General features: G+C 32.2%; 5 protein-coding genes across 13 annotated transcripts; 4 read left to right on the forward strand and 1 right to left on the reverse strand.

The window, feature by feature from the left end:
- The first annotated feature begins 2,832 nt into the window (after window positions 1–2,832).
- On the forward strand, window positions 2,833–10,921 carry LOC129953367 (hexokinase-1-like). The gene is made up of 6 exons (XM_056066499.1): window positions 2,833–3,529; window positions 6,693–6,846; window positions 6,903–7,554; window positions 7,623–7,778; window positions 7,842–8,127; window positions 10,605–10,921. The coding sequence occupies exons 1-6, from the start codon at window positions 3,479–3,481 to the stop codon at window positions 10,713–10,715; spliced, it is 1,410 nt and encodes a 469-aa protein (XP_055922474.1). The 5' UTR covers window positions 2,833–3,478; the 3' UTR covers window positions 10,716–10,921.
- A 3,968-nt stretch (window positions 10,922–14,889) lies between these two features.
- Window positions 14,890–22,201, forward strand: LOC129953382 (uncharacterized). Of its 2 annotated transcripts, none has more exons than XM_056066536.1 (5): window positions 14,890–15,165; window positions 18,181–20,137; window positions 21,196–21,630; window positions 21,683–21,804; window positions 21,867–22,201. In XM_056066536.1, exons 2-5 carry the CDS (start codon window positions 18,200–18,202, stop codon window positions 22,045–22,047), a joined length of 2,676 nt encoding a protein of 891 aa, XP_055922511.1. In that variant the 5' UTR covers window positions 14,890–15,165; window positions 18,181–18,199; the 3' UTR covers window positions 22,048–22,201. The 2 variants fall into 2 exon arrangements, with proteins under 2 accessions (XP_055922511.1, XP_055922510.1); XM_056066535.1 differs by having other exon boundaries at window positions 14,891–15,547.
- A 4,885-nt stretch (window positions 22,202–27,086) lies between these two features.
- On the forward strand, window positions 27,087–32,042 carry LOC129953311 (uncharacterized). The gene is made up of 4 exons (XM_056066390.1): window positions 27,087–27,523; window positions 29,746–29,809; window positions 29,893–30,030; window positions 31,537–32,042. The coding sequence occupies exons 1-4, from the start codon at window positions 27,421–27,423 to the stop codon at window positions 31,697–31,699; spliced, it is 468 nt and encodes a 155-aa protein (XP_055922365.1). The 5' UTR covers window positions 27,087–27,420; the 3' UTR covers window positions 31,700–32,042.
- Window positions 32,043–47,010: 14,968 nt separating this feature from the next.
- Window positions 47,011–60,841, forward strand: LOC129953248 (mucin-2-like). Its single transcript, XM_056066217.1, has 4 exons — window positions 47,011–47,134; window positions 52,953–53,050; window positions 53,118–53,341; window positions 53,399–60,841. The coding sequence occupies exons 2-4, from the start codon at window positions 53,000–53,002 to the stop codon at window positions 60,360–60,362; spliced, it is 7,239 nt and encodes a 2,412-aa protein (XP_055922192.1). The 5' UTR covers window positions 47,011–47,134; window positions 52,953–52,999; the 3' UTR covers window positions 60,363–60,841.
- A 3,732-nt stretch (window positions 60,842–64,573) lies between these two features.
- Window positions 64,574–120,894, reverse strand: LOC129953299 (plexin-A4). Of its 8 annotated transcripts, XR_008782480.1 has the most exons (16): window positions 120,139–120,894; window positions 100,831–101,158; window positions 92,630–92,713; window positions 86,234–87,510; window positions 85,629–86,171; window positions 85,391–85,553; window positions 85,106–85,314; window positions 84,691–85,021; window positions 84,336–84,617; window positions 81,296–83,338; window positions 81,043–81,238; window positions 80,602–80,988; window positions 80,390–80,520; window positions 80,049–80,194; window positions 79,486–79,967; window positions 64,574–74,412 (listed from the first exon to the last, which is right to left on the reverse strand). XR_008782480.1 is itself a non-coding variant. In XM_056066355.1 (15 exons), exons 4-15 carry the CDS (start codon window positions 87,491–87,493, stop codon window positions 79,779–79,781), a joined length of 5,880 nt encoding a protein of 1,959 aa, XP_055922330.1. In that variant the 5' UTR covers window positions 87,494–87,510; window positions 92,630–92,713; window positions 100,831–101,158; window positions 120,489–120,894; the 3' UTR covers window positions 64,574–79,778. The 8 variants fall into 8 exon arrangements, 7 of the variants coding, with proteins under 7 accessions (XP_055922330.1, XP_055922335.1, XP_055922328.1 ...); XM_056066355.1 differs by having other exon boundaries at window positions 64,574–79,967; window positions 120,489–120,894; XM_056066360.1 differs by having other exon boundaries at window positions 64,574–79,946.
- Window positions 120,895–144,179: the final 23,285 nt, after the last annotated feature.

Here is a 144,179-nt window from a genome sequence, read left to right on the forward strand (position 1 = left end):
CTGATTGCAGTTGGCGCATATAATGTTTTTAGAATTGCATTTACCTGTTTTATGCGATTCTGAGCAAATCTTGCAGTGAGTTACAATATAGTGTTAACGTTTTTGTTTTACGCCTACCCAATCCCATTTAATTTGTTTTGAAGATGAATTACATGTTTGTTTTTAAGTCATTTAGTTTCACAGAACCACTCCCAAGAAATACAATGTAAAAGATTTCAATGATCAAATTGTTTTTTAATAAGTTTTATGTTTTGACATTTCAAACCGAGAGAAAGTAATTCGATTTTAAATTTCTCTATTGGAAATTCATCGAAACCAAAGAGCATTACTTTGAACGATCTGACAGATGGGCAAGGACGCATGGTACTGCTTAGACCATCCGCTACTGATCATCATTAAACACTAATTAAACTTTAAACTTATAATGTTAGCCTCAGATATAATATTTAAAAAATATATACTTTAAAACTTAACTAAATACCTAAGCAGAGCCCCATCTGTGCTCGCAAATTCTTATCAATGTCATAGCTCGTTCCTTCAAATTGTAAAAAATAAACATTATTATCTTTGAGCTTATAATAAATACCACTAGATGTGACAGATGGGAGGTCGTGGCTAAAGGAAGCACGTTTTCTGCTTTAATGTAGAGCAAACTTTTGTGTGGTCACTGTTCACACTATTTATTTTAATGCCAATGGACATTTTTTTAATATTATAGTCATGTCATTAATTTTTTCTTAGAAAAGAATGCAATTCCACACAAGTTTTTTGGAGAACACCAACAGATGAGATTTTAGATTTTTTAGGTATTTGTTGAATTGTCACATCTTCACTTTCTATGTGATTGTCTGTATTATTCAAACATTACAAAGAAGTGAAATATCCGAATTTTTTTGAATTCTTGTCTGAAGAATCCAATTTTCGACTTTTCGTGTTGAAAAACTTTGTTTCTTCCACACTAGAAGGGGATCTATTTCTTTTTTGAATCTTTACTTTTTCTAATGTACCGCACAGATGAAAACGTCTTCTAATTAAATTATAATTGTAAGCATTGTAAACCTACCAAAATGAATTACAATACAGCACAAAATACAAAAATAAACAGATCAGATGACCGATGAGTACTGAAATTCTTTTCTATTTCTCCAAAATCTTAATTTTTCAGGATTTTTTTTACAAAAATCGCGCTTAAAAACGCCTAACGCGAATCTGCTTAAAACCTTGATTTATAAGTTTGAACTCAATTGACTCCGTGGTTCGGAGTGTAGGGGCGGGGATAGTAGACAGACAAACTGGAATCGCGGGAACCATATTTTTCGAATACTCTACCATCGTAATGTTTGATTAAAATCTCAAACAATTAATTTAATTAATGAAATATTTAACGTATTTTTTATTTCTGACATTAACTTTCGCATTAGATATAGTACCAATTTCGCTTAAATATAAAAACTACAAAATCCGTTCTATGATTCATTAATTAGTTTTTACTGTTTGCTGATAAAAATATAGGTTAAGGAAAGTATGGATTAACGATTTTTCTAATCGAACAGTTAATTTGTAGAATCGACTAACATAGTAGTGCCCAGAGGCTACAATGAAATGCTTGATAATAAAAAAAAAACTTAACTATTTCTGAAATGAATGAAATAAAGCGAACTATTTCTATAGACCTAGAAGAAAGGTAGCGTCAGCGTTACCTCTAAAAATAAAAACAGCTTATCAATAAAAGAAAAAAACTGTTGAACCCCCTGCACTATCCAATTAGTCATCATCACATCGTTGTGACCCTCCTCTTCCGAATAATAATTTAAGTAGTTTAATGGTACAGTTGAACATATTTCAATGGAAATCGAAAAGAAACCAAAGACCAAATAAAAGATTGAATTTAAAGTTTTGATAGGTCGTACGTGGGGTCAAGTTAAAAAATGATCTCCCGAAACAAAATATTTATTGACTTTAACAAATCTTTAGTAGATGAGTATATGATTCTATTTTTGAAGAAATTTAAGTGTTAGTTTGGAAGAGCCTTAAATTTTTTGTGTGTTGTTAAGTTGGTCAAAAAAGAACGAGTCGCTTTTGACCAATTTAGAACTCTAGAAAATTGTTCCTCACATTGAAGTTACAACAAAATTGTTAGTTGTAAGATAAATAAACAATTGTATACGCCGGTGTAATAATCATTAACTACCTACAATATAAAATAATTACGATAGAGTAATTTGTAAGTTGTATTCCATGACATAATTCACGTGCCTTTCACTCACAACAATCGCCAAACAGATATTGGTGTTCGAGTGTTAGATTTTAATTTTTGTACGGTCCTAGAAATATATTTACCGCTGTTGCTGTTATTTCATACATAATTTTTTTTTCTACTGGAAGACTACTGGTTAAACAGAGGACACTTTAGGTCAATCTTGTCTAATGTGACCAAGTTTATATTTTATTATTTTACTACTGAATTTTATCCACTCGTTTTTGCTTGGATATTTGAATGAAGAATATACTTTACAGATATGTACTTTTAACTTTTAGTCCTTGTAAAATATATTAAGCTTACAAATAAAATCGGACACTATTCAGATGAAAAGTCAATTTTTCTCTCTGTCAAATTAAATTCAATTGTGGGTATGTAAAACAAATTAGCCTGGGCTGAAATTTAACTGAGGCTGTACTCGACATCGCATTTATTGAAGATGGGGAAAGCTATTCACCAAATAAAAATGTCGGACATCTGGTCACTATTATTATTAACTTGTCTGAATTTTCATCGCGACCATCTAGAATTATAGTTAGGTATATTTCAATACAAGTTCATCTTAGTTAAGAAGATACGGCCGGTAGCGGGTGTAATCATATAGCACATTCTTAAATCGAGCCCCTGATATGGTTATCGAAATTAGCACTGTAAAGTACTTCACTTGTTCTACCGCACAGCTTTCGTCGTCTCCCAAAACAAAACACATAAGTTGAGTTCCCTGGACATAAAATACTCAAACCGTGAATGTAAGGTGTAAAATTACGTTGATTCCTCCTCTTAACTTAATTTTTTTATCAAAGCAAAACGAAAAAGAAAAAATATTTTCATTCGACAACTTGTGGCTACCTGTGTCTACGCTTGCTTAACTAAGCTATAGAGCTATCCTATTGTTTATTACTGTTATATTATTAAACAGAAAAGCTACTCCGTGCTTGAATGAAAATATTAGTCGAAAAATATAATAATTGATAAACAAAAATCAAGTATCAAGTGCCGGCTTGTGTTGGTTCGAACAACACGTCGCGTTGTTGTCGTCCGTCGTCCACCGCGTCGTCATCGTATTAGACAGTCATTTATAAACTCTATAAACAGACCTATCAGCCCCTGAAGTTAAGAATAAAATATTGAAACGGATGAATAAAGATATCAAGATTAGTTGTGGTCACATTAAGATTGTTTGTGCGATTTAGAAACATCATCGAGAAGTAATTCAACATGTATGAGGTTATGGATTTGGTCTTGAGCAATAAGGAAAAGTGCAAGAATGTAAGTTTCTATATTCTAATAAAAATTTCAAACATGAAAACACGGTTAAATATACATTTTGAAAATACTTCTAAATTCCTTTGCACAAGCAATGTGAATACATTGCTATAATATACTTAGTATTATCATTGTTAAACTTATTGGTAAACTTATCTGAACAATGTCAATCAAGATATAGTGCAAAACATTTTGGCAACATCGCCACCGTGCGTCTCGTCGATCGGTGGCATCGTGTCGCGTGAAATTATTTTAAATGATAGAACGCAATTACGTTTTCTTAAATGCTTCTTATCTCGCATTCCATATAGGTACCGGAGTTAGATATTTTGGGTTTTTATTCAATAGTTTTTAATTTTGTATGTATTTTCCAACAATTTCAATTCCGTAGTATATGAATATTTAACGAGAGGCTAGATTTGGTAATAATCTTTTGCGATCAGTACTTTTCTGAAAGTTTTTAGTTACACAACGCTTTGAGCATGAACAGGTTACTCTTATTTGTAAATGGTTGATGTCCATCTAAGAAAGTTAGGAATTGAAAAGAATTTTGAGAATATCATGTACATGCCTCAAAAAGGATAAACATCTAAAGGTTTCACAATTGTATTTTAGAATCTTTGTTTGATTGATGTAACAGGAAATACTATTATATTTAAATGTAACTGCACACCAACAAAGAACAACTTTTTATTTGAATAGATGTTTGGGAAAAAAGTTTTAATTTTGACATTGTTTTCAAGGTCAACTATAAGTATAACAAACAAATTAAGGGATGATAACTTCTAAACAAGTATAATTATATGTTAAGAAGTGTATTTTGGGAACTAAAATTATAGGCTTAAATTCAAGATAGTTTCAAAGATGAATGGAAACAATTTCTTTGATCCTTCATAAATTGATACGTTGTATTTAAATTAAAAAATGTCGGTATACTTTTCGGTTATTCATTCATAAACTTGAATACTTGGATTCGAAATTGGCATTTTTGTCTTTTAATATGGACACAATGATACGGTTATTATTACCCAGAACATGATTAATTTTAAACACAATGCGAGCTTAGGAAAATAGGAACCAATTTAAGACGAGACACCGCTGCACATTTGTCTTTGAATTTTTAATGTAAAAATGAGAGGGACAATCAAAATTATTTATCCATATTTTGATGTGTAGTAAAAATGAATCTTTATACTATTGAGCTCAAATATGAAGTATGAGTATTACGGCCGAACTGTTACAGAGGGAACATTGTTTGAAAAAAATATCGATAAAACAACGAATAGAGAAGAAATGTTGCTGCTGATTTCAACTCACGAGGGAAGTTTTTATTTGGACCTTTTTTGTTGGACATTCAATCTTGTTGATAATTTTTTAACCATTTTGGTTCTGATTTTACAATTTGCCGATAATTGTTGGTGAATAAGTTTGTAACAACGGGCTTAGATGAATTTCAATAGTTGTACACTTTGACTCATATTTATTTTGCACTGCCGATTTTACGTAAACATGGAGTTATTTGTAACTAAAAAATATGTATCAAGGTGTTCTTAAATTTTTAAAATAATCGTTAATTAAACACCTATCGGTTCTAAGTTCTATTAATTTCAAATTCTGTTCTTAATGTCCATAACTTCTTTGCAATAGCTTCACATCTTTTTGTAATTTTATCTACCCTAAAACACTATATTTACTTTGTTTGATTAAATCGTTAAGTTTGCCTTTAAAATGAAATGAAATGAATAACATACATGAATTTTTGCCTAATTGTAAGATGTTTTCATACCAGGCATTATTGTACCAAAATAAATACAAACTTAAGTGAGTGTAGCATATAAACTTGTGACTAAAATAACAACAATATAACTTTAGCAATCATCAGACTTAATTCTTCGGCCGACAGCAATTTTCTAATAAAAGATGAGGAACAAACGTGTGTCTTTTATAAACAAGCAATTGGGCACACGAATTTATTTAAACATGAAATCTAAAGTTACTCGCATATAAAAAAAGTATAGTCCGTAACCTCTTCTCTTGATTCAATAATATTATTTTAGGAAAAACATAGAACGAATTAAAACTCGTTTTCCGAAAGTTTCATGGGCAAAGTAGATATTAATTGAGTCTTATGGTAGGTCTAGAGTTTCATGTATTATCATTTTTAACAAAAGCTTTGGTAATTTCTCATAATCATAAAAATTAAACTATCTAGCTTTCAGTTATCGATGATAACAACAATAATTAAAACTAATCAATTATTAAGTAATTATAATTTCGAATAAGAACATGAGGTCAGATAACTAAGATAACTATGATCTACCTAAGACACGGATTTCTTGCCTAACTTGACCAAGATTTGTGTGTCAATTCAAAACGGCCATTGATGTATGAGTATGACTAATCAAGATTTGGAAAACAAGGATAAGCAAATGTACACGTATATACAATTTGAACACAATTTAATACGATATTATTTAAAAACAAGCCAAATAAATTTGACTGCACTTGTATTATATTGTTAATTAAATCCTATAATTCATAGTTAGTCTAAACGATTGGAAATTTTTCAATATTGACACACTTTTCGCAAATCATTTAAACCAATTTTTTAACACCCATTTTTATCTTTCAAAAGTGACAGTTTGTGAGCAGGAAACAATAACAAAAGTTACAGGTGTTTGAAAGAATTTGAAAAGTATAAAAACCAAAAGAAGACGTCACTGTTCGGCAAAATATACAAAACCAATGGTTGAAAAGGATGGAACGCATACAAAAATGTACAAGATAATCCTTTTTACATGGTTCATTATTGTTTTATTTTTTGTATATATTATATTTTTTAAATGTTTTTATTCCTAAAATAAATATTCATATTCTCTGTGATCTGTCGATAAACTGTCTACCTTTTTTTTTTTTTTTTGTTTCCTAACACTTCCAACGGTCTGAACACAAAATTAGTAATTGAAAGATTACAAATTGTCGGCAATTTTCAGCCGATTTTCTACCAAAAAGGTGTCTAATATTTGGATAAAATCAACCAGCCGAATAAACGGACAATTTAAACTTGATAGAAAATTGGCAATTGTCACCTTCTTGGATGTAATTGGAAGACTTTTGGGAGTTCTCCCAATATTAAAAATAAATGTTTGTTTGTATTTCTCTACAGGTCGTAGATTTACTACAGGGTCTTGTTTTAACTGATGAAACCATAAAACAAATCCAAAATGTCTTTATTAGTGAAATGAATTTGGCACTTAATGACCAACCATCATCACTTCAAATGGAAAACACATACATTCCTGAATTACCAGACGGAAAAGGTAGGTAAAGTTATTGTTGATTTTCGCCTTCGTTCATTTATTTTTCATTATATCAGAACAAGGTGTGTTCCTAGCCTTAGACTTGGGTGGTACTAATTTTCGAGTAATTCTAATGGTTCTCCAAATGGGACACATTATTGAAGAAACCGTTCAACACTATCACATAACGGATGAATCAAGAACGGGCTGTGGCGATGCCCTTTTTGACTACCTCGCGCAATGTGTCGATGACTTCGCCAAACAGAATGGACTCTCTGATGATCGCACCTACTGCATGGGCTTTACATTTTCCTTTCCAATGCACCAGCATAGTCTGAACTCAGGCAGCTTAGTGACCTGGACGAAATCCTTCAACTGCACGTCAGTAGTCGGGATGGATGTCGTTGAGAAACTTCGAAAATCCCTTATTAAATGTAATCGACACAACATCGAAATCCTGGCAATTTTAAACGACACAACTGGAACTTTAGTGCAGGGTGCTCGTATTGATACAAAAACTCGAATTGGTATAGTTCTGGGCACCGGTTCGAATGCCTGCTATATGGAGCTAGCCAAAAACGTCAAACATTGGGAAACTCGATGCCATGGTGACCATGTGATTATCGATGTGGAATGGGGAGCTTTTGGTGATAATGGAGTTCTGGATTTTATTAAAACTGATTTCGACCGAGCCGTTGACGAGGGTTCGCTGCTCAGAAATTCATTCACGTATAGTATTGAAATCTTTTTAATATTTCAATCTTTTATTTATCTTGTTCGATTTTTGTATTCTGTAGATTTGAAAAGTACATTAGCGGAAAGTACCTGGGCGAATTATGTCGAGTAATACTCGAAGTACTACACAAGCAGAAGCTATTCTTCCCAGCTGTTCCAAAAGAAAAATTCCCAAAACCTTGGACTTTTGGATCAGTAAATGTTTCTAAAATTGAACAGTAAGAATAACTTTTTCCAAGTAAAAGAAAAATTGAACAACTATTTTCCTTAAAACAATTTAGGGACACATTGAACTTCAAAAATGACAATCTACTAGAAATATTCTCGAAATTGAATTTGAAATTCCATACAGATTATAATGACGATGACATTCAAATAATTCGATATGTTTGTGGTTTGATTTCAAAGAGAGCAGCTCAACTTTTAGCCATAAACACGTCGATTTTACTTAATCGTATGGAAGAAAAGGAAATCACTGTAGCCATAGATGGATCAGTTTATAAGCACCATCCTCGCTTGAGGCACTGGATCTCTGAATACACGAAGCAAATGGCTCCCACCAAAACGGTAATATACAATTTTGATTCAAAGTATCTTCGAAAGTAAAAATGGTCATCAAATTTAAAGCAAGTTAATTGAAAAATTATTGCTCAACAATAAGGCACACAAGGGTCTTTACAAATGTGCAAATTTTATTTATTTTACCTCAATAATTTGGTGGAGCAAAATATTGATAACATACAACAGATTGACAACACAGTGAATGTAAAAAGCCCTCAATATAATTACTTTTCAATATTAAAAAAGGTATTGAAGATTTTTCAACAATATACAGTTCATGATAGACTAAAAATAATTTAAGAACAGTGAATAGAAACACAGTCAGAAATGTTCGTTTATTATAGCAGTTCTAAGTTTTGCAAAATTCGTAAAGTTTGACAATATTCGTTTCATTCAATAAATTTATCACTTGATATTCCGAAAAAAAAAGTCTCTTCTGAATACATTCCTTCTGATTTCTGAGAATGGGGCATTTTCCCAAGAAGTGGACAGTATCCTCTCTTTCTGATAGGTTGCACATTTTACACTATAGGGGTAAGTCAGCTCTGTGTGGAATTCACTACGTAGTCTGACCATCATAGAAATCACACGGACATTATTGGAATCCTTAAAATAGTTGTTCTCGCTTAAGCTAATTTCTCCTTCAAGTGTTTTTCTATATTTATTTTTTTGTAACAATAATGCCAAGGTATATGTAGTCTCGTACAATTTCGATATTTTCGCGATTAAAGCTCCATCCTTCATTTGATGCATTACGTTCTCCAGCACTTTTTATAATCATAACCTTTGATTTATCTATATTTACTATTAAATTCCATAGCTGATAACACTTACACTTGTTATCCCTATTAATCATGAGCTGCAGAGCTTCCGGAGAAAGTGCAAACATGACTATATCGTCTTCACACTACCCGGCAGGTAGTCTAAAAGGTTGTCTATGAAAAGTGCAAACAAAGTTCGGCCTAAGGTTTCAAACTAGTCTTTGAGTTCTTCTCCTGTCCATACAGCCGCCCTTGTTCCTCTATATAGGTGCTACTCATTAACGCGACCAAACTTCAATGATATCCCAAGACTTATAGAATAGTGCAACTCGATCGATTGTATCATAAGTATCATAAGCTACTTTAAAATCGATACAAAATACATACACCTTTTTCCTTTGTTTCAAGAAATTATCTGCCAAGCTCGTGAATATAAAAATGTTATCTATTGCTAAATATCCTGGTCTAAATTGAGCCTGGAACTCCCTCAGCAAGTTTGCGGTCTCAATCCAACTAACAAGACGCTTAAGCATCATTGTTGTAAATATCTTGATATATGCATTTAAAAAAGAAATCCCTCTGTAGCTAGCTGCATCAAATAAAGATCCTTTCTTGTGGATTGGAAATATAAAAGCATATCAAAGTTCATCTGGAGACAGTTCTCCCTGAAAAATTGTATTAAAAAGATTTAAAAAGTGCTCTTTGAACATGACAGTCTCATAACTTAAAATTTCTACTGAAATACCATTCGAACCGGCTGCTTTTCCATCTTTAAGCATCACCAGCGTTTCTTCCAACTCGCTAAATGTAAATGCACAGTCCAGAGAGTCGACTACGAATCCAGATGCTGCAAATTGCCACTTTGTCGGCGTTATTTTAGGATTCAAAATGTCCTTGTGTGGATAGTAAGACGTTTTCCATTCCGCTCCCTAGCCAGTTTCTAAAAATAGAGGAGTAAAAACTCCGCTTATTTTTCGGATTGCTTGCTTTTAAGAGTATAAACTTCTTATTTGCCTCTATATAAAAACCCTTAAATAATCCTTGGGTGGAGTTACGAAAAATTCTCAACCACGCAAATGATGTTTTAAGAGCTTTTAGATATTCTTCGTCAAAACAGGGTTCTTTTGTTGTATTTCCTATCTTTTCACTTAGTTCTTCTTGTGGGTTTGAGGCTTTCACAGGCCGTACTAAGTGGAAAAATTAATCGATTTAAAGTAATAGGAGTGGCAAGTCTAGACTTCGTCGATGCTCCTAAGCCTTAGCTTCTTTCAATTTGATTTGATTAGTTTTTTCTTAAGTCCTAGGAAACATTGCTGTTCCCCGTATTTCCAAATTGAAACGATTTGTGTTCCAATTTCACACAATTTCCATAACAGATTTCTAGCAGTACAATTCTTTCAGTGAATTTCAACCAGGGAATTTTGTTCAATGACAGAAATTTACAATGATCGCTATAAACGACCTGTCAAAAAAATTCCAATGATTGGTTTCAATGATGAAAATCAATGATAAGCTATAATTGGTCCCTAAAACCTGTCAGTTAAAATCATGAATGTTTGAAGACAAAACGTTCGCAATTTATTCGTTTAATCCAACAATGCAAACCTGCAGGTAATTATTACGAAACATTCTAAGACCGTGTACGCTTACTTCTTTTACATTTATAAATATTTATTATACACACATTTCATTTTACACTTTTATTTCATTTACTTTTTTTAGAGCAAATTTATGCTAGCTGAAGATGGCAGTGGTAAAGGTGCTGCCTTGGTTGCTGCTATTGCTATGAAAATTTCAATTCGGGAGCATGGTCAAAAACAAATAATCAAATAAAGTCTTAAGATGAAAAATTAAGTATGCAATTTTAATTGTTTTGTTTACATTCCTACACTTTATGTACAAAATAAATACATTTTTGTTTAAAAAATTGATTTACTAAACAAAATATACCTACAATCGCTTTTATTATGAGTTTCAAAGATTTTATAAACATCATTGTATATAAATAGATAATAAACTGATTAAAATACTTGATTAGATTCTAGCCATTTTTATGTAAAGGTTGTCACGTACTCACTATCCAAACAAGCTGGTTTACTCTTATCTGTTGAGTGATTGAACATGATGATAGTTCAAAGCATTGTCTCCCAGGGGTTTATTGACCCCCTTACTTGAGATACATATACCTCAGCGAGCTTTACAAATAGTAAAAACTTCGAACTCGAGATTTTAATCAAACATGACATTACGATGGTATTGTAGTCGAAATTTGGGGGTCCCGCGATTCCGTCCGTCTGTCTGGATTCGCCTCTACAGCCTTAGCCATGCGGTTGATGGAGTTAAATCTTGTAATTTAAAGTTAAGGAAATGGCGTTAGAAGTTTTTTTAATTTTTTTTTAAAGATTTGTTTTTGATTAAAGATTCAAAAACCGAATTTACTTAATAACAAAACAACAGTTTTTTATGAGTTGTTTACTAAATATTTTTCTTAACTTTTCTTCTTTCAATAAAAAAAATATATTTTTGTACTGCTCCAACAAGGGTATAACTGTTATTTTGTTGTTACATTTTTTCGGGAACCCATGAAAAATAGATTTTATTCTGCACAAGCAAAATAAAATCTAATAATAAAAGCAAATAATATTTGATGATAAAAAACGTCAAACGATTATTATTTTAAAATCGATATTCCGAAACAGGGTCAACGAAACCAAAATACTAATTGTATATTTTCTAAATAACTGCATACAAAAATACGAATATAAAATGATTTTATCACTAAAACAATTTTGTGCAAAGTAAAATAACATTAATAACATCTGGTAAAATTTTGAGTAAAATCGAATTGACAGCTTTTTTATAAAAAATAAAAACCTACAAAAAATATTACTCAAAGATGGTAAAAATTTAATTTCGATTCAAATATCTTTTCAAAACTTTGAGATTATGGCCTTAAAAGAAATATTGTTATCAACATTTGGTAAAGTTTTAAGTAAAAAATAAAATTTTTACAAAAAATAAAAACCTAAAAAATTTAAGAAAAGTAAATAAAAATTGATATCGACTCAAATAACTTTTCAAAGCTTTAAGACATTGGCTTGAAACTAATTTATCTTTTAAAAATATTGTTGTCAACACTCAGTTAAATTTTGAGGAAACTCGAATTGAAAGTTTTTCTAACAAAAAAATAAAAACCTAACAAAAAGAGAATACTAAAACTTGGTAAAAATTTACTTACGACTTAAAAAGCTTTTAAGAAATTAAAAATATTATCTTCGATATTAAGTAGTTTTTTTATAAAAATTCAACAGTCCGTTTTTTTCATAAAAAATAAAATCTACAAAAAATACAACGCAAATTTGGTAAAAATTGATGTTCGGTTCTTGATATCCCTCAAATTTATTTCTTCATCCATTTTATAAAAATTTAAGAAATGCTACTAAAATTGGTTAACATTAACATAACGAAAACCTACAAACTTTTAAGGAAGACAGACAGACGGGATTTGAAGTTATCAATGTGGGTAGCATCCCAGCCTTTTTTTATGAAATTGAAACTTAAACGTATATTAATAAGCTCTTATTAATTGCATACTTGAAGTATTTTTAAATTAACACTGAAAAATTAATTTAAAAAAAAACGCCAATACATATTTTTTTTTGAGAAATCAAATGGAATTCGATTTTTTTGAACACAAACTTATTTTGCAGGTACATTTTTAAATTTCAAAATACAATAACAAATTTTAAACAGACCGTTTGGATACATGAGCAAGCTTGCATTTCTTTAAGTCAACCAAATTATATTGCGCACTTTCTTTCAACAGCTCTATAATAGTAATTTCTGTTTGATGTTATTATCTGCCAAGCAATATTAATTTAAAGTCAGTTCTTAGATTATCGTCAAAGGGTAGTTAAACGTACGTACGCACAAATATCGCTTTTAAAACCACGGTATCAGAACTTAGATCTTGAAGCGTCGATATATGTCAAAACTGACAGTTTTTAAAAAGTAACCCGTTTACAATAACTACGAGCAGTAAGAAGTTAATAATGTCATGTGTTAATTCACAGTAAAAACGTACAAGTAAACTAGTAACAGAGTTGTTAAAAATTGATTTCTTTCCATTATGCAAATGTACTTCAAATGAAGTGCACGACTCTATCATACGAACTTGCTCCTGCACCCAAAGATTCTGTTTACAGCTAGAACTTATATTTAAAAAATGTCAAAAGCCTACCTATAAAAAAAGTTTGTCTTAAGAATTTTTATTTAATCAAAAAAGTAAACCATTTTTAATTAAAATCTCGAATTCGAAATTTTATACGAATGCAAAGAAAAGGAAAGAACTGTTTGATTCCATTGAAAATTGATTCCAAGTTTTAATACATTATATGTTTTTGTTTTTAACAAAAAATAATTGAACCATAATTGTATGTTATTCTTACTTATAAAATGAAATTAGTAAACTATTAGCAAAACATATTTATTATTTTAAAGACATACATATATAAAGTTGAAACAACAATTGATAAGACTTATGGTTTATTCAAAGCTTAGAACTTAAGGTCTTAATATAGCGTAGAATTTGACCGACAAAAATTATATTTAATTAAATTTGTTTCGTGGTCCTGATGATATATAACATATTTTAAATTGTTATTGACAAGGGGATGTTTTTTTTAGTTTGAGTAACCCGAATCAACTCAAACATTTGTTCTATGTTGCTTCAATCTAGCTAATAAGATGCTTTTTAAGATATCTTATGGATATCGTAGATCCTTAAAAATTACATTAAAAAATGTTATTTTGAGTTAATAGAAAAATGACTACTGTTTTGTAAAGTAAACATGTGATAAGTAGTTGGAATTCTTCAATTATATTTTAAAGTAGTTAGTAAAGTATGTGGATATTTCAGTTACAAATGCATAATTGTAGTTGAATTTGTTTGTAATTATTTTTTCTAACACTGATTACATACAATCTGTCTGACTTAATATATATGTACAATTTAAAGAATATTTAAAAAACTATAAAAGTTCAAAGAAATGTATTTAAAATTTAGCAGGGCGAACAATACCTTTCATTTTCTCTTATGTCAAATATAACTTAATGACTAAAATTAAAATTAAAACTTAATTACAACTAAAGGTTAATACTCTACAGGAGTTTATGTTAGCAATATTATCCTCTGTAATTAAAAGGGAAAACTCTTTCATAATACGGAATTTTAAAGTCTGCATCTGGTTTTAATTGGGCAAATGACCCGACATTAAAAATATTAATTGGTAATTTTTAATATTTATCAACTTAATTTTCATTGGCATTTACGTCCATTAAGGTTCTTGCTAGTGGATTTGCATGAAGACTTATTCGTTCCATTTCTTAGAAAGAAGATTTATTTTATACTTCATAAATGGTGTTACCTGAGTTGCTTTGTATATTGTTTTGTTTAAAAATTACTTCTAATCCGGCTTTCTAAATATTTCACAGCAAAATCTCAATACTTTTCGTTTAAAAATGTCCAATTATTTTGCTACACTAGGTGAAATTGTAAACCAGGTACAAAAATTGTATGTTATGATCGGTCTAATATTTTAACAAACCTAAATTAAGGGCCAGATTCGAGCTCAAGACATCTTAATCGATTAAGAAAATAAGTGGTATTGTCGACAAGTGTTATAAAAAAGGTAAGCTGATTAAATAGAAAGATTAAATCGTTTAGCTTAATCTTAATTCAAAAGTGCATCTTCCGATTTTAACCATTTTTATAACCCCTCAAGATCGTTCCATCATACTCACTACATACACTCACTGACTTCCAACAACTCCAACTTAACATCAGCAAATAAATAATTCACCAGCACCACAGCCAAGCCATATGTACATATATATGGCTATATCTTTCTAAGAGTAAGCCGAAGCCCTCATGAATTTGAAAAGAGAGGGAGAACGACTAGAATTTCAAACCTAAAACTTGACTTTCAGTGAAAGAAACATTTTTTCTCCAGACAGATCGCAGCAGAGCTTAATGTCTTTCGGTTTCTTTTTTATATTTTTAATCAAAATATTACTTTATAAAACTAGAAAAATTAACTCTATTTAAGTCATTTGTTTTGTTTTTGATATTTATTTGTTTTTTTGGTTTAATTAAATAAAATATTTTCGCAATAGTTGATCAGTATTATTGGTGTTTTTGTTTGTAAAAGAAAAAGAAAAAAATATATTAATCAATTCCATCTGCAATGTAGTTTAACCTTCTCCGCCAAAGCAGCATATTTGTGTTAGTTTGTTTTCTTTTTGTTTAATTGAACTTTTCTTGATGCCTGAGAGATTGGTTTATGTTCAGCTTTCGTACTTTCGTACTGTTTTCATTTTATAAGAAATTGTGTTTGTTTATATTTATTTATCATAAATAATTATTATTAATAAAATTCATTTTGATGTTAAAAAGTGGTAAGTAATCTACATTTAAGATTTTATGTCAGTAAACATTATGCAGCATGTGAAGCAATATCGATGGTTCGTCATTACAAGAGGTACCCCTTCCTTTGCAATTATTTACTATTGATGGAGAAAGCTGAGTGTTTTGGAATGGTTAAATGCATGGAATTAGCAGTCTTAACATATGTATATTAAGCATTCAAAAAATCAAATTGAAATAGGTATGTGAATATATTTGTGTGTAAACTTTCAAACTCAGCACAACAACATTCACCCATCGAAAAGTTAGCAGTTGACTAGTTTTCCGTTAATTAGTCTTTAGTCAATTGTGACAATTTTAATATTGTAGTTCTATGTTTTTTCATTTTGATGATTTGTCGGCAATGCACCCCCTCAAAAATTAATTCAGCGGTCTTGTCCGGCGTAAAGTTTGTAGTTAATGTTTTCTATTTTTTTTTCTAATTTGATGGGCACCTAAGATAAGTTTGGCTTCAAAAATGTGTACTTGTTTTTGTAGAGGTTTTGATAAGCACTTCGAAAGGGCGGTAGATCGCTCGGAAAATGATTTTTAATATATATTTAAAAAACAACGGCAGCACTAATAATAATAATAAGAAAAAAAAGAAGTAAAATCAGACTTAAGACCATTAGTTTGTTGTTTGTTCGATTCAGAACACTTAATTTCAGAATTGAAAAAGAAAATATTAAAATTGTTTTCTTTTTTCCTGTAAAAATGTTGTGTTTAAATGTAATTATTCAAAAACTATTAAAGTTAAAAGAACAATATTTATATGTGTGTATTGTATAATATAAATATATATATGTTCATATATTTTCAGTTAATAAATTTTTTCTAAACATTTCGTTACCTAATAAAGGGGTCAAGAAAGACACCTTATCAAAAGAGCGTTTTTAATTTTTGGTGTCATGGTTATTGAACTTTCCCCATTGCTGTCAACTTAGCAAAGCATGGTTTATTAATTTGTCATTAATAAACCTATAATAAGTTGTGACAAATCAATCTTAATAACGGCAAGTTACTTAATCTTTTCGATTGGTGAATGCTGTTTAACTAGGCTGATCTTAGTCATTTTTTTTGTATATTATGAATATACTAAATTTTTAAAACTGAAACTAATAATAGAAAGACCTGGTTATCGATATACTTTGGAATTTGGCTTTCTTAGCTTTCCGCAAAATAAACTCTATTAGACCTATAGCGGGCATCACGTTTTGGTAGTAGATAACCAAAAACCAAGATGTTTAGAATTCTAAGCTTTTTCAAAGGCATCTTTTAACATAAAACCATTATAACTTTTTAATATAATATCAGAAAATTTCTCCTAGTTAAAATGTGCATCTTAGACGATCTTAAAGGATTAAACGAAAAAATAAATACAACAATATCATTACATTAAAATTTATTTTTAGACAAAATCATTCATCATCAGATTCATCGAATAAAAAATACAAAGTCATGTCTACACTTTCAGTGTCTTTATTTTCATTTTGGTTTACACAGAAATCGTCAACGTTTTCTGGAGAGTGGAAGTACAGTTCCTTTAAACCATTTCAATGTTAAAAAGTCTATCACTCTGCTAACTTGCTGTATCTGGAAATGATTACTGACGTTTTCTATTTGTGTGGTCAATTTCTTCATAGAAAAACAGTTATCAGGATTTTAAGTTGAAAAATGCATTTCAAAAAGGCTTAACAATAGATTTCTTCTGCTTTGCTGATGTATCACTCCTGTGGTTATCATTTTGAACTCAAAGTCGAAATAATTACTATTTTCGAACGCTGACGGTTAAATTTGATATAATGGTGCATAAAGATTCACATCAGGGAACTTCGGTTATCACTCCATTCTTGCCAGCTTTTAGCAATTATTAATGTACTTAGTATCGGCACTGTAAGCTACTGAAGGACGGATATTCTTATTGCGAAATTATTCTTGTTTTGTGAATTCAAAAAAAATATTGCAGAGCCTAAGGAAAACTTGTGCACTCTTGGCCAAGTAAGTACATGTTTTTTCTCTCTCGCACCAACAAATTGCGAAACAGTACATACCTTGAACTTGAATAAAATTAGAATTTTTCAGCTAATTTAAGAACTAGAAAAGACAATTGAATAAAATGCCACTAAATCGTTTTTCAAAATCAGTAGCATTAAAACTCTTTCTTCGCATTATAAGTTGTTGGCCTTGGCATATTCTGTATAGCAGCTGAGATCACTCGTTTTATTTGCAAAAATGTACCAGATTTGTAGATGCCAATTTTTGTATTATTTTATTCCACTTCTCCGTTTTCGGTTGTCATATTTAAGGTATAGAACTTCCCATAGGATTAATTGTCGAACTAGCTATATACAAATATTAAGTTTGTTTGACTTTTTAGTTCGAGTTTTATGTCAAAGGCTAGAGGCGAATATTCGAATCTGATGCCAAAATTACCGCAAATGGCGAACACCATAAGCTTAATATTCACGGTTGTTTTATTCATCATATTATTGCAAATCCTTAAATTTATTCATATATATATATATAAGTTTTGATATAACAATGGAGTTGCTATAGCGCGGAAAAAAATATTAAAATGTAAGCTCATTACAAAATTAATCAAAAATACACTTACTTTGGAAGTTTGATGTAAAAAGCTCTTGCAAAAATAAATAATACTTATAAGCTGCAAATGTAAAATAGTGGACAACAAATGTATGTTCAAATTCATTTAATCCTTAATATGGAAAAAAAGTATTATTAACCAAAAAATAGATTTAAAATAGTAAAGTTTTCTGATTAGTTTTAATTTTGGCTTAATACATAACATAGATTTTTTTTATTTATGATTTAAAGGAAAAAACAACTACTGAAAATGGGAAATTCCGGAAGTGTCAACCATATGCAATCGGGCCTTAAAGAACTTCACTCCTACTATCAAGTTCAATCGAATGGTCATAACAGCAACGCAGACGAAGACTTTGATTTCTCTGATAAAGCAAATCCGTTGATGATTCAAATATCGACCAATCGAGAAAGGGAATTAACTTCATTACCTGCTGCTAAGACATTAGAAACTAATAATTGCAATCAAATCAAAGTCTTGCCAATTGTAAGTTCAAATCTTCGTTTAAGATCCACTAGAAATGGTGCTATTTTACATTCTGGTGGAACTATAAGTGGCCGGAGGGAATCAGTACTTTCTAATCCGACTATGACAAGATCTAAAACATTAATTGCCGAAAATTCAGAACAATATATGAACAGAACTCAATTTTCGACATGTAAAATACCGATGACAATGATGAATCAACGGTCAAAGACCCAACTGGATATAAATATACGAAAAGGAATTCCTAATACAATTGCAGATCAAAATGTCAACTTAAGGCATTCCACTTCCAATCTCGATTTGAGGAGACAAAGTACGTCTAAGGAAAATATAGAAACACAATGCAATGATACTTTTCAAAAGCTATCGAAAGCAAAGCTAAAAAATAAAAAACGAAAAGCTCCTCCAGTTCCAGCCTCGTCATCAGAAATACCTTTCTTTGTTATCAATCAGAGTAACGATTTAGAAAGAAAACAGAGATTATTCAAAACTAAAGTCGAAACAACTGCTAATCTTGGAAAACAGCCTTTCAAACGTCAAAGTCAGCCCGAAGAGCAACTTTCGGAAGTCGTAATGAAAACGAACTTAAGCCCTGGGTATCGAAGAGAGAAGTCATTCGATGCGAAATTGTTGTTAATAGGCTCTTCAAGAAATAGTCCAAACATCGCCAAAAGAAAATCTCTCGAAATGACAAAGGCAACAAATTTATTACCCTCCCCGGTTGTTCTTAATAGAATAGAGAAATCTAATATAACAACACACTTTGAAGGTTCTACCAAATCACATTTACGCTCATTTAAAAAATCTACAGATCACTCAGCACGTCAAAGAGATCCAAGTGAGGAAAGGCGAAAGTTTACAATACCAAATTCTAAGCCGAATAGATCTGAAACTCAATCAAAAATTCCACAACTAAAGAAAACTTTCTATTTCGGAATGGAGAGCTCCAAACGCAAACAATTAGAAACGACAAAAATAATGCCAAACAATTGTATTCCAAATGTTGAAAAATTGGACGAAACAAGAAATTCATTCTTAAAAGATCTTGACGAAGTTTATTCATTGAACCATACATTTGACAGCGAAATGAAAAATGACAATAGCATTCAACTCAACGTTCGGCCAACACTACCCCGTCGGCAACTAGAAATTCCTCGTTTTAGCCCAGTTGCGGCTTGGCGAACATTGTCCGCTGCCGATGAACACCGAAAGGAACAACATGCACATTCGACAACAATTTTCACTAGCCCTAGTCCGCCATTACTGAATGCCGCCATTGAAACAGCAAATACATTTCTGTTTGAAGATCGAATTCATCGCACCTATCGTGATCCATGTCCGTTTTATGCAGATAATAAAAGTGGTGACAGTGGTATATCTGGTGATGATGGTTATATGGTTGAGAAACCTATTCAGCCACAAAATTTGGAATATGTTCAGAAAAATTTTGGCCACGAATTAACTAATTATGACCGTAGTTACCCAGTGGAGGAGTTAGGTACGTCACCTATGGAATTAGTAGGACCATTTTTGACAGCCTGGACACCGCAACAGGATTTGGAGGATGAAGAGGATTCTAGTTTCGATGGCGACAAAGTTAAATTGACAGAAAACATGGCCAATTCTCTTACACCAAGATCGCCGCATGTCTTTAGTCTGTCATTGCCAAGAGAAATTCAATTTGCTAATTATAGGGAAAAGGTGAGTAGATAATAAAAGAATGTAATGGTCGATGGTAGGTGTCACAATTTAATTTTGTTGTCAACTTCTCAATTCATTGAAGATTTATTTAGATACAAATAAAGTTCTATAAAATCTGGCTGAACAAAAAGGCTAGAGCCAGTAGATTGGGTTAAGAAAAGTAAAAAATCGTATTAGAGGAGTTCTGTTTAAAAAATACTTAAAACTGAATGTTATTAAAAGCTGTGAATTATAAAAAGCAATGAACCCATTATTTTGATTAATTTTTAAACAAATTTGTTTGAGTGCAGGCTTTAAAAAATTAGTTTTTAAGCTTGAAATTAAAAAAAAAACTTTTTTTACTCAAAACGTATGAAATCCATAAAGCCATTTGCTTACAATAAACAATTTATCAAACCTCATTTTTGACCTAAGATATTCTCAAGAATACATTTTGAATATTGTTTTTAACCCACTGGATCTTTTGACCACAACACCACAATATTCAATATTTTTTTTAACCCACTGGATCTATTGACCAGAACACCACAACAAATTATAAAGTTCAACTTCTTAGACTTTGTTAACACATGTAGCGCAATGGTTAAATAATGATATCACCCCTTTTAAATATTAAATATTTAGAATAATCTATTATGCGACTCCAAAATGTTAAACTTTTCTTTTCGTTTTGCTAACAAGAAAATTTCTAATTGTTTTTTATTAATCCAATATGGATTAAGCAAATTGATTGAAGTTAAAGTAGTCATTCCGTGATTTCAACTAAACTTTAATCATTTGTTAAAGCTCAGTAAATTGCTTAAAATATCTTGAAAATTTTACCAAATCGTTTAAAATGTTGCTCCTGTATTTTATCTTATTCTAAAGTAATTGCATATTGAGCACATGTGCAAATAAATTGAAAGTAATTTAAGACATTTTAATAACTCAAAGCCGAATTTAGTAAAAAAAACATTAATCCGGTTAAACAAGGCACATTTGATTAAATGGCACACCTACCGCCCACTCAAAATACTTAGTTAATTCCCATTAAAAAAAAAACAATGTTTCTGTTATAGAACAAACAGGGTTTTAGAAGCTTGCAAAAGCTTAAACGTACCACTTCAATCGAGTCGAATGTCATCAATGGAGGTTGTAATCAGTCATCAACAGGCTCCCAGAATAACTTAAAGCTTTTTAGTGGAGAGCATGTTTCTTTGGGAAACAATTTTCGCAGTGACAACTGGGTCTTAAGCAAAACAACTGGAATGACAGCAGCTGCTTCTATGCACGTTAAAAAGGATTCTAAAAATGGTGTAAATCGCATGAATTCCAAAACTAACAACAATTATTTTGATATGTCCGCTTCCACACAACCGATATCTTTGGGGAGCCTCGCTACTGGAAAACATGTAATGTACTTGCCAAATCAGTCGACAGCTCATGAATTTTCAAAGCAGTCGAAAGCGACAAAAACTAGACCAACAAGACTAGAACCCACGGTTTCTAAAAATGTAAGGAATTTAATTTTTCAAAACATTTCACTCATATTTGACTGTGTTACAGATTAAATGTTTTGATTTTCAAAATTCGGTACGTCAAAACGATCTAAGACTGGCAGACAAACTGTCAAAAAAAGCCGACCATAAAGAAGCTTTCCGCAAAACTGAACTAGAAGTAATGAGAAGGTTTGCTTTATTTAATCGATGTCAAAAAGAAAATTTAATATACGGATTACATTTTTTTTTAGAGTTGAAGAGGAATTTCAGAAAAAACGTGCCTACGAAAAGGCTTCAATTCGTCAACAGCTAAGATTTCATTCCATGGATGATGACAACTTTATGAGCCTCCCTAACATAAATGACTATCGTGCTGAACCCGATGGTGCTGTTTCAAGTGCATCTGAGTCATCTCTTGTGCGTAAAACATAGGTTTTAATTTTTGTAAAAATTTATAAAACTTTAATATTTCGATCTGCGGATATATATAATTATTGCGAATTGCGATAATTGATTAACAACGTTATTTTTATTAAGTTTCATACCAAATTTTTGATAAATAAACAATTATTTAATGTTATCCCAATTTAAACTTGGTTTAAGTTATTTTATTTTCTACAAAAAAAATGTGATAAGATTAAAAGAACCGTTTCGACTAGTTTTCAAATTAAAGATTAAAAGAACCGTTTCGACTAGTTTTCAAACTAAAGATTAAAAGAACCGTTTCGACTAGTTTTCAAATTAAAAATTTTAATAACTCATAAATTATTATAACACACAATAGAAAGTTCCCTGTTTAAGGACTTTTTAAGTACATAATTTTTCCTACAATGAACATTCTGGAAACTAACTCAGGGAGAACAGCTTTTTGACCTATTACACCTGGAGGTTTTTTTATTTATTATATTGGTTTATTTTAAATTTTTGTTGCTAGGTAAGTACTGGATATTTGGAAAAAAGGGGAATTGGGACGTGCTCCGATACAGAATAATGAAAGTTTTGTAAACTTATCAAGTCAACTTCGCACATATGTACATATTTTTTGACATTGGAACTATTTATACTGATTATACAATAATTAAAATAAATATTTTATAAACTTAACTTTGATCAACTAAAGCTATTTAAAAAAAATCCACAAAATACTTCTCAACCTATTGCTCATTTTTCAATTTCTAATTTTATTAGAAGTTTGTACATACCGTACGTTATTGGTGCTGACAAAGTTTAAATAGTTCATGCCTAGTCTACATTTAATTTTCAATTTTTTTCGAATTTGTCTTCTAACATCGGCTCCAATCTACGTGTAAACATAATGATAACAATAGTTATAATAATCCTGACTCCTGAAAAATGGAGTCCGCAAAAAATATTTTAAAAAAAGCCATACATTTCTTCATAACAGATTCTGTTTAATTTGTTACGAAAAAAAATTTATTCTGGCGAACTTTTTAACATTATGTTATTTAAATTTTGTCGGCCTCTTTAAGAGAACATCAAAGAACATTTTTAAGTGGAGATCAAAAACTCATCCATAAGTTAAGTGTGTGATTAATTCAATTTTAAGCCGATTCATGCTAGGAGTTTCTTTCATTTTTTCAAGACTAAAAATAACAGAAGTCTCAATACAAAAATCTATAATTCCAATTTTCTCAAAAACTAACCATTAGACATTTTTTTAATTTTTTCTAAGTTTTTTGGTTTCTTTCAATAAATAAATTTGTATTGTAGCAACAGGATGCGCCCGAAAGAACCGATATTTTGTCTAAATAACATTTCATTATCAAAAATGTCAATTTTGAAAACATACTTTTTTGCATGTACATTTTTAACTTCCCATAGGAATTTATTGTAATGGGTCCGATTTTTCAAATTGAAAATTTTGAAATTTCTCGACGTTTCAAGGTCCCTAGAGTCAAAATAAAAGATTTTTAGAAAGATGTCTGTGCGTGCGTGTGTTACGTACGTTCGCGACGTTTCTTTCGTTGTCCATAGCTCAAGAACCAGAAGTGATGTCGACTTCAAATAAATTTTGTTACACAGATAATAAGGCAGGCAGATGCAGAATCGGAACTCTAAAAATATCTAAATATCTTACGAACCAAAAACGTAAGAGACTTTAATTAAATTTTATATTATATAATGTAACGTGCGTGATACCAAACAAATAAATTTTTTGAAAGAAATCCAATTAACGATTTTTTTAATAAGTAAAAAAAAACTGACAAATTTCTATCCAAATATCTTTTAAAAGCTTTGAAATGTTAGCTTTAAACTACTTTTTTCTTTTAACAAATATTGTTGTTAACATTCTGTAAAATTTTGAAACAAATCTAATTAACAGTTTTCTTACAAAAAATAAAAACCTAAAACAAAAACAATACTAAAACTTGGTAAAAATTTACTTTCGACTCAAATAGCTTTTCAAAAGTTAAAAATATTGTGTTCAAACTTTTTTTATTTCACATCAAATATTGTTTTCGATATTAAGTAGTTTTTTTTTAATCACACAGTGCGTTTTTTCATTAGAAAATAAAATCTACGAAAAATACAACGCAAATTCGGCAAAAACTGATGTTCGGTTCTTGATATCTCTCAAATTTATTTCATTCATCCAATTTGTAAAAATTTAAGAAATGCTACTAAAATTGGTAAAAAAAGCGTCTTTGAATAAATGAGCAGGTACGTGGGACCCAGTCGTGCATTTAAATTTTAATTGAATTTAATTTCAATGAGCCTTAGGCCCCTGCACCTGTATTAATGTTCTGGATAATTGCCTTTACAGATGAAATAGAACTCAAGAATGGAGGCGAACCAAATTTTTTTCTTATATAACCTAAGCACATTATCTAATCTATCCGCCACCTCAACAATCTGATACAGAGATAGCTTTAAATATGCCTATATACATTTTCAACTCCTCAAGGTAGATTGTTCAAAAATTTTAAAAACAAAATTTATTTAGTCACAAAAATTAACCTATTTAACTTATGTACTTAAAATAAGTAAAGTATATCTTAAACCTTATATAAATAAAAAATATATACAAAATTGGGTAGCGAAACAGTCTGTTGAGAACTTGACCATTCCTATGTTCGAGTACTGTTCCGAATTCAAATGGCTAATTTGAAAAAGCACTTTTCACGGAAGAATAATTACTCTTGGAGGATTTGTCGTTTCCTCCCAAAAGGCAGTACCTGAAAAAAAAAACTTTAGATGGCATATGCAGTGATCGAAACCAAGACCTCTGGCATGACAGTCCAACGCACTGTTTTTTCAATTCGTTTTTTATTAAGTCATTCTTAAACCTATTTAAGAGCTAGAAAAAAATTCATAAAACTATAGCATAATTATGACTATAGGCCATCTTTTTTCATAAAAGCAAGACAACTTGTACGATGTGTTTTTTATACACGCCCAATCGATTCACCATAGACTAAAGTACAAAAAAATTCCAAAAAACATAATAACAACTGCCTAGGTTTAATTCACAGGACTACAAAACGTCTACATATCTAAATTTTTAAATTAAACGATTGATTACAGTGGAAAATCTCAAATTAAAGCTAACATAAAAAGAGTAAAAAGTAAACAGAATTAACCTTTTGCTTTAGCTGCATAATTGTGTCAATCAGGTTGTGTTCATATTTAAAATCCCATCGTCCGGTCTTAACCTCCCTATACAAATTAAGTACAAATTAAGATTTTGGATAAAAGGTATGCATATTTTGCTAACAAACAAAACACACACTTGACATAATTTCAGTGTTGAATACAGTTCGGAAACGATTGCTAAATTAAAAGGTGTTTTTTTAGAGCAAACAGTTAAGCATTTTGGTGGAAGCACTAAGTTTTTTGACTTCTTCAGTTTTTGAATTCGGACCTTATGCATGGTCATTGTTTTTTTGCAGAAGAGAACATGCCAATAAAAATAGAGGAAAAGTTTGAGGAGTTTAACTTCTAAATAGGAACTCAAACATCTTTGATTCCAGCATGAGTTAGAATAGTCTTAAAAATATATTAAAGGCCACGCACTTAAATGTTGTATTTAACTTGTTTGTAATTTAATTAATTAATTGATTGTATATTTGTGTGTATGTTATTTCAGTTCTTATTTTATTTCTAACGTACTAATAACACTGCAATAAGTGATGAGCCAGATGAGCACAGTTTTTGTGTTGGCAATTCTCTTTTAGCTTGTATTAAACTTAAACAAAGATCTGATAGTGTACGAAAAATCTTCATAATACAATGCACTTAATGGAGGGCCCATTAAAGATATTTGAATTTAAAAAATGACCTGAGAAAAAAAATCCGGGCCAAAAACCTTTAAATAACTCTATTACAAAAATGCAAATTTCGATTCGTTACTATTAATTTTTACAGGGCAAAAAAGGGGGAAATATCTGATAGTGTACGAAAAATCTTCATAATACAATGCACTTAATGGAGGGCCCATTAAAGATATTTGAATTTAAAAAATGACCTGAGAAAAAAAATCCGGGCCAAAAACCTTTAAATAACTCTATTACAAAAATGCAAATTTCGATTTGTTACTATTAATTTTTACAGGGCAAAAAAGGGGGAAATACTTGAGATTTTTCATTGTTAATGCTTTTATTGAAGTTTAACATTTTTAATGTATAGTGGATAGCTATTTTTTAATTTTTGTTTAATCTTCCCAAAATGTTTGTAATTAATCATTAATTCTTGAAATTGCATGGTATTGAACAAGTAACACAATTTTCCTCATAAGAAAATCACCCTATAAACTTCAATATCTAGTTTCCTTGCAAGCAAAATTTCCGCCGCTGGCTGCTTTGATTATTATCATTAAATTTTATTAATTGACTTTAAACCCTTCTATTCTAGCCTAACATAAAGCACTAAATTTATTTTTGAAAAGTGATACAGATTAAACGATATTACAGCTGTAAAATGTCCACAAGCAGGATTAAGTATATTGTTTAAGAAAACCCACAGAAAGCCTATTTTCTCATGACCACATATAAAATGTCTAGCACCATATTTCCTTTTTTGAAGTCTCCCTGAAAATTATTCAGATTCTATTTTTATAACAAAGTGTCAAATTGTGTATATCAATTTACTCCAAGCCAATAAGTATAACATATACTTACCTACATAAAGCGAAATATTCTATGGCTAACTATTTGCATCATCCATAACTAAGGTTACAACACGAATCAATATAAAGTTGTTATTATATGGATATCAAATTGAAAGAACCCACACGACCGACAGCAGCGTAGGGAATCCCCTTTCCCACGTCATACCAATATCTTCAAATAACATTCGGGATATAGATACATTTCAAGAGCTCTAAACCTATATGCACTCATCTTCATCATCAACATCATAATCCTGAAAAAACTTACTTTTAAAACATGCCTCAATAAACAGCGCATGTTTCAAACAAAATCTTTGAATATAAAATCTTCCTGCTAAATGCAAAGGAACAGTATTGCTTTGTGCATTTTTGGAACAGCAACATATCCTAGAATTTTATCCCCGCATATCATTATTAGTGGTCCTTGTAGAGTGTTAAAATTTTGTTTCTTTTACAACTTTTAATCATTTGAAAAAAAGTTTTTTAAACCTTATCTTATCAATTGCCAAGCAAGGAATCTTAACGAATTTGAATTATTTATCCTTTTCATAAAGTTTAGAAATAAAACTTACAACATTCCGGCAAACGTTTTTGCATTTTTTGTTTTATTTATTTTCTTTTATTTCCTTACAAAACTCCTTAAATACCAGAACCAAAAACGACATCAGCTGACGAAGATGGCACGTTATCGTGGAGCGTCTACATTTTTCATCATTGCGTCCTTGATGTTGTTAATGGATGCAACAGAACCTAATCAGTGCCAAGCTCAATATACCACAGGTAAGTCGACTATATTCAAGTGTTTAGTTTGTGATTTGACAAAATAGTTTCAATATTTGTATACAATCTGTAACTGTAAATTACACTTCTAATCTGGAATCAAAATTGTCTTTCTTTGCATTGAATAATAACATACATTTAGCTGTTAAGATATATTGTTTCCATGTAGATATTTTTGTATATTTCCAATACTAGACCTTCGTTGAAAGAACCGAGAGGAGCTGATTTAGATATGTCTTTGCTTCTTTTAAGCGATGTTTTGTGGACGATCTTTGTTTTTCAAAATTTAACAGAATGTTTGCTTCTCAAGTTTAGTAGAAAGAGCGAAAGACAATACTTTTTGTATTGGTTTTAAACAATATAAGGAGAATGTTGAACTAGAAAGGTAAAATTGAATTGCTTTAGTTGAAAGGAGATCAAGATGTAAAAGACAGGCTTTGTCAAACATTTATAATTCTAATGTATCTCGGTATGATACAAAATTTGATTTTTAACACGAATGGAACTTTATAGATTTTGAACAAGTTAAAATAAATAACTAGCCATAATTCGCTTACCGTGATTATAAATCTAAATTAATGTCAAATCCTAATTATGTTGCATTTTCCTTAAAACTTATTACACAATGTACTGCAAAGCTTCCAGAATTAAAGCGTATTAGTTCTCGGGAAGATTTTATTCCGGTTAATTTATTGTTTAAAATACTTTTTGTTCAGTTTAAATAAATGCAGAATTGACAATTTTAAAATTCTTAAACGTGACAAGGTCCCTAGAACCTTAATGAGAGATTTTAATATACGTACGTTCCGAAAGATTTGTTCGTGAATATCGACTTCAAAGACATTTTCTTAAACAGCTAATAATACAGGAAGATGCAGAAAGGACTCTTAAAAAGATTGAGTGGGTGATTACTTTAACATAGCAATTTAAAAAAAAGTGAGCATTTTGACTGACCCAAAAAATCTCACGAACCAATAACGGTAGCGGCTTGAATTAAATTTTATATTATGTATTGAATTTCGACTTAAACATCTATTTTAAAATTAAAAATACTGCCTTAAAAATAAGTTCATCTTTTAGAAAATATTGCTCAAAACTTTCATACAATTTTGTATAATAATCCACAAGTCTTTTTTTGCATAAATATTAAAATCTACTAAAAATAGTACGCAAAATTAGTAAAAACTGATGTTCAATTTTCAAAATGTAGTGAATAAATGAAGTTATTGATTTCAAAATTATTTCATTATGTGCTAAATTTTCTAAGAAAAATCCAATCTGTATTTGATTACATACTCGTAAAATCTCGCTAACAAAAATAGAATTTTGTAGAAAAATCAACTGACATATCAACTGAAAATGTACAAAAATAAGAACAAACTAATTAGGAATGGTTTTCGACTCAAGTAAGAGGAAAACATAGAAACATATTGACTTAAAATTATTTAACATCAAACAATATATTGTTATGAGTGTTTTGCACAAGTTTTAAGCAAGACAAATCGACAGACAGAATGGGGTACGAGTATTTGTCGCATCCCAGAATCTTTTTTAAATGTGTTTTGTAGGTTTTTTGAACTGTTTAAAAAAAAAATTAATATACATATAATGCAGGACAAATAATTTATGCAACGCACAACATTCACTTACATCACTTCATACATCATTGCCATTGTTAGGCGCTCTTAGCACACAAAGATATGAATACGTAAATAGAAATATACAAATTGTTGTTACTTAACTTAAAGCTATTTTATTTGAAGATCTCTTCCATATAACTTATAATTGACTTCAAATTTTAGATTTTCTAAATTTGTTAGGAACACAGATATTCCTTAAATTACTTTGCGCAGTTTGGATTTTTCGCTGTTAAGGGGAATACGAAGCGAATCGTTTCCAATTCGATATCTAATTTTCGACTCACTTCGATTTGATCAATTACCAATTACGAAGCAAGTCGTAAATAATTATTGTACTTCTAAATAATTGACAGCTGATTTCCACACGAAATAGGCTAGAACAGCAGATACAAAATCACACTTTTGCCAACTAAAACGATTCGCTCCGTATTTTGTAATTAGGTTACATTTTTATGTTTCATTTTGTTAGCGTAAATCCTAAAATTGATCTTAAAGAATTATATTCTCAAGGTATTAATAAATTGATGATGTTTCAACGTTTCTTATTATTTTTAAAAACACAATTTGCAAACACAAATATAGCTGATGATATTATGTCCTTATCTGGTGAAAACGAACAACCAACCTGGGATAACTCAATTAATAAGTAAGTCAAATTGTTTGTTGTAAGACAAAATGCTTTGGTAACAAGATTTTGTATGAAGAAAACTTAAATAAATGCATTTTTAGTTGCGTTGAACCACTTAACATGTGCAGTCCAGGCTCCAGGAGCTGCTGCACTGGGAGCACTTGCCGTTGCGACACTTGGGACAACAACTGTAGATGCCAAATAACTGATGAAACGTCCGTACAAAATCCATCAAACAAGTAAGTTGAATCATAATACCCTGACAGAAAAAATCAAACACCCGGTTTTAACTTAATTTTTGTTCACGTTCCTACTTTAAATAGTTACTGACAAGCTTAACCATGAGAGAACTCCCTCAATAAAATTGTGTTTTAATTGAATTTATTCAAAATTATATAATCCTGTGTCTCAAACTTTCTTTAGCTTGTCTTGTTTAAAAGCCTTAAATTCATTGAATATTATGAAACAATATTCTTATAATGCAAGGAACCTTTGTATAATTCCAACATTTTTATTTGAGGTTATGGACGAGAGACAAGCCCCAACTGAAATTCTGCCTTAAGGCCCACTCAACATACGAATCTTAATAGATTGTTACTGCCAACATACAATTGGATGGGATATTGAGTTTACCTTTAACCAGGTTTTTCGCTATCACATTATATGTTTGGAAAAAAACTCTCTATTAAAAAAAGAAGGGATTTGAGAGGAAAATGCAGCCATCTTAAAAAACAATTGTCTTTTCTTTCATAACTCTCAAAAAGTAAATTTTGTTCACAAATTGGCCTAGAAATTACTTATTGTTAAAACAATTATTGTTAAATTGCCCTAATCAGGTTTGGTATGCAATTAATTTTATTATTGAGTAATAACGTTTTTTAGTACCCGTGGCATGATGGTTATTGCGTTGGACTGTCATGCCAGAGGTCTTGGGTTCGATCCTTTTAATCACGGGTACTGCCTCTTGCGAGGAATTGACAAATTCCCCAAGAGTAATTCTTGTCATAAAAAAGTGCTTTCTCAAATTAGCCGTTCGGATGCGGCATATAAATTGTAGGTCCCATCCATCCCTACAATTACTCGCACACAGGAATGGTTAAGAGTTGTAAGTCACTAGGCCCTGGTTCTCTACGGACTGTTGCACCAATTAATTTATTTATTATTTTTAATAACGGTTTTATACATTTATAAGAATACGTTTTTCAAATGAGTGTTATAATACTGCACCTTATGAACTCTAATTCCCATTAAATTTGTTTTGACCACTTAATATTTGGGGTACTTAACAGCGAAATTTTAAAGTTAAGCTTTATCGAGATATCTTATCTTATACACTATCTTATCTGTTGACCAAACAAAGTTATAATTTTTGAATTCGAATTTCAGACATCTTGTGTCTTAAATTCGAATATCGCCTGTAAATTCTTCTATCACATCAGGTTTTTAAAATATGGCTCTTTAAAAATACTAAAACAATCATATATCTCTAAACAAAAAAATTAAATTTTAAAGCCATTATGAAAACCTTATCTACCAGTATTACTAACTACTTTTAGTCAAAAAGTCCAACTGAATGATAACAAAAAAAAACCATCACTTGGTTTAAATGTTTTTCATTTAGATTTACCTATCTAAGGCAATGAAAACTACATACATCAGATCTTAAACAACTTTTAGGTGCATTTTTATTGTTAAATTGTTATTCATTCATAAAAGGATGTAATATAATTTTGTTTAATAAACAGGGGTGACATTTTTACAAATGCCGAGAAACGCAGTTGCATTAGACGTGGTGGGGCATGTGACCATCGCCCGAATGAATGTTGCTACAGCAGTTCCTGTAGATGCAATTTGTGGGGCTCTAACTGCCGATGCCAACGCGTTGGAATCTTCCAAAAATGGGGTTAAACGTTTGCTTTTAATATTAATATTTTTTTTAAATCATAAAGATTTAATTTACACAAAATACAGAAATAACTATTTTTATGTCTCTAAATAACAATAATGCAACGTACATGGAAATATATATTTAATTATTTATTTACAAATAGTTTAACGACACTAAATAAAAAAACTGAGCTGCAACGAATTTAAACTAAAATTTATAAAAAAAATAATTAGTTTATTATGTATGAAGCCATGAAAATTTATTTTTGTTTAGCAAAGATAAAATATTTCTGTGCTTTTTTGCAATAAACGATCTAAAATCGAATAAAAATGCAGATACAAAACACTATTTTATTAAAATATTCACAAGCCAAAGAAATACTTCTTTAAACTTAAATGAATTAAGTTTTAATTTTTTATTTAAGTTTTCATTAATTTTTACACAAATCCATTTGAAGTAATACAAATTTATAAAATGTATTTATGTTGCTGTATATTAAATAACATAGCACATCGGAGAGTAAGTAAGCTTTAGTAATATACAAATATTGAAATGAAAGAAAAACATTTACATATTTATTTAATTAATTATACAAAACTTTCATCCAAAAAGGGAAACATAACAAATGAATTTAATAGATGTAATAAAAAAAAAAAACAATAAATGTGAATATTAAATGTTTTGATATTCTAAATACTATTTTAATGAAAGAAATTCTAAATATACAAATTATATAAAATAAAAATATAGACACAAACATATGTGAGTATATAGATGTTATTTTACGAAAATATTTATTATAAATGTGTGTATATGCATGTGAAAACAAGGTTTCGAATGAATTGTTATACATTTTTGCTGATGGTTGAAACTGAAAATAAAAATTTAAAACAATCAATTTTGAATAAGATGACAAGAGCTTGTAATACAGGGTTAAATCAGTGTTTTATTTATTATATACTAGCTGTTACCTGCGGCTCTGCTGATGAACTAATGATTAATTTTCATAGTGAAACTAACTTTAATAGGGAATTAGAGCGTTTTTTACACTTCAGAATTTTCAGAATCATAGCCTTACACACGCACAAAATACAAAACTTAATTAACATTTAACTATTACAAAACAAAAAACAAAATGAGAGCGTTTACGATAGTGGAGCACTGGTTCTAAATAATGATTTTAATCCCACCTTATTTAAATTTAAATCTATCGATGAACAGTTCAAGTTCTATAAAATGCTCATTTGACTTAAAGCTTCATTCTTCCCATAGTTAGTTCTATGGAAGTCTATATGTATAAAATCAAATGCCAGCAGGCGATGAGTTCCGCCTCTGTAATTCAAATGTAAACAAGATAGCAAATAAGGTGCATCAATTTCACCATTAATGAGTTGATGAAAAAATACTCAGTCATTGTTAACACGCCTTTGATGGAGAGATTGCATTTGAAGAAGTAGAATACGATGTTCATAGGGAGGCAGATCATAAGTATCATCCCAAGGAAGGCCCTTTAGGGCAAAGCGAATAAAATTATGTTGAATTGATTCAATACGTTTTCTATGAATTTCGTAATGGGGAGTCCATACCTACGAAGCATATTTAAGATGAGGACGAACATGGTAATTATACAAAGAAAAAGTAACATAGGGATCATTGAACTCCTTTGCACAGCGTTTTATAAACAGAAAAGGGAAAAGGTGGCTTCCGTGGGTAACACCAGACTGAACAACAAAAGGAATGACAATTTCTAAATTTTACCTCATAGGATCGGTTTTCAAAGTATGATTTAATCCCAGCTAAGAAAAATGGTGGAAAACCAAGAGCCTTAAGTTTTAATAAAATAATTCCGTGGCTAAGTTGGTCAAAAGCTTTAGAAAAGTCAGTGTATACACAGTCAACTTCATAACCTTGTTCTAAAGCGTTTGAACATGATATGTTTGAGAAAGTGAGTTCGCGAATGATATATTTACTAAAAAATGCTACACTTTCACAAACAACTTGTTCAAACAATTTAGGAATGCAAGAAAGCTTTGCAATGGGTCTGTAGTTTGTTGTATCCGCCTTGTTACTTTTCTTAAAAATTGGTGTTAGAAATGACTTTTTCCATATGCTGGGAAATTTGCCTATTTTTAGATAAAGTTTGAATAAGAACGTAAAGGGCTCAACTACAGCATTGCTACACTTTTTTAGTACTATCGGGGGAATACCATCGGAATCGGCTGAGCAGTCATCATTTAACGCAGATAAAAGATCAAGGACCGTACTCTGTAGCAAAGGTATGTGACTACAGCTAGTATGCGAAAAGGAGTAAAGATTGTGAAAATATACTTCATCAACTTCTTCAGGGCTATTAACAAAGGACTCACGGAAATTTGTTGCGAAAGCGTTACAGATATCCACAGTTTTATCTAATGAAAGGTTCGTGTAAGTGAAGTTAACTGGAAAGCTATCTAAAGACAGAAAGAGACTTAAATTGGTTAAAGAGTTCAACATAAAAAGAGAAGTTGATTTGAGACAGAGTTTTGAGATACGTTTTCCATGCCATATTTCTTTTGTTACACAGTAAACGCAATTCTTTCGTGTACCAAGGATGGCTAAGGTTTGTATTTCTTGAAAAATAACATTTCACACTACTTAGCACATAAATGTACAGAGTAGAGAACACAGCACCTTGAGCGACTAGACTATGTAAGGTGATAACAACAAAAGACATTAATACAAGACAGAAGGATAGAAGAGACAGAACAACAGATAGAAAGAACACATGACAAGAGCACGCGGTAGGTTTCGAGACGGTCACGGTCTGTCTACTACGAAGCTTTATCAGCGACTAGTCCGTTGCCTATTAAACATTTCCATTGAAACACAGGTTTGGTTAGTCTATTGAACAAAAAGCAAAACAACACAAAAATGGTAAATAATTTTCTAACCTAAAAATATTGTTTTCAAATTCATGTATGAAAGTAAAACTTTACAAATATGGTGAACTAAAGGGAAAGCATTTCTCTAAGTATGAACACTTGTTTCTTACTTCATAAATCACAATATTGAGATAAAACATACATTTAGTAACACGGTTTGATCTTTTTTTCCAAATTATAGTTATATTTTTTGAGAAACAACATGCATCTACTATACTATATTTTAATCAAGTAGTCTTTTTTCTGGAGAGAAAAAGCCGTTTTCTCAGCTCCGGTAGATCCAATTTTTTTACTTGCGACACATAGGAACTATACCTATCGCAAGTTTTGCAACTCGAGATTTTAATCAAATATAACATAGCGATGGTAGAGAAGCCGAAAAAAGTGTATCCCTTGATTGCGTTCGTCCGTCTGTCTAAAGCATTGGGTTGATTGATTTAAGATTTTTTTTTTCAAGTCCTCATACAAATTTTGTGGTCAAAAATCAAACATTCGAATTTTCTCAAAACGACCGATATTTTTTTAATTTAATTTAATTTTTTTTTCTACAAACGTTTGTTTGTATTACGTTCTCTCAAGAACCGATTTCAATACTTTTATTTTTCCACAAGTTCTTATAAATACTGTCTCAATAATATTTTATGATTAAAAATGCCATTGTTTATATTTTTTATATTTAAAAAAAAATATTTTTTTTATTGGAAATTCGATAAATTAAAAATAGGTCATTATTTTTAATGAAACTAAGATTTTAAAGGTATATTTATAAGCTATAAATAACATAGACAACATTAATTAAAAAAACTTGTACATATTTTTGTTAAATTGAAAAACAAATATTTAATGTAAATGGGTAGATCTGTTGGTAAGGAAACATTTTTTAATCTCGAATGAATAGATTTAAGACATTAGTATCTTGAAATTATTGATTAACATTTAAGGTTCTTATAAACATATATTTTCAACCGGAGGGTGGTATTCTTTTCTGTTGAGGTATCACGATTCAATTTTCATATTTTGTTTCTGGGTCTTTACATGTTTGTAGTTAACTGTCTCACTAACTCCGATAAATATGATCGCATTGAAAAATCTAAAATGTTTATATACTTAAAATAAAACCTTCAAAAATGTTTTCTAGTTTACTTATTTACTTTACTTTTGTTTGTGCTACAGCGCATTGTGCTCCTGGGCCTCATTTAATAACTTTCGCCAGCTTACTCGTTCTCTAGCTTGCTGCCTCCAGTTTAGAATACCAAGTTGACGTGCGTCGGCCTCAACTTGATCACTCCACCGGAGATAAGGCCTGCCTCTGCTTCTTGTTCCCTCAGGCTTAGCGTTACGTGCTGGAGCTTCGATGTTCATTCGCTCGACATGCCCTAGCCATCTTAAGCGTTATACACACAGTTTTTCACCAGTGGCAAGTCGCTGTACAGCTCGTATAGCTCCTGATTAAATCTTCTCCGCCAGATGTTACTTTGCCTGTCGACACAAATCGAACCATATACCGTACGCAGAATCTTCCTCTCGAAGATACCAAAAGATCCTTCCTCCGCCTGGCAGAGGGTCCATGCTCCTGCAGCATACAGCAAGACTGGGATGATTAAAGTTTTGTACACCGTCCTTTTGTTACTTCGCGATAGGGCCTTATTCCTCAACTGCTTACTTAGGCCAAGGAAACAGCGATTAGCAAGGGTAATTTTGCGTTTGATCTCCGTGCTGATGTCATTTGCAGAATTAAAAGCAGTGCCCAGATAAACAAATTCGTTTACCACCTCAAAGTTGTACCTGTAAATTGTCACATTTTGACCAAGTCTACGGTGTGAATTGACTCTATTTGACAACAGTAAATACCATTTTCTTCGCCTTAGACTCTACATTAGAGAAAGCACCCGTCACTGCTCGGTTGGTTTTCTAGTTAACCTTTGCTTTATTGAATTGTATTCATCAACTCTTTGGAATTTTTCGCTAGCTTGTAATATTTCGTATACCCCTGCTAAAATCCGGGACACCAATTGTGTAATAATGATTTTGCTCGTTTGTACTTCTTTTGTATATTTTGTACATATAATTAAGTTTTGTAACTAGATTTTAATACTTTGTATTTCCTTCTAATTTTCTAATATTATTCCAATAATTTGTATGTAACTAAACAGGCATATAATAGATATCTGTGCTGCTGCTTTATGTGATCGTACTTAAAGTTAAAATGTATACATGAGCATGCTGTGTCATCTTGCTTTGGATAAAAATAAAACCTCAAGCTCTTCAGCTTTGATTACTTTCCGGAAATTCCGTCATACATTTTACATAACAGGCGAGTGTTAATCTGTATATCTCAATCTTCTTCTTTTGCTCTTGTGCAGTGTTTTTGTGAGTGACTGCATAAGTGCAGCAATAACTAACAAAACATTAATGTTGACTGTTTAGCTCTCTTAGCCGACGTTAACTTAATAAAACTGCATCGGTTTTAGCCAATAAAACAAAACGAAAAACGGCAATAAATATATATGACCAAAAAATTCATTCACAAAATTATTGACTCATAGAGTCACTGCAGCTATCTGCCAGCGCGTCAAATTTCAATTGGAGATAGATTTTGAAAAATATTACTTTAACTAATCAAACTAATGTATACCTAATACCGGTATTCAAGTTATGACATTAAGGGAACAGTTAAAGCTATCAAGGGTTTCGATCACTGAAACCAATCATTGTATTTTTTTTGGCAGGTTGTTTAATGCGATCATTAAATATTCCTGTCATTGAAAAAAATTTCATCATTAAAATCCACTGAAAAATGTACATAAAGAAATCCATCATTGGAATTGTGGGAAATTGGAACGATAGATTTCAATTTTGAAGTTAAAGGAATAAGCCATTCAGGAAAATGATTTTCTGTCCGGAAAATAGAATAATACATTTTTAGCGAAAAATAACTACGCAGTTGAACTTGAACTTTTCTCAAAAAAATCTATTTGTGAATTCCGATGGGTCAATACATTTTTTTTATTTATTTTTTAAAAGGACAAACATTCAAACAAATTTTCGGATTCATTTCAATGAATGCTCCTTAGAGAGTATTAATATGGTGTTCATTTTTAAATCAGGTGGAAAATATATCAAAAACGTAATTCAACCTGTTTCATTTTTCTCAAAAAGATTAAGCTTATCGCAAGAAATACCTAGACAACTAAAGAAAGTGCAAAACACAGTGTAACTCAGATTCTAAAAAACGAAATTCGTTGAATTTAAATATTGAAAAATAAATTAATCTTTTAAATGTTATTTTAAAAAGTTAAACATTAAAATAAAAAAAGCAATGCAAAAATAATATATTGCCGACTTGGCGCACGAACTATCTCATGTATCCAAACATTTTGTTTAAAAATATTCCCTGTATTTAAAAATGTACCTGCAAACAAAATTATTTTCAAGAATTTGAATTCCATTTGATTTCTCAAAAACACCAATTTTCAAATAAAGAAAAAAAATTAAACAAAATTTTAAAAAAAATCTATCGGTTTGTTTCTTAGAAAATTTGAATTTTCGATTTGTGACCAAAAAAATTGTATTGAGACTAATGTTATTTTTAGTCTTAAAAGAGATGAAAAAATGCCTAACGCGAACTGGCTTAGAAAAATTTAAATTCCACATTTGAAGTCGATCAACGTGTTGGTTTGGGATTTAGGGGTCAGGGCAGACAGACGAACTGACTGACGGAATCGAGAGACCCAATTTATTCAACTGTTCTACCATTGTAATGTCATGTTTGATCAAAATCTCGATTTAGAATGTTTTTACGAATGCAAACCTTGCCATATAGTTTCTATATGTCACCAGCAATAGGTTCATCCTAGAATTACAATGCGAACGTGTCCCAACTTTTAACCATGGAAATTGCCCCAGATTTTAATATTAAGAATTTAGTGAGTATTTGGCCAATTCGACGAAAACAAAAACAAATTATTTCGTGAAAAACTGTTAGTACAGAATCCGACAATTTTTGATTTTTCTCAGTTTGGGCTAAATTGGCTTGGAAGTAAATTACCTCAAAATCGAATTGAATTACCAATAGTGTCCTATGATTTTTTGTCACAATCAGATCCAAAATACCAACATTGGAGCTTGTTAAACGAGGTAAATTCTCCTGCGAAACGTAATATGGAATCATAAGCATTGGAGATTGATCTGTAAATCAGTCTATAGTGGTGAAAAGCAAATTTCATATTTTGACCTCATAAATTAAAATTGAGAAAGAATAAATAAGTACGAATTTTTGAAATCCTTACGATAGAAAACCCCCATATTTTTAAAGCAAAAAAGAGGCTGATAACTTCCCATCTCGTCTATCGATTTCTCTTGCTTAAGAAATATTCATAACAATATTTTGTGTTGGAAACCTTTTCTCATCAGTTTGTTGTTTTTTTTTGTCTTTTGCCTTTTTTTTGAAGTTTTTAGTTAAAGGTTTCTAAAAGATAAACCAAACATTACGAAATAGTTTGATTTCAAAATCTATTTCTGTTAACGACATCGTTAATTGAGAACAAATTTGTATTAATTTTATTGGCATTTCTTGAACTGTTTTTATTTCTTATATAAACAATTATTCTAAGAAAACTTAGCACACAATAAAATTACAATTAAAGTCAATGCCTTTATTTATTCATAAGATATCGAGAATCGAACATCAATTTTAACTATTTTTTGTAGATTTAAATTTTTATGAAAACACTAATCGTCTGATTCTTTTTACTGAAAGTCGAAAACAATAGTTTCTATAAGATGAAATTATTTCGAAGACAATATTTTCAAAACTTTAATTTATAAAATTGAAGTCAATCGACTAAATGGTTTGGGCTGTTTTGGAAAGAAAGACAGACGGACGGAATCGAGGGACCTACTTTTTTCTACTTCCTTACCTACGTAATGTCATGTCTGATTAAAATCTCGAATTCGAAATTTTTACGAATGCAATACTTGCCATATAGTTCCTATATGTCACAAGTAAAATGTAAACAATATGAAAAATTACTTTCAAAATATAGTGAAAGATAGCCCGAGGCTGAAAAATAGCAAGTAATACAGAAATTTAATTCTTTCCTATGGAAAGTTATTATAAAGCTATTCTGACTTATATAGAAAAATTTAAGCACTTCCTCTAGTTGAAGTCAGAACTGGTTTTTGCTTATTTATACCAAAAATAATCAATTAGTAATTGAGTATTTTTGATTCATACGGTCTTAACAAAAAAACAATGTACACCGACACGTCCTTCTACCCCTTTCTCCCTTTCCTAGTGCTCACACTGTGTCTTTACATAATAAGTGTATTATACCCTTGACCGTGCTCTTATTATACGAGTAAAACACTTAGAGATGTCTTAAGATCTTCCCCAGCATTCAATTCACACCATAAATACAGCACCTGCTCTAAAAATTGAATTTACGTTAATTTAAATTTTCATTCATACCGTTCATCATTCTATCGTACCACACCTTTTAACAATGCGATTATGACGCTATAAATAATAATATATTAAAAACAAAATATAAAGAACATAATTTCATTAATAAACAAGCTTTAATTCGGATTTTGCATTTGGCCTTTGGTTAGATTTTACTTGTTTTCATTTTATGGATTATAATAACTTAAGAACTCTTCTGTTTAAGATTCTACGAACAAAATTCCAGTTTGACTAGTGTAAAGTAGGTATAATAAAAGACAAGTTTGCGTTTATTTATTAATTTAGGCTTTAAGTTTTAAATAGAAATGATAACTTCTAGGTTTTAATGGTATATTTGTTTTCATGAACCTATCTATATTAGATAGCACAGAATTTTAAGAAATAAGTTAAACAAAAAGTGTATAGCTGGTATTTTTAGGGTATAGAAAATATTTAAGGCCTTAGGAACATTATGTATTATAATTTGCGTAATTCAATTAATTCTTAAGTTAATTCTTAAAGCTATCCAAACTTGAACTTTTTCTATTGTATCACAAACAGCTTTGTTTTTTTTTTTTTAATTTTAAGTTAATATCCTCTAAGTGTCTTTAAAAACTTTCAAAAAAGTCCTATAGCATTGACATCGCACAAAGTGTATTGCTAAGTTTGCAAATTCCAGATCTTTCTATTCTACCGGACTAATTCACAAATCGTTAATTTTTTAGAATTGGCCGATACTTTTTCTCTATATTCTAGATATAGACCTCGTTTTAAAGATTGTTCCACTTATAAAAACATTATGAGTATTATAAAAACAAACAACCGAATATATATTAGAGATACTGCAGAAAAAATCCGATTCTTTCTAACCCAACTTTACAATAATATAATTGCCGATTATTAGGCTGCCGGCAGTTCTTATATTATTTGGTGCTTTACTAACTTTTTTAGACTTATTTAACAAAATGCAATACAAGAAATCCATCAGCACAATGAGAAAATCCAAAAAACCAACAATTTGATTTTATTAAATTTCTTGACCAATATTTTGACTTTTTATGTCCAAATCTATGAACTACGAAAAAAAGTATCATTTCTTTTTGTGTAAACTAATATGAGACGTAATTTTTACCTTCAACTTTCTTTTTAAAAAAATCTATAGTTTTAAATTAGTTTAAAAAGTCTACTTTGCTTATCATCGCCCTCACTTGTGCTTTTTGCTTCAGTACAAAATAAGAAGACTTTTTAGGGAGAGTTTAAGGGCATATAAATGATGATCTGCACCGAAATTGGACTTTGTCAGAATTATTTTGAAGTAAGTATATTTTCATATCTATTTTTTTCTAAAGCGAAACAAAATAAAATGCAAGACTGGGTCGTACGAACTTGCTCATATATCCAAAGAGTCTTTTAAAAATATTTCTTATATTTTAAGATCTAAAATTGTACCCGCAAAAAAGATTGCTTTCAAAAATGTAAACCCCATTTGATTTCTTAAAAAAAAAACTTAAATTCTCTAAATTTTTATTTGAAGATCGTTAGTAGGTACTTTTTTTTGAAATTAATTTTGTGTATATAAAATGTTCAATTTTAATTTAGAAATATTTTTGGTATGCAGTTACTTAGAGCTTATTAAAATACGTATAATTTCGTCAAAAAATTAGGACACATTTTCAAGATACCAAATTTCGAAAAAAAATGTTAATGTTATTGAAATCGGTTGATTAGTTCATGAGAAATCTTAAAAACAAAATAAGAGGTTTATTGAGGTGGCCCTTCTGAAGCAACACAAAAATGTGTTTTAAATTGAAAAAAGCCAATTTAAGTAAAGAAAAATGTAGCGAAAATTATTATTATTATGTCAGTCTGTTTTTGAGAAAATTCGAATTTACGGTTTTTAAGCAAAAAATTGTATGTGGACTACTTTTATTTTTAGTCTTAAAAATAAAGAAAAATATCTCCTAACTCAAATCGGTTCAAAAGCTTAAATTCCAAATTTGAAGTCAATCAACCCAATGCTCTACGGGCCAGGACAAACAAACAGACGGACGGAATCGAGGAATCCACTTTTCTCGACTTCGCTACCATCGTTATGTCATGTTGAAATTGTGTACGAAAATGCAAAACTTGCCGTATAGGTCGCAAGTAAAAAAAACACTTATTAGTGTGTTTAAAAATAAGAAATTTTTTAGTTTTAGAAATTGTAAAAATTAATTGTACCTGTGTACACAAGAAACGTCAATATTATCGCATCAAACAACAATTGTATTAATACCACACAAAAAATCAATGCCATTTATCAACATTGGAGTCAAACACATATAGCGATATTATTACTTTAAACATGTCCCAAAGAGGTTCAAAAATATTTATATGTTTGATGCAATTATACGTTTGCGCTAATCGCTGATGAGCTAACGAATTCAAAAATGCTCAAAGAAGTACTCATCCTCGGTCATTGTCAGTCAAACATTTTAGGTTGTGCAAGTTAACCGAAAATAATGACATAAATCCGAAATATATGACACAAATGGATGCATGTCAGTCGCTGGTCAATGTCTAAATTATCAAGCTTATTAAAAAGTTTTTTACTTTCATTCAATTTGCTCAATCAATAATCTTACTAACTCCAAACTCGGTTTTTCTTATCCGTAAAAACAACTTCGCATAAGCACAGCCTCTTTTGGCAATTTAATTATCACAATTAAAGGATAGCATTCTCGTTCTTAAAATCTGTTGCAAATTTTAACCTTGAAAAAAACTTTTGCCTACTGCATCAATAATGGTCATAGATTTCTTAACTGGTTTTAGATAATTTAATAAATGCAATAAAAATGAATAAAATAAAATGTGATGCATTTCAATTAAATGAGCTATGAAAAGGTGTGCATCATTTCTTACATTGCTAGGAGTTTTCATTATGTGGTTCCGGTCGCTTAAGAATAGATTGTATTTGTTAGGTATTATTATTATTATATTATTTACACCGTATTAAGACATTGATTTGGCAATATTTTATTATAAGCTTTAATGATGTTGATAGTTCAACATACAATGGCACATCACCATCATCCCCTTATTCACTTCAAGTTTAAACAAAAATATCCCAATCCCTAAGATCACGATTTTTTATTCAATGGACAGATAATGGCTGGTGCTTCATCATACGTGAGTCTTTAGGCAACCTACTTTATGATAGTTTCACAACGTCTAGTCTTCGTAAAAAAAAAATAAAGAAACAAAAATAAAACACTGAAGTTAGGTGTGACCCATTCAATGCCACATTCGTCATATCGTTGCTTCGGATGGCATGGCAGTTCGCGGTGTAACCTCTGACCTATAATCTTCATCTTTTCCTTTGGATATTGAGACGTTGTTCAGTCAAAATTATTTCAGATGCCAAAAACAAAACTTTCATTTCATCATTTCTGCACATTTCTCTCTGAGACATGTTCACATTATTTCTATATATTATTAAATCACAACGAATAAAGGTCCATAGGGCTCTGCCTCTGGGCGGACTTCACATCAATATAGACAAGCAGACAAACAATGAGCAAAAAAAATAAGTTGTCTAGGTCTATAGATATAATGGCATCTTACAATTATAATACCTTGAACCAAAGCAATAATTTATAAAAATATATGTATATGCAAGTTTTAATGATTTATATTGCAAAGTCATGCCTTTTTTTAATTTGTCGCTCTGGATTTGTTATAAGACTTACAAGAGGAACTTGTTTATATATAAAGGCTTATTAGAAACCAATATGCTTAACGCCCTACACTTCATAAATTGTATGCATTTGTAAAATAAATTTGCAGAAAGCAAATAAAGTGTAGGGCTTTAAAAAAAATTAAAAAAAAAAAAATTAGGTGGCTCAAAAGTCCATGAAGGGTCAGGGCCTAGTGACTAAGAACTCTCAACCATTCCTGTGAGAGAGATACAAATAACTAAGAAGAAGAAAATGGCAAATGTTTTCATTATTTCAAACACTTATGAATTATAATAGGTTCATATGTTATTGTTCAAGGGAAGTATATTTTTCTAAAAAAAAATATTCTGTTGGGTCGGTGTCGAAATACTGTATGGATCAAAATACTGTATTTAAAATACTGTATCTCAAGATACTGTACTTCAAAATACTTTATAAACACAATACTGCATGATCAAAATGCTGTATCTCAAAATTCTGTATTTCAAAATTCTGTAATATCAAAATTATGTATTTCAAAATACTGTATTTCAAAATGGTGTAAATAAGGTAAGAAAATAAAAATATTTTTAAAAACTGTGCACTTTTTTACATTATCAAAACGATTTTTATTTTTTAGCCTCATTTACAGCATTTTGAAATACAGAATTTCGAAAAGAGAATACTGTTTTTAAGAAAACATCATAATAATTTTTCATAAGCATAATGTTCTAATATACTCCCTTGAACAATTACATATGTACCTCTGATAATCCATAAATCTCTGATATAATAAAAAAAAATAATATAAATGGCATCTTCTTTTTATTTTCTCTTTTTCATTTTCTTCTTCTTAGTTATTTGTACCTCTCTCACATGTGAACGTGGATTGTTTTTATCATAATCAACAATTGCATAAACAATTGGACCAAACTAATTGATCTGTCAAAACTTCCAGTATTATGAGATACAGTATTTTGGCAACACATCATTTTGAGACACAGTATTTCGAAATACAGAATATTAACCATACAGTATCATACAGAATTTTGACCATACAGTATTTTAAAATACAAAAGTTAGATATACAGATTTTGAGGATCATGCAGTATTTTGTACACACAGTATTTTGAAATATATATAACTTTGAGATACAGTATTATTATTATTATTATTATTATTATACTTTATTGAACAATAATATAATTACAAAATTCAATAAATATTTATCAGAGCATTAGTTACCAGGGCCTTCAGCTCGATTTTATAATCCATACAGTATTTCGACCCCGATAGATTTATTGCGATATCTATATTTTAAGCCGAACCAGCCTTCCAAATTTTTTCGCAAAATTTTTCTATCGCAAATTTGCTTTGGAAAAGCGGTATTGATCTTAAAAAAGTTTGTTCATTAGGCCTGTACTGAGCTGCAGACTCCAGAAATATACACGAAGTGTAAACCTAAAAGGTATGAGCTCAAACCTATCTTGTTGCTTCCTTTACATTTGCAGATTTAAAATAATTTGACAACTATGTATTTCACTCTCCTCACAAATATATTTTTTATTTTATCGGTACTCATAAACCTAACAAAAATGTTTTTAGCATTTCATCGTAGATTTTCTTAGAGTGGCAAAAGGTGGCAAGATGTTGACGATGCCCCCAACCTCCAACTGTATACTACTCGTTGTTGAATAACTAAAACATTTAACCCAAGAGCATCACCACCATATATCTGGTCGTTTGAAGTGAACTCGGCACAGTGGAAAAGATAAAGCTTTTAAAGAAAAATTTATGGGGATGATCATGTTACGTTGTTATCATTCCTTTGTTTTTTTGTTAAGTCCTACAAGAGATATATCGGTAAAAAGTTTGTCAATAGAACTAGAACAGTGTAAATTTAAATATTTAAAAAATACCTATAAATAACTTGGTCAGTAAATAAATATCATCAAATATATTATTTCCTTGGTAAGTCTCCCTTCATTCGACTCTTACACTGAATAAATTTTAACAAATAGGTTTCAAAAGAAAGAGAATTTTTCGAAGATTATTCGACTGGTATTTTTATTAAAATAAAAATGTATGATTTGTTTAAAAACTTTACTTTTATTTAAAAAAAAGTATGAAATGCTGAGAAAATAGAATGAAATGGTTTGTATACTTCTACCAAGTTATGCGCAAACCATTCCTTTGATGTGGTAGTTTCCGGTTATGTCATATTTTTTTGAAACGAGTTATTTCTTGAGTTATAAGTGGTCCAAGTCTTACCTTGGTTAGCGGAATATTTTTTTTAGACGGACACCACATTCCACAAACAAAAAATGATTCCAAGAAAAATGTAACACTGGTAATCAAAGACTAATGGTTCGTATTGTCTGTTTGAGTTTTGGGTTAGTTTACATTATTTTTGAATTTTAAATTAAGTTTAGGGTGGGGACATTCATTTGTGGGAAAACAACCTTTTAGTTTCTAAGCGCTGAAAATGCCAAAAATGGCAAGTTTTTGCGTACTAAAGATACATTTTTCACTAAAATTTAAAAAGTGTCTGCTTACTTTATAAAAGGCAAAGTTAACCGACTAACTACAGAAATCTCGAGACATTTGTATAGTTTGAATAACTTAACACTGGTAATTTTGTGTTTAATCTTAATATAATAGTGTTTTTGGTTTTTCTATAAATGTTACAATTTCATTTAATATAAACTAAAAGCTATATAAAGATTGTATTAATAGGAAAATAAAGTAAATAATAAATGTCATTCTTTTACACTAAATTAAATACAAATTCTATGAATATCTGAAGTTGGCTTGTTATAAGAGTTATTAAAGCTTAATTAATGAAATTAAAAAAATAAGAAATGATTAATACAAAAAAAAAAACAATTCGTTCAGAATTAATTCTACTGCGGTGTAAGAAGATCAAAATTAACCAATTTTTAAAAATTGCTTAGCTAAATTTACTTTTGAAATCTTAAAATCTATACAAGGGGGTTCGCATACGTTTTTTTAGATACAAAACAAATAATTAAAAGATTTTGTGTTTTGGTTTTAATTTATACATAATTTAAACATAAATTGTTTTACTGTATTGCACCAACAATGAGAGAAAAAAATCGTTGTTGGTTCGTTTTGTTGTTTATTTTTAACAATATTTTTTTTCTTGAATTTTTAAACTGTCTTTTCAGTTGGTCGAACGAAATAAAAATCGAATTGAATAGATGCAGTATCTACAAGTATTTAAGCTAAGATTAAATGAATTTTCCATTTAGTAAGTGTGACATCGTCAAATATTGTGTATCCTTTTCCTTTGTAAAAAAAATAATATTTAAAATATTTAAACAGTTTGTTGCACATTGAAGTTCCAGTTGAGATTCAAAACAAACAAAAAAAAAAGTTAGTGAATCAATCGAAAAGTGTTTTGTAGAAAAAGAATATTTGTTTTATTTTAAAAGTACCTTACTTATAACAGTTGTGGTTTAAATATGAAATCAAATAGATACTTGAAACTAATATAATTGGTTTAAACCAATTCATGATAAGTTTAAAATTGTTTGTACCTCAAGAATAAATATTCTATATTTATTACTTTCTGGATTTGTTTAAATATGATTTATTGGTCTTAGTTTCCAAAGATAACATTCGCTGAAATCGAAACCTTTGTAATTGCTTTTTAAACTATCGGTTCGTGAACCATGATATCCAATGTCGGATATTTAAAAAATATTTCAAGTACAGATGAAAACAATTCTCAATGGCACTTAATGATTCATAAATCGTGTTTTTCACCATTGTCTACTTTTACTCTTTTTCGGGTTTACAAACACACATTCTAAAAAAAATAGTATAAGTTAAAAAATCTTAACTACAATTCTTATTCTCTGAAATTACCTTTTGTCTGGATGTTAACTCTTCTGCATTTACTTCTTCAAGTATTCAAAAATCTCAATACTTTTTCTCTCAGCTTACAAAGTGCAAGTTTTGTGTCATTCAAACCGACAATATTTCATTGGAAACGTACAAGGAGGACGGTTATTCAAAAGAAGTGACTTTATTGTCAAATTTCAAGGGGATTATCGTATTATGTATGTTTTGAATGATATATTGAATGTCCTATAAATTTTGGACTACATCGAGTTTAAGGGAGAAAAACAGAAAAAGTCATCGCAATTGTTAAACATAACACTTGCATTTGGAGGACCTCACTCATCTACTTTATTAAGGCAGTAAGGGTTTAGGAATGTGATTTCTCAATTCTTTGGATAAATCTACAATACCTATTTCATTTGTTCACCAATTCCCCTCTATATACCTTCTTTAGCTAACGTTAACGTTATTCAAACAAGACATCCTTCAACTTTCAACAAGACCTCATTATCTTAATATTCTACTCGTTTTTCACGCTCAACTCAGTTATGTAGAAGATATTTTGTAAATACAGTACGCGTTGTGGAATCCTTGGCCTTGGTATGTTGTTGGTGTTTGTGAAACTAAAAGTTTTCGGAGGAAACGCAAAAAACTCTTTTCGTTCATTCTTTTATACAGCAAATTGTTAATAATATAAAATATTAATTATAATAAATTTGAAACACTTTACAACAAAAACAGAAGTTTAAAAATGTTCAACGGTAAAACAATTATTTGTTGTTTCTAACATTTTTCACATTTTAATTCAAACATAAGCCTCAATTCAAACTTAAGGTTTTGATTGTTTATGACCAAAATGAAAAATAGTTTAACTCAAAAGAAAAGTTTTCAAGAAACAACAAATTCTTCATTCGAAATGAATCTTTGCTAGGACTATTTTTGCATACCGATTTCAAACGAATAATTTGAGAAACCACTTTTCATGAATAAAGAACAATTATTCAAATAATTGGTCAAATCCTTTCAAGAAGTAGACCAAGTGAAATATCTTTAAGGTGGCAAATGCATGGTTTCGAATATTTGCTTTTAAATAATCGGTATTTTAACCCCTATGGATAATATTGCAAAGCCAGAATACAATAAGAATCAGCAGTTAATCAAGCATAAGTTTTAACCCCTTTGTTAGAATTTAGAGACATCTAAGAACGCATTTAAAACCAATTACTTCTCCAACCAAAAAATCGTTTTTAGTCAAAATTGAAGTATTTACTGATAAATCAATATTTAAACTAATTTATTCAAAAAATGTAATACTAATTTAAATTTTAAACACATTTTTAAACTAAAACGCAGTTCGTTCATAAAGTTCTTCAAATTTCATTAACTCAAGTAGACGCATAATGGTATAACAAGAGCAACATTCAAACAAGGAATTGACGAACAAAGATTTTAGGTCGTACTAATCAATTATTCTATAATAAATAATATTGTAAATAAAACCTGTAATGCTTGGTAATAATCAAGAGACAATACCTACATAGAAAAAACAAAAGAGTTTCAAAAAGATAGATGTATGGTATGGACGGATATTTTGCAAACCGGATGTAATCATCTTTTTCTTCATCAGCAACTCCTGACCTTTTTATACCTAACACTACAAACATTCTCACCACCCATAAAATGATGCAAGAACCTGTGTGAGATATTTTTTTATTTAACCTTAACAAATATTAGTAAAATGTGAACAAAACAATATATTATGATGATAATTGTTGAACATTATTAAATAATTTATTCGATACCGGACCGATCTTTTCAGACAAGACATACTCGTACTATGTCCTCTGAACTCAAAAATACGAAAAGATCAGCAACGGCACGCGGCGGCGGATGCGCGACGGCAAGTAGTAACTTAAGCATGTTAAAAATTGATCTTACAAAAGATGTATTTTCAAACAACAAAAAAATACTAAAATGTCAACGGCAGCGGCATGTAGCAAAATCATCAGTTAGAGTTTTTCTTCTTCGAAAACATCCAAAACCAGAAATCCATTGACGATGATGGTGATGGAAATGAAGATGATGATGCCACTCAATTCTTCATACAATAGCTTGGTTTTGTATTTATCGTTGCTTTCGTAACAAAATATGGCTACACTACTGTGCATGAGATTAGACACATTTGGAGTTTCGATAGAAGTGTTAAAAGCGATGGCGCAAAATTATAGACAACTTATTGTTAGGGGTTTAACAATTAACGTGTTAGCAACTTATTAAGAACCTTTTTTTTCTAAAAAGCGACAGTTCGTGAAAATAAACGAAGCAACAACGCTTTAACCGACTTATTAATTGGATTTCCCAACAATTGGCTTTCGAAAAACAGAAGACAAAATAACGAATTTTGTCACAGTTAATATATTGAAATAAGTTCAAGTTTATGGTCAGGAATTACATGATTTTGCAATTGAATCAAATAAAAAAAGAGTAAAATTGGTGCTTCTATACAAGTCATTGGTATTGTATAGATCCATAGAAGTCAATCGTACTCTATGGTCATATACAAAATAAGATGTTGAATAATTCTTTTAAGCAAGTTTAAAGTTATTCGTCGTTATTATTTAATAATCGCTATTTGAACTCTGCCTATTAATTAAATATAACTATTACTCTAAGTTTAAAGAAATGTGCACAGTTAAACCTTTTCTTTATTCCTCACTTCTTGTCTAGAAATAAGACTATATTGCGTTAAAGATCCTCCTTGAGGGTCTTGAGTATCGACTTGCGCAACATCAATTAGTTGACCTTTTGTCAAGAAAAGAAATATAGACATGGGTTGTTATTCACGATGATGCGCATAGCGCGCATAATTGTATTTTCTTCGTTGAACTCCGAATCATGCTTTTGAGAAACTCTAGAGGCGATGGTTATTACAAATTATTTTTTTAATAATTTTATGGACAATATTTCACAAGATTTTATGGTGATGGATATCATGAAAAAGACGCCTTCGCCCTTCAACAGCGCAGTCATCGCATCACTAGCCTGACAACACGTGCGCAGCGGTGGCGGTGGCGGAGACAGCAGTGGCGGTGTTGCGCGCCATAGTCCTATAAGAAAGTTGATAAGTATGACGTAGATCAACAGCATATAAAGACTGTGTAGCTTAACTATAAAATTAATATATGCATATACATACATATGTACTCGTAAGCTGCATACGTGTAAAGAGTTATTTTGATGAAGCACTCTTTGAATTCCCATGAGTAAGCATCCATCTTTAGGAAAAAAAAAACACCCAATGTAGATATCCGGTTTTTGATTGATTTTTTAAACACAAAACTATACATATGTTAATGTTTACACAATATGCTTTCAAAAAAATTATATGACAATACATAAACGTGCTTCGCAGCGGATAAGATGATGGATAAACTTAAAGATGATGAATAAAAATATATAAATAAAATAAATTCCCACGAGACGTCAAGAACTGATTGTCGGATACTAAGAATTGATATTCGCCCTCAACTTCATTTTTTTGGGAATATTCTGTTTTATTAAGTTGCCATAAGAATATATCAAGGACCAGTGGAGATATTGACTTAAATTTTGTTATAGAGATACTAACGCAGAAAGGATTTAAAAAAAAAATTTAGTAGTCTTTTTTTTTTAAATTCCGAGTTCTTCATTTAATTTATTATTTTTTACCACTCAAAACGAACCAATAACTCTAACGACTTGAATTTAATTTAATATTATTTATTGTGACGTTTTACCAACTTAATACAATTTTGAAAAAAAAATATAAATCAAACTGAAACACAAAATTAAGTTATCTCCAAAAGAATTTTATGCAGCCGCATAACGTTTTTGACATCTGGTAAGATTTTGAGAAAAATTGAGAGTTTTTTTTAACAAAAAAATACAAACCTAAAACAATATTACCAAAAGTTGGTAAAAATTGATTTTCGATTGATATTCAAGAAATTCTACAAAAATTGGTAAAAATTCAAACTCACAACTTTTTTTTTAAGAAAACCTTAAAAACAACCAAAAAAAACTGTTAAGCAATGGTTTTTAACACAACTATTGTGAGAACGAAGAAAGATATTGACTTAAATTTTTTTAACTCACACAAAATATTGTTATTCATATTTTGTTGAACATGAAATAAATGCACGAATAGGAAGTTATCAGTTTGGGTCGAATTCCAGCCTCTTTTTTGAATATTTATTTTATGTGTGGATTTCCATAGTTAGTTAATTTTATTACAAAGTTTTAATTAAAAAGGAAAAAAGACAATATTATTAAAAAATGGTATTGAAAAATCGCATTTTTACAACTAAAATAGGTACATTTTTATAAAATGTTGTTTTCAGTTTCAATAAATAAATTACGGAATAAGATATAAATCGTTTTTTTTTCTTTTGCATAAAGAAGACAATACTTTTTAAATGATTAAGAGTCCTCAAATCGAATGTTACATTTCAAATTATTCTACAAATAAGTCAATTTGAAAATGTTAAAAACAGGTTAAGTTTAAACTCAAAACATCTCTTAACAATAAATTGTATGATGATTTTGCAAAGTACAAATATTTCTCTTCTGTATACAATTTAAACCATTTTAGTATCTTACTTAGTTTCTGGAATATTTTTTGACTCTATATCAAGTGTTAAGAAAACCTCGAATTTAATTCTTTCATTTTTTTCGAAATATTGATTTTGAAAAATATTCAAACTCAATTTTTAGCGCTTATTTCGAATCGAAACTTTAATTTTAACTATTTATAACTTTAGAAAATACTCGTTTTCAAAATTATTTTTATATATTCTAAAACATTTTAAAAACTGTATATATTAGAATTGTGTAGACATAAATGGTTTGGTTTATAAGGATTTTTGAGAGAAAGATTTTGAGATATATTGAGATAGCTTGAAAAAGCCTTATATAAATGTTTTCCTAATTTTAAGAAAAAGTATACATAGGTATCTGAAAAACCTGACGTGATACATTAATTTTGAAGTCGTATTTGAATTAATGTCATCAAAACTTTCCCGACCAATGGTATCAGTTATGTATAAATATTGTATTCTTTCACTTTGTTCCGAATTAAATTTTTTACCTTAAACAAGTATTGCTTCTCAATACCCTTGCCTGAAAAAAAGCTTGCACTTTGTATATTTAAGAATTTGGCTACTTTTTAATGAAAAAATATTAGAAGTAATACTAATATACATACATCTCAAAATTCAAAACATTACATCTTATTGTAGCTTATATGAATACCGATTTTTGAGAACTGTTCCAAATGAACAATATCTACTTTATTTGTTTTCTATTTTAGTTAACAGTTTGCAATTGCAAATCCTGACGTTTTGTCATTCTAGAAGAATGGTCAGAATGAAACCGTTTTTGAACTTGGCAAAATGCATCATAATTGTGGTAAGTAAGATGATCGACTCACTCAGAAGGCTAATATTAACAAACTATTAATTAAAATTAAAAATAGTTGATGATAACAATGCCATATCCTGCCCGATCAAATGACCTGATGGCTGTAACGGGTAGACTTTCTGGAAAAATAAGACGGGAAGTTGCTCCAGATCATGTCCATATACAGATGATCGATGTTAAGTGCGATGCAGACGATGGTATGGTTGTAACTGTTCAATTCGAACAGCCCTTCAATGGCATCATCTACAGCCAAAGCTACTTCAATGATCCCAAATGCAGGTAAAGAATTGTAAGCCAGTCGCCTCTGTAATTTTTTTTTGAAAAATTTGTTTATAGATATGTTGAAGCTGGTAGTAACAGTAACGTTTACACTTTTAAAGTCTCCATGAATGGCTGCGGCAGTCGGCCTTCTTGTTCAATTTGTGCATCAGTGGATAATATTTTAGTTATTCAATCAGATGAAAATGTTCAAGAAGTTTGGGACCAGGCTAGGAGGATAACCTGTACTAAGAGCAGGGAGCAAGAGAAGACGGTAATCTTCAAGCCATTTGTAGTAGAGATGCTTGAAGTGGTCCAGGTTCCCACACAAACTGGTGGCATTGAGTGTTGGATGGACATACTCAAGGGTGATTACTCTAACAACAAGCCTATTAACGAAATTGTCAAGATTGGTGAACACATAACGATTTTGATATACTTGAGAGACCCAAGTAGGGAGTATGATATCGTCGTTAGAGATTGTTATGCATTCGATAGTGAAGACTATAAGGCCAAGACCACGAGTATGCTGCAACTATCAGATAAAAGTGGTTGTTCCAAGAAACCCAAATTGTTCGGAAGTTGGATAAAGAATGATAAGCCAAACAAAGACGGAGCGACGAAAGTGGTATATAATACCTTAAATGCCTTTAAATTCCCTGAGAGGGCACAAGTTTTTCTAAAATGTGATATTGAGCTTTGTAATGGGAAGTGTCAGGAGCCACGTTGTGATGATCCTGCATTGCCACCGGATGCATATAATGAAATTTCATTTCCAAAGACAACAACTGATTCAAATCAATGCTATAAGGGTTCAGCAGACCCTAGATGCAACCAACCACTAAAACCTAAAACAACTTATTCACAATGCAGTCCCGGATCCACTGATCCAAGGTGTTCAAAGGTCACAACATATCGCCCGAAGATTACAACTAACCTGCCACCATTAACTGATTTTGCAATAACAACTTTAAGATCTCGCTGTTATCCGGATTCAAAGGATCCCATATGTCAACCAGCTACATCTAAGCCCACAACAACTGATTGCTTTATAGGTTCAACAGATCCAAATTGTCTCCAAACAACTGGTCCAAAAACAACAAGGCTTCCTTCAAAACCACCATCAACTACCTCAAAAGAAGCTGGTTGTTATCCAGGGTCAAATAATCCAAACTGTGGAATATCCACAGTTGCCCCTCGTTGCTTAGCAGGTTCTACAGACCTTCGATGTCTAGAAAAAACATCTGATCCCACATGCTTACCTGGCTCAAACGATCCAAAGTGTGCCAAACGTCCGATTCCTCCTACGTATTCGCCTACAACCACTGGGAATCCTAATTGTTATCCTGGCTCCAGTGATTCTCGCTGTCAACAAGAAGCGACTTCTGTTTCTGTTACAACCCCACACTGTTATCCAGGTTCCACAGATCCAAATTGTCCTCAAAAAACAACACCTAGTTCTCGTTGTTACCCAGGATCCACTGACCCTAAATGTAAACAAACAACTGCAAATCCGAAATGTTATCCAGGTTCTCAGGACCCAAGCTGTCAAAGCTCAACACCTTCACCACCAAATTGCTATCCCGGATCACCAGATTCAAGGTGTCCCAAGCCTTCGATTCCTCCGAGACAACCTTCTACATATTTGCCTCCAACCACAGGGAATCCTAATTGCTATCCGGGCTCCACTGATCCTCGCTGTCAACAAGTAACGACTCCAGTACCTACTGATATCCCACGGTGCTATCCAGGTTCCACAGATCCAAATTGTCCTCAGCAAGCAAATCCGCGTCCTGGTTGTTACCCAGGATCCAATGACCCTAAATGTCAAGCAACGTCAACAAATCCTAAATGTTATCCAGGTTCTCAAGACAAAAGCTGTCCGAAAGCAACAACTTCAATACCAAATTGCTATCCCGGCTCACCCGATTCAAGGTGTCCTAAGCCTCCGATCTCTCCTAAGCAACCATCTACTTATTTGCCACCAACTACTGTTTCTCCTAACTGCTATCCTGGCTCCAGTGATTCCCGCTGTCAACAAGCAACGACTGCTTCTCCTGCTACAACCCCACGCTGTTATCCAGGTTCCACAGATCCAAATTGTCCTCAGAAAACAACTCCAGGTCCTCGTTGTTACCCAGGATCTACTGACCCTAAATGTAAACAAACGACTTATAGGGAACCTTCAACTTATATACCACCAACAACCAGTTCTCCAGATTGCTATCCTGGGTCCAGAGATCAACGTTGCCCACAAACTACACCCCCAATTCCTGTCACTTCGTCAAGCTGCTATCCCGGTTCTAAAGATCCAAAATGTCCTCAGGTTACAACCCAAAAACCAGCTCCTCGTTGTTTCCCCGGATCAACTGATCCTAAATGTCCACAAACACCAACAGAGCCAAAATGCTCCTTAGGTTCCACGGATCCGAGATGTCCCCAAGGAACTACACAAAGAACAATCACAACAAAAGTACCTAATTGCTATCAGGGATCCAAAGACCCCAGATGCCTCCAGGCAACAACTCCATCACCAAATTGCTATCCCGGATCACCAGATCCTAGGTGTCCCAGGCCTCCATTTTCTTCGAGACAACCTGCAACCTATCTGCCTCCAACTGTCGGAGCTTCTTCTTGTTTCCCTGGTTCTAGTGATCCTCGCTGTCGACAGGTTACGACTCCTATTCCCTCTACAACTCAGCGGTGTTATCCAGGTTCCACAGATCCAAATTGTCTCCAGAAAACAACACCTGGTCCTCGTTGTTACCCAGGATCCACTGACCCTAAATGTCAATCAACGACTGCAGATCCAAAATGTTATCCAGGTTCTCAGGATCCAAGCTGTCTAAAATTAACAATTTCACCACCAAATTGTTATCCCGGCTCATCCGATAAACGATGTCCCAAACTACCAGCACCTTCTAGGGAACCTTCAACTTATATACCACCAACAACCAGTGCTCCAGATTGCTATCCTGGATCCAGAGATCCACGTTGCCCACAAACTACATCAACAGTTCCTGTCACGTCGTCAAGCTGTTATCCCGGTTCTAAGGATCCAAAATGTCCTCAGGTTACAACCCAAAAACCAACTCCTCGTTGTTTCCCCGGATCAACTGATCCTAAATGCCCACAAACACCAACAGAGCCAAAATGCTTCTTAGGTTCCACGGATCTGAGATGTCCTCAAGGAACTACAGAAAGAACAATCACAACAAAAGAACCCAATTGTTATCAGGGATCCAAAGACCCCGGATGCCTCCAGGCAACAACTCCATCACCAAATTGCTATCCCGGATCACAAGATCCAAAGTGTCCCAGGCCTCCATTTTCTTCAAGAAAACCTGCAACGTATCTGCCTCCAACTGTCGGAGCTTCTTCTTGTTTCCCTGGTTCTAGTGATCCTCGCTGTCGACAGGTTACGACTCCTAGTCCCTCCACAACTCAGCGGTGTTATCCAGGTTCCACAGATCCAAATTGTCTCCCGAAAACAACACCTGGTCCTCGTTGTTACCCAGGATCCACTGACCCTAAATGTCAATCAACGCCTGCAGATCCAAAATGTTATCCAGGTTCTCAGGATCCAAGCTGTCTAAAATCAACAATTTCACCACCAAATTGTTATCCCGGCTCATCCGATAAACGATGTCCCAAACTACCAGCACCTTCTAGGGAACCTTCAACTTATATACCACCAACAACCAGTGGTCCAGATTGCTATCCTGGATCCAGAGATCTACGTTGCCCACAAACTACATCAACAGTTCCTGTCACGTCGTCAAGCTGTTATCCCGGTTCTAAGGATCCAAAATGTCCTCGGGTTACAACCCAAAAACCAACTCCTCGTTGTTTCCCCGGATCAACTGATCCTAAATGCCCACAAACACCAACAGAGCCAAAATGCTTCTTAGGTGCCACGGATCCGAGATGTCCCCAAGGAACTACACAAAGAACAATCACAACAAAAGAACCCAATTGTTATCAGGGATCCAAAGACCCCGGATGCCTCCAGGCAACAACTCCAACACCAAATTGCTATCCCGGATCACAAGATCCAAAGTGTCCCAGGCCTCCATTTTCTTCGAGAAAACCTGCAACGTATCTGCCTCCAACTGTCGGAGCTTCTTCTTGTTTCCCTGGTTCTAGTGATCCTCGCTGTCGACAGGTTACGACTCCTAGTCCCTCCACAACTCAGCGGTGTTATCCAGGTTCCACAGATCCAAATTGTCTCCAGAAAACAACTCCTGGTCCTCGTTGTTACCCAGGATCCACTGACCCTAAATGCAAACAAACGACTTCTAGGGCACCTTCACTTTATATACCACTAACAACCAGTGCTCCAGATTGCTATCCTGGGTCCAGAGATCCACGTTGCCCACAAACTACATCAACTGGTCCTGTCACGTCGTCAAGCTGTTATCCCGGTTCTAAAGATCCAAAATGTCCTCAGGTTACAACCCAAAAACCAGCTCCTCGTTGTTTCCCCGGATCAACTGATCCTAAATGTCCACAAACACCAACAGAGCCAAAATGCTTCTTAGGATCCACGGATCCGAGATGTCCCCAAGAAACTACGCAAAGAACAATCACAACAAAAGCACCTAATTGTTATCAGGGATCCAAGGACCCCGGATGCCTCCAGACAACAACTCCATCACCAAATTGCTATCCCGGATCACCAGATCCTAGGTGTCCCAGGCCTCCATTTTCTTCGAGACAACCTGCAACGTATTTGCCTCCAACTGTCGGAGCTTCTTCTTGTTTCCCTGGTTCTAGTGATCCTCGATGTCGACAGGTTACAACTTCTATACCCTCTACAACTCAGCGGTGTTATCCAGGTTCCACAGATCCAAATTGTCTCCAGAAAACAACACCTGGTCCTCGTTGTTACCCAGGATCCACTGACCCTAAATGTCAATCAACGACTGCAGATCCAAAATGTTATCCAGGTTCTCAGGATCCAAACTGTCTTAAATCAACAATTTCACCACCAAATTGTTATCCTGGCTCATCCGATAAACGATGTCCCAAACTACCAGCACCTTCTAGGGAACCTTCAACTTATATACCACCAACAACCAGTGCTCCAGATTGCTATCCTGGATCCAGAGATCTACGTTGCCCACAAACTACATCAACAGTTCCTGTCAAGTCGTCAAGCTGTTATCCCGGTTCTAAGGATCCAAAATGTCCTCAGGTTACAACCCAAAAACCAGCTCCTCGTTGTTTCCCCGGATCAACTGATCCTAAATGTCCACAAACACCAACAGAGCCAAAATGCTTCTTAGGTTCCACGGATCCGAGATGTCCCCAAGGAACTACACAAAAAACAATTACAAAAAAAGCACCTAATTGTTATCAGGGATCTAAGGACCCCGGATGCCTCCAGGCAACAACTCCATCTCCAAGTTGCTACCCCGGATCACCGGATCCAAAGTGTCCCAGGCCTCCATTTTCTTCGAGACAACCTGCAACGTATTTGCCTCCAACTGTCGGAGCTTCTTCTTGTTTCCCTGGTTCTAGTGATCCTCGCTGTCGACAGGTTACGACTCCTAGTCCCTCCACAACTCAGCGGTGTTATCCAGGTTCCACAGATCCAAATTGTCTCCAGAAAACAACACCTGGTCCTAGTTGTTACCCAGGATCCACTGACCCGAAATGTCAATCAACGACTGCAGATCCAAAATGTTATCCAGGTTCTCAGGACCCAAGCTGTCTTAAATCAACAATTTCACCACCAAATTGTTATCCAGGCTCATTCGATAAACGATGTCCCAAACTACCAGCACCTTCTAGGGAACCTTCAGCTTATATACCACCAACAACCAGTGCTCCAGATTGCTATCCTGGATCCAGAGATCCACGTTGCCCACAAACTACATCAACAGTTCCTGTCACGTCGTCAAGCTGTTATCCCGGTTCTAAAGATCCAAAATGTCAGGTTACAACCCAAAAATCAACTCCTCGTTGTTTCCCCGGATCAACTGATCCTAAATGTCCACAAACACCAACAGAGCCAAAATGCTTCTTAGGTTCCACGGATCCGAGATGTCCCCAAGGAACTACACAAAGAACAATCACAAAAAAAACACCTAATTGTTATCAGGGATCCAAGGACCCCGGATGCCTCCAGACAACAACTCCATCACCAAATTGCTATCCTGGATCACAAGATCCAAAGTGTCCCAGGCCTCCATTTTCTTCGAGACAACCTGCAACGTATTTGCCTCCAACTGTCGGAGCTTCTTCTTGTTTCCCTGGTTCTAGTGATCCTCGCTGTCTACAGGTTACGACTCCTAGTCCCGCTACAACTCAGCAGTGTTATCCAGGTTCCACAGATCCAAATTGTCTTCAGAAAACTACACCTGGTCCTCGTTGTTACCCAGGATCTAATGACTCGAAATGCCCACAAACATCAGCAGCTCCAAAATGTTATCCAGGTTCTCAAGAGCATGGGTGTCCAAAACAAAGTTCCACTCCTACTTCAGCAGCACCTGGTTGTTACCCAGGATCAAGTGATCCCCGGTGTCCTCAAACAACACCACCCACACCTGTAACCACCAGCGCACCAAACTGTTTTCCTGGTTCTTCTGATGTGAGATGTGGTGAATCCTTGAAAACCACAACGGTTTCATATTGCTTCCCAGGTTCTTTAGATCCACGGTGCCCCTCTACTGGCTACAAGGGTACAAGCAGAGTTCCGGCTACCTATTTGCCTCCATTTGATAAGCCGGGTCATGATAGAACAGTTCGCAAAGCAAAAGAAAATTCCCTATTTGACGAAATAAATGGGCTTTTATTCAGTGCCAACAACATTTTTGAAGAGGAGTATGATGTGAATTCTAATATTGATGATGATGTTGATGGGAGAAGCAAACGGAGTGTTGAAAATTTAACTACGGAAGTTGATGATCTGAGTCCAATTGATGTAGAGTCTAACATATTGGAACGTAAAGTTCTTAAACGTAACACCAGCCCTCCTCAAAAAGAAATCATAACTATTACTCTTAATCTTCGAGGCATTAATTTCGATGACGCCTAAATAAAACAGGGCATAGAATGTACAGTTCCTTTTCAAAAATGATTTCATAGACGTTAAAATAAAAACAAAACATGAAATATTATATTATATTAACCCTAAACCCTGATTACCATACCAGGTAATCTATAAAATATTTATTAATTACGCACAAATAGAAAATTATTATTAATGTACATATAAACAAATCAATTTTTATAGTGAAAAAAGCCAATAATATGTTGGAATAAAATTAGGAAATAGATAAACTAGCGAACAAGGCTATAACGATTGAACTACCATAAATAATGATACAAAATACTGCTTATAATAAGCTTGTCGGTTCATAGTGTCATAAATTGTTGCATCTTAATTTTATTTTATTACAAATACTTTGTTGTATATTTTCCATATATAAAATAATTAATTTTTATACAAATATGAACTTAATTAAGAATTTATACACAGAGCAATAAATATACATATATACAAGTAATTATTCACTATGTTTCTTTAAATTTGTTCTTACGTGGCTAAAGGTGAACATTTCTGGGCAAGATTGTATCAAATGAAAGCTGAATTTTGGGGTTAATTATATATTGCAATAATGACCCAATTTCTCCGAAGGAGTCTGTTTCGAGATTTTTAAAAATATAAATGTATAGAAATTGTTACGTTATACTCACCAATTTCAATGAACACTCAAATATCCTTTCTCAATCATAGCATGAATTTTATAGCCATGTTCCAATAAGGACCCGTTTAGTGAAACATAAGTCTTCTAATGGTGACATCGTGTTATGTCACTACTAGATACCACTTACAGTCTGTGGACATTGAAAAGGTTATGAGTTGAACTTCTTAATCAAAACTTCTTACAAAAGCTCTTGACTTCAAACTTCAGTAAGTACACTTGGAAGCATCTTCGTGAAATATATTTCGTGAAACAACTTGAGGTCCTTTCTGAAGACAATGATTGAAATATCCTGAACAGAACAGAAAGAGAGTGTTGGTGCTAGAACAATAAGGTTGTGTTTTACTTCGTGCCTTTATTTCATCATCTGAAGTTTTCGGTAAAAATTACAATGTTGAGCATGAGCAATCATTCTCACAGTTCTTTTTGTTTAGACAAATTCGTCCGAGAAATATGTTGTATAGCCCTATTCTTATATTCAGGTGGATCGAATATTCGATTTACTGGTTTTATTCCCTTTCACACTACCTGTTGCGGCTGATCTGGCAATGCCTTTGCCTAACATCCAAACGCACCCCAATCCACCTGTCAATCAATATTTTAATTTAATTAATGTTACTCACAAGGCCATCTATCCTCGTTTCAATTATGGCGCCAGCGCCAACGGCAGAACCCCAGAAGGAATACGAAAGTAATATAAAAATTATTTTACTTTAAATTTATAATTTCAATTATAATTATTTTATTTAGGATTTTTTTAATAAAATTATTGAATTAAAATCAATATCTTTTCCTTGCGAACACTACCTTTGCATTCCATCGGGTGAACTACATTATCCCAAACCAATTTGACATTCACGAAAACACTTGTTCATGTGACAATCTTTAGAATGTTGCATAAATTGTTTTGGTTCATAACAAAATTAAGTTTAATTACTCTTTTATTAATAAAATCTTTTATTTATAAAACAAATATTGTTAACTAAGCAATTTATTAGTTTTTACTTATATTTTGAAGTATAGAACGAAAAAGTTCACGTGAATAGAAGAATATCGCGCAGTTTGCCAACGTTACCGACATACTCGTACACAGGGGCCTGATTATGGGATTCGAAGCGAATCGTTTTGCTATCGAGTTTGTCATATTTCAATTATTGCTTTCGCTTTTGACTTTTTCGTTTTGAATTCGACATATTGATGAATTCGAAGACGAATTTAAAATGTCAAGTTTATAGGCGAGTTGAAATCCAACAGGCGAAAGTGTGTTTATTATTTTTCACTGTTAGATTTCGTTTATTCTTTTTTTGATTGTAATTATATAAAAATGTGAAATAGCTTTATTCTAATTTTCTTATAGGTTATCCACAATCCGCAATAAAATTTTAAATAAATCACCGTAAGTTTCACAAATTCAAACAAAACACTGGAATAGAGGAAAAAAAAATTAAGAACTATTTTCGCTTCGCCGCGAAATCGTTAATAAGGAAATACGACGCTAGTCAAATTTTAAAGGCCGAATTGAAAACGTTTTGCCGCGAGCCTCATAATTAGTTCGAATGAAGAGCATAATAGAGCTGGTAGTCTATAATTTCGATCAAGTCAAAAGCTATGGATCTTTACTTTACAAACCCTAAATTCATCAAACTTGTTATTGATAAAATTCAGTTTTTTTTTTTAACTTTAAACAATATTTTGACAAAAACTCAATTTCCAACTTTTTTCTCGAAGGTGTAACTTGTATTTTGCACAAATGGATTTGGTTTTCGTCATAAAATCTCTAGGAAAATATCAGAAAAGAAACAATTGTTTTTCCACGAAACAAAAGTTTAAATCATTTAAATTCCTAAGAAGTGTACAATTACGGTAACAAATATCCGACCAATAACCATTTTAACGTTCCTATCGAAAGTATTTGAAAACTTATTTTTATTGTCAGTGAAAGATGAATGCAATAAGATGAATCATAATAATTTCTTTTTTGTTCATACTGAGAAAATCTTACTGATCTTGATAATATTTTCTGTGTTTATGTCTCCTATTCCAAAATAAAAATTGCAAAAGGAATGTGACTGTACAAGTTTATAATTTTTTTCATTTTTTTATTATTTTTAAAAGAGTATTTTTTACACACATATACATATAAATACAATTACATTTATTATATTAATAATATTCTTTTTATTTTCTTCAACTATATATCTTTAATTTTTGTAGTTTTTTTAACCACATTTCTTTCATTCAGTGAGTTTTTATATTGGAAATGTTTCGTAGTTTACTTTTATTTTTTTTGGTTTTTATTATTAATTTAACACTTATTTTGCACAATTACGTAGCTCACTTCAACCTAAAACCCTATATATTTTTTTCAAATATAGAACAGTTTACATATATAAACAAAAAGTGGTTTCAGTTTTAAATTTTAGTTCATGTACGTAAAATATTCTATAAGTTCATTGTTTATATCATTACGTCGTTAGCGATAAAATGTACATTATCAGAACAATTTTATCTCACTTGTTTTTTTTCTTTTTTGTATTGGAATTACTTTGTATATTTATGACACGATATGTTCTTTTCGTTTTAACATCTTATTTTTTTCTACTTTTCATAATTTTCAGCAATTATATTAAAAAAATTAAAAAGATAAATAATAATAACAGATTGTTTATTCATATATCAAGATACACATTTTTTTAAGTTTTAGATTTATTTTTACACACATTTTTTTTTTTCAAATATAAAAAATACAAAACAAATGTTTTAGCTATTTTATGATTTTGTTTTAAGTCGAGTACATGTTTTTGTTTATTTTTATAATTAATTTTTATAATTTTTTAACATTTATTTTTAAATAAAAATTTGATTTATGTAAGTCTATAATAAAATAGAAAAATATTTGTAGATTCTTGTATTTAAAAACATTTTTTTATGTAACTAATATAGTTTTCGTAGACTTATAAGCAACGACAAAGGTGTGTTTTATTTACTAAATATGTCATTGTGTATGATAGGATTACAGGAATGCAAACCTGCTTAACGTGTTTAAAATCTAAGAAAGAAAAAAATAGGAATATAGATTTAAAATGGTCAACAAAATTAAAATATAGATAATGATTTATTTTATCTTCTTCCTTCCTCTTAGCACATGATTTGATTTTTCCAATATATGTATGTAAATAATGGTCCTTGATTTAGTTTGAAGAATACATACATTTTAGATAACTAACCGAAATTATTGGATTGATTTCTTTGATCCGAAGACATATTGAAAAACAAAATGTTTGCGGTTTGTTGGAGCACTTTGTTAAAGGGAGTACTGTATGTATTTCGAAACAGTATTTGTCACGCTGTTTTAAACCAATATGTTTGGTTTCTCAAACGACAAGACTTATTCAAAAAAGCTTAGCATATAAATATTGACGACTACATACAATTCTCATTATTACGATGATTTCTCACGAAAATATTGTAAATTTGGATTAGTTTTCAAGTATTGTGTTGTATTGCGCTTTTTTTTTGAGATGTCAATAGAAGAAAGTGGTGCTAACAAATTTTTCGTGTTTATAAAAAACAAAATACAACTGATGTTGATGCCAAAATTTCTTTTTAATTTTGTATGAAAATACATTGCGTATCAAATGAATTTAAAATTGAAATATTGAATTAAGAATGATCTCAAATACAAATACTGCACACTTCTGAATTTCACAAGCTAAAGGGTATTATCCAATGCATATAGCAAGTAAATAAAATAAATAACGTATAAATTATATAATAATAATTCATAACAAAATTTACTTAAGTTAAGAATGTCCCTGTCTATTTTTTTTTGTAGTTGTGATAGAGGACTGTGGCCGATATCATTCGGCTTTTTTATTTTTGAAATAATACATATATCGAATTAGTGATAGAAATAAAACAAAAGCCATTTCACAATGAACATAATAATTAATATAATAAAATGACATACATCCATACAAATGTGTACGTCAGCTGGAGTTCTATTATACACACATACAATACGCTACATTTAAATACATATATATATATATAATATAAGCAAATATTTGTTTGTTTCAACAGAGGATAGGCATTACATTTACAAATATAAATATAATTAGGGGGATTGAAACAATTTAAAAACCTATTAACTAATAGTTGTGTGTGTGTGTGTGTGTGTTGAGAAAAAAAAAGATAAAATTAATTTTTTTGTCAATTGTTTTTTTTTTGTTAAAATTCTACTCTTAAAAAATGAGTTTTATGTTTAGTTTTGTGTGTGTTTTTGTTCCACTAAATTTATATAAAAATAGTTTTAAGATAAATTCATTCATAGAAAAATAATAAAACATATTTTGAAAATCAATAAAAATAATTATAATATAATCACTTTATCATCGTTTTTGTTTTTATTTTGCTTTTTTTATATTTTATAACTTTTCTAAAACACAAACTATATAATTAATAATAATATGAATCCTATATTTTGTTTTGTTTCTTCTATTTTTTTTACAGTTTTTACGCACAACCACGAATATTACACAAAGAATATTTTTGTATGAATTATTTTTTTATTACTTCGTTTTATTATCTCATATTATTGTTGTATTATAACTTTTTTTCTTATAATCTTGTATTTAAAAATAATCCTTCCTGATTCGGATAAATATTTGCATGATGAGTACATATAAATATCTATCGAAATACTATTAGATCTTATACATATTTTTGCTTCAGTTTTTTTTTTTCAAAATTCTGTAGATGTTTATGGTGAAAAAACTCCAGGGCTTTGCCAATGACGGCTACACAAAATGTACGTTTAAAAGATAATCAACATGGACCTTAAGTCTCTATGCCTGCTGAATAATTCATTTAATACACTATAACAAATTATGATTGTGTACATTAATCAAAATAAAATTAATCCAGTCTCTGAATTTTCTTAAGAAAAAGCAGGACGATAAAATGATATTTTTGAAAATATCAAGCATTGAGATCGTTTCAAATCGGTTCTCAGAGTAATGTCCTTGTAATTTGAAATTGTCTGTAATTGAAACAAAAATATCGCATTATTGTTTTATACAATGAATATAACGTCTGTATGTTTAAATTTCATTTTAAGTCATTAATTGTAGTTACTTTTGCTATACATTTTGTGCGGCGTCTTCAAATTAAAAACGAAAGGATTCGAAGATAACATGTTATTCACCTTACGTTTCTATTTTGTATACATTATTTGATCTTATTTGTATTGTATTTTTTCGGGACAAAAATTAATAATAGCATTTTTTATATATATACAAAAATCTATTGAAAAAAGAGGACATTTATTTTTGAAAAAATGGTGAATCTATTTTTCAATTATAACTTAGCTTAAATATAACAATTCAAAAGTAATTATTTTTAAATGTTGTAATACTTTTGTTGATATATTTTATTTTAATGTTTTTTTTTTTTAATTGGTGTTTATTATTTTCTTTTTAATTTTGTTAGATTTCAAATCAGTCTTTGTATACATTTTTTAATTTGTATTATATTATTTACTGCATTTTCGATTTGTAAGGTTTTTTTTGTATTAAATTTAAATAAGAGGTCGTTCATAAGAAGTATGGTTGTTTGTTTTATTGTTTAGCTTTCAGTTAACGATATTTTTTTAATTTAGTAAATATCTATTTATACATTTATTTATATAAAATATTTTATTATATTTTATTTATTAATTTATTTGTAGAAAATGAACTTTATTGACGTTATTTTTGTGACAATATTATATTTCTTTTTATTTTTTATAAAAAAAAAGAAAGAAAAAACAACACCTAAGAATTTTTGTTAAACCTTTTTTAATAAAAAAATGTATTTCCTTATTTTTTTTTCTTGGAACGGATTGTTGATAATTTATTTACAAACTTAATTTTAATTTATGTTTAAGTGCCTAAAATATTACAATTTTTAATATTTTGTTATCTTATGAAATTCACTTTTGTCCTTCTATTTTATGTTTATACATTTGTTTGTTTTAATTTGTCACAAGTCGTTGTATTTTAATGGAAGGAAATAAGTTAGTCAAACTAACAGTAATTATAATACATGTAACAAAAACTAACGAAAAGATAAAAATTAAGTTCACAAAGAAAACAAAAGAAAATACGTTTAAGATAGAAATACAAAGTTGTTAAAGCAAAGACATTCCTCAAATGTGTGTTGCTTCTTATTATTAAATTTGTTGGGTATTTATTAATGGTTTTGTAATTATTTTTGTATGCGGCTTTATAATCGCTTTTCATATATTTTGTTTTATTAAAAAGAAAACTTCATTAGTTGTGAACATTTTTAAAGAGAGTGTAGCTTTTTAAAAAATAAAAGGCTAATGGGCATTGACTACGGCGTGCATAAACGACCCGCAAAATAGTCGGCCTACTCATTAATTTGCCAATTAATCCTCGTTATATAAATGCATTTCTTGGTTCTTGTTTGTAAAGCGCATTTAAAATGTTAATGTTTCTATACAGCTTGGGTTCAGCTTTAACTTATAAAATTTGTAGATTTCGAGATATTTGAGTTAGAATTTTAGAATCTGAAAAATTCTGACATTTTTATTAAAAAAAAAAAGCTCTACATTTGGGTAAGAAAGGCAGTTCGTAGTAATTTTGATCTCATTAAAGTCGGGACGGAAAAGTCATGTTTCAAGGGCCTACCAGGAACCCTGACGACCAACAGATGAAGCCGTTGGGATAGAATGGAGAAAAAATAATAAAAACAAACCAGGTCGGGCTAAAAATTAAAATTACTATTATTTGGGAATTTTGTACTGCCAAAGAATGACGAAAACAACTTTAAGATGGGATGTACAAATTATTAGCAGAATTTTGTTTTATTATAGAAACACCAACTGTTTTGCGCTTGGACTCGTGCATTTAATCGAGTTGGGTAAGAAAGTTAAAACGACAAATTTAAAAATTCGGTATTACAACATTTCAATTTTGACATTAAAACAATTTACATTCTTAGAAAGGTTTTACTGGAATTTAAATAATTCATTCAACAAACAATCGTATTTATTTTTTGCAAACGAAACATCTGTATTCATTTAAAAACATAAAAGAGAAAAAACTTAAATTTCTATGGAGTTAAATGTAGTTGCATCTTGTTCAACAGAAAACATTCTTTAAAATAATAAAATGATGGCGAAGTCAATTTAAAATTTAAAATCTAAAACAGAATCAGTCAAAATTAGACTCGTCCTTTTCCTAATTTATACATGTTTTAATTTCAAATGAATTGGATTATTTGTTCATTTGGAAATTTGTAGGTCGTGATTTGTTATTGTGTCATTTTTATGAAAGCTAAAATAATTGGTTGTTACTTAATTTACGGCTTTGATTGACAGGTTTATTACAAAATCAAGGTAATTAAAGCAAATAACCGGCGGTAAAAACAACTGCATTGCATTATGACCGCCGCTACCACGAACTTTTGTATTTCCTGAATAGGAAGAGAGGGAAAAAGATATGTGAGTCGGCAAGTTTATATCGTAAATAATTATTTTTTTGTAGAAATTTAATTTTCCTAGTGAGTGAGATGTTTAAAAAAAATGCAGTTTTTATTTTTCCCAAACTCAGATAATATACTTAGAAAAGAATACTCAAAATGCACGGATTAAAATAGGAACCATATCGACCCTTTCCATCCACAATTTTAACTTAAGCGCCTTAATAAATTATTGACATTTGTTTATACCACCAGTCATCAAACTTGCTGTCATAATTCAACTTAAATACTGTTAATAATATCCTTCATGGATCGGCAGTAAAACTTATAATTTGTCCATTACGAAACAAAATTATTTTGGCGCTAATAATTATTTAGAAATATGTTTTATTTGGCTCGAAATAAAAGCCTTAAAATGGTACGATATGAAATAAGACTTCTTCAACATAAATTTAGTGAAAGCAGCACAGGACGATGATAATAATGATTTTATGTTTTTTTTAATTTTTTTTGTTATTTTTTTTTGCTTTTTATTATTTTGTTTATAGACTATGGATTGATTATACGATACTCACAAATTTGTGAGTATACACAAAAATGTGTCGAATTTCCACAAAGCAGGTTCTTTAAAACATCGGCTTTTTTAATATGTTCATGTTTCATATCCACTTGCGATTTTGTGGAAAATCGATATTTTGTCGAAGGCACTATGAATGCCCTTAGTACTAAGAAAATTTAAAAATAAAATCACTTATACAACAAAAAGCATTAAAAAAAATAATCGTAATGTTACTATATGTATATTAATATAACAATAAATATTAAAAATTGTAAGATATCAACGTTGCTTAATGCCAGTTTGTGCTCTTTGTAAATAAAGTTCTCGACTTATTTTTTTTGTTAGTTTTAATAGTTTTTCATCTAAGATCATAGACATCTTAAATGTAATGTTTTTGCCAACATTTGAAAAAAACTACAAAAAGAAAATTCTTAAGTTGTTTATAACTACAGAATCGTAACTAAAATATGCAAAATAACGACTCTGGATGCTTCATCTGCTTTCATTTGACAACTTTTGAGACAACAAATAAGTTGGATTCGAACGACAGTGTTTTCTCTCATTAAATTGCTATGTCTTGAAAGTCTAAGTCAATTTAAGGAACCATAAAGTGATCGAGGAGGAAATTCTTTACTGAATTGAAATGTTGTCTTAAAGAACTATTTCGAAAAATACGAACTAATTTATCTCTTTTTAGAAGTCTAGGGGTCTCTAAACTGCGCAAAAATAATGCATGTCACAAAGACATAATTCTAGTAATTTTGTACTAATGAAATCAACATGAACACAATTGAATTTAGTTTGAATGCCATAAATAAAAAATAGGCCACTTTATCTGAGAAACAAAAAGGAATAGTTTAATTTTTTTTTTTTTGAGTGTACTATTATCAATATATGTTTAACATTTATTCGTATATTCAAGAATGTTTTCGTGTTTGTTGCTTATTTTATTTACTATTTTCTACATAAATATAATTACAACTTATTGATATATTTTTGTATTTTGTTTGGTTATGTTCATTTCTAAGCATGTAGATGTTTTAAGGTCAATGTTTACCCATTTCATTCAGTGTAATAATAAATAGGCAGTTGGAAAAATATGTTCATTACAACAAAACTCGATTCCACCTATTGACATTTGTTGCTTGATTTAGAAAAGGTATTGTTCCTGGTGCATATTATGTTTAAAACAATGTACCAATCTCTTAATATAAATATTAAAATAAATTTTGATATTAATGTTGAGTTATCATCCAGCATAAGACACAAATTGAACTCTAATCGGCTATTAAAATTTAGTAAGAACTGAATTGTTTTATTGTTTTTTAAGTTACGAGTTTTTTTCATGATTAAATTAATAATAACTAGAGGGGGCGATAAAAACAGCCACTAGGTGACTTAATAAGGTCTTAACTGAAGACACAATCGGAAATACTAGGCCAATTGTGTTGATGTTAAGACAGGAGTTTATCTTCGATTCATTTAAGAAAAAATCAGCATTTCCTTTTGAAGTGGTATTTTGAAATATGTTTGAAAAATATGTTCAATTCAAAATATAGGCAATTGAAAAGCTTGGAGAGAAAAATGAAACCCAGCTGCATAAACAAAAATAGGATGGTTAAAAATATAATAAACAAATTAAAATTGTATACCAACACTTACAAAAATATACCAAATGCATACAAATATTTTGTCTTGGGCAACAATGAAACCACAATGAACTTCAGAATTGAATTGATGCTGATTCATTTTAATTTAACTTTCAATCTAGTACAGTAAAAATAATTCTCGTTTATTTCCTGATTATTTCGTCTAACTGTTTTATTTTTTCTTTAGTTTCAACCAAGTTTACAACAATAATAAAAAGAATATAAAATATTCAAAACAAAAAATTAAAGTGGATACAAAAATAAAATAAAAATTAAATTTGTTCGTCATAATAGGTTATTGTGAATATTACTTATATTTTTTAATTGTTGATTCCTATCTACAAGATACAAAAAATATTCTTTTTTGTTTTCTTTTTTATATTAATTTTTACGAAAAATAAATTCTTTGTTTATATTTTATATTATTTCTGAAAGAAAGGATAAACACCATTTCAAATTATAATGCACAACAGTGATTGTTTGCACCGAAAAAAATCTACTTTACAATTACATAATTTGTTTCCTTTACTGTTTTATAGTTACTTCCATTCATATCGTCATTTAAAGTGATTAAAAAATGTGCAAACATCTACACATATCTATATATACATATTCTATGTATATAAATATATATATAAGATATATATATATATATACATGTTTATCTATATAAACACTTAATTTTATATTATTATTATACATACATTTTAAATGAAAACGAAAAGGAATTTTTTTAATTGTGTTTTCTTCATTAACAAACATTTAATTATATTTAAATTTAGTCACTATAATTCTTTTTTCTTTTTTTAATGTTTTCACAATTACTAGACGTTGGGATTATTTCTATGTAGTATGATTTTTATTTTTTTTTTCTTTAAATTCATTTATGTATTTTTTATTTCTTTGTATAAAAAGCTATCATTATATATATTTTTTAATTATTATCTTTTTTATTCAACTATAAATAATTCTCTTTGTTTCGGTATTTTACTTATTTTTTGTAATCAGCGTGGGGACTTTCTAGATTTTTTCGTAATAAGTTTATGTTTTTTTTTCGCAATTTTCGAAAATTCATAATTCTGCTTTTCTTGTGATCCTTAAATTAGATTGGATACGTTTATAGGGTTAGAATATGGGCTTTTATAATGCATATTATTTTTTTTTGTTTCAATAGTTTTTTGTTTCCAATTTACAATTTATGTAAATTTTCATTTTGGAAGATAAACGGGTTTGCATAGATGACAAATCAAGGTATTGTATTTCATATGTTTGAACGACAATGCAAATTGAAAATTGGGTATGAATTTAACATACATACAAAAAGGAATCGATGCGTAACGACACTAGATATACTATACTACGAGTATATTAGGAAATATGTTGCTGTTGTTTAAAGATCTCATTAACCATCATTATCTTTAATCAAATTTTGACGATTCGAAAATCCATATTCGTTGTGCCAAGGACTTTAATTGTTTCAACTATTGCTGGGAATTACAAAAATCTTCGAGACTTTCAAGAGTTTTTGACTTCTCTTAAAATATTTTAATAGAACGATACAGGTTTTTAACCTGGGGAGGTTATAAATAAATATAAATATATATTTCAAATGTAGTTAAATAAAATCATACATTAAACAAATAATAAAAGAAACAATGCAAAGTAATTTCGCAATAAAGACTTAAAAAAAAGGAAACAATTTTAGAACAATTCTAAGGGACTCAAAACATAAAATTTGCGTATCCACGTGAAGTTTTTATTAACAAACACTATTTTTTTTTACAAAACAATGTTCATTTAATGTGATTCAGTATCATAGGTTTGTCTTTTAAGTCAAGTGGTTTTAAGCTTTAAATCATTTAATTTAATTTGGAAACAGTTGCTATTAGTGAGTCATGTTAAAAACATTATTTTTGAACCATCGTATGGTTTATTTATGAAAATTTCAAAAGATTTCTTAAAATCACAAAAAAAGTGGAAGGACCAAAATTGTAAGATATTTTTTGAATTTTTTGTAAATGTTTTCATGTAGCATTTTTTGAAAACAAAATATTATATGTATATAATTAAATTGTGTCTTCGCAGCTGCTGCAAGAATTTTGCAATGGCACACTCGAAATACAAACAAATTACAAGAAAATAGTTGTCGTCAAGAATTAACAATCTAACAAATTTTTTGAAAACATTTTTGGGAATTTAAAAAAAGTGGAACCAAAAGCAAAGAAATGTTCAACGCACAGATTAACAAGTCCAAGCAAAATCGATAAATAAATCATATAGACCCATTAAGTGCTTACGGAGAAAATTGAACAAAAACATCTAATGTTTCAATGGGTAATATCACTGATCTCTGGCGTCCCCATGGGGTTAAATTATAAAATTAATATTAGTAGTGATAAGCTAGCATTTGGTACATATTTTAATTGTTGGTTCCACGACCAAAATCCACATTGTCCTTTCACCCACCCTATCAATTAACTTACCATTCAATTCCTATTGTAACATTTCAAAAATAAGTTCTTCATAATTTGTTTGTTCCAAATAGTGTGGAAGTACTCGTTTGCATATATACTTTTTTGGGCGAGTATTTGTTTGGCCCAGTTGTGGACATTTGTTGAAAATGTCACAAAAACCAATTCCCTGAGCCTTTTCTTCTTTAGATTTCTATAGGTCAGGAGTATTTTATAAGAAGGTTTAAGAATTGAACGCTCTACAAAAGACCTTAATGTGGTTCATCCCTCTCATCAACTGGGCAGAACAGGCCTCCAGTGTGTTTTTTTTTTCTTATAAATTTCTCATTTCTTGAAAATTGCAAGGCCTGGAGAAAAAGAGTGCTACACCGTTGTATAGACAAAAAAGTGTACTCCGCTAAAATGTATGGTTTAAAAGATATGAGTCGTTGAATCAAGTATACTACAATAAAAGTCATGTTTTCCAAGAGCAAATGAAAATTTGGAAAATTTTCCTTTAAAACGTGCATTTTTGTGGGTAAAATTAAAAAAAAAAAAAACAATGAAAATAATAAATAAAGTTAAATTTTATTTACAAACAGAAAATTTTACATATTACATTAAATTTTACAATGATTATAAAAATAATCATTATAATCATTACTTACACAAATTGAAGATAATTTATCTCGCATTACTATGATAGTTACAATTTAAATGATAAATACAAAATAAACCATCAGATGTCTATTAGTTCCTGATTCTTTGCTCACTGTCAATTTCTATAGAGTGAAATTAAATCGTCTCGAAATTATTTACACACTTGTATAGAGTATGATTAATTGACAGTTCAAAAATTACATCCATGATGTTGACAAATTACGTAAACTAATGTAAGATAAGAGCGTGTCGAGATTCCATTTTCATTTCTTGAAAAACCGTGCATTCACAGTGAAGCATTTTTTCAACAAAAATTGAAAAACGTAAAGGCAATATTTAACTTTAATTGCGAGCTTAAACTTTTCTTAAATAATTCTAAATTTGTTCTAACACACAATATCGGTTTAATTTTTATTCATCTTTGTATCACCGTCCAACTCGGCTCGATCTTAAATATTTATTTGAGTAAAAAAAAGACCAGGCCAAAGCAATGAAACTGCTTTACTGAATTTAGGCTCGTACCCATCGTCAGACTCTGATGTTAAGAAACACAAAACCAAACTAAGACATAATGAAGCTAAAGAAAAAATAAACAAATAAAAGCAAATTATACAAATTTACAATTTCATAGGTACCTATATTCAAATTATGGTCAATCTATACTATGGTATACTCTGCTATGTTTTTTATTTTATATTTTATTTGAATTATACATTAACAAAAATATTTATTTTATTTGATTATTTATTATTTTGCAAATATATAAATATATATATATGTAGCTATCTTGCAATTAGTCTTTATTTTTTTGTTTTGAAAATTCACATAAAATACAAACAAATAAATGAAAAATGTATATAAAGTTAACAAAAAATAATTAAATTTTCAGAGCTTAAAGATAAATTCTGTATTTCATTCCAAAAAAAAAATAGTATTCAAAAGCACTTTAAAGTTCAGCTTTTTGGTTTTATTATTAATAAAACATTTTAAACTTATTACTTTTTTCTTTTTACGGTTTTTTTTATCGAGCCCCGAATTATTTTTCATGATAAGATGATAACTGGAGAGGAACAAAATACACTTTTAATGGAAAGGCTTTAAAGAGAAGTAAAGAAAATAGATTTCTTTACACGATGGATCGATATGGAAAATAACGAAGAACGATTTCAACAAATATTATGGACAAGTGGTATAAAAGGTGACATTTTTTTTGGAGAGAAAGATTTATATCTCAATTTATCTATTTTTTGTTGTGCATTATTTGTGTGCTTATTTTGATCAAAGTTTCATGTAATAAGATTTATTTGGTTTCAAGAATTTCTGAAAAATGCATAAGATTTGTGTCTTCAATATCCGTCATAAGATTTTTGTTTAACCAAATTTTCCGTATTGGAATGCTTGCCGGGTACGAAAATTCAACTTTCTGAATTCCACTTAAGAAAAAAGGGCTTCAAAATATAAGATTATAAAATTTTTATTTGATATCAGGTGGGAAGATAGTGAAATTGAACTAATTAAATTATTTTATTTTGTTTTTTGCTAGCAACAAGAGTTGAAGGAAATAATTCAAAGCCAAGATTCTCTCTATTTCGTTTTGAAAGGAAATATTTACAAATCGCAAATATTTTGAACTCTATTTCTAAGAAGAATGAAATCTACTCCTTTCCTAGGAGGAAATTTAAGTACATGGCAATTCGATTTGTCAAAAGCTTTCGAATTTGGAAAATAAGTTTCTATAGCAAGTTTGAAGTAGGAATAGGTTTTAGAAAATCTTAATTTAAGAAAACACATTTTAATAAAAGGGATCTTTAAGCAGGAATTATTCATACTAAATAAGTTTCATATGGTGAAATTATTTACTGTCACCAAACATTTTATAGCCTATTTCCACAATATGTGATCCGTTTTCATAACTTTCTTTATCCATCCATAAATCAAAAGAATCTATTTTCTTTAATTTTATTTTAAATTTTAGTATTTGTTCTTATTCACCTAATTTATTTTTTAATTTGATTTGAAATATTTTTGTCGTTTCAAATCTTTTAGAAAATACGAAATTAAAAGTGGAAGTAAATACTCTTTTGAATAGCATTTTCAGAACGAAATACTTGTAAGGGCTTTAAGTATTATAAATGTGTATTAGGGTTCAGTAAGCATTTGAATAACAATTCTTCCATTTAAAATAATTGACGTTTGTAATAATTGTTCGAAAATGGCAATGTTTTCAATTATCTACATTTTTAATATCATTCACGACTTTGCATTTAATTGTTTTCTAAACAAATCTTTATAACTGCGTAAGGATATTTTATTTATCAATTTTGAATCCGATTATATATGAGCGAGATTGAATAAAAAATCGAGTCTAGTGCGTCACAAATATACAAAGCAAGGAGCAACTCAAAGAAAGGGTAAAGATATTAAAGTTGTAAAAAATAGTCCTTCGGCATTGCATGTGCCAAGATAGCTAACCGAATTTATCGAAATAATTACTGTTTCTTTTACATTCATGGACCTTGATTTGTATGGCTCGAAAATTGTCTTTTTTTATTGCTACCATGAGGAAAATGTGAGTCGTAAGACATTTGAAGTAAAAATACAAATTGTGAGTAAAGTGTCTTGTCACTAATATATCATTTAATTTTGTTTAAATTATACCCTAATTTACATTGCTTTCCTTTCAAAAATTTTATGATTTATTTAATTGATTTTATGTTAAGTGAAATTAGGTAAAAATTCACACATTCTTAGTATTTGTTTGATTTTTAAAAATTTTCACAAAAAATAAAGTTTACATTAAAAAAAATAATAATAAAATTATACAAATCAAATATTTTTAAGAAATAAAATAAAACAACAATATAAAAAATAATTATAAAACTAGTTTATTTATTAAACTTAACATTTAAATAATTATAGTTATAGTTAAAATCAGTCAAATTATTCAGCTCTTTAGTATTTTTTAAGTTAGTTTAGTATGATTTTTGTTCCTGTTTTTAAACAAAATACTTTTTTTTATTTTTTAGTTTCGTAATTCATTTATATTATTATTTTGGAATCTTAAAAAGTATATATATGCTGTAAATCGACTCAAGTGTTTTTTTCGTTTTGGAATGTGAACTATTTTTCAATGAGTCGAAGGTTTTTTTTATGAGTTAAAAATAAAAAGAGAGACTTGGGACCAGCAAAACGTCGAAAACCAGCAAAATGAATTTCTTAGAGAATTAATGAAGGAGGTAAATGTATTTTTGACGCAATCATTGGATAGATAGATCGAAGACTGTAGGTTAATTTGAGATAAGATACAATTCGTATGGGATGAAACTAAAAGTATAAGTTTTTGGCTTTTCTAAATACTTTGTCTCCGTTTTAAGGCAATCGTTTTATGTCTTCATATTTTTAAACATTGAATCATTTCATTTAAATAGCATCATAAATAGATAAATAATAGAAAATTTAAATACCATAGTAAAAAAATGTCAGAATCGTTAGGTTGACTTCTTTGCTCCATTTTGTATTTTGTGAATGTGTTAGATTTGGTTCGTGAGTAATTTTTATATGATTGTGATAATTCAAGTGGTTTTGCTTCAACAATTGATATGGATAAGAAAAAGGAGAACACATTTAAACTTGAAACATAAATGAAATTTGAACAAAGGTTCTGACACAGAGTTTTGAAAGGGCTCTAAGAATTATTCCCGCGTTGCATTACCATTAAACTTAAAAAAAAATAAAGACATAATTACTCTCATAAAAATTTAAAACTTATTTAAATTGCTTGATAAAAAAGTTTTTACAAATCAAAAAAGTATATGACAAGATAGGAACAACATAAAAAAGATAATCAGATGAAAAACAAATCTGTGGATGCAGTGGTGTTTAAGTTTTCTAATTGTATATGAGATGAAAAAAGTACTATTATGAAGAGGAATGACGGACGCACCTTCTGAGAGGTGTGGAGAAGAAGCATTTTATCGCCTTTTCTTATAGCTTTGGAAGGATTGTGGAGACTTGAAAATGAGGAATAATTTAATAATAATTAAAGAACAGAAAATTAAGAAGAAGAAGACATGCAAATGTAGTAAGATATCGAGGTTGGTAATTACCTTTCTTACAAGAGGAGATCGATGAATCCAATCGAAGTTACACTGAGATTTCGATCCAGGTATATGGATCAAGGAATCGAATTTAAATGGAATCGAAATGAAATGTCTGTTTTTTTTTTGTGTTTACTGACTTATGAGAAATTTATGTCTTTGAAAATGATGACGTTAATAGAAATAATTAATTGCTTACATTTTGCTAATTGAAATGAGAAAATAATATTTGAATGTAATGCTCATAATAGCAACGTATTTTAAAGAGAAAAATATTTGTATTTTGGCGCCAAAACAGCCGACTCTCTAATACATATTGAGACTTATGTTTCAATTATTTTCTCCGGTCATTCTTAATTCTCCAGCAAGAGTTTGGAAAACACACAGCGTCCCCACTAGCTGCGGAGGTGGACCAACAAATTATGGGGCATAATAGTACTATAAAGACGTATATACAATAGTTTTCTATAACAGAGCTTAAATTTGGATAAGAAAAACTAAAATTTTGACAAAATAATAGCAACCACAAAACGTATAAAAAAAAAACTTTAAACAGAAACAAATAAATAAAGTTCTCTGTCTTCCTACTTATTTCCATTAACATTCAAATACAAATATAAACACATATATTTTTTAACCTATAATCTATCCACTAAAAATGTATACCTACAAAATAAGACTTTGAAATAATACACAAAAACAGGCAAAGCTACTAAGCCCACGTCACACAAAAACACTTTGAATTTTTCGAACTAAAAAAAGCTTATCACAGATTGTGCGATAGGCACATTCGTCATTAATGAGAAGTTGTGTATGTGTTTGTTTATGAATGGGCACGTGTACTGGTCTTTTATTAACAATTTATACAAAAACAAAAGAACACAACTAAAAGAAGGAAAAAATGTTATAATTAAAAATGAATATGTTAACTGAAAGGAATATGGAAATGAATACTCACAAAAGTTTATAAGCTCGTTTGACATGACATGACAAGTACAAAATAATACATTAATTTCAGCTTATTAACTAAAATTTGTATATTTAATAACATATGGGTTTCGACGAATCTTTCAACCAACACATAATTATTATTTTATAAACAATAGCCTGGCGATCAATGCACAAGAAAACGGTATTTATTGTGTAATAAAAAATTTAATGATAAAAAACATATTCATGTGAGAATCGATTTTATCACACTTTTTTTTTTTTTAAATATAATAGCAATGGAAGGGGCGGAATTAACTGAGGTAAACTTATTATTTCAACCGCCTACAAACATAATTTCATCTAGAGTAGAAAGGGAGGAGCAGAATTACCTGAAGAAAACTTATTAGTTTTGACCTCATGCGAATATCATTTTTTTTTTTCAAATGTCAGAGTCTTATTGTCTTACAAAAAAGGATATAATATACATTTAATTTTATGAAGCTTTCTGACTTTTATACCTTAAAGTCTTGCATAATGTAGCCATTAACCCTTGTTTCGAAACGTAAAATGACTTGTTTGATTATAGACCACAGCAACTTACATGTTATTAATTGGTACTTAACTTGATGGACAGTTCTGGACATTTAAAAGATCTTTTATCACTTTTGAGAGCAGAAATCTTGTCATGATGTACCTAATTTGATAGGCGTTTAAGAATTGTGCTTGTTTTAATTGGGCGTATGGCTGCCTTTTTATCCTCCCACCATTGTTAACACCATCATCAGCTTTTCATGTTTTCTTCTTATTTTTACATAATTCTTACTGTACTGTTTCTTTTAATTCAGTTAAACTTAATTATTAGTGTTTTAAGCTTTGTTTTTTTTTTTGTTTTCTTTTTTTTGTATCTTGTTTAAACCTATTCTGCAGACATTATATTATGAACTTGTTCTAATTTGAAGGCAAGTCTTTGTTTTTGTGAGAATTCATCTTCTTCCAATGTTACAGTAAGTTGTTCATTATATTTCACAGCATATTCATATAATTCGTGGAGGGCACAATTTGTATTAAATTCTGTTGTGTGTAACTGTAATGAAAATATATCCAACTTAGTGTATATTATAAGAATTTACAAAATACTTATTTAAATTTTATATATACAATTTTAAATATTATTTTTTCAACTCACTCTAGATTCTTCTGCTAGCATTGCGTTCATATCTTGATCTGATATAGCCGGCATTTCTCTAATATCACGATAGTATCGATCCACCCATTTGCGATATTCAGGTATATCTTTTGCATAAAGTAGCTTTGAGCTAGGAGAATCTTTACCTATAGCAATGAAGTTAGAAAAATATTAATTTTACTGATATCATAGTACAGTCCTGTTAGCAGCATATTAATGGTCAAATACAATAGGACGAAGTGTTATAAACTCTTACATTTAATGATTAATGACAAGGTTTTTAATTTAAAAAAAAAACAAAGCACTCTTCTCTTCTGTGTGTTATTTGCATATGTTCTTACCTAATCTATGATCTGACGTGGAACATGAATCCATAAATGTTTGAGCAACAACTGATAAGCAGGAATCAACTATGTTTGACTTATGAATATCAAAAACAAAGTTTGGATTTTTTATTAAATTAACCCAAAATCTTGAATGAAAAAAAGAAAGAAAAATTATACGTACTTGTATGTTTTTTTTTATTCAGAGTAATATTAAAATTAATACATACCTTAATGGCAAACTATTGCTTTTCCATGTATGTACAACTTCTGGATCAGTTATGCCATGCAACAATGCTTGATCGTCCAAAAAATCAAACATATATTTTATAGCCAAAGGCAACGCTGAACCTCTGTGTGCTGTACTAAATATTGTCTCGAATAAATCGTCGACAAATTTTTGTAATGTGCCTTTTGTTGCGAGTAATCGTGTTAAATAGATTTCTGATACAAGTTTATTTACACGTTCGCCTTCCTTTTGTAAATCACTGTCATGATGTTTTACTAAATGCCAATATTTCAAACCATTTTCGTGTATATCGTTATTTAATGGACTGCCAGCTCGGCTAAATGTTGGCGATGATGAAGTGTATTTAGATAAGTTTAATGTCTCGTATCTGTAGGATGACATAAATAAGACAATTTCTAGATAGATACAAATTAAAACTTACTTATGAGATTTTTCATTTTTATCTGAGAGTATTGAGAAATTATAGATCGAGCTTTGTTTGGGCACTAAGCTTAATCCGGCACCATCGGGAACATTATAGTGTTGTAATGTATTTAGTTTCTTCCATTCGTTTTCCATTTTGGATGTTGTGTCTTCATCATACAGTATAACACGACCTGATGCTCCTGTTCTCCATTCTTAAAAAAAAAATATTTAAATTAATTCTTTTCTTTATTTGTAACGAAAATATATACCTAAATCCAAATCATCCTTTCTTGGTCGTTGACTGGATGGAATATTCCTATAGATTGTATCCAAACATTTCTCTTTAACCTGACCAATGGTATCACAGTCGAGAACTTTAACTTGAACATTTTCGGTGTTGGTTGGCATCATTTCCATGTTTGTGCAAAACATTGGTTGTTGCGTGATGCTGGCAAAAACTGTCATAGGTCGAAATTCGATCAATTGGCGAATAAGTTTCTCTTCGCTTAACGAATAACGAGCTTCGTGAGTACAAGCATCGACAGGACCCTTATCAACCTGACCTTTTACAGCCCTAAATAGCATGTACAGTGGCTCGCCGGCGCATTCTTTTAAAAATTTATAAAGCAAAAATGTAAACCAAGCTGAAAGCATCTTTTCGGCGACACTCTCTGTGCGACGTAGCAACAATTTTGGATGACTTTTGCCTTCAATACATTTTTCAATTAATTCGGCCAGAAGAGTTTTTAATATATCAGTGCAATATTCGAGTTTCGATTGTAACGTGACCATGATGAGAGAAGCAACATTCACTCGCTCACGCATCGAGAAATAACGATTGGATTCAAGGGTGCGTATGAATAGCAACAAGAAAGTTTTATTCATTATCAATTGGCCGAACAAACGAAGACCTTTTTCTTTACGTAGCAACTCCGGCCTTTCCCATTGCAACACATTATGATCTTTGTCATTGGGGAACAGAATTTTCATAGCATACGTACGATAATCCAGGAATGGAATACCACCTGATGTTAGATCACCAGTTAAATCAGTCATTTCGGTTTGCAATTCAGCGAAGGCTTCTTTACATTCTGCAGCAACTCGTAACTCCAGAATGTCCATTTGTTCTTGCATATTTCGTAATACACGATTCGATTCGGATGTTTTCTTTTTGTATGCCACAAGTAGACAAACGAAGAAAAGAAACAAAGCTGTCACTCCGACAATCACGCCGAACATCACATTTTTTCCCAGACCGTGCATAATATTAGGCGAAGCATAGCTCAATACCCCGATGCGATATTCCAATGACTGGCCAATTTTTACAACAACTTCAGGCCCTTCATTTGAATCTGCCGATTCCGACGGTGGTCGGCAAGTCAATTGCTGTCGGGAGAGTGAAGTTATATTGCAAATTCCATTGCCAATCATTACAAGTACATCACTCTCCTTGCAAGCGCGATCCAGATTCTTTCCATTAATTGTGAGGTATTCACTCTTATAGTATTTAACTTGATCTTCGAAACGGTCATATATAGGATTAGGATATAGTTCGAATTTGTTATTATGTTTGGCTGAAAGATTTTGTACTCCGATAACATTGTCCATCAGAAAACCGTATTCTAGCTGTTCAGGTTTATCAGCATCGAGTACGACTGATCCGGTATTGATAACTGGTGAGTTGCATACCATATCACTTTCCGACAAAACTTCACACTCGCTAAAAAACATTTTCTGATTGTAATACACATACATATTCGGGTTCTGGATGTAATTGAATTGACTTCCTCTTACGGCTATTTTAATACCACCCGCTGGAATACCTTTGGGTGATTTTATACCAGACTGACCTGAACTTACAGATTCAATTGTCGGGTCTTCTACGTATTTGAAATTGTAGTCATTAAACTCACGAATTCCATTGTCAAAATGCATTTTTAAGCGACCCTCAATAATTCCTGGGGATGAGCTTGTTCGGCATAAAGCTTGAGTAGCATTGGTACTTAATATCTCACAAGGCAGGTGATCATTAATGAACGATTGTATCCGACTGCCAGCGTTTAAATACTTGCCGAAGATCATAATTTGGGTGCCACCTGAGACGGGACCGAATTTCGGACTAAAATCATCTATTTTCGGATCCACAAATTCAAAATCTGTTTTCGATTCACCACGATAGTCACCAATTTGTACAACTATACGGCCATTTCGATACAACTGCACTCCAGGACTGTCAACAGTGCAAACAATTTGTTTCGTGTCTACATAGAATTGTTGAAATGGCATGCAGTTAATTCCGGCAATACGAACACCTGGAAGAAATTTGATTTTAGTTTTTTTTCGTATTTCTGTATTGAAAATTTATTAAAAAACAAAGGAGGAAAATAAAATTGAATAATTTTAATTTAAGAATACAAACTTATTTCCCCCTAATAGATTTATATAATAAAAGCAGTACAAAGTAATTAAAAGTAACAGCACATTTTATTACATAAAAAGCTTGTCAGATTTATTACCTATTTTATTTGATAGCACTGACATAAATATTTTGCTTTAATTTCTTTCTTACATATTTATTAAACATTTTAAAATAGATAAAATGAAAAATATATTTCTTCAGCAGTTCTGATCAAATCTACAATTGCAGATTTCTTCCATTGCTGCATCAATCAAGCAATAGTTGCTTACAAGCTTCTGCGCTAATAAACCAAGTATCATACAATTAATTAAATTTCAGATAATACACATTTCCCGAGCGTCAAGCTCAAAGTAAGCACACCGTATTTAATATCTTGTATGTTTAAATATTCCGTAGGAAATACAATAACGAAGATAAATGTAAGTTTCTTCAGATTTTTACACTGAGTTAAGGAACCTTAAAAATCTGATTTCTAATTTTCTCTCTGCGCATTTCAACAAGAGATTTAAAACTTGTAATCATTTCTTCCAATTCTTAAACGGTAACAAAATGTGCTCATAAAATTATTAATCATAAAGCAAGAAAAAACACAATTCTTAGCTTAAGTTTTGATAAAATCTATAATATGAAGAAACAAAAATAAAACAAACGAAAATGTATGCATATGTGCTATTATAAATCTGGAAAATACAATACATACAAAATCAATAAAATGTACTAACTACAATAGCAATAGTTTCGGTAGATTATATTTTATAATGCAAAAATATATCGTTGGAAATCAACCAAAAATATGTCTACACAAAATACCAAACATAAAACATACGAGTTTAATCGAAAGTTATTTTACTTTTGGATTTGTTCTTAGTTTAGTTTTTTTTTTGTCTCACCTGAGTAGATGTCAGTAAAATTCTTTCCTAAATTGATGCCTTGTATTGTTATATTGGTTCCGCCTTCCCAAGGACCAGTTTTCGGTGAGAACGACTGAATTTCTGGATTAGGACATGTCTCCATGCGATTTAGCCAATCAGTTTTTCCTTCATTATTTTTATTACATTGCTCTTCGACCTCACATGAATTTGTTGATGAACACCAACCGCAATTGTACTTTTCAGCCAAAGCCAAACATATACCACAACTATCGGCCATATCACGACAGCGATAAATCACAACTGCGTGAAAAAAAATTATTTTGTCAGTATAAATAGGAACTCTAAAGAAATATAAAATAAAAAACACAAATACCATGTATATCATGAGGGTTGTCCAGTGGTTTTGATCCACCCCAAATAACAGCAAATGTAGCCGTAAGATTTGGTGATCTTGAAGAATATTGAAATTCCATATTATCACAATAAATTGTATCACCCAAAAGTTGGGCATTCAATGATGTCACACGCCCTTCAATATTAAATTGACAAACAAAACGGGTTTGGACAATAAATTGTCCAATAATGTGCACCTTGACTTTGATGGATTTGCTTGTGCCTGCAGCAACAAGTACTTCACTGCCATCGCCTGTGGCATTGATGGTTGGACAAAAACCAGGTCCAGATCTATAACTTGGCCCAATACGCTGAAAATAGAGAAAACATGATCAGCAAAGATTGATTTTCCCAAGTTTATGGAAGGAGAAGACGACGACAATAATGAAACTTACACTGACTCCAGTAACAAGAATGTCATTGCGACAATTCTCCGCCGTATCGTGGGTACAACGATGGGCTTCAACACACCAGTCACATGGAAATTCTGACGATACACATCTGGTACACGAAGAATGTGTGCTACAATCGAAAAATGTAAAATCGGTTGAAACCAAATCAGGACCATTTTTCGTTCGAACCGATAGTTTAGCTGTGAAATGGTCTGCAAAATAAAAGATGACAAAAAACGAATATTAGGAAAATCATTTTAAAATTATAGTAAATATTTTTAAACTTACGTCGTCCTTGTTCGATTTGTGGTAGCATATCAGTTCGTGGTGTTGTACAATTGACTCCATTTCGTTTTTTGGTAGCATTTGTAAATAAAGCCTTCTCTTCGGTTGTGAAGGCACATACTAGATTTTCCTTTAGCTGAGGTAGGTGATCGATTATCAGTTCCAACTGAAACACACCCAAAAATGTGTCATTTGGCACTACGCTGCTGTCGGATAAAAAACTATCCCCTCCATTACTTACCGTTCTAGCTGTAGTTCGTTGTAATTGATGTGGCACAACACTTGTTATTGTTGTACATTTTCCAGTCTTATAGCTAACCCAGTACAATGGATCATTGGCGTCATCTTCACACGTTGACCGTGGACTGCATTTATTTTCCAACGAACACCATCCGCAATATGGGTCACGTGCACCTAAACATTGACCGCACGTCAAATAATCGGAACAATCGTAGACTTTCACTTTGGAGACTCCATGTTTTGACATCACGTAAATGTGGAGTTTTTGATTGTCAAAATGCATATCACTATTTATTGGCGATCCAATATTTATAGGAATGTTAGCATATTCGATGGCCGAACTGGCCGATTCAACAACTATCTTCTTCAGATAACCATCAGCTGTACCGATGAAAACAACCGTATAGCCACTGGTACGAGTTGCAGCAACAGCTGTTAGACGCTTATTGAATATTGCAACTGGTACAGCAGCTATGGGATGTTCACCACCTAATGGCGAATTTACGTCAAGACCACAGAAGTCCTCGCCAATAGTTTGCAATTTCTGAAAAAAAAAAATAAAAATAGAATAAATAGTTGAAGTGCAAATAGGTTTTAACAACTTACAGTTGAAACACAATCCATATTCGGTGATATAAAATCAAGCCCGCGGGCTCCATTTCCATTGAAGCAAGATTTGATGTTTTGCATGAATTTTCTTCGAATTGATTTCAGCGAATATATACATAGCGCTGAATTATCGGTAGACACGTTGCCTTTACCCTCCGAGAAGACCGCATACAACACATCATCTTGTTCGGTTATGGCTAAAATTGAGGCGAGATCTGAGCCGGGCTTGCCCAAGAAACCAGCTTGAACGAGATTGTATTTGGTGCCACCTTGGGCATCAATACAATCTACAGGAATTTCTGTGTACGAATAATAGTTGGAGTCCTCTTGACAGATGCGCACCAATTTGGTAATGTACTCCTTGGGCGTGGAGTGGTGGTTGTGCTTGAGCTGTGTTGTGAGAAAATACGAGAATTTCTCCGAACTAAAACCGTAAACATAATTTACTAGATATGACTCGCGGGCATATGAATTAATGAATATGCGTGTTCCTGTCGTTACAGCAGAGGACGCAATTTGGAATAGTTTTTGATTTTCAAGGCTACGTGATGCCACAGCAGGGATTTCACTACGATATGGTGAGTTGTTGGTGTATGTTACACCAACGTACATTACATTTGTAACTGGCGGCTGTGGTGGACCTGGGGCTATAAATGCCACCGTCGAGGAATTAGCATCGTTGGCAACGACGGCGTCTGATACTTGGTGTTCGATAATGCTGACATTTTGCAAGTTACGCACCGTACAAATGCCTTGAAACAATGAACCACAAGATATTAATCGAGATGTTGCTCTATCGATGAGCAACACTTTGTTCACGTTGTCCGTAGGCTGCCGGACAGCATGCGCCGGACAGTCGAGAACAGTACATTCGACTGAATCATTTTGAGGTCCGGTTGTTACGGATTCGTGTAGTTCCAATTCCGGCGAGAGTTGAAATAGACGATTTATGCCACCAACATAAACACGCCCGGTTATTGTGTCCACAACCAGATGATTCAGAGTTGTGTCAAATTGTACTTGTCGAGTTATTATACTGCTATAATTGTTAATTTTCGAGGATGATGATTGGTTTCCACCACCACTGCTACTACCACTATTAATACTACTACTTATACTACTGGTGCTACTTGGGCCGCCGCTATTGCTTACGCCACTGTTACTGCTGCTACCGGTGTTAATACTACTAGCACTGCCGTTGGCTGTTACATTATGATATAGTGTTGCCAGCAACAAAGCGCTGATTAAAAGCCTCATGTTTCAGAACATAAGTACTGAAAAGAAAAAATAAGATACAAAATGAATTTTAATAAAAATTAATTTTCACATATATTTTTGTTATTTACAAAAAGGTAAAATAAAATAAGTCTTGGATACACTTTTTTATATCTCGGGGTATATCTCGCATTGGGGTTTCCAAGCTTTAAATTCCACAAAAGTTTCGTATTCCCTATTTTACAATTCTGTTTAGGTTGGAATTTAATGAACTTATCACATTTTGTCGTTGCAATTCCACATCCAAAGAGGATTGATGTGGGTCTGGAATCGAATATGAAAACCTTAAATTTCTATCTTCAGCGAAACAATTAACGAAGTAAGAGACAGGAGTTCATTTACTAAAATGAGAAAGGGGGTCGGGGACTAAACGGAGCCCTAGGGCACACCAGCTTTTTTTTTTGGGTTTCAGACTTGACTGCAATCAAAAAAAACTTATATTTTACGGTCGAAATTTCTAATCCAATAAGGAAAGGATTTGTCGATATCAAAAGCACACATTTTCAATAAGAGAGAGATGCCGACTTCATTAAATGCCTTTGAAATATGAAGTACCGTCACCAAAACGATGTAAAGATTTGATCCACTATTTAGTGATATGAACCATGAGATCACCTGTAACCAGAGAAGGCACAGTAGTTTATGTCATGTAAGGTACTCGGTAAACTACGTGTAGTTAATCGGGTAAACAACACGCCTGATTTGTTTCATTTACTAACGTTAGATCTAAAATAAAATACGAGTGAAACAAAGATTTTGAAACTCAATAAAAAAATAATCCAAATTTAATATCAATATTCATCTGTTTTATTCCTGTAATTCACTTTAAGATTATAGTGAATGACGATGAGTTTTTTTAATGTTCTTGGCGCAGCCTATTTCACTTTCTAGAGCAACGAACTTTATTTAAACAATATACGCTAAGTCCAAAAAGTCTCCGTACAACAGCCTAATTACAGTGTTTTTTTTTAAAAAAAACTACGAATTAATGTAAAAATCAAAGTGGTAACATTGAAAAAAAAATATTTTCCACCTTCACTTTTTTATCAAATTTTAAAAATTGTGATGTTTGTATTTTTTTATATTTTTCTATTTATTAAGAATTATGAACGAGACAACATACCTAATTAATAGACGAAAACAGAAATACAACTTTAAAGAAATACAATCATTTAATTTGTGATTATTAAAAGAAAACAAAAACGATCATAAATATAATCATTAATTTAAGTAACTTACCTAAATTTTGAAGGTTGTTGTAAAAATATAAGGAAAATACAAAATATAAAAATTAATGATATGTGAAAATGGAAACAAAATATTTTTTGAGATTAACTACAGGAATTGATGTTTAAGAAAGTTTTCAAGCTTTAAAGGTATTAAGAGCACTACAAAAAAGGTCTACATATTTGCCATTTTATACAAATAAAAAAGGCTATATTTTAAATGCAGTGTTCGTTTAAAATTATTGGATTTCTAAAATGTACAACCTGTTGCAAGCCAATGTGTTTGGATAATTGCATTTAATCAATTGTATGAAATCAGACTTCTTAAAGGGTTTTCATTCACAATAAGTGTATTAATGCGTCCTTTACGTTAACAAAACTATTTATTTTTTATTTCAATATTATATAGAAATACTTGGGATTATTATTGGTTTAATTTGTTTTGGTTTAATCAAATTTGTTCTGCACTCTATTGTACTATTTTGCTAAAAAAAAAAAACACACATTGAATCACAGAGGGAGTTCTTTTCTCTCTGCAAAAGTCTTCAACATTGTATAAAATATAAGGTAATACAAATAATCTACCCACTCCCAATATACACTGATGAAAAAAATAATAGAAACGCTGAAAAATCTAGTGAAAATTCTTCGAATTTAGAGTTTTTTTTAGAACAATTCTTGTCAGATGTTTGGAAGGAACTTTAATTTCAATTCCCAATACACGGAGAAGGAGATGATTTTTTGCTAGTTTTGCTCACTATTTAAAGCTAGGCCAATTTGTTTGAATTCAATGAAAAACACGTGTTGTAGACTTAATGCGGAGTCGTCGAAGGGGACATGCCAATTAATGAGGATTCTCGCATGATAATGATCCAAAGCACTCATTAAAGTTGTTGAAAGAATATAATCTCCATAATCAGCCTTATCATGAATTCCATCGTAATCGGAAATTTTTACGAATCCCGAAAAACTGTACCATGAAATCCGTTCGTAGTGAAAAATCTCATACAATTTTGCATTACGAACGGATTTCATGATACAGTTTTTCGGGATTCGTAAAAATTTCCGATTACGATGGAATTCATGATAGGGCTGAAAGAAAGGCCCATCAAATTTATTTCATTGTAAAATAATGGAATATGTTTAAGGTGAACTTAAAAGCAACTATAGGGCCAAAGACAAGAAAATCTTAAACCAATTGATGGTACTCCACGATTTTCAAAACATGTATCTAGGTGTTTAATTCTATTCTTGAAGATATGATTATCAAATTATTTCTTTACAAAAATACAGAACCATTTTAATTCTTTCAGTTATTTTTTTTTCTTCAGGGCAAATTAGTGAGAAATACTTCAGAGTTTGAGCTATAAATTAGTAGATACTATTTTTTGGCGAAAAATTACCAACATTTTAGAACATTTTTATTTTTTGAAGATCAAAACAAAAATGGTAGGGTAGCTTTATGAAAAGAATTAAAGCTTTAACAACAAAATATTAATAAAATTTCTGTTTTCATATTAGAATATTTTGTAATGTGTTGCTTGAAGGGATAACAAAAGTCCTAACGGTCCTTATTTAAATTAAAATCTAATATTATTATATGCTCACATAAGATTTTTTGTGACTCTTTGAACGAATATCCAAAAATGTATACAAAAGAAAACAGAACAAATATACAGCTTTTTATATAATTTTTTTTTTTAAAGAGAAAATCTTTAAGTTAATACGTCATGTGAAAGAAATTACTTAATATTTTACATTATCAGACAATTTATGGTTTTTTTAAAACATCGTCGTCATGGCTTTAGAATCATTTTTCCTAACACATCATCTCCTTTATCAGCTACATCACCCACTATTGGGTTGCAGCGCAGGGATGCATCCCATTTCGGATCGATATACACTTCTCGACAAAAATCTAACCTCCATCGCTATCTAATCGCACTAACCTGTTTACCTTAGTAATACGACTGGTGGCTTCAACATACATGTCTAAAACAATAGGAACTCCGATGCACAGTAAAGAAAATGAAGAAATGGTATACTTTTGGGCTGTATGTCGGTTCGCTGACACAATATACACCCACTGGCCCACCGGAAGGATATTCTGTTGAGAACCAAGAAGGAGGAAGACTATGTAACATGATGCGAATATATAGAAAATAAAAAACAAAGAACTGTTACTGTGTTTTTCCGTGAGCAATTCCTGAGGCTAAGCGTTATTTAAAAAATACAAATTTTAAAGACTACCCAATCCTAATACGTAAAATATAGTTACACACGTCAAAAAATTCCAATGGAAAAAGGCAAAAATTGTATGTTCTTTATATGTAAATACTTTCTTCTTTATATACATTAAACTAAAATACTTTTTTTATAAATCAGGTAGTTGATTCTCGTTATTGGTGTTCTTGCTTTTACTGAAATAGAGTCAAAGTAATTTTATATATTTTTTTTAAACAAATTTACGAGTATGTTGATTTGCAGGATTTTATCCCTTCAAAATTATTATCATGACCTATCTAGCCTGTTTCTATTAATTACTGCTAGTGAATATGTAAGATTCTATCCTCGGTAACCTGATTGCTGTGAGTATGGACTCCTTTATTTCTTTGAAATTGAGCTAGAATTAAAATTAAGGGGGTTTTATTTTGCATCGGAAACGGATTATGTAAGGTAAGTATGATTAAAACGAGAGACGGTAAACATTTGAAGCACCAATAGGAATTTTATCGAATTTAGCAATTTACTGCACGTAAACGTGGTACAATCATTATTATTAAAAACCTTGTTAAACAAAAGTCTCAGTCCACGAGAGCAATTTTGTCTGTATTCCTTTCAGGATGGACATTATACAAACACTAAGATGTCATCCGGAGATTACGCATATTTACGAGGCCGAAGTGCGTTACGCATCAGAGTCCAGTTTCCGTGTAGGTTTTAAAGACATCGGCATCAGCAATATAATACATCAAATGCAGCGAAAATAATCAGTCATTCAGAAGCACAACTCAGATTAATTCAATCGATAAATTTAAAAAATTGTTTTGCAAAATAAACAGGGCTTACAAAAAGTGTCACATTTGTAATATTTCATAATAATATTGCATTTAAACAATTTCTCTAAAAATTATACATTTGGGTTGGGGACAGAATCCCGAAATCCAAAAGCGAAAATCTAAATTCAAGAAAAGGCAAAATCCCGGAAATTCAAATTCTCGAAAAGCCAAAATCCCGTAATTCCAAATTCCAGAAGAGCCAAAATTTCGATATCCCAAAAAAGGGATGTCAAAAAATAAGAATTTTTATAAGGTATGTAATTTGTTTTTTACATAAACTCGTTTTTCGTTGTTTTGATCTGGAATGCTTCCAAATCAAAATTGTTTCATTTTCGAGATTTTGGATTTTCGGGATTTAAGAATTCTAGATTTTCAAAATTTAAGATTTTCGGGATTTGGAATTATCGGGATTTTGTGTGTTTCAGAAATATGTCAGCTTCCCCCTTTTCCTTTAGATTAACTATTTCTGATTTATTTTAAGAGATTCTGTTTTATTTTCCGGGAAAAATCAATAATGGGGAAATATTTTATGGATTTTTTATCTATATTTTAGAAAAGTCAATTGACAATCTTTTTTGTACCTACCAAAAATGATGAGAAATGGTTTTCGACTCAATTATTAGGAGAACGAAAACAGAAATTGACTTCAAATAATTTATCTCACACTTATGATTGTTATGAATATTTTGGTAAAGTTTTAAGGACGACAAATTGACAGACGGGATGGAAAGTTATCGCCCTGGGTCGCATCCCAGCCTCTTTTTATTTTTTGTAGTTAAAGTGGCTTACAAAATAATAATGGAAATATGTTGATATATTATTTTATAACAGACCTATATAAAATGCCGAATTTTGTCAGCGCTGGATTCGTTGTTGGTGACACGTTTTATATTATTATTTTTTATCTATTTCAGGATCTGAAAATAAATCAATAAAAAACAAAAGGTCAGCACAAAAGATATCTTCTATATTCTTATTATATAAAGAAAAGTTGCATAAGTTACTACGCTTATAACTCCAAACAAAAGGAATACTCAAAATTCCCGAAAAAATATTATGAAGAAAATTAATTTTCAAATATGTTTTGTAAAGAGTAATATAAAATATTAATTTCACCAATTACACTTAGTCCAAAAAGTCTCCGTAAAGCAGCCTAAATTTTGTGTTTTTTTGAAAAAAAAAGTATTAGGAATAAATGAAGAGACCAAAGTGGTAGTACCCGTGGCATGATGGTTAGCGCGTTGGACTGTCATGCCAGAGGATTTGGGTTCGATCCATGCCTATGACATCTAAAAGTTATTTTCACGGGTACTGCCTCTTGCGAGGAATTGACAAATTCTCCAAGAGTTATTCTTGTCATGATAAGTGCTTTCTGAAATTAGCCGTTCGGATTCGGCTTAAACCCGTAGGTCAACTCCATCCCTGATAACAGTACTCGCACACAGGAATGGTTGAGAGTTGTAAGTCAATTAGGCCCTAGTTCTCAACGGACTGTTGAGCCACCGAATTTATTTATTTATTTTTTAAGGTGGTAACATTGAAAAAAATTTAGTTTCCACTTTCACCTTTTCACCAAATTTTAAAAATTTGTGATTGTGAATTTCAAAATTCTTTTTTTTTTAATATATTGTTATAGTAAACACTTATCTCAGAATAAACAAAAAGATAGCTGCTGTACGGAGACCTTTTTGGACTAGCCAATTTCAAAATTCACAATTTAAAAAAGTGATATAACTACATTTATTATTTCAATTTGTCAATGTGAAAAAACGTCGTAACCCAATTAAGAATAAAAGCTGAATAAAAAAAATTTGAATTTATTTCACATTGCAAAGAGAATTGAATTAAAATACCATCTCATTTGATGTAAGATCAACTGCTCTTTTGAAAACAAAATATGTTTTTGGAGGCAAAAGTAAATCACAGCATAGTTCTTGACAACAAAGTGGAAAGTTTATTTGGCATTATATACATATATGGTCAAGTAAAATTAAGCTCAATTTTTAGAAGTTGTTCTTATTACATCTAAGCAAAGTGCAGACAAAATTGGTTTGCTGGAACCACCCTGCTTGAGCACTGAAGGATTTGAATTTAGTACGTGGTGTGGTGTATGATAAAATTAAGGCCATGTTGTCCTTATTTCTCGAAATAATTGTATTAATTTATTTTCTATCCATTGAATCAGTAAATGATAACATGAAATTTTCTTTATAATCACGTTGTTTCAAAATATAATTGTATATCAATATTGCCGGCCATGTTATTGATGTATGGTCGTTATATAAACGGTTTAAATAAATTATGTTTGGTTAAAATTTTAAATAACGAACTGTCGTCAACTAAATCCTTAAATAAAGCATAGTTTAATTTGGGAGAACATAAATTAAAAATTAATTTTTCCGACCAGCGAAATCAACGTATTTCGCGATAGTCATCAGAAATGAATTTTAAAATGCCAGAACTTAAACCAAATTGAACATTAATAAGTTCTAAAAGTACTCGTTCCGAGTAGTTGGAAAACTGCATTTGTTTAGCCAATTCCAAAAAAAGACGAATCATCTTCTCCCACAAATTATTGACCGATAGCACTAACGTCTTTTTCTTCTAAAGTCATGGAAACGCTGATTTATTATCAGCTTAAGAAATATCTTGAGGAACGGAAGCTTCTTAATGACCGGCAATACGGCTTTAGTAGCAATAGGTCCATTGGTGATCTCATGGTTTATCTCACCGAACAGTGGAACAGATCTTAACATCGTTGTGGAGAAAGTTAGATTATTGCACTTGATATTTCAAAGGCATTTGATAAAGTCTGGCATCTTGCTCTCTTATCGAAAATGCGTGCTTTCGGTATCGACGAATCTCTTCTTCGTTGGATTAGAAATTTTCTTCCGAACCGTTTAATACAAGTTGTTCTGGACGGATTCAAGTCTGAAACTCATAAAATGAACGCTGGTGTGCCCCAGGGCTCCGTTTTGTCTCCGACACTCTTCCTCATTTTTTTAAATGATCTAATGTCTGCCACTTCTAATCTAATACATTGTTTCGCTGACGATAGCACTCTTAGCTTTTCATATTCGTTTCCAGACTCACAACCCTCCTCTTCGGATGTGGAACTGCAACGGCAAAATATGATTAGCTCATTAAATTCCGACCTACACAGCGTTGTACAGGGAATAAAAAATCCTGTGTGGAATTTAATGCTTCGAAATCGCAATGCTGTCTTGCATCGTTAAAGCAAGATAAACCCTCTTGGCCACTATCTATGAGTGGCACTTGCGAACGGCAAATCTTGACATCCTCAAAATGTGCATCAGCAACCACCTTTTATGGAGCGATCACATACGCGATGTTGCCAAAAAATGCCGTAAGATGTCTAGGTTTTTTGAGACGTTGCAAGAAATTTGTCTCTCCGTCTGATCTGGCTACAATCTACAAAACCTATATACGGCCGAAACTTGAATATAACTCTCATCTCTGGGCTGGTGCTCCAGTAACTTATTTAAGCCTCTTAGACAGTATTCAAAGAAGAGCTTTTAAAATGATTGGTGACATTAACATCATCAACTAGTTTACGTCACTCGAACATCGACGATATTTTAACGGACTGTGCTCTAGTGAAATAGCCCATTGCATTCCCTCCTTACACAATTTAACCGTACAAAAAAAAAACAAGAGTGAACGAAAAGGTTCTAATGTAATAAATGTCCTTGTTGTAAAATAATTGTTTAAGGTTTTTGTAGAAAAGAACTCAAATGTTTTGTATTATTATTAATTTTATAAAAGTAAATAACGTACAAGTTATATTTGTTCTGAAATTGATTAGTTGCCCGGTTTTTCTACTAGAAAGATGAGAGAAATTATCAATTAATATTAAAATATTTATTTTTTTAGATAAGGTTTTATTTGGGAACCAAAAAATAAATGGGTGAATATATTGTGCTGATAAATAAAACTATTGCAGATCAGTGAATGTGCGTTTGGAGATGATATTTGAGTGGCCTAGTTTGAACCTGAGAAAGTTTAATTGTTTAGTTCTTTGCGAATTAGCATAATATTTAATCTTGTTTTCGATTTATTTTCAGATTTAATTTATACTATTGTGTGTAATGAATGTTGAAGTCCAGCTTCCGTAATTTGTTTAAAATAAGTGTTTAACGTATGGCTCGCAAACAACTTCTGGCGGCATGCAGCATATTATAGTCTCAAACGGTTGAGACGCCTTACTTTAAAATATAAGAAGTGTTAGGGGGTGGGTAGAAGGATATGCATAGATGTGCTTTGTGCAGCTTAAAAGTATGGTGTGGAGAAAAGGGGGATTGGACTTTTCTCTTAATATATTTATTTGCATCGGTCATAGAAAATGTATGAGCAGTTTTAATTTTAAGAATTTCTTTGGCTTATAGATTTTGGAAGATGAAGAATATATTTGGTTTTCAATAATTAATGATTTTGGGTTCTGACACATTGATAAGGCATGAGGCGTAGGCTGTGAATTTTCCAGAGTTGAGATTAAATTACATTTTAACTGAGATTGGAATATTTATTGCGATTTTCAATCGTGGCTAAAGGACCTTTGAGCGCTATAATTGTATATGAATTTTAATTTATCATAAGTTCTATCAATAGGTTAATTTAAAACGCTGACATTAAATTTGTCTTCTCGACTTGTCTATAACTTTATCACAGTACAAAATCAAAAAATAAACAGTTTCATATAATACAATGTTTAATTTCGACCATAAAACCTAAGTATCCAATCTATTTACGCTAAACGGGTAGTAAAAGCTCTGTTAAATCTACTTAAATAAAATAGGAAGGAAGTGATTCGTGTCTGCTGTATGACCCCGCAACCGGATATCACCAATAGGAGACATTTTAAAAACTGATTTTAAGATATCGATTGGAAACAAAACTGTTTCTGAGTTTAAAAAAGAAGAGACATAAGATGACGGATTATTTTTGCCCTTAACTTAGTTTTTTTTTGGTGTTGTTTATTTTTGTATTACCTTCCGGCTACAGTAATGAATCTAAGAACAAGGAAAAAAATTATTAATATCTGACTTAACAATTGCTCATCGCAATCTATGCGATTTATTCTTTTTTCAATTTTTGATTCCCTAAAAAAAATGTATGGAGTAAAAAAAGGGAAATATAATGTCTATGGGAGTACGATACCAACAATACAACCCACCACTTGTAAAACGAATCAAAAACATAAATAAATCCCTCGTTTCTGATTTTTTTCTCCTATTACGGATTTTTGTTATTCTGACGATGATGATGAATTAGAAGTGGGATTGTATCCTTTAGCCTATAGAGTCGATGTTAATACGTATATATGATATAATCACAGTTTTTATGTATATACTTCTTACATGCATACACCACAGACACTTGTTGTTGATATTTTTACTAAAACAAGGAAGAATGGCATCATAAATGAACGCATTAGGGATAGTACCCATTAAAACATTGGAAATAAGGATATTATTCAATGCAAAAACAATATGAAACAAAAATACAATACCAAGTTAAAAGAGGTCATGCATATTACAACATACATTGACGGCATTTTAAGTAGTAGGATTTTTTATAGGTACACAAGGAAGAAAGAGACAATAGGCCTTTTGTTGGCAATAAGTTTTGCATTTAAAGGGTAGGCATTCATACATATATTTCATGCTATGCAAAAAATATAATTTTTTTTAAAACACTTCCCCATTTCTGCCTATTTTTTTCTATTTGAAACAAAATACTCAATTAAAGCCTGCTCTTATAATTAATAAACTGGTACAGAGGTTTAGAAATTTCGTGTATGACATTTTTTGTTATAACTAAAAAAAAAATTTAAAAAAATCAGATAGCAAAATACAATTTTATGCAATAAATCGTACATTTTTGTATACATTTCAATAAATGAACAATAAAAATTAAATTTAGTTAAATTTCAGAACGGTAGTACCCGTGGAGTGATAGTTAATGCGAAGGACTGTCAGCCAGAGGTCTTGGGTTTAATCCCTGCCTGTCATGTAAAGTTTTTTTTCACGGGTACTGTCACTTGCGAGGAACTGACAACCCCTTCAAGAATAATTTTTGTCATAAAAAGCTGCAGGTCTCATCTCGGAAAAAAAAAGCACAGATAAATGTTTGGGAGTTGAAAGTCGCTAGACCATCCTGGTTCTCAACGAACGAGTAGATGATGCTAAAACCAACCATGAATTGACCAATAATTTGAAAATATTTAAAAACTGATCAAATAGACAGAGCGGAACTTAAAGCTGGATCGTCGCTAGACAGTCGTCAAACAGAATTATAAATCATATAACATTTATTTTAGTATAATTAGAATCGATACCAAATGTTTCAGAAAAGTTAACATATTGTATTAATAACAACTGAATTAATATTTGTTTAACTGCAACTACCTTTAAAAAAAGTGTGACCTACAAATTAAAAAAAATGCGGACGATGTGGTATATCATTACGAGTGTTACAGTAGATAAATACGTTCTGATCGCTTTGATGCGAGAGTATTGGTTGCTCAAGGAAAGAGTTTCGGGTCACAACTGCTTGGGCCAATAATATCAATCTTTTTCTCAGAATCAACTAAAAGAATATATGGGTGATTATACAATAGTTGGGCAACTTTTGGATATTTTGTTTACGATAGATATGAAATCAAACTTCTACAAATTCGGTTGTATATGTTAGCTAAACTTATTGATATATTGTTCTCATTCGGGCCAGTCACTTTTTTGAGTACATTGTAAGATATTTAAAAATTTCAGAATTTGACTGCTAGGGACTGACGAGTATACACAGTTTTGAAAGTATTATAATGAAATTTAATACAAATTAGTAAAAATTTGTTAGGAATTAATAATGATCACTTAAAATCAATTAGTAACAATTAAAAATAATTATTAATATGTAATACTGGGGAAAAATACTATATCAGTTTTCAAAACAGACTTTTGACATTTAACGTAACGTTATTTACTAATCTTTCATTACTTTCACATAGTTTTACTAAATATTTTTAATTAATCAACAAATAATATAAACAAAATCTAACAATATTCACTTTAAAGGTACTAATGATCATAAAATGAAGAACAATAACAATATAATTGACACAGGACTGACGCCATGGGACTGACGAAAAAGACGAAATTTGAGAATATAATTATGACTAATGTTTTTTTTTGTAATTTCGACTATTAACAAACTACATTTTAACAAATCAAAATCTAATATGTATAAATAAAATTAAACTTTAGATTAACAAAAAAAATAACTGACGTGTTGACTGGCTTACCACGGGTATAGACAACAAACATAACCTAAACTCTCTACAGTTATGGTGGTCGTCAAATTGCTCGACGAACTAACTTTATTAGCAACATTAAAATGCAAAGTGGGATTTGACGTTGAGTCGGCAATATTTCGCTCGCATTATAAATTTTTCGTAGATGGGAATGACGTTAAGGTTTCGTCTAAGCGGAGGAGGATTGCGTCTAACGCGACTTGGCAGTGATCTTTAAGATTTTTTTTGATTTTTTTCAAGAAATCAGAACAACCACTTGCAAATTATTTTTTCTGATAATTTGCCCGTGCAGGGAAGAAGTGAAATACGGCGGAAACTAAAATATAGGAATGATATTTTTGGGATTAGAGATTGGAATAAAGCTGACAACTTTGAATGCATGTGAGATTAAGCCTTCATTATGTATTTAGTTGAACAAATCTAGTGAACTTAGTTAAAAAGTTACGGAACTGTTCTTAAGCATAGAGTGAGATATGCTTTTGAATCATGGAGTTGAAATTTTAACAAGTTGTCGAAGCTTTCTAATTGCGTCATATTTTAAGCATGTCAATTAGAGTGAAAGGGGAGTTGATTGGGTAAGATGGGGGTTAGAATTTGTTTAAGGTTGTCTAACTCCCTGTTCCACCAGGGAACAACTTTTCTGTAATTCTTGTTTTCTTATTGAGGAATAACTGTGTTTTCCGGGGTTCTTATACATTTTTGTATAAGGGTAGCTTTTTGGTTAATGTTCAAAGAAGGTTTCCTGTGTACTATTTTTTTTATTGAGAGATATGATTGAAATAGTTTCATGCTAGCCCTGTCCAATTGAAACCTCCTTTGAACTTATATGTTTTAAAGAGATGTTTGTAGTAGAGATGTTTGGCTAGGTCTCATGTGCACTTTGGAGTCAGAGGTGGTGAATCGTGAGCCAGGTGAACCTAATGAAAATGATAAAGTGGTCGACGAGTTTCTCACGACTGTTGCGTGTGATGAATACACTAAAGGATGAGAGGTTTATTTTCATTGACAGATGCAATTATTAAAATGTCGGGTCGCCTGGGATTGAACCTTGAGGACATATTTAATGGAAATGGATTGAGATTATTACTTTTTTATATTTTTTCACTCTATATGTTGGGTGGCTGTATAAAGATCTTCCAAAAGTCTAAAACGATTGATCAGAGAAAACTACATTTAGGGGACGAGACAACTGTTACGAAACGTGCACTGCGAATGGGATGCTGATCGGGTACTTGATTGTAGTACAGAAACTTGATTGTACTACATCAACTTGATTGTACTACATCAACTTGATTGTACTACCACATGGCTGGAATAACATGTTTCACAGGTGCCAACCAATCAACAGATTCCTAAGTTCTTGGTATTTTGGTACGTTTATATACTTACACCTTGAATAAGAACACAATCGCAGCGGACCGTTTGAATTCCTCAAAAGAATAGTTTAAGAATTTAACTGTAACTTAAGTTTTCCTGGGACTCAGTATAAAAAATACCGTTTTCTAATTATGAAATTTAATAACAATCACTAAAAACCTCGATCTGTTCTTTATAGAAACTGGGTTAGTAAATGGTGTAATACATTTTGAAAGGCAATAATACAGTTCTTGAAATGTAAACAGTTTCGGTTTCTTATTTTGATTTTACGCTGCAAATTGACTATTCAATAAAGTAATTATATTCAAAAGTGTACATTCCACTTACCCCTTAAAAGTTATACAGGAAGCTTTTCCGTTATATCGTGCTCTTTAATTTGTTAGTTTTTTTCGCCTTCTTTTTTTCTTCAACAGTTGTGCATATCCAATATGTGAACGTTTTAAAACTGCCTTTTAGTTTATTTTTGGTTTTGGATTTTAAAAAAAAAAGTTACAAATACTTATAATTTATGTAATTTTAATGCAAAAAAAAACTGATAAGTTGGGTTTTGTTGTTTTTTTTTTTATTTTTGTTTGTGCGCGATATTCAAACTTTTTTGAAGTATAGGAGAGTATAGAGATTCTATAAATAAATAAAAGGCAAGTAGTGAGCTGAACTGAAAATAGAAAGAGAAAAAAATACAATTTTCTTTACAAAATCTATACGAAGATAAATAATTAAATTGATTTGAATTGAATATAAAATGAAAATGAAGCGAACAATAAATCATTTAAGGTTAGAAATTGAAAAATGGTGTTTAGATCGAATTCTTGTTAACCAAGACTGATGAGGCAGTTACGTTTTTTAAATCTATACTACAATTATTGCAATACACAAGTTCAAAATTTAAAAAAATCCACAAATTCGTTATCTCCAAATACTAAGCCTTTAAAACCAAAATTCCCAGTATCTAAATCCCCATGTACATAATCCACAAAACGTAATCCTCAAGTCTAAAATTTTTAAACGCCGTCAATGCCTGTTGGTTTTCATCATTTAATCGAAGAAGGATTTACTTTGATATTGGTTTACTTGAATTTGGTAAGACCATTACAAAGGTTCTTATATCAACTGCATGCTTACACATTTTCTTTGTAAATCAATTTGGATATCGTAGCATAAGGACATCAGCTTTATTAATGGGAAAGCGCTGTAAAATTATGCTTATCTTCCTATTGCTGAGCTGACACTATTCCCAGGCAGCTTTCCATCTTAATCCAATAAATATCTAAGCACAGATGAAACATATTTGTTTCAAATGCTTTAAACAAAGGATTCTGTCCTAAAGATGCAACAGTAATGCGGGTAAAATGGCTCATTCAACACGAAAAAACTTGCTAAATATATTTTTAAAATAGATACATAATCCAGTTCGGTTTCGCATATAAAAAAATATTTTGTTTAAAATGGCCAAATCATGTGTTCAGGTTTGTAGTTCCAATGATGATAAGTTACATCACCCTATTGTTTGATACAATGAGTTATCATCAGTAACTTCTACCGGACTACCCTTGTCACAGGAGTGCTATGTGAAAACGGTGACGAAATTAAGGAATGCATTCTAGGAACATTTAACCATTTTTCCACATAAAATAACATAACGTTAAAAAATGACGGACAAAGCCATAGGTTCAATTTTATAAGTCAAGATTACTTAAAATGAATATTGAAAGTTTTATCTACAAATCATTTAGATTTTAGTATTCTTTGAACTGCTACAAAGATAATTACAATTAAAGTAAAAAAAAAAAGAATTGAGATATTCGAAACATACACATTTTTTTCTCCACACATTTACACTTCACCCTAATATTCAGAGCACATTGTTTGCTAGAGATTTTACTGTGAGATGTGAAGGTAATATATTTTTACTCGAGGGCTAGCGTGCCCAGTCATAAACTAAGGTTTTATGTCCGGGAATTCGAATTCACACTGAAAAACTTTTCGGTATCAGCTTTTGAACAAACTTCTAATTCAAATTTACTGACAATTCTCTCAAAGTTTACCGAAAAAATAGATTTCCGCAGCATTAATTAAACAAATTTATTCTCAAACTTTGAAATATCCGCTTTCAACATTGTCTTCATTTTTGTTCAATTTAAATAATAAATAAATTAATTGAGTAGCGCAACAGTCCGTTAAGAACTAGGGCCTAGTGACTTACAACTCCCAACTATTCCTGTGTGCGAGTACTGTTGTCAGGGATGGAGGTCAGTTTTAGGCCCAATCCAAACGGCTAATCTGAGAAAGCACTTTTCATGACAAGAATTACTCTTGGAGAATTTGTTAATTCCTCGCAAAAGGCAGTACCCGTGAAAAAAACCTTAGATGCCATATGAAAAGGTCGAACCCAAGACCTCTGGCATGACAGTCCAACTAACTAACCATCATGCCACGGGTACTGTTCAATATATATATTCTAAAAACTTGAAGTTATGATCCAAAATTGCTTTTTTAAACCATTTTGAGTTTTTCTGTTAAGGACCGTTTTAGCATTCTTTTAAGGCAAATTTATGGCAAGTGAAGGTTTACCGCTAATTAAGATTTCTTGAAAAATAAATAAGATACTGAAAAATTTAATAGAAATCGAAGTAAAAGATTGTAGTTCGTATTGTATTGCAAACAAAAATTACTACATGAATTTACATAACCTTAAAAAGCCTTATTATAAATAAAGGTCAAGTAGTAATGTTAAATTAATATTTTTTTTATTTTTCGATTCTTTGACTATTCCAAATTTTGATTTTAAAATATTCTTAAACTATCGAACAAAAAAAAAACAGATAATCGAAATCGGTCGAGCCGTTTGTGAGTTTCAGCGAGACTTACGCACAGCAATTAATCTTAAGTCTATTGTTCAGCTCTGTTGCAACAGATGGAGGCATAAAATGCTTGGTATCAGGATAAAACCAAAGTCCCAATTTCCATGGATGGATTTTGTTTCTAGCTTTTTGAATGGTTAGCGCGCACTTCCTATTTTTTTTCTGTAAGGATACATAATACTTTTTGTTTATAACGATTGTCCCACTTTGGAAACCCTTAAACAAAATCCAAATCGCATCCGGCGATTTTTATAAAGTAAAGAATGTAGGATTTTAATAAAGTATCTTTAAAATACATGGAGGAAATAGTTTAGGACTGAAACTTTATTGTCATGACAAGATGTCGCTTGTTTCCAACAAAACTTGTAGAATTTAGTTCCCTGTTGTACGTATGTATATACCGAATCGGCATACAAAAACAAACGCCATACCGTAAGATTCGGCGCAGTACTTTTTCTGAGTACATTTGCTGTTGTTTTTTTTCTTTGCTTGCCGTTTCCTCTTTTGAGAGTGCTTGATTGAAAAAACATGAATACTCCATGTTACACAAATTTAACGCACACGAGTCCATCAGATAAGTTTTTTGTACACATATGCGAATTAAATTGCATACAATACACACACAATATTTGAAGCTATAAAATGTACTCACATAAAATGGCAACAGTTTGTTTGCAGAACACTGCCAGTACTTTCATCATTTTTTGTATATTATGTTCACTCAACCCTCTTACATTTCAATTCCCAAAGAACCAATACATGAACCTCTTTTTGTTTTTGTTGTGCAGGTGGTTTGGAGCTTTCCAACATATAATATATATTTGTAAATATGTAAGCATAGAAAATATGCGTATGTGTAATATCATCATTTAGAAATTCTAAAAATGTCCTACAGTTCATACTCAGAAAAGCACCTGTAAGATGGTATATTTTTTTAACGGTGTTATAGATTTCAACTTGATTCGGGTTTTAATAAGTAATCTACACATAGCTAATGGTACCTGGCAATAAGGGAGTAAATAGATTCTAACTATTCAATTTGTCCACCTAAGACCAGATTTCATTTTTTTTAGTTTTTGTTGCTTAATTTACTCTTTCAACGTAAGTTTTGACTTCAATTGAAAGAGTCATGTGCCCGCTGATGATGAATTTTGAAATTAACGAGAAAGGGAAACAAAAGCCCAAACGCTATTTTTGGCAAAAATCACGAATTCCCGGTGGAATTGGGGTGGTAGATGACAAAAAAAACTTCCCTTGCAAGCATATTTGATGTAGAGTAATTATTTTAGATTTTGCCTTGTTGTAAGTTCTTCTTTCGAGTTACGTAGTTCCTTGTTTATTCAAAAGTTCATTAGAATATAGTTTTTATAGGCATTAGTAGAACTATTCGATTGTCGTTGTTTCGAAAGTAGTCAAATAGATAGATACATCGTACCAATAATGTTTCGAATTCGAACAAATCGAGTTACATAGTAGGGTTCCAGTGCTTGCAACTGAACTCGGAAGAGAACTTTTATCTCATGGCCCGTGATTTGAATGCCAAACATGCAGATTGGGGAAATCAAATACAAAATCCTCATGGTTAACAGTTATTTAATTGGATTGTCCAGTACATTGCCGAGTATATGCTCGATCTGTTTGCTACTGATAGACCATCATTCCCAAGGAGCGGTGACTATCTGAATTTTTTGCTAATGGGCTCAAGACTGACAATAACTGACACTGTGGGTCAAAGACTACGAAACTGTTTACGGACGATCGAGTACGACACTGATCACTGTTGATTCGCCATCGTAATACGGCTTCCAAACGAGTTTGTGGAACTGGAGGAGTACGTGCCGATGCACTCTTACAATTATAGTGAGACTCACTGGCCCCGCTCCACCAAACGCTTTAGCAAGAGAGCTTCGGTCTGGACACATATCAGCACCAATCGACACGAATTTGACAAATACTGAGATTGACGAATATTTGATACAAATGGACGAGACAATCCAACGAACCATGGAAAGAACTATGCCGAAATAAAAGGAACGAAACACGACCAACTTGTACCGTAACGCGACTAAACAGACACAAAAGTGGACTTCTGACAAGGAATAAACGCTTGTACCGGAGATTTAGTGACCCTAACAATCCAGAAATTAGGAAGTTGAAGTCGCCGAAAAAACGTTAGCAAATTGATCAGAGAAAGCTATCGATTAAACATTAATTTATACTGTGACAAGAAAATTTGGGCCTTTAATTCTAGGGACCCGAGTATGTTTCCTCAAATTAACAAGATCTTTAGGAGGAATGATCAGAATGACCTCGCTTGTCTTAAGCTTCAGAGGGCGACAGAGACGTACTTTTGACAGCAGGAATAGATCCAGGAGACGCCGTCTTGTTGATTACTTCTTTGTTGTCGAAGATCCGGAGGCGAAGGCAGAGACGGTCGGGACTGCTTTCCAGCAAGTGTACAAGGTGAATTCTAGCATTCGCCTTTATCACGACCGGATAATCAGTTCGGCTTTAAAACGGGACATGACACTATTCATCCTGCGTCTAAACTTGTTTCTGGTATCCAGTGGAACAAATATAAAATGCAATGTACGGATGGAGGAGGCCTTCGCCACCGTATGGTAAGAGCGTCTGTATCTAAAGCTGAACAGACTTGGCATAAGTCAACCACTGATGTACATATATGCTTTATGACATGCTTTGGAAGTTGAAAATCAACTTTCAGAAATGCGAAACTATTTTGTTCAGGACTCCGTCGCGTCAAGACAGACATATGATTGTTTTTTAGCATCTGTCTTGACAGCAGGGTGAGGGTGATTTGCTACATGACACTTATCCGGCCGATGATTGCCTATGGGTGCCCGGTTCAACGTTGCCCCATCGCAAATGGAAAAGATTCGAATGTTTGAGAGACAATGTCTGGACTACACAGAACACCAAGGTTGGAGTACAAACATTATTATTCTAACTAATTTCTATAAAACAGAGCCAACATAAACAGAATAATATAATTTTTTGCTTGTCTTCCACTAACAGCTTAATTTTTGGGGCTTTCCGATAGGGACCGAAGAGATAGGGTGAAGCAAAAAAAAAAAGATTTAGTGGTTTCAAATTGAGAAAGTCATTTTAAGTTGTCTAGGCTTTTTGGTCTTGGCTGGCATACAAAGGTTTAAGGATTAGTTTAGGGAGTCAAGGTATGAAAAAAAAAGTAAAACACCTAAAATACTTACTGTGGCTGTTCTAGTTTTTAAGTAGTTTTAAGATATTTTATTTTAGTTTTAAATAGCTTAAGTATTACAATTGGGTTTGTTTTTTTTTTATTTCGTTTTAAGTTTTATATAAAATGAAAAATAAAGATAAAGATACCAAGTTTTTTTTTTAATTGTCTTGGTTTTACATTAAGTTATTGTTATTTACTATTAAAATTGTTTTAGAACAAGGCAGTAGTTAGTTAGGATTAATCCGACCGCAGTAAGATATTTTTAAGTTTTTGATATTTACGCTAATTTTTTGTTTATGAATATTTGTCTAGCATTAAGATAGTTTTTTAGTACCCTTGGTTAGTGAGTTGGTGAGTTTTTTTCACGGGTACTGCCTCTCGCGAGGAATTGACAAATTCTCTAAGAGTAATTCTTGTCTTAAAAAGTGATTTCTCAAATTGGCCGTTCGGCTTCGGCCTTCAACTGTAGGTCCCCTCCATCCCTAACAACAGTACTCGCACACAGAAATGGTTGAGAGTTGTAAGTCACTAAGCCCTAGTTCTCAACGGAATGTTGCGCCACCCAACTTATTTATTTTATTATGGTAGTTTTAAGATTTTGATAAAATAAAAAAATTAGAGTATCTGAAATATACTGAACAATTTTGAAAATTACGGAATAACTACCCTGGTCGACAAAGTTTTGTTCCTGGTTGTTTTTTTAATTAGTTTTAATAGCCGCAAGGTTTTTGGGATATTATTTTTAAAAAAATATATAAAATATTTTCATATAATGCTCGAAAAATCTGCATAAATTATTAGAATTAAACTTTTTCAACTGAAAAATTCAAAAACTGGATTGAAAGTAATGTTTATAAAGTAACGAATCCGCTGTCTAAAAAATTTGTTTGAAATAAAAAAAATACTACATTTTTAAAAACTTGACCAAATAGTTGAAATAAATGTTTGAAATTAAAATTAGCTAAGAAACGTGTTTTTCAAAATTATGAAAGTATCAAATTCAAGGTTTGTTCAACATTTCATTATAGTCAAATAAAGACTCATAACTAATGAGAATTTGCAGAAACTCAGTAAAATACTGAAATGTAGGAAGGAAATGCAGTCTTTTCTATCAAATCCAAGGTCTGGACAACATTCACCCTGACTTTGTCAAAATTCTCCTTTATCTTATATTTTCAAGACTTACTGTTTGGATCAATGTTATAAGAGCGAGAAGAATATTGTTTTGGACAAAATGGTTGAAAGTTGTGTTTAATGTGGGTCTCTTGTAAGGATATAACACATGGTTTAAAATTTTTAATGAGGATTTGTAATTCCTAAAAAAAAATAAAAAAAACCCTTAATGTTCCATTGGAGAAAATGTAATGAATGTTCTATAGGTGAAGTAGAATTTTGATTGTGGTTTGCGCGCAAGTGGTAACAAAAAGTAGGTTTTAAAGCACCGCTGCCACTGATCGAACAATAGGAATAGAGGAACCGGAAATGTTCTTTCCCCGATCAACGGGGTTGGTTTGGCAAGAAATATTAGTCTTATTGATCGATGTCATGATTGTCAGAATCAGGTTCAAATAAGTATAAGTAATTTTGTATTAAAAAATTAGTGATAATTGATATTGGTAGTGTTGATTTGTAGGTTACGAGTATTACCAGGAATGTTTGAGGTGATGCTGTTGCAGTTGAAAGGCTTGGGTATGAAGCTGATTGGTGTGGAGGTGGCTTTTGACTTGTGTTTGTTTATTTGGCCTATTGGTAATTTTTTGCACAGAATGTATGCATACAGGCACAGGATGTAACGGAAGGTAACAATTAACACATGACGCGTTGCTTTTGCATTTTTTTGTTGTGAAACAAGACTAACCCATTTGGCTTTTAATTAGTTAATTAGAAAGCAATTCCTTTAAAGGAATAGATTTGCAATATACTTTGACCTACAAAGAACGAGAATACTTTCAGCACGATTTTGGGTTAGTAAGATACCTTTTAGATCAAAAATACACTTTAAAACGAGACATCTACTTGTGTCGGCAGATAAAATTACTATACATTTAGGGTCGCCTGGAAGGAATAACATTCAGAACACATTTAATTGTAAAGGATTGAGATTATTATTTTTTTTTTAGTTTTAGTCTTTATGTTGGGTGGCTGTATCAAGATCTTCCAAAAGTCTGAAACGATTGACCAAAGGTCCACGACGTGTTCGAGCTGTTATTGAATTTATATAAATTAAACGGTTTAGTTCGAGGTTAATGGATAACGGGATTTAACTAAGTCCAACCATTGAATAATTACAAATTGAAGAAACGGCCATGCGTCTTATGGTTTTCGTATATGCTAATTTATATGCTCAAAAGGGATTAAAAAGGTTCTTTTGGGATCTTTTTTGAAAACGAACTATATTAATATTTTTGAATGAAGGCAATAATATGTACACGTTAAATTGGATACTGAGTTTGTCGCCATAAACCAAAAAAAAAACAGTTTTGAAATTATACTATTGGTTTTTCGAGAGTAAAAAAATTGCCATTTTCGTACTTTTTTCGTTTGTTATGTAGATTTGGTTTATAATCGTTTGCTTGATTATTAAATGCCATTACTGTTTCATCGGTACTGGCAGATATACCATTTTACGAATACATGAAAACAACTAGCAAGTGCATGTTGTATGGTAATAAATTTCTTCAGTAAAGGCATTTAAAGGTTTTAAACTTTTTAAATAAGCTTTAACAAAAATGAAATACTTATAATTTATTTAATAGTACTTATACATATATGCACATAAATAATGCATCACTATTTCTTGAAACTTTTTTTACAATTTGCAATGCCTTACTTAAGTATGCGACCCAAACTGATAACTTCCCTTCCCGTCTGTCGATTTGTATCCTTAAAAGTTTGTAGGTTTTCGTGTTTTGTTAAAAAGTTGTCAGTTGAATTATTCTTAAAAGTTTAAAACTTACCAACAATATTTTGCATATTAGTTTGATTTCAAAATCAATTTTTGTTAACGAGATTTTTAGTCGAAAACCAATTTATTCCAATTTTAGTAGCATTATTTTAAAGGTTTTATTTCCTATACAAACAAATATAAATTGGATGAATGAAATTAATTTGAAGTCAATGTCTTCTACTATTTACGAAAACCGAACATCAATTTTTACGAAGAGACTGTTGGATTTTTATTAAGAAAAATAGAATGTAGAAAACAATATTTTCTATGAGATAAAAATAAAAATAAAGTTTAAAGCCAATGTTTTTAAATTTTGAAGAGATATTTGTTTGAGTTTGTGTTTTTAAGATTTTAATTTGTTGTACAAAAAACTGTCGATTTAATTTTTCTAAAAATTTCACCGAATGATGAAAACAATATTTCTTATAAGATAAAATTAATTTGAAGCAAATTTCTCAAATTTTTAAAATATATTTGAGTCGAAATTCAATTTTTACCAACTTTCATTAATTTTGTTTTGTAAAAGAAACTGTAAATTCGAATTTTCTAAAAATTTAACTGAATATATAATTTAAAATTAAATTGAAGTTGGTTGGTTCTTGAGATATTTTGGGTTAACCAACATTTTCATCCATTTCAAATTGCTATGTTAAAAAAAAAAACGCCCACCCAATTTTTTTGCATTTTTTTCTGTAAAACAAAATTTATTCGAAGTCGATATCTCTACAAATTATTACACACGCAAGCACAGACATCTCGAGACGTAGAGAAATGTCAACATTTTCAATTCTACAAATCGGACCGATTACAATAACTTCCTATGGGAAGTTCAAAATAAAGCGAAAAAAGGGAAGTATAATAAGAAAAACATTTCTTTACTACAAAAACTGCTAAAAGTCAAAATTAATTCCATTCAACCGGCAACGTAAAGCAAAACAATATGTCAAAAAACTACATAATATCAAAAACAATACAGAAAAATAATTCTTAAAGCCATATACCACAAAATGTATATTTGTATGTATATACAAAAATTCAACAATATGAGAAGAAATTGTATGTTATTTGTGTACGCACAGTGCACTGGTAAATGATCACATGATCCAAAATGGCTTTAAGAATCCTTTTTTACTGCACTTTGATTATATCTTTTTTTCTTCACTCGACAGTTTTTTTTTTTTAAACAAAGAAATCTGCCAAAAATACTACAAAAATAGTTGGAAAATCTAATAGGTACGCCTCCAACTTATGTACCTACTAACCTCCATTTGTGCATGTGACTACCAACCTATTTGTAATTACTAATTACCTACCTAACATTAACCTAAACAATATACCTACCTATACTTAGATATGCATGTACATCTGCAATGTTTAATTTGTAGTAAAGTTTGATTCGTCCATCATCCCAATAATGTTTTGAGAAAAAAAGAAACTACAAAATAAACCCATCCCAACCCATATCGAACTAATAACAAAATTGAAGAAAAACACAAAGAAACTAACAAATCATTATCATGTCGAATTACATGCAAGCACCAAAATCATTTTATGAATGAGAACGTATTTAAAAAGAAAAAACGTTAAAGATTCATTTTCTGCAGCGAACGTGATTTGGCCTTGAATGCCACACTTCAACAGACATACCTAAACATCTTTGTATTGTTGTTTTTTATTTCAAATCAAAAGAACAAATATTCTGTTTTCTTCCTCGACCATAACAAATTGTGAGTAAATTTCACATAAGGACCAAATCTGTAAAATAAGGTGTTGTATTTGATAAACCAAAACCGTGTAAACAATAAATGTAATTATTTAATATTGTCCAACACAATCGGTAATGAAAATTATAGTCATGGGAGAGATAGACGATGACTGAACCGACAAATTTATAATTATAATAATAATTGCACAAAAAGTAAAAATATAATAAATAGTATTGCATTTGCATTTTACATCGAATACAAATATTAATATGATATTTTTCTTAAAATTAATTCAAGCCCAGAATTAAGACGTTCTCCATTTACATTACGTATATTTGCTTCCGTTTCCTAATTAAAGATATAGTGATTTTTAAAAATAAAGCATGGATGTTCGTGTTATCAAATTTCCAACGAAAACAAAACACAGTTAATCCATACAAAACAACAAATATTTTATCAGTTGTAGAGGGCGTAGATGCGATAATTTTATTTTCAATTTAAATTTCGTTGAATCATTCTTAGTTTTATGGAATTGACTCGTTTTATTTGTTATTTGATTAAATGCCTCTTTGTCTCGTTGCTGCACAAGTATACATAAAGAGACACCAATCGTCGTCGTCTGTAACAAGTCTTGCTTATTGCATGGTTAGTTGAATGTGCTTGCTTATTTGTTTTTGTAAAGACAAAATGCAGACAACCTTCGGAGGTCTTTGCAAAGCAAAGTTAACTTGAATGAATAATAATTAAGATGAGTGTTTTTTTCCATACAGAACCAATTCTTTTGTTTTAAGCACTATCGAATTTGTTTTTTTTTTTGTTTAAGTCAATTTTAATTTTAAACTAACATTTATAGCTATGGATTGATTCCTGTTAAAGTCTCTAGTTACATTAATGTTTTAATATATTGTAGTCCAGGCAAGAATTTGCTTGATCAATCATAACATTGATAAAAACCTAACATAAACTACCGATGGCGGAATGGATGGTGAATATTTAAAGAAAACAGGGTGCAAAAATTATCATCTAGCTTTTAACCTTTATCTGGAAACATTTTGACAACAAACACCGAACTTTCCAATTCATTTATTCTCTATTAGGCCCCGTTTATTTATCTCATGGGACTGGCAACGCTGCTGTGAAAGTGAAAAGTTGTAAACATTATCTCGCCCGTATTTTATTTTATTAAAAGTCAGTTTAAAAGTAAAACAATCATCTATTTATTAGTACATTCTTATCTACAAAGAACTCGAAGTACTCGAAGCAAAAAGCCGTGAACTTAAGGGCAAAAACATTATTTTCTCCTTAAATCTGAAAGCACTGACCCAGAAGAAAAAGATGTTTAACTCAGCCGCTATTAGATTTAGCAAGAAATGTCCAAACTCATTAAAATAAGCAGAAACAGCAACATAATCAAAATGAAACACTGGTTGTAACGAAACTGCATTGAAAATGCTTAAGAACTCCGCTAGGATAAAGAACACAGGTGTTGACAGGTGCAGTGTAAACACTCGCGCCTTCACTACAATATCCACCTTAAACTTTACGGTCTTAAAACTTATTATATATCCCACCTTAGCTTCGATTTCACCCTTACGATATCCGACCACCATTTTGTATTTAGCCATTAAAATAGTTCTTTAATATTCATATGCTGGAATGATGAAGTCATGTCATCCAACACGATATTTAAAAAAACTTAAAAAATACTTAAACCTAAACATTATAAGTAAATATTCGTATATTAAGTAATTCTAATCGTTTGGTTAACAAAAAGTTTAGCTGACGGCCCACTTAGCCGTCATAACAGGTGTTTACATCCAACCAGATCTAACTAATCAAATGCAGTTAAAACGAAGTATTTTGTTGCAATACATAAAAGTTATCAAACAAAATAGACCACATGCACTCTTCTTATTAAAAATAAAATATTTTATTTTTTTGCTGAAAATATGGAAAGATCACTTCTAAAAATTATATAACGGCGATGTCTAGTTTTGGCATCTCTGTCAAACTAATCCGTTTATGCAGAATGACGATGGAGAATGCACGCTGCTCTATCAAGGTCGGAAAAGATCTTACCGACATGCGACTTCTTCAACATCGTTCTGGAATGAACTGTGCAAAACTCAACTGTCAACACTAGAGGCACAATCTTCCAAAGGTCCATCCAATTACTCGGATATGCAGATGATATTGACATAATTGGAAGATCAAAGCGTGATGTCAGTGGAGCGTTTTTGAGCATTGCGACGGAAGCGAAGAAGATGGGTTTAGTTGTCAATGAGGGCAAGACCAAGTATATGCTGTAATAATATAATAACGACGTCTTGGACAAAACGTCACCATTAACAGCTATAACTTTGAGGTAGTTAAGGACTTTGTCTACCTAGGCACCGCTATTAATACAGACAACGACATCAGCGCTGAAATGAAACGAAGAATAACTCTTGCAAGTCGCTGCTTCTTTGGACTTAGAAGGCAATTGAGAAGTAAAGTCCTCTCTCGAGTATCTAAAATCACCATCTATAAGACACTCATCATCCCGGTTCTCATTTATGGCGATGAGGCCTGGACCCTGTCAAAGAAAGATGAGAGCTTCTTAGGATGCTTCGAGAGAAAAATTCTTCGGGTGATTTTTGGTCCCGTACCGATGGAGAATGGAGGAGAAGATATAACGACGAACTGTACGGGCTGTACAGCGACACTGACCTAGTTAGCAGAATTAAAGTCCAACGGCTTATATGGCTAGGTCATGTAGAGCGGATGGAAATCAACGCTCCAGCCCGGAAGGTCTTCGAATCCAATCCCGAGGGACGGCGCAGTAGAGGAAGACCGCGACTCTGGTGGCGCACCCAGGTGGGAGAGGACCTCAACCAACTTGGCGTGCGAAGCTGGAGACAGCTAGCTAGGGACCGAGATAGCTGGAGACGCATGTTGGTTGAGACCCAGGTCCGCCCGGACTGTAGCGCCACCTTAAGTAAGTAAGTAAGTAAGTAAATATTTTATTTAAATAATAATAATATACCTACTTAAAACTAATGGAAATGATGGCGAAAATGAACTACAACAAATGTCTGGACAGCTAGACTTTGGAAGTGACATAAACACAAACCTCTCAATCTCAAATACACGTCAATACAAGTAAATTTATTAAATATTTCATAGGACGTGCAAATGGAGGTTGTGTATTTACTATAAAAACATCTCATCTTAAATTATACGATTTTACTGTTATTCAAGACTGTATTTAATTTTTTAAAAACTAGCAACATGTATATACAGCCTCTGTATTTAAATTGTAATAAGTGGACCGAAGATTTTGAGCTACTAAATAATAATCTATCTATTCTTCCAATTAAGAGTATACTATTAATTGGAGATTTCAATGCTAGAACTAGTAGCGATCAAATAACGCTCATCTTTCCTCTCATTTCTCGAACCTCTTTTAAGCAAACATCGAGATATCTTTTTTTGAGATATAAACAGTTTTACGAAAACATAAAATAATAAGGCACCAAGTAAAAATAGTGTACCTTAAGAATTTTTTAAGAATTCATCTCAAAGTTTTAAGTCGCAACTTGTTGTGCTTTTTAACAAAATTCTTACGAATGCGGAAGTTCTTTTCTCGTTCAAAAAATCAGTTATCTTCCCAATACGTAAAAAAGTTTCCCTTAATGACGTTTCAGAGGTTTATCTTTAATAGCTAGGGTATTTTGCGGAGTTCTAGTGGACCGTTTGGAGAAGTGGGTAGAAGAGCCAAATATATATAGCCACTGTTGACCAAATCTTTACTGTGTCATTGATAGTCAAAGCATTTGAGGCTCGATGTTTGCCGACTTAAAAGCACCGTTTGATTTGGTAGTTGGCAATGCTTTAATATACAAACTTTCGCAGACAAGTTTTTCAACCAGATTTCTTCATGTCTTTAAGAATATCTATACAAACACAAAAGCTTACGTCTGCGATGGAACGCAAAATTCAGAATGGTTTAGTACTGATTCTGGTGTCAAACAAGGTTGTCTGCTTAGTGTACTTTTATTTTCACTATTCTTTAATGGCATTGTAAACTACTTGGCTGGAGGAATAAAAAAATGGCCGGAATCCGGATAAATGTGTTACTATATGCTGACGACATGGTCATATTGTCGGAATCGAAAGAAAATCTTCAATTGATGATTAATCGACTGTCTGCATAGGTACTGCGATAAATGTGAATTACAAATCAATACAGATAAATCAAAAATAATGATCTTTTCCCGATCCAATCGGAATGAAGCTGAAAGTAATCGGAAGTACAACGGAAGAAGTTTGGAAGTGACAAACAAACATCTTGGTGCGAACCTCAACCCAGAAAGTTTAACATTTTTTTAAATTCATTCTTTGGTTGATTCCGAAAACCAGATATTTATTATTAGAAAATTAAATATGATGAAGTTAGTTAAGAGTTTTAATTTAAATTGCAAAATGGGGTTATGTTTGTTTAAATAAAAATCCATATTTGAAATCAGAAATCTTTTCAGAATTTTCAATACTGTTTTAAGTTCGTTTAAGAAGCAATAAGTAATAATTGGAAAGATAAAGAACTAAGGAAAATATATTTGTGAGAAAAGAAAAATTGGAAAAATGCACGGTTAAGGCATATTTCAAACAACTCGTTTTTTAAAAAATAAACTGTGCAAAGTAGATGTGAAGCCTGGGAATTGAATTGATGAAAAGTAATGAAGGCATTCCAATAATTAGTTTTTTGACATTATAGTATAATGAAAATTATAGGTTTAAAAGTCTAAATACAAAAATTGCTCTCTTTAACATTTTCTTGCTTATAGAATAAAGATGCGCACGCTTAGGGAAAACCTTATTTGTTTTTAAATCAGAATACAATTTTAATCCTGAATTTTGTTTAAAGTACGAAAGTGATTTCAATAGAACAGGTTTTAAATACTATGTATATCAATAAAAGAGCTACCCACACTGATAACTTCCGATCCTGTGTGTTGATTTGTGTTGCTTAAAACTTTAATAAAATACCTATTCATAACAATATTTTGTGTAAGATAAATAATTTTTAAATTTAAAATTAAATTATTTTAAACAATATTTTGCATGTGATGAAATATTCCAAAGCCATTTTTTTACGAGATTTTCAGTTCAAAACCATTTGTTACTAATTTAATTTATGCAAACACAAGCTTTTTTCATGAGATAACATCATTTTGGTTTTAAATATTCTAGGTGACAATTTTCTTCTCAGTTTTTATAATTTATAAAAAAAGGTTAGTTAAATTTTGTTTAAAAGTTTTATTAGTTTGGTATCACGTTTATAATACAGAATAAATTCAAGTCGCTAGCGTCATTAGTTCTTGGGATATTTTTGATTAACCAAATTTTTTAAATTTTCTTTGGTAAAAAACCACCCAATTAATTTTTTGAGTCTTTCTGCATCTTTCTCCATTAATATCTATATAACAAAGTTTATTTGAAGCCGATATCTACACCGATGGAAAAAATAATACAAACGAGGAAAAAACTAGCGAAAATTCTTAGCCTTTATCTCCGTGCATTTCGGATGAAATTTAAAGTTTCTTGACAAAATTTGTTCAGATAAGATGGAAGAATTTATGTCAGACTAAGACTACCAAGGATTCCAAATACACAAAGACTATTGAAAAGGCTTTTGGAGGAAGCACTATGAGTGTTTGCTAGTTTTTTTGTGACCATCTGTAGCTATGTATGCCAATTATTTGAATGAAATAAAAAACATGTTATGTGGACTAAATTCTGATTTAAACATCGAGATGATGTCTTTTGCCGAAGAGGACATGTCAATTATTAAAAGTGTACGCAAGATAATGAACCGAAGAAGTTGTAGATAGGATATAATCTCCATAACATAATATGTTAAATGGAAGGCCATCAACAAAATTTAATTTTAAAATACTGGAATATGAAAATTTTGAACTGTAAAGAAACTGCAGAGCCAAAGCCAAGGTCATGTAAAGGTTAAAACAAATTGATAATATTAAACACTTTTCAAGACCTGGAGTGAAATCGGCTAAGTTGATTGTTGATAAATGACAGTCAAAATAAATTAATTTGATCTACCTATGTTAGGTGATAGGCTTATTGATACCTAAAGAGCTGTCACGAAATAAGTTTGATAGCCATTTTCCAACAAATATGTCGTTCCTAAATAGAGCTACCTGACGTTAACACAAACGAATGAAACATTTCTTAGCAAGACAAAGCTTACGACATTCGAAAAAAAACACAATTAAAATAAGAAGCTATTAAAACACTACCAATTGGATACTTTTATTTACTTTATTAGACAATTCTAATCTGAAATTTTTCAATAAAATTGAATCATCTTAAACAGACATCGAGTTTTCCGATTGATAGTCAATTGGACTATCAAAAGTCCAAAAAACACTCTAGCCGATTCCGGCCTGTGTTAAATGGTTAGTTCTTCATTAAAATTTGCGATTATGTTATTTAAAATAAATGTGCAATGACCATGTTTTTGAAGATTAGCAACAATTTTACCAATTTAATAATTCTATTACAACAAACACAGTACCTACCATTCTGAATTCCTTTCTATTATTTTTTCCACTACAAATTAGTACAAAATACATATTTTTCAAAATTATTTCCTTTTCATAAACTTTAACAATTTAATATGATATTTTTCCCCAAATTTGTTTTTATCTTCTCAATACGCTTTTTATTACAATTGCAAGCTATAATGATTTCTATTATTTTTCCATCACTGTATATTGATATACGGACGACGAAAACATCTTCCCGAACACACATACATCTCCTTGATACGTCGAGGAATGTCAACATTTTCAATTCGACTAATCGGACCGTTTACAATAACTTGCTGTTAAAATTTGTTTAGCCAAAAGCAACTACCTTAAATTTCATTAAATAATAACAACTTTTAAATAAAATTTAAAACAAAAATGTTGATGATCCCAAAAAAAAATGTTTGCAATGTCATGTGTTTTATTTGAAAAAGAGAACTTTAAAAATGAATCCAAACAGAAAACCGGGTGTACAATTTCGTGCTGGGAGTCTAAACGTTTCCTATTCCTTACAATTATTTCAATATTGAATTAACTGTGTATTTGTTAATTACATTGAATAAAGTAACAATATTTACTGGGGTAACCTCCGAGAAGTGTTTGTTAACGCCGTACTTTACCACCGGTCACCATCAAAAACTATATAAACAAACAACCATCTGATAAATGGACAAATAAATATTAAAATAAATTAAGTGCCACAACTAGGGTTAGATAAATGGTTAAATGCTGGTTCAACAATAATCGAAAACAATCAAAACATTGAAAGGACAATGCAACACAGCTTCGTCGTTAACATAACATTTACATTCAAATATGAACTTTATTTGCCACTCAAAAATTCAACTTTGTTTGCAACAAAATTCCATGTCGAGCATAAACCTCCGTCTTATACAGAATCCGATTGCTCAAGGTATCTGTTGATTGCCTTGCCCCTATCACAACTATAGTTAAACTTCTTTTCGTCTTTCTTCATGAACGCAACTTAACGAACGACAAAAAGAAACGAGTTGTGTAGATGTAGATAGATATAGAATGCATGCATAAAGAAAAAGATAGATATATATACTCAAACAAAGTTGATAGACAAATATTGACGTACGGATACTGACTACCGAGAATCAAGACATTAATTGAAAAATAGGGAAACCTAAATGCCTAATCGAAAAAGAAATAAAATGTCAATAGAATTGAAAACTAAATTTTGTAGTCTAGTGTATAACACAAGCTTTAAAATATGAACTACATATTTAAACGGTCAAAGGCCACAAAGACCAGGCCCACCAGCCTCTCGCAAATTAGAATTCCTCATACTCCTTTATCGATAAGAAAAAAAAAAGGAAATTTGGTATGGAATTTCCAGGTTACGAACACTAATCTGGAACAAAATAATTTAAATGTTTTCATATTCATCAATACAATAATTTAATTTTGAAACAAAACTTCGGTCTGTACGAGTAACTCAATAAATATATAAAAAAAAAATTGTACAACAATGAAATTCACAAATATTTTACTCGAAAAGGTTGCAACCTTTTGACAAATTATTTTAGCAGGTAACTACCTATAGATAAATATTCTCGGCCTTCATATCTTTGAAATTGTTTCAATTTTGTTTCCTTTGGAAGTGTATCACTGTACCTACTTGTTTAGCAAGAATTACTTTTTAAACAGACGATATTTTAATATGGTATGAAAAAAAAAAAAACAAACAGATTCGGCTTTCTGTTGCATACACCGCCAGCGCTGCGGCGCGGCGCACCAAAACCAACTGAGTATGCGTGAGATGTCTAAAGGGATCAAACAATAATCTCCCATCCCTGCGCAAGATGAATTTATGAAATAAGGAAATATTTAGATTTTTGATTATATTCTTGGTTATTTCTATCCAATTCAAATTATATTTGCAGCTAGTTGCTCAAATAAAAGGTTTAATCATGAAATGAGGGAGCTTCCCACAAACAAACAAATTTCTGAATAAATTTTATCATTGCACCTAATTTTCTTTTTTGATTGATTGTTTGCTGACCTCGCCTGTTTTTTCACAGAGAGAGAATAGCCAAACCAAACCAGACAAGACATCCGCCTCACTCACTCAAATGACTTTCATTTCAATTTTAATTTCAACGTTCGCGTTCACACACATCGCGACGCAATTATGTTAGTACGGGCAACAACAGGATTCGACATGTATTGGATTTATATGCCCACATAAGAAAAGAACAAATAACTTTTGTGTAGGCTGGCTGTTGGTACTTGATAAGGAAGGGGGATGGAAAGAGATTTGATTTTGTTACTACACTTTACTTACCAGGGAATTAGAAGATTTTCCTCTTATTATTAATCAAGTGATAATTACAGCATCCTTCTTTTGCAAATTCAGTTATATAAAACAAGTTTCACGTTCACCACATTTCGTATAAATCACCACACTAAGAATTTTGTATCTTAATTTTATTACTTTTAGGACTTTAACAAAATTGTAGCACTGAAGCCCTCAAGGGGTACTCTTGTTATACTTTCTAATTGATGGGAGTTGTTCTTGTTATTATTTATGATGGGTTTTGCTCTAAAGGTGTATGCGTGTGTTAAAATGTACATTGTTTCTTGTTAAACCTACATTTACATCACGAACAATAATTTTTTAAATCTTAAACTCACCACAAATTTAATCATCATTATTTTAAAAAATGTTCTCGCACCGTTCACAAAGAAGAAATACCCACAAAATTGCTGGATTCCGAGATTAGTAACATGAGTACGGCTTTTGTAGAGATTGTGATTCAATTAGATTCTTTCTATTTAATTCGCCAACACTATTGCCAATGATTTGTCTACGTTTTTACAGTTTACACACCCGATTCACGATTGAAATTTTGTAATTTTTATTTTCTTATTTTTGATAATTGAAAAGTTTCGGCAGCCAACGGTATTCAAAAATAGGCGAGGGGAAAGAAAAAACAGGAGAACGAACAAGAACCGTAATCTGCTAGACCAATACACACATCACTATTCCCTTTTTGAAACACTCCGCTTGCAGTTGATAACCGGACTAAAACTTAAGAGCCATTAACATGAGCATGAACTAGTGTATTTTTATTTCTTTTGCTTAAAGGAACAAGGAGAAAACAGAAAGAGAGAGGTAGACGATGCGACACAAATGTGTCATACGAACACGAAGAGATAATATGGTTGTGCTGTTCTACAGAATAAAAACTAGGTCAGTTTGGTAATTTGAATGAAAGAATGGAAGTGCACACAGACAATACCTCTGTTCTCTAAAACACATTAAAAAAGTATTTATAACAGTTTTTTTCTATCCTATTCCAAAATGACATTTAAGCGCTCTCTTCAACTTTTTGACATCTATTGATTCTGATTTTGGACATTGAAACTCATAATATTAGTTTGTTTTGATTTTGGATGACTAAGTTTATTTATAAGCGGCAAATTAATTTAGTGAATTTAATTAAAAACATATTCAATTCTATTGCATTGCAAGGACAATTTAGTTTTATTATTCTTCAATACATTTATCAACCTTTTTTAATTAAAGAAACACTTATGAGATGGCCCTGCGCTGAAATATTGTACAAAATGAGGTGTTGAATTCCACCTTAATGAAAGAAGAGAGAATATTGTGGGTGAATATCATTAACCTTGCGATTGCGATATAATTGGACATGAAATAGCAAAATTATGTATTTCAATTTTATTACTCTATTACTTTATTGTCAGAAATTCGATTTCCTTCGCATATCTTTTACAACCTTGCATTATCAATTTTTCTATTACAAATCATGCCAGAACCGTCATGCCAGAAGTCTTGGGTCGAATCCCTGCCTGTGCCATCTATAGATTTTTTTTACAGGTACTGCCTCCTGCGAGAAATTGACAAATCCTCCTTGTCATGAAAAGTGCTTTCTCAAATTAGCCGTTCGGATTAAGCTTAAAGCCTAGTACATACTTGTGAACCATCTCGTGAACCCATACAAATTTCAGTTTTTGGTTCACCCGTGAACTTGCTCGTGAAGCTGAGTCCAGAACAAAGTGGAGAGTTTTCGTTCACGGGCAATTCACGTGCAAAATGTACGAGAACTGTTGGTGAAGCTGAAGTCAAATGTTCACAACGTGTACTCACAAGTGTGTACCAGTGAGCAATGTCAAAAGTTCACTTTCTCCACTGGCGAACGTTCACTTCACGATCAAGTATGTACTAGGCTTAAAACTGTAGCTTAAAACCCCCAATAAATATTTGATGGTGTTTAAATTCAGATTTCTTCATTTTTAAGCCTAGTACGCTGCTGATGCGAAACGAAATTTCCCATACGAAAATGACATAACGAAATCATAAACGAATGCTGAACGACAAAATGTGTCATTTTAGTGGATAGCTGTACTAGTTTTCTTAGTACAATTCTCCACTCTTTTCGTTTCAAGCCTAGTACATACTTCGTCGTGAAGTGAACGTTCGCCAGTGGAGAAAGTGAACTTTTGACATTGCTCACTGGTACACACTTGTGAGTACACGTTGTGAACATTTGACTTCAGCTTCACCAACAGTTCCCATACATTTTGCAATTGAATTGCCCGTGAACGCAAACTCTCCACTTTGTTCTCCACTCAGCTTCACGAGCAAGTTCACGGGTGAACCAAAAACTGAAATTTGTATGGGTTCACGAGATGGTTCACAAGTATGTACTAGGCTTCAATTAAATTGCCCGTCATATTGATTGCTTGCGAAATTTTGACGTTTAATTTATTTATTGAAAACAATTTTTACAAATTAAAATTGAACAAAATTGATTACAAATAAAAATTGAAAAAAATTGTTTACTCGTGACTTTCGGTGTATTGATTTGGATTTTTCTTTGATTTTAAATTTAATAAAATGGATTTTTCTAATGTGTTCCAACATTACATTTCTGAATCGGAAACTCAGGATGTTATTGGTGGTGTGGAAGAAGTGATGAAGACAACCAGTGAACTTTAACTTCCAAAATATAAGCCGGAGAAAAAAAATGATTTCTCTACGGAGGAAAAAAAGAAACTGGCCTGGTTGGTCGAGCCAGTGAATCTATTTTGAAGTTGGAGCATAGGCTTCACAAAAATAATTCAGCCGTTGCGAGCCTCTCGAGTAATATAGCTGCAAAAATTAAAAAACTAGGTACTAACTGCTCAATAAAATGTTAATAAATAGAATTCCGTGTGTAAGCTTTTTTGTATTCCCGTTGAAGATTGCAGGGCAATGTGGTGTTCCTTACGTGATAGCATGCGCTACCACGTCACAGGCAGGAACAAGAGGAAGTCGGGTAGTGAAGCCGATCTTGGAGTTTCAGATCAAGGCGAGACACTATAGGAAGAATCAAAGGAGATAGGCTGGGAATTCAATTGTTTTTGACAGCTAACAGAACTCTCCACAAATATTTTTCCGCTGTGATTTTCAAATTCATATTGCTCTGCACTTGAAGACCATCAAAAAATTGGTTTCACTTAAGCAGCGTACTAGGCTTAAGCTTTAAAAATCAGTAATGGAATGTTTTAAGCGGCCCATAGAAACCACCCTTGTATGGACAGCCGAGTATTGACATCCGGTGTGACACATCCGACACACCCAATCGTACTGATATTACTTTCGAAAGAGATCTCAAGGATTGAAGATCAGAATTAGTGTCATTGAAGCTTTTATTAAAATAACTTGCTTCGCACCGCATTAAGCAGCGATTACTGAATAATAAATGTACTCACGCATTCCCATACACATCGCACCGATGAAGACACCGACACAAGTGCTAACACAATTGTGGTGTCTATGGGCCGTTTTATGGCGCGTCTTTGCTCTTCTCATATACTATATATATAAAGTTTTTTTTCACTGCACGGGAATAGCTTCTTACAATGAATTGAAAAATATTTCTAGATTAATATTATTGTCATGAAATTCATGCTTGAATTAGCAGTCCGGTTTCGGGCAAACGAAAAACTATAGGTCCCGTCTATCCCTATAATTGCTTCCATCAATAAGTGGTCGAGAGTTGTAATTAACAGGCACTTGTTGTCTGCGCGCTGTTGCGCCACATAATTTATTTTTATTTGCTAGTTTATACCACTTTAAAAATTGCGTTTTTTGGAATGCCATATATAGTACAGTGAGAAATTGCCAACAAAACGATCCGCAGTAGCCAGATTTTTGTATTTAAAAATTTGTACAACTGAAAGACGATCTGTCAGAGTAATAATAAAAAAAAACACACACACAAATAGAAGAAAGTTGAGTGAAAATCAAAAGTTAAAATTAACTTAGCAAACAAAAATAACTAAAACTAATAAAATGGACAATTGACAAGAAGAAATGGTAAGAAAACATCTGGAAAAAAAAGTTCATTTGACAATTGCTTCAAGGAGGGGGTTTGTTCGTAGACCACTACATTTACATGTGGTGTTGAAGCGAGTTTGAAGTTCGCATCAATTCCTTATATACCCGAATCGAGTTGATTCGACTCGAATTCCGTCGGGGATCGGAGTCGAGTCAAAATTTGTGAAGAAACACCTATATGGAGGAGTTGGTTTTATAGATAATGCATTATGGTCTGTTTATTTGCATTTTTGTGTACAAAAAATATAGTTGTATTTTAATCAAATTGCAAAAATAAAATTTATACATGGAGTAGGTATTCTTTAACTGAACTAATCAGTTCCTCATTGTTTAACACGAATCAAACTATCTCTCTAGCTTTTCACACATCGAAACCATCGGAACACTATTTGCATTTTAGAAAGTGCTGTCAAACTTTATCATTTTTAAATCTTCTTGTGCGGTGGAAACACCAACAAAATTTATTTAATCTAAGCTGAGATAAACCTTTTTTGGAAACATAGCAAAACATAAATATCTTTTCTATTGTTTTCTCTTGCAAAATAAGCCCAGTTAGTCCATTTTCACTAATAAAACTAAATAATATCAACAGATTCCAAATGCACAACTACTTAACGAACACAGCCATCGAGATACAAATGCAATGTCAATCGTACCAACATTTGAGAACGAAATCACATAAATGTCAAAAACCCATCCAATCCAATCTTACGATTCTACTCCAACTTTTATCGGTGTTATTCATTCTATGGATATTGTTTTTGTTATTCGTTATTCGTTAAATCCTACTATACTATGAATAAACTTACCAACAAAACCCGGGTTATGCCTTTAGAAATATACTTCTGACGTCTGGAAGATATTTATCACTAATTCCATCCTAGTTGACAAATTTTACGAATCATGAAAAAAAAACTTACCAAATAAGGAAAATTTTTCGGAGTACGTAAGAGTTTCCGATTACGATGGAATTTGTGATGGACCAATAAATACAACTCAAATGAAAGCCTTAAAAAACGGTTTGTTGTGGAATTTGTAACGATATTTTTTGCATTTTCCTAGGTACGCTCCAATTAAAGTTCGGACCATTTTTAGATCGATTCTAACTATTGGCGTTTTTCTTTTTTAGTTCAGAGCAGAGCTCGAACTGTCAAAAAAATAATTGTGTTTCTTTTTGAGCTCTGATCGTTCAGAGCTTCAAATTCGTGTTTCTTTTTTAGCTCTGAAAATGTTTAGAGCGCGCTCTGTGAGCTCAGAATAAAATAACAGAGTAAACGGCGTAAAATGCTGAACACAAATAATTTGATATTTGAAAGCCGGGATATTAAAAAAAAAAAAACATCGTCAAAACAATAAAAATGACGGAAGAGGCTAGTTGCTTTAGTGCAGAAGGAAAGATAATTTAGAAAAAACAAATTGCATATAGCATTTTTATGAATCAATTTTTATTTCAGGAGTCAAATGGACCAACTCTATGACTGTTTTTTGATTAATTTGATTAAAGAAAATTTTGAACGCCTTCAAACAGCGACATTTTAAATCTTGACAGTTTAGTGCTGAAGTTGTTTCATAATTAAATCAGAGAGCTCTGAGCATACTCTGCTCAGAACTCTACTCTACTCTGTTCGCTCAGACTCTGCTCAGTGCTCAGCTCTGAACTAAAAAATATAAACGCCATATAGAGCTCTTTTAATAATCTCAAGGAAGCAGGTATTATATGCATATGTATTTTATGATACATTATTGCATTTTGTAATCTCTTCAAATTAAAATATTTTGCTGGACCCTTTTTTACGTAAATAAAAATAAGAGTTATAATCATTTTATAATATATTAAACATATATTTAATATAATAATATATAATTTATAACTAAAATTACAAATTAAAAATACAAAAAGGTTTTCGGTAAGTAAAGCGTAGTCCTAACCAGCATTCACATGAGCGCGACCAACGAACGACGAATGAATTACAAAATGTGAGTTTATATACGTTTGAAGACATATTTCCTCACAAATTTTTAACAAAACGGTAGCAATATAGTTTCTATTTGATTTATGATGCATACTTTTACTTTTCAATATAATATATTAATAAATTTAAGGAAACAAATTTATTCGTCGCGAACAAAATTGTGGTTGATACGAACTGTCAAACTTTATTCGCGTTCCACATTATACACACTCGCAACGAATAAAATAATCGCGCGTACTTAACCTAAAAAATCATTCTTGTTTTGGTTTCGGTGGTGAATGGTGTTCGGCTGTGGTCAAAGTCAAACTTCATTGGCGACGAATTGAAAACTCACATGTGAAAGAAATGTTAAAATCGACGAATATTCGTTCATTCGTTGGTCGTGCTCATGTGAATAGTGCTTTAATGTCTTATTCAACAAGTAATAAAATATTCCGAATTGAAAATATTAAACAAATTAAAGTTACTTTTTCTTAAAAAATAAATAAATAAATAAATAAAAGCAATTCAGAATGTCTCTATGAAATGTAGGTAAATTATCACATTAAATATGTGTAGGTACTTACAAGCACAAAAAGAAACGTTTTTAGCAATTTCGTAATTAGAACTGTCTCCATTTTAGTTTCATTTTCTCTTAAACGGTTCTTTTTATCACTGACCTGGAGTATAAAAAAAAAAACTTTTTATTTGTCATAACCGAGGATGAAAGATTCCCGTTTAAAATTGAAAACCATTTAAAAACACAATAATAATAATAGTTTCCTACATTTAGATGATAAATTAAAGCCATCATTTTTTTTTCAGTAAAACAATCGAAAATAAAGCTTTTTTCTAATAAGAAGTTTAATTTTGAATGACAGATGTCACTTTTAAAGAATAAACCATACATTTCATCTGCACAAAAAGAGGTGGCAAATAAAATAATATTAGTTAATTGGGAATAATAGACCAAACATTTCGGTGTTTATAAGAAGTACCATAACGGATATATGAAGACTTCATCTTCACGGAATATCTTTTTCACTTGTGAGCTTTCTCGTTATACATCTATCGCATTCTAGTTTCTTTCCTTATTATAAAAGCAGATAATCTTTGTACATAAAACTTATAGTGCTGTCATCGGAAAAACTTAACTGGGCGACTCATGCGGACCCTGGTAAACGTTCGAAAAAATTGCACTACGATAGTACAATAAGTTTAATATATTTTCAAAGAATATATGCACATCTGTTATACAAAAAAAAATACAAAGTGGCGCAACAGTCCATCAAGAACTAGGGCCTAGTTACTTACAACTCTCAACCATCCCTGTGTGCGAGTTATGTTGCCAGGGATGGAGGAGACCTACAGTTTCAAGCTAAATTCGAACGACTAATTTGAGAAAGCACTTTTCGTGGTAAGATTTACTCTTGGAGTATTTGTCAGTTCCTCGCAAGAGGCAGTACCCGTGAAAAAAAAACTTCCAATGGCAAAGGCAAGGTTCGAACCTAAGACCTCTGGCATGACAGTCCAATGCGCTTTAAAAAAAAAAAACTATACCGATTAACCATAACTTACAACTAACTTAATGGTCCCATACGGGACCCCATATTATGTCCAACGCACTTACCATCACGGGTAGCACATCTGCCATAAAAATCCAAGTAAAGTGGAGCTATATTTACAAATGCAGATTAAAGGAAGTGTCATAATGTAAATATAATCACGACTAAATTAATTTATAAATAAAATAGCTGTCTGAGTACCTGCCTATAAATTGTGATATATTGGTAGTTTTATTAGCAAACTGGACAAATTTTAACTGTTGAAACACACATAAACCTACAAAAAGTATGCTATAACAGCATTGAAAAAAATATAAAAATAATGTTGAAAACATATTTATCCCTACCATGAATTCCATCATAATGGGAAATGTTTACGAATCCCGAAAAACCATGAAATCCGTTCTTAGTGGAAAATCTCATACAATTATGCATTACGAACGGATTTCATGATACAGTTTACCGGGATTCGTAAAAATTTCCTATTACGATGGAATTCATGATAGGGCTGATTGCCAAATTCTCGTTTAGATTCGGAATCAGCACTAAAAATTAACTCCAAAACGAATTCAAGATTTCTAAACTTGAGATAGAGGCAAATGAAGACCCATAAATCATCTCACGACAAATGAGGAATCACAAAAACAAGTAAGATACTAAAATCATTTAAACTGTACCTATCTTCTTCTATATATGTATATAAAAATAAATTGTTATTCGTAAGTCTCGCTTAAACTCGAGAACGGCTGAACGGATTTATCTTATCTTAGTCTTGAAATATTCGTGGTGGTCTAGGGTAGGTTTAAAAGGCTAGAAAAAATCGAATGATTTCCTGGAAAACCCTAAAAACAGCCCTTTTCTATTTTCTATACAAACCTTTTCTAGAATCAATTTGAACTTTATTGCTATACAATTTATTACCGCTGCATAAAGTTCAAATTCAAATATATCTATGAAAATAGTCTTCGCGTAAGCTTTGGAGGATCTAATACTAATGGCACGTTCCGAAAATAAACAAAAGTGAATCATGAATTTTTTAAGTTTGATAAATCTTAAGTTTTATCGCAAATAAAGTTTCTGAACACAACCATAATATTTGACATTAGATTTGACAACCAACTAATATGTCAATTATTCTGTCGCACTTCAGAACACGGAGATTTATGGCTTAAAGGTAAAATCCACAAAAAAAAAAATCAGAAAACGGAAAAAAGTATTACAATTGACGATATCGTGTTACGATCATGGTTACGATATTCTATGAGTGCATCCTTCTATCTTCTTGAGTGACGATTACGATCCGTTGTGATAGTGACATTTTAAGTAGTGTGCTCTTTTTTTGACTGCAGCCCTCATCCGTACAATCTAATAAACAGAAATAATAAAACTCGATATTTCTCAAATATTAGAGGTGGTCTCAAACTTTTGACCGGTAGTGTATGTATGTATATACCCCAAAAACTTTACACCAAGGGTGGATTCAAACTTTTCATGAGCGGGGGTCACACACTTAGATGAGTTTTTACTCACTGCTAAGAAATGTTTTTTAATGTTTTGTAAAGGATGCTAACACAATTTAATAATTGCTAAAATGACAACTTTAGTTAGGTATCAAATTATTTGTTGTCCACCAAGTTATGGTGTAACTATTTAATTTGGATGGCTCATATGAAGGCATTCCAAGATTCGAACAGTTGTCTAAATATGCCATATTTAAGAGCTAAAATACAATAGCTTAGTTTTTTGGTGCATTTCGCGGACATTTGTCCAAAAACAAAACACACCTTTCTTGTTTTCATTTCTATTTATGCGAAGAACGCTGCAAAAATTTAAAAATCCAGAAAATGAGAGAGGATCTGAAATGTAAAAATGTCGCTTTTTTTGACGTAGGTTTTACGAACTCAATTTCCGGGAGTCTCTTATTACTATCGTTATCAATCTGCTTACTCATATTTGGATCTTATAAAGTCGTCAACAAAACTTAAAAATTGTAGAAACAAAAAAGTTTGGTTCTTGAATTTAAGGAAATAGTTCCATTTAAGCACATAATTTCTCTAAAAAAAAAATTAAATTAAAACAAAGTAAGGTAAGTAAACAAATAAGTTGAGAAGAAGAGTTTAGCAGTACTCACAAATTACACGTTTCAAAGCTTTTATATCAATAGATATAAAACGTTTATTATGTTTTTCACTTAGCCATTAGTTTATCAAAAGTGTCCCTTGATTTTTTGGGACATTTTTATTATTGAAATTCGTGTTTGAATCTCAGTTCTAGAGCATCCAGAGCAAATTCACTTCAAAAGTAGATGTATTTAATTTTGTAAGATCTTTTTTATTTAACAGAAAACCTATTGCCTATATTTTAAGATTTAAAAATGTACCTAAAAAAAAAAGAGGTTGGGATGCGACCTACACTGATAACTTCCCATCCAGTTTAATTATTCTAAGAAAATATTTCCCATATGATTAAATAGTTTGATTTCAAAATCTATTCTTGGAAACGAGATTGCAGTCAAAAACTAATTTTAGTATTATTTGCAGATTTTAATTTTTTATTAAAAAAAACTGACTGTTGGATTTTTATAAAAATAAGCCAATGTTTTAATTTTTGAAAAGATATTTGATTTTAAAGTAAATTTTTACCAAGTTTAAGTATTGTTTTCTAATCTTTTTTTTTATTTTTTTTGTACAAAAACTGTCATTCCATGTCATTTTTTGTTCTTAAAATATTCGAGGGGAAAAACATTTTGTCGAGAAATGTCAAAAATTTCCAATTACCATAACTTCGCATGGGAAGTTAATATAACATTTAAATTTTCTCATGATATTTTGGGAGTTTACGTACCGTGTATAAGTCCTTCTTTTTAAATTATTTATCCCTAAATGAAAACTAAACAGAAATGTTCGCACTATTATTAGCATTCTTAAAAATATTTATTTCATTTGAAAATGATTCGAAAAAGTAGATAAAACCTTACTTTTTTAATTCTTCATTCATAATCAAAAAACTATAATAAATTATAACAAAAATGTCTTTTCATCGCCTCCCTTGAACTTTCGCTGAATGTGTATATATTCTTCTCTATTTTCTATTTTTTTTTAATAATCTGGAAATTTATTATTTTATATTGGAATTCTCGCTCATTTTTACCCCCACCGCAATACATTCCACATGCAAAAATGTGGAACGAACTGTTTAGGAAGATGATGAAAAGATGTCAGGCCGAACGTTCCCCTTGATGATATTATTCAAATATATTTAGAAAGCTACTGCGTTGCACAAAGCCATAGACAAACCATACTAAATTAAACTTGAAGCATAGACAAACCATATAAAGACCGGAAACAAATCTGTCAATCTGGTTTGCCTACAAGCTGAAACGTCTACTTGCACGCACCCTTAGGTCTAACATCAATTCACCACTGCTAACATCAATTCACCACCCTCTAAAGTCAATTCACCACGAAAATAAGGTATAGTGCTGAGAAATTCTTTAGGGGTGGCACCTAGTGGCTACGACGACATTAGCTATTGCATTTTTTGGGAAGAGTACGATAACTCAAGCGACAAAGTTTGATGACGGATTTGTATAAAACAGTTAAAAACAAGAATTTTTTACTATAGGAGGGGGTCTATTTTATTTTAAAAAAATATGTACTCTAAGTGGAAAAAAATAATTGCAATACTTTTAACTGAGTTTTATAAATTTCGTTAAAGCCGACACTTTTGTCTTTTAGCTTGTTTTTAAATCAAGTAAAAACTATGCAAATTAAAATAGTCTGTTGAGATATGTAAAGAAAACTTGAAATATATTAGCAAAAGTGTTAAAACATTGTTGTTGTTTTTTAGATTTAAATGTAATACAAATATTCATGTAAAATTATACATTCCAAAAATGTTCTTTTTTTGAATGTTATAATAACTGTTTTTTTCCCGAATTTAAAAACGATGACTATTTCCTAAAAATATTTTGATAACTACAAAACAGTGACTTTGTTCTAACAATTTTACTATAAGTTAAGTTTTTCAATTAAAAAAAATGATAAAAGTGTGACAGCACCTCAACATCACAGATAAAATTACTATTTATTTGGGCGAGGTGAGTTTGAAAACGTCAACAAAAATTCTGATTTTTTAAATATTTCGATTAGCAAGATTCGTTTTTGTGTTTCTTTATTTAAAACATTATATAATTGAGCTAAAATTGTTTTTTTGAAAACATAATTTAGAGAATAAACTAAGTGTTTAATTCCCTTTCTTGATTGATTATTGCCCAAAGCAGTATTAATATTTTATTCTAATTTAAATCGGCTAAAAGAGTGTTCGCGCCTTTTGTGTAGTGATTAATTTTAATTTTCCATCGACCTTATTGTAACTTCGGTTTATAAAGAAATTTATTTAACTATATAATAAACAATTTTAAATCAATTCATTAAGAAAATTAGAAAACAATATAAATTTGCATTTGCATTTTAGTAAACAAAACAATTCGTCGTAGACGACAAATTCTCACCACAGCTATTTTAATAAAAAAAAACATCTGTCAAAACAACTAAATACACCGCATCGAATTGTTGTTGCATTTCAAATTTCAAAATGGCCGTCATGACAAATTACAAATACAACAATGTAAACAAATGGGTGTTGGAGGGTAAAACCTACGAAAGATTCCGGTCTTTATATGGTGTGCCTATGCACAAAGCCACTCATATAAAGCGTTTTTGGTTTTGCGCATGGGACCAAAGAGAGCAAAATTGATTTTTTTCTCTACATCCCCAATTGTACGGAATTATGTGTCTTCATTTTCACTCAGATTCGTTATTTCAGCACAGCACAGTCTCCCTACTTCGTCTGTTTCGTTTTCGCAGGATTCGTAAGTTATAAAAGAAAATAACTTCTCCATGAGACGTTCAACGATAAATATCTAGACGCCGCCTTTGTTAAAAGAAATTTGTTTTATATGCACAAGTGACTTATACACATATGAACACATAAAACCCAACCCAGAACGAACCAAATGGGCCAGTTTATAAGCTTAAGATCTCAGAGCTTTCCGTAATTTCACAAATATAAACAAAATTCTCAATTTTGCTATAATCTGTGGCACAATTTAAAAATTATGAAAAGAAATGAAATGCTAATTTAATTGCTTAGTGGAAATGAAAGGTGAGTTGTGTTTTTATTTCATTGTCCTGATCTGTCAACACGCGTGGTACCATTTAATTAACATTTGAAAATGTTTACTGACAGAAATCTGTCATTGGAATTGTGTGAAATTGGAACACAAATCAGTGGACTGGCTCTGAAGATTGAGATAGTCGGGCTTGAATTGGAAGCAATAACATGGTTTATGTACTCGTTCTGGGTAAATAAAAATTTTTCGGAATTTTTTCCCCGGATAGTAGTTTACTTAACCAATTGTGGAATTTTCTTGCTAAAAGTCTTAAGATATATCGCAAGGTATATTCTTTTGATTTATAACGACTATCAATTAACAATCAATTCAGAACTGGCACGGACTTGGGGAATCCGACTGTCTAATTAAAACAAAGCATTGTGATGGCCCTAACGGGTGTTGACACAATGTGATTTCTGTCCAGTGCTCTGAATGTCAAAGTGAAGAAATTCAAGTAAGCGCAGGTAAACGGCGGGAGTAACTTTGACTCAATGAGATGGCGAATGAATCCGCGGCCTCTACTAGATGTTTTTGGACGAATGATGAACAGGATGAACTGGCAAAAGCGAAGCCACTTTTAGGCTCGAGTAACAATACGGAGGTACTTGACCACCTAGCCACTATCTCAACCAGAACAAGGGAGGCTATCAAGAAAAGGCGCCAGAGACCTTCCTTTGGAGAGAGAGAGTACAACGATTCCGACAGAACCTGGCTGTCGTGAACGCCACCTCCACCGAATCAAGTGAGTCCAAATACGAATCCGCGAACGAAATGGACGAAGCTAACAATTCCCAACATAACGAAGAGGACGATGTAAATAATTCCCTCTCGGAGTCTCTATCCAGATTCATAAACGAAATCGAAAGCTGGACCGATATGATGAAATCTTAAGACGCTCCCTATTCCCCACTAACCCGTCCAGCACAACTGCATTGGACGAATGGACGCGGAATCTTGTGAGTAAATACGGTCGAGCTGAAAATCATCGCCAGCCGCCCCCAACTCCATTTCCACCAGAATACAGCGACTGGGCTCTACAACATCTGCCAGAATACGAAGGGCAATGGAATTCAGGCTCCTGCAGGCTGAATATCTCAAGGACAGAAGAGCTTGTGCCGACAGGGTTATATCAGGTAAAGGATGGGAATGCGAAACCCCTCAACTACCATCCCCTCATTCCATTCTGGAATACATTACCAACACACTGTCGCAGCCCTCAAAAGAAGACACAGCACCAATCACCGATAGGTACCCCGATCTTAACATCATATCATCTCCGATAACACATCAAGAAATCAACAGCTCGATCAACAGCATGACATAAAACTGCCCAGGGGCAGATGGTATCACTCTGCGGAAATTGCGTTCAATTCCAACAATAAAATTGATGCTATTGTTCAACTCTATGCTTCTCTTAGAATACACACAACCTGAGCTTAAGAGAAGCAGAACCACGCTGATCCCAAAATCCCCAACCCCCAACTGCCAACAACCCCGCCGATTTCCGACCAATATTAATATCCTCAATCGTTATAAGACTCCTGCACAAGATCTTAGCTAAACGACTTAGCGCAGTTGAGCTACGAATCAATCAGCGAGGATTCAGAAATCTAGATGGCTGCTTCGCCAATACACTCGCCCTACATAGCCTTATAAAAGATAGGAGGAAAAATGGCACCCCACTATGTGTGCTGGCACTGGACGTCGCAAAGGCCTTCTACACAGTGTCCCATAACAGCCTGGCACGAGCACTACATAGGACAAATAAGGACAGAAAATTTAAAACATACGTGGAAGAATACTTGAAAGGCGTCAGCACGCTGATATCAACTAGTGCAGAACCGGTGTCAATACCAATACACAGAGGAGTTAAACAAGGAGACCCTCTATCACCTTTCCTGTTTAATATCCTTCTCGGCGAGCTTATCGGCCAACTTGGCCAATTCTCTGGGATCGAACTATCACCGGGTCAGAGACTGCGCTGCCTCGCTTACGCGGATGACATCCTATTGTTTGCAAACTCCAAAGAAGACGCAGAGAGGATGTTCGGATCAACAAACAATTTTCTCGCCGAACGAGGAATGGCTCTTAACCCAAGAAAGAGCCAGATGATCCATCTAAAGACGGTCCCCAGTAAAAAAAAAGTTTACGCCGCAACGCAGCCCGCAACATACGGTAATCTCGTCATTGAAGCCCCAGCTGTTGAGGAACAAATGTGATACCTAGGGAGCCATCATCTAACGGCGAATCTAATATGAGCCTCACGCATAAAAAGAGCCGCCTTGAAGCCCCACCAGAAGTTAATCTTACTCCGCAACTACCTGATTCCTCACTTCATACCAGCTCTCCAAAAGCCAACCATCACTAGAAAGACCCTCAAAAAAACGGACATCAAAATAAGAGCTTTCGTCCGGCTAATACTACATCTACCGACCCATTGCTCCAATCACGTCTTCTATGCTCCAGTTTCAAAGGGGGGTCTCGGGCTGTTTGAATTCCGCAGCAGGATTCCTGTCATAATGGTAGAGCGCATCGACAGACTGTCTAGGGACGTCATAATATCTGACATAGTAACCATCGGCCAAAGCTGGATACGGAGAGTACGTGGAATGACACAGGTCAACAAAGCGACCAAAGCCGCTTGTTTAGAATACCAGGCCCACAAACTCGAAATGTCTTACTCCGGCAACGGAATACATCAAGTGTCAAACCACCGAGCAAGTACATCTTTTATCTATAGCCCGCCACTATACTGGTCCGGCGAAGACTTCATTAAGGCAATACTACTCAGGTACAACCTCCTACCAACTAGAGGTATTCCACCCAATCCACCATCAGAGCGTCGCTGCCGAGGTCATTGTGACAGAGTGGAAACACTATGTCACGTACTACAGGCGTGTCCAGCCTCACATTGGGAACGTATAACCAGGCACAACTACGTTCAGAAACAAATCGTGACTGCTGCGAGGGAGAAGGGCTGGAGGGTCGAGATCGAACTCCGGATCCGAGGCTAGGACGGGATCCCGACATCATATTTACCAAAAACGACACCACAGTGGTATGTGACGTCGCAGTTCATTGGGAAGGAACCGAACCTCTGGCCCTTCAATTCACACACAAAATGGCGACCTATAGCACCGCAGCCTTCCTCGGTCGCCTGCAGCAAAGATATCCAAACAACATCATCAGGATTCTTCCTTTGATTATAGGTGCCAGAGGCGCCTGGTCCGCCCAAAATAATTTCCTGGTAAACCAACTCGACGTCTCCAATAAAATCATCGAAGACATTGTCCATACTACAATAAGAGGCTGCTGGATGATTCACCAGGCTTTTATGCGAAGGGTATGGCAGTAGAGCGAAAAAAAAAGAAGAAATAATATCTTAAAGGTACAGCTGCCAAATACCACAGCTGAAAATACATAGCATCAAACGCAATATTGATATTAACGATAAATCTATCTTAGAATTGCTCTATTTATTAAATTAAGTTAAGTTTATTCAAAAATTGTTAGGTTTTTCTGATCAATAAACAAACTCAATGCGTTTGCTTGAGAAATAGCCAAATGCCTCGTCATCTAATTGTTATGAAATATTAATTCAATCCCGGGGCGTTCTATATAGTTATGCATAATAGTATTTATATTATTTATGCCTCTAACTCGAGCGTACATTGAGCATATATGCTGAGACCCGAAAGATGGTGAACTAGACTTGACCAGGTTGAAGTCAGGGGAAACCCTGATGGAAGACCGAAACAGTTCTGACGTGCAAATCGATTGTCAGAATTGAGTACCTATAGGGGCGAAAGACTAATCGAACCATCTAGTAGCTGGTTCCCTCCAAAGTTTCCCTCAGGATAGCTGGTCTAACTCGAGCGTACCTTGAGCATATATGCTGTGACCCGAAAGATGGTGAACTAGACTTGATCAGGTTGAAGTCAGGGGAAACCCTGATGGAAGACCGAAACAGTTCTGACGTGCAAATCGATTGTCAGAATTAAGTATAGGGGCGAAAGACTAATCGAACCATCTAGTAGCTGGTTCCCTCCAAAGTTTCCCCCGGGATAGCTGGTGCAATTAAAAATTATATAAAATAATCTTATCTGGTAAAGCAAATGATTAGAGGCCTTAGGGTCGAAACGATCTTAACCTATTCTCAAACTTTAAATGGGTAAGGACCTAACCTTTCTTGATATTAAGGTTTAGGTTGTGATATATTGTGCCCAGTGGGCCACTTTTGGTAAGCAGAACTGGCGCTGTGGGATGAACCAAACGTAATGTTAAGGTGCCCAAATTAACAACTCATACAGATACCATGAAAGGCGTAGGTTGCTTAAAACAGCAGGACGGTGGCCATGGAAGTCGGAATCCGCTAAGGAGTGTGTAACAACTCACCTGCCGAAGCAACTAGCCCTTAAATTGGATGGCGCTTAAGTTGTATACCTATACATTACCGCTAAAGTAAATGATTTATATGCGACTTCGGTTGGAAATAAATTTTGAAACTTTAGTGAGTAGGAGGGTACAATGGTGTGCTTAGAAGTGTTTGGCGTAAGCCTGGTGCCGCTATTGGTACAGATCTTGGTAGTTTAGCAAATAATCGAATGAGACCTTGGAGGACTGAAGTGGAGAAGGGTTTCGTGTGAACAGTGGTTGATCACGAGTTAGTCGGTCCTAAGTTCAAGGCGAAAGTCGAAAATTTTCAAGTTAAAAATAAATTTTTATATAAATTGATAATAAAAAAGCAAAAATATATTAAAATAAAGATTAAAGAAATGAAAATTTTTTTGCAAAATCAATAAAAAATATATATATTTTAAAAACTTGATACATTTTGAACGAAAGGGAATACGGTTCCAATTCCGTAACCTGTTGAGTATCCGTTTGTTATTAAAAATGGGCTTTTTGCTCATCCTGGCAACAGGAACGACCATAAAGAAGCCGTCGAGAGATATCGAAAGAGTTTTCTTTTCTGTTTTATAGTCGTACTACCATGGAAGTCTTTCGAAGAGAGATATGGTAGATGGGCTAGAAGAGCATGACATTTACTGTTGTGTCGATATTTTCTCCTCGGACCTTGAAAATTTTTGGTGGGATTACGCAAACTTCTCAACAGGCCGTACCGATATCCGCAGCTGGTCTCCAAGGTGAAGAGTCTCTATAGTCGATAAAATAATGTAGGTAAGGGAAGTCGGCATATTAGATCCGTAACTTCGGGATAAGGATTGGCTCTGAAGATTGAGATAGTCGGGCTTGAATTGGAAGCAATAATATGGTTTATGTACTCGTTCTGGGTAAATACAAATTTTTCGGAATTTTGTTCCCCGGATAGTAGTTTACTTAACCAATTGTGGAATATTCTTGCTAAAAGTCTTAAGATATATCGCAAGGTATGTTCTTTTGATTTATAACGACTATCAATTAACAATCAATTCAAATTAATTTTCGCTGGTACTGCCTCTTGCGAGGAATTGACAAATCCTTCAAGAGTGATTCTTGTCATGAAAAAGTGCTTTCTCAAAACTAGCCGTTCGGATTCGGCCTAAAATTGTAGGTCCCTTCCATTCCTGACAACAGTACTCGCACACAGGAATGGTTGAGAGTTGTAAGTCACTAGGCCCTGGTTCACAACGGACTGTTGCGCCACCCCATTTGATTTTTTTGATTGTGATGGCCCTAACGGGTGTTGACACAATGTGATTCCTGCCCAGTGCTCTGAATGTCAAAGTGAAGAAATTCAAGTAAGCGCGGGTAAACGGCGGGAGTAACTATGACTCTCTTCTTTTGAGAAAAAAAATCAACTATAAATCACTTAACATTGGTATTTTTGAACGCAAGCCCAGGGGGGTTAAATCTCCTCGCTCCTTTGGAGCACGGAACTCTGTTAAGTCTGTCATAAAAGTTTATTTTGAACGCAAGCCCAGGGGGAGTTAAACTCCCCTGCTCCCTTGGAGCACGGAACTCTGTTAAGTCTGTCATAGAAGTGCCTAACCATCACCTCCTCGTGGTTCCTGCCGGTAACGACTCATAACATTGTATGAATCGGCTAAGAATGGAAGTCTAATCCGGGCCCCTGGGGTTACCAGCCCCTTCGGCCCTTAATATGTTGGTCCAAGAATAACAAATACACCTCGGATACTTAATAATAACCCAGAGCCCACTGGCTCTGGAAACCAACTAAACCAAAACCCCCCCATTAACCAATGTCCTTACTGTGACAAGAGTTTTGGGAAACCTACTGGACTGGGAGTTCATAAAAGACGTATGCACCCAGTTGAGTACGACATAGAAAAAGAACGGTCGGATATTAAGGCTCGCTGGACGAATGAAGAAGCTCTTGTGCTGGCACGCAAAGAAGTAGAACTAGAAAAGCAAAATGTTCGCTTCATGAATGTAGAATTGCATAAATTCTTCCGATCTCGAACGGTAGAATCTATAAAAAAGCAAAGGCAAAAACCCGACTATAGAAGACTTGTCGAAAAGTACAAACTTGATGATGCTACTCAGGCCATCGAAGAAAATGAAGCTATGCTAGAAGAACCAGCAAGCAATAACAATGATGATATTTTCCTTACACCTATCCAGATCGCCACTGAGCGAAAACAATAACTACCACACTGTAACTCTAAGCCAAATAACAACGCTTGCACGGACAAGCGAAAAAGACAAAATAGTTGCCCTTATAGGAAACTATCTACTTTCGCTTTTCCCAGAGAGAAGAAGACCTCAAAACCCAAGAAGGCAAAGACCTAGAAATGATGAAATACATCTAAACAGAAGAAAGCGCAAACGCCAGGAGTACAAGTTTGTACAGATTAACTGGAAGAAACATCAAAGCAGATGCATAAGGTCTATCCTAGAAGGTCCCCATACTGGCTCAATGCCACCAAAAGATATCATGCTCCCATTCTGGGAAAACGTAATGACGCAGAACTCAACAGCAATGCCAGCAAGCTACAGAGCTGCTATAGAGCAATCATCAGTATGGGCACCTATCACTATGGAAGAAGTTAAAAATGCAAAATTGTCCAGCTCCTCATCACCTGGTCCCGATGGAATAACAGTGAAAGCATTAAACAAACTACCACTGGACATTAAGTGCACAATATATAACTTAATCCTATGGTGCGGACCCCTATCGGAACGATTTTACGAGACAAAAACGACTTTAATACCGAAAAAGAAAGACGCAACAGAGCCAGGCGACTATAGACCGATTGCTGTCTCATCAGTTCTTGTTAGGCAATTACACAACATCTTGACGAAAAGACTAACATCCGCAATTGCACTTGACAATCGACAGCAAGCATTCTGTGCTTCTGACGGTTGTGCAACAAACGCAACCATCTTTGACCTTCTTCTGCGATACCAACACGAGACTTTTTCTAGTTGTTATATTGCCAGTCTCGACATTGCCAAAGCGTTTGATTCATTATCCCACTCGACAATAATAGATTCTTTAAAGGGATATGGTGCGCCAAAAGGATTTGTAGAATACATCAAAATATTCTACACTAAATCCTTCACCAGAATACAAACAAATAGCTGGGTCTCGAACCCTATAAAAGCTCTGAGCGGTGTAAAGCAAGGTGATCCTTTATCTCCTATGCTTTTCAACATCGTTATTGATAGACTTCTTAAATCACTGCTAAAAGAGATATGTAGAAAAATAGGAAGCTCGTCCATAAACGCACTCGCATTTGCCGATGATCTGATCCTATGTGCAACAACGGAAGCAGGTCTACAACAGCTTCTGAACCATACGCATCTCTTCTTTGACTCTTGCGGTCTGCACATCAACCCGGCCAAGTGCAAAACTATTTCCATTAAAGGACAGGCCAAGCAGAAAAGAACGGTGATAATAAACAGTCAATTCAATATTGCAAACCAAAGGATTACTGCTTTAAAGAGAACTGACACTCTTAAATATCTAGGCCTAGAGTTCTGCCCAGATGAAAAATGTAAGGTCAACCCAATTAGTGAGCTATCGGATAAACTGCAGCGCGTTACTAGAGCTCCTTTAAAACCCCAGCAACGCCTGCACGTCCTGAGAACCGTGCTAATTCCGCAGCTTTACCACCGTCTCACATTAGGAAGGACGCATATAGGAGTCTTAAATAAACTAGACAGGAGAATTAGAATGGAAGTACGCAAGTGGCTAGACTTGCCACATGACACACCCAATGCATATTTCCATGCCGACACTGCTGATGGTGGAATTGGAATCCCAGCAGTAAGGTATACGGCACCTCTAATTAGACTAAATAGATTACAAAGACTTAACCTACCAAACCTCGAAACAAACACCACCGCAAACACCTTCCTTGCAAATGAAACAGACACCACTGCTAGACGGCTAAGCGTACCTGGACTTGATATTAGATCCAAAAACGAACTGTATCACTACTGGGCAACAAAACTCCATGAATTTGTTGATGGAAGTGGACTGAGGGAGGCACCCCATGTAAAGTCAGCACACCGATGGATTCGCGAACCCACTAGACTCCTTACTTGACGCGATTTCATTCATTGTGTTAAGACGCGCATCAATGCCCTCCCTACTAGATTAAGAACGTCCCGAGGAAGAGATAACCATGACAGATCATGTAGAGCAGGATGCAGGAAAAATTAATGCCTGAACCACATAGTTCAGCAATGTCCAAGGACGCATAGTAGCCGAATAGATAGACACAATAGTATTATCAAATTTATTAAGAGAAACGTTAACAACAGAGGGCTCTACACTATTGAAGAGCCGATAATTCAAACACCTGAAGGACCGCGAAAACCGGACCTCATTATTAAGGATGGAAACAGAGTCATAGTTGTTGACGCGCAAGTCATAACCGATTCTTACTCCCTAGAAATGGCACACCTCACAAAAGCGAGTAAATATAACACCAATACAATTCGCCATCAACTATCAACACTCCTTGAGGTAGAGGAAGTGGCCTTCACATCTGCCACTCTTAACTGGCGCGGGATCTGGTCCAAAAACAGTTATCAACAACTATTTGATCTAAAAATACTGAAAAACTCAGATCTCGCACTGATATCAACAAGAGTGTTGATAGGGACATACGCCAGCTTCAAAAGGTTTAACGAAGGAACTTACACTTACAGTATTGACCCTGGTTAATGATTACCTATCCATCCCGCCCGCTAATACGTGCTGCCTACGATTAGGCATAATTCAGTACGGCCACTCGATGGATCCCGTGAGGATCCCGACGTCGTATTAAAAAAAAAAAAAAAAAAAAAAATAGCCAAATGCCTCGTATCTAATTAGTGACGCGCATGAATGGATTAACGAGATTCCTACTGTCCCTATCTACTATCTATCGAAACCACAGCCAAGGGAATGGGCTTGGAATAATTAGCGGGGAAAGAAGACCCTGTTGAGCTTGACTCTAGTCTGGCAGTGTAAGGATGGATGACGAGATTCCTACTGTCCACATCTACTATCTGGCGAAACCACAGCCAAGGGAACGGGCTTGGGGAATCCGACTGTCTAATTAAAACAAAGTATTGTGATGGCCCTAACGGGTGTTGACACAATGTGATTTCTGCCCAGTGCTCTGAATGTCAAAGTGAAGAAATTCAAGTAAGCGCGGGTAAACGCCGGGAGTAACTATGACTATGGTCATATTAAAATTCCATAATGGCCGCGCCACAGCAAAATAATAGTAACAATTACGAATCATGGCCCTGCCCAAAGTGTGGCAATATCTATGCAACAGAGGTTGGTCTTCGACAACACTGCAACCGATATTGCTCGAAGCGACCAGCCGATATTGAAAGTTGCCCATATTGCCCTCGGTCTTTCTCAACCTACGCAGGTTTGCGTCAACACCAACGACGTACGCATCCTAATGAATACAAAAACGATCTGGAAGAAGAAGCAGTAGTTGTGTAGAAGAGATGGACTGACGACGAACTGAAGGATATGGCAAAAACAGAAGCAGAGATGATTGGTAGAACATCAACTGCCATCACTGAGGCTCTAGTTCAAAAGACGGGACGAACTAAGGATGCTATAAAATGCAAGAGACGCTTAGAGTCATACAAAGCTCTTGTCTCCGGCTATCAAGCACAGCCTACGGAACCAACACCATCTCCAATTCCGTACGGTAATGAAGATATAATCAGACTGAATATGAATATTCTGTCATATATCAACTCACTGCCCCGCAACATCTGGGACAGAGACGATTCCGTTCTTCTGACAGCCGCAGCAGGTGATGCCTCATGTATCCACGACGCCAACATTCGGTACTATGAGCATATCGTTACACGTTTTGGCACCGACCGCTCTTCATCTCGCCACTCGAATGCCAACCTTATTAATGCTCTGAATAATGCACCAACTAACAGGAAACGCAAACGAATCCTGTTTAAATTGACACAAAAAAATATGCCTCAAATAAATCTGCTTACGCTGAACGCATCTGGACGATAAGCCCTGGACGTCCATCGAAACAACACCAGCAGACAGCGAAAGTCTAGCTCAATTTGCGAGCACGTTCGGATGCTATGCTGAGACACGTCTACCAGATGCCAACAACTCAAGGTACGACGGTGTAATTATATCCAACCCAATTACCAGGGAAGAGGTCACTGCGAATATACGCTCCCTTAAATCAAATACCCCCGGTCCGGATGGCACCACGAAGCTGGATGTTAAAAAAATTCCCAGCCAAAAACTCGTCTTACTCTTCAATACAATTTTACTCGCCGAAAATATCCCAGATGAACTTAAAAAGAATACAACATCGTTAATACCAAAAACGACCACGCAGCTGGAAAACCCGAAAAATTGGAGGCCAATCACAATCTCATCAATAATCCTGAGACTTTTTAACCGCGCGATTGCGAAAAGACTAAACATCGTCCAACTACAGGAAAACCAGAGAGGCTTCACGCAAATCGATGGCTGCTTCGCCAACACATGGTCCGTCGAGAGCCTGATCAAACACCACCGTCTCAAAGGCAAGCCACTGACGTTAATCTCCCTGGATCTGGCAGCCGCTTTTGACTCCGTTCCGCACAACGCAATTACCCGAGCTTTACGAAGAACAAAGATCGACAAAAAATATATCAATCTAGTCGAAGCGTCGTTCGCGAACAGCAGTACTTCCATCAACTGCAACGGGAAGTCAAGCGGCACAGTGCCCATTCTTCGAGGAGTCAAGCAGGGTGATCCAGCATCGCCCGTCCATTTTAACATCTTTATGGACGAACTTATCACCACTCTTGACGAAGATTTCGACGGCATCAAGATAA

Source organism: Eupeodes corollae, chromosome X, assembly GCF_945859685.1.
Source record: "Eupeodes corollae chromosome X, idEupCoro1.1, whole genome shotgun sequence".
Lineage (NCBI taxonomy): Eukaryota > Metazoa > Arthropoda > Insecta > Diptera > Syrphidae > Eupeodes > Eupeodes corollae.

Bases quoted from the DNA above. Each gene is read 5' to 3' on its own strand.
- LOC129953367 (XM_056066499.1), top strand. From the start codon at position 3,479: ATGTATGAGGTTATGGATTTGGTCTTGAGCAATAAGGAAAAGTGCAAG. The intron at 7,555-7,622 runs GTATAGTATTGA...TGTATTCTGTAG, and splicing joins CTGCTCAGAAATTCATTCAC to ATTTGAAAAGTACATTAGCG. The intron at 8,128-10,604 runs GTAATATACAAT...TACTTTTTTTAG, and splicing joins AAATGGCTCCCACCAAAACG to AGCAAATTTATGCTAGCTGA.
- LOC129953382 (XM_056066536.1), top strand. From the start codon at position 18,200: ATGGGAAATTCCGGAAGTGTCAACCATATGCAATCGGGCCTTAAAGAA. The intron at 20,138-21,195 runs GTGAGTAGATAA...TTTCTGTTATAG, and splicing joins TTGCTAATTATAGGGAAAAG to AACAAACAGGGTTTTAGAAG. The intron at 21,805-21,866 runs GTTTGCTTTATT...ATTTTTTTTTAG, and splicing joins GAACTAGAAGTAATGAGAAG to AGTTGAAGAGGAATTTCAGA.
- LOC129953311 (XM_056066390.1), top strand. From the start codon at position 27,421: ATGGCACGTTATCGTGGAGCGTCTACATTTTTCATCATTGCGTCCTTG. The intron at 27,524-29,745 runs GTAAGTCGACTA...ACACAAATATAG, and splicing joins CCAAGCTCAATATACCACAG to CTGATGATATTATGTCCTTA. The intron at 29,810-29,892 runs GTAAGTCAAATT...ATGCATTTTTAG, and splicing joins TGGGATAACTCAATTAATAA to TTGCGTTGAACCACTTAACA.
- LOC129953248 (XM_056066217.1), top strand. From the start codon at position 53,000: ATGGTCAGAATGAAACCGTTTTTGAACTTGGCAAAATGCATCATAATT. The intron at 53,051-53,117 runs GTAAGTAAGATG...AATTAAAAATAG, and splicing joins CAAAATGCATCATAATTGTG to TTGATGATAACAATGCCATA. The intron at 53,342-53,398 runs GTAAAGAATTGT...ATTTGTTTATAG, and splicing joins TTCAATGATCCCAAATGCAG to ATATGTTGAAGCTGGTAGTA.
- LOC129953299 (XM_056066355.1), bottom strand. From the start codon at position 87,493: ATGAGGCTTTTAATCAGCGCTTTGTTGCTGGCAACACTATATCATAAT. The intron at 81,239-81,295 runs GTATATATTTTC...TTTTTTTTTAAG, and splicing joins AAAGGATGATTTGGATTTAG to AATGGAGAACAGGAGCATCA. The intron at 80,989-81,042 runs GTAAGTTTTAAT...GTCATCCTACAG, and splicing joins AAAAATGAAAAATCTCATAA to ATACGAGACATTAAACTTAT.